Here is a 132,682-nt window from a genome sequence, read left to right as displayed (position 1 = left end):
CACTAGATGTGGATACAAAATAAGCCCCAAACTCCCCGCACAACGAAAGGAAGAAGACCATTTCTTAAAAGAATACTAAGCCAGTCCCTACCCCACGCTCTGCTACTGAATCTCCTCGGGAGCCGAGTACTCCACCCGCTCCTCAGCTCAAGGTCCCAAAACTACAGACTACTCCCCATGTTTTTTTTTTTTGTCATGATAGTTTCATTGGTATGAATTGTATGCATTTTAGAAAATTCAAAATATTTTAATTTGTCTTTTTACACTAAATTAATTAAGTTAAGGTTTTAGACTTTGTAAGAACAAATGCAAATTTAAATATAGTATTTGTATTCAATTTTTTTTTTTAACAAATATAAACAAATCACATGTAAGAGTAAACTTTCTAAATATACCAAGCGCATTACACCCTCACCCTGCTTCATTTGTTAGAAAAGAAACATGATATTTAATTTTTATTTTTTAATAAAATATAATTTATTTAAATAAATAAATCACATTTATTAAAAAAACAAACCCAACAAAATATGACAAATAACAAAAAAACCATAGAAGATGACGAACCCACAAAAAGTGAGAGAACCAATTATAAGAACCTCAAAATCACAATAAAAGGGAAAGAAAAATCAACCCAATCAGAGAAGGAGACTCTCTAGGGAACAAAAACTCTAACACTAGACATCTCCCGGAGAAGATGTATGCACCGGAGGGACATTCAATTTTGCATCTCTAGTAGTAAAAAACTTCAAGGCTCATATTTTTCATTGGTTCCTCCAACTTTACTCTTTTCTCATGGATTTAATTTAGAAAAAAAAAATATTATTTTACATAAATATAGTATACTCAAAATTCACATGTAGTCTTTGTTTATCTTTTCTCTAATATATTATGGTTTATCTAATTTTTAAAAAATATATATTCAAAATTCAAATATCAAAACAATAGATTTTTCAAATTTTATTGTTCATGTAAGGTTATTTAATGGATGCTTGTTTGGAATTTCCATTTTGTTATCTTGGTTCATATTGTACTCATTTCTATTTTTAATGAAATTACATGATTTATTCACTTGTATATAAAAATAATAAAAAAAAAGTAAATAAGGTGATAATAACTAATTTAAACCTTATTAGTGGTAATTAGTAAAAGCCACAGTTCACAGAGGGAGAGAGAATCACTCCTACTCTTTCTTTCCTCTCCAAAGGCGGCGCAGCTGCCCGCTTTCTCCGGCCATGGCTGCCGCCGCCGTCGTCCTCAGTTCTCCCTTCCCCTCCCGCAACATCACCACCATTGCCCTAATCCCACCACCATCTTCGACCTCTCTTCCATTCCCTCCCCTCAAGCACACGATCAATCCCCTCCGGTGCAGTCTTGCTGTTTCTCCTCTTGCTTCCCCTCTTGAACCCCTGCTAGATGAGAAGGAGATCCAAGCTCTACTCCGACACCACCCACAGCTCCACTCCGCACCACCGGAATTCCTCCGCCACCGCATCACTTCTTTGCAATCACTCGGCATCACCGGCTTCACTCTCCGCCGTGCCATCACCAAGTGCCCGGAGATCCTCACATCGCTTAAGCTCGACCAATTCCTCGACTTCATCCATGGCAACCTGAAAGACGTCAAGCCCGCGAAGATTGAACGTCTCCTCGGCTGCGCCATTCATTCCCATTTCTTCGCCGGCTTTACCATCCGAATCAAGCTGCTCCTTGAGCACGGAATCCCTCAAGAGAAGCTTGCCCATATCATCAACAATATCAATGCCCAGAAGGTGTTTGCTGAAAAGTCCGTGGATGAAATCAAGAATATGCTCGCTTTCCTGGATCGCTTCGGCGGGCCAGCCCTCTGCCTCCGCCGCCCGGCCCTCCTGAATCTAGATTTGAATGAGCAGATGATCCCCAGATACGAGTTCCTCGTAGAGATTGCCGGAGGAGACGAAGACACGGCTGGGCTCCTTATCCGTAAGGTGCCTGCTCTCTTGCTCTACACCGTCGAACATTTCGGATCGCACATGGATTTCTGGAGATCTGAAGGCCTCTCAGACGAAGAGGTCCTCAAAATAGCTCTCATTTATCCAAACATCTTCAGCGCCAGCAGAGAGAGGAAACTGAAGCCGAGAGTGGCGTTCTTAAGGGAATCCGGCCTCAGCTCCCAGGACATCTTCAAGTTCCTCTGCAAAGCTCCTCTTTTTCTCACTCTTTCGTTCGAGGACAATCTCTCGAAGAAGCTCGGGCTATTGATAAAGCTCGGATACAGAGCTCGGACCAGAGAGCTAGTGGTGGCCCTTGGTGCGGTGACGAGGACGAGCTGTGAGAACATGCAGATGGTGATAGGACTCTTCTTCAGCTATGGGTTGTCCTGCGAGGATGTGCTGACAATGAGCAAGAAACACCCACAGGTATTGCAGTACAGCCATTTGTCTTTGGAGAAGAAGCTGGAGTTCTTGATAGAGGACATGGAGAGAGAGGTTGGGGAGTTGTTGTGTTTCCCTGCATTCCTGGGATACAAACTGGATGAACGGATCAAGCCTCGGTATGAGGCTAAGAAGGAGAGCAGAGGGAAGGGGATGTCCCTCAATAAGCTCTTGAGTGTCTCATCCCAGAGGTTTTCCAAGACTGGCAATAAGCAGAGACAAGATGGTGATTGAAGCCTTTTCAGAATCAACTCAATTGCAGCACAAAGGAAACAGGTTTGCTTTTCATCATGATCTTACATGTTTCTTTCTTCAATTTTCTGTTTTTTTAAGTTGCCCATTTATTTATCAAATTGTTTTTTTGTGTATACATGAGGTTAGGATTTGTCCAGATAAAAAAAAAATGATAATAGAAATGCTTGATAAATAGGATGGATACCATATGTAGTAGATATAAATATAATCAATTCTAGAACATTAGTATCTTTAACTGGATTGAGAGGAAAACTAGAAAAGAAAAGAGAAATGCCCGTAACAAAATGTAAAGTGTGTGGTACAAAACAAGAGAAAATACTCCAAAGAAATGGCAGGGTTCTTGTCCATTAACAAATTAGATATGTAAACGAGATGAGTTTATTTCACAATGCCAAATAGTGATTAATGGTTCTGGTAATCAGAAGACAGTGCCCTGTTTATGTTGGATCCTTTCCAAGGTAAAGTTTATATGCTCTGGGATTTGATTGATCAATCTTGAACTTTTGAACTCTATCCTGTACTAGGCAAAAATTTTTTTACACACGTGATGATGATCCCATGAGCTGCTTGAGGGAGAAAAGGAGATAAGGAGAGGCATACAGATTCTGATTAGGTTACAGGGTTGATAATTTAAAATGTTAAATAACTAGGATGGACCATTACTAACATTGTACGAAGCGATGGACATATGCTTGACATGGAAAACTTCACAGTGTATTTCTAACCTATCCAAAAGCCTATGAAATATCATGATCTACATTTCATGTTAATCATGTAGGAGTAGTATCTTGACAAACAAAAGATGCTGCTCCTACTTTCAAACTTCAAGCATATGCATCTAGCTTGCAAATCGATAAATCATTCTCTACTCCAAGGATAGCATTGTCTTGAAGAAACTACTTGGTCTCAGGTCAAAACTTGAAAACACAGTAGGGTAGGGCATGATTTGGTAGTCCTCTTGACAAGGGATGTGATGAAAATTCAAAGTATTCTGCATCAATTTGTCTTTTTTTTAAAAAAAAAAATAAACCAGTCCCTGCAAGCAAATAATAACTCCATGAGGTGATATCCTGAGGAGAACAGATGAATGGATTATGAATTTTTGAGTAGCAAGAACTCCAAAACCAACGTGTCAGACCTTTGTAGCAATGTTATCATCCCCATTGCTTTGATGCACATAATATTAGTATCAACATTCTTATTCCTCACTGCTGCCATAGGAAATCAACCATGTCTTTTTAACAATTGTTTTCTCGTTAGCTTTATCTCCAAGTTTATTTCTGCAACAACTCAATATTAATTCTTTATTGCACTATATAATTTACATTGATGTTACTACTCAGACACTCAATGCTACACAAAAAAAAAAGCCAGAGAACATAGTTAACTCGGAACCAGATTTACATGGTTCAACAACTAAATAAACATGAATTTATATCTGGTATATGCGTGCGTGCATGCATTATGTTGCTTCAAAAATGATATTAATAAGAACCAAGATGAGCAATACCTTACTGCTTGTGAATGCAGCTCCACATATGGGAGGATCAGCTTGATCGAGCAGGTTACTTGCAGCGTAGCACTGGAAATTATCTTGTATCCTGATGTGGCTCCCTTCTCTGCGCCATATCTACCTTCATGGATCTCTTCTCAGGCAATTTGCCTTTTGGATGTTTTTGGCTCACCCTTGCTACCTTCACTAAGGAGTTTGGCACACCGGCAACATCCATGCCTAGTTAGAAGGTAATGACTAATGATATGGCCATGGACAACCCCTAATGAGGTTTCTGTCAGCAAAATTCCGTCTAGGTCTTCCTCAATGACTTGTTGTCTTATATTTCTTATTTTCTGCAGTTCCCTTGGCTAGTACTAGTAGCATGCTGCTAAAAGTTGCCATACTGTATATGTGCCAATTCCATAGCTGATAAAGAACATACAAGGTTATGTTTGTAATTTCAATATTTTATGCAACCTACTTCATCTGCTGAATTATATATATATATATATATATATATATATATACAATCCCTTGTTTATTTATTCACATTGAAAGTGCTTATTTGATCCACTTTTAGGCGAGTAAATACTAAACATAGATAACCCCATGAATAAATAGATTTGGTTGCTAGTCAAAAGCATTGGTGGTAGTACCATTCATGAAGTCTTCTCTGTAACACAAAGACTTTGATTAACTAACTTTATTTCCATTTGCTTGCAATTCACTTTAACTGTCCTACATCAATCAAGTCTTGACAAAAATTATTATTAATGTTCCATTTAAATATTTAAATAATTTAGTTAGTGTCACATTAATTAAGCATTGACTGTGAAGAGTTGGAGAAACTTTTAGAATTGGCTACAATAACTCAAATTAATTAATCAGTAAAATGAGTGGAAGTTATTGAAAGAGCTAGAAGTAAAAATAAATAAATAAAAATAAAAAAATAAAAAAGTTTTTAAAAATTGAATTTCTAAAAACAAGTAAAACAGTGAGAGAATCAAGGGAGACCACCCTCCCCAATTCTCTTTCTCCCTCTCATCCAAAATTCAATCAAAGAAATCCCATTCTCCAACGGCCCATTCTCTCCCTCCATGAACCATCATCAACATCATCATCATCATCATCTCCATCTCTGAGAACCCACCTCCATTGCTCGTTGCCCTCTTGTTCATCGACTTCCTCCACTCTCTCTGTTTCCCAGATGTCACAGCTGAAGACTATGGCTCTCGGCGATGGTGTGGCCTCGAATTCGGGGAAGTTCAAGCCAGAGAAGCCACTCCACCACCACCACCGAGCCGCTCACCTCCATCGATGGCATCAGCAGCACTGCATCGCCGTTTGGGGCCTTCTTGCCATTGCCCTTCTCATCGCCTTCTTCGCCTTCTCCCCCCGCCCCTCCACACCGTCTCGCCGACACCTCTCCTCCCCTCACTCTTCCTGGGGAGGTCCTCTTTGGGAGAAGCGCGTCCAAGCCTCTGCCCGCGTCCGCCTGACTTCATCCTCCTCTCGCCGTGCCATCTCCGTCCTCGTCACCGGCGCTGCTGGCTTCGTCGGTAGTCACTGCTCCATTGCCCTAAAACGCCGTGGCGATGGCGTTCTTGGCCTTGATAACTTCAATGACTACTACGAAACCTCCTTGAAACGCGCCCGCCAGGCCCTTCTCGACCGCGCTGGCGTCTTCGTCGTCGAGGGAGACATCAATGACGCCAACCTCCTCCGCAAGCTCTTCGATGTCGCTCCCTTCACTCACGTTCTCCACCTTGCCGCCCAGGCCGGCGTTCGCTACGCCCTCCGCGACCCTGCCTCCTATGTTCGCTCCAACGTCGCCGGCCTCGTCTCCATTCTCGAAGCCGCTCGGTCAGCGTCCCCCCAGCCCGCTATCGTCTGGGCCTCGTCGTCATCCGTCTACGGCCTCAACTCCAAGGTTCCCTTCTCCGAATCCGACCGCACCGACAGCCCCGCCTCTCTCTACGCCGCCACAAAGAAGGCCGGCGAGGAGATCGTCCACACTTACAACCATATCTACGGCCTCTCCATCACTGGCCTCCGTTTCTTCACCGTCTACGGACCTTGGGGTCGCCCGGACATGGCCTACTTCTTCTTCACCAAAGACATCCTCCGTGGCAAACCCATCTCCATCTACGAGGGCCCCGACCACTCCACCGTCGCCCGGGACTTCACCTATATTGACGACATCGTCAAGGGATGCCTTGCCTCCCTCGACACATCCCAGAAGAGCACCGGCAGCGGTGGCAAGAAGCGTGGTCCGGCCCAGCTCCGCATTTTCAATCTCGGCAACACCTCCCCTGTGCCGGTAGGTGAGCTCGTCAGCATTCTCGAGCGTTTGCTGAAGGTGAAGGCTAATCGCAAGGTGGTGAAGATGCCGAGGAATGGTGACGTGCAGTTCACTCATGCTAACATTAGCCTCGCCCAGAGAGAGCTCGGGTACCACCCAGTCACCGACCTCCAGACCGGGCTGAAGAGGTTTGTAAAGTGGTACCTTGACTATTACTCGCCGCATTCATTGGTGGTGAAAAAAGTCTCTAGCATTGGTGGACTTAGCTCATAACAAAAGTGAGGTGTTTTAGCTCAAACTCATTGCAGCATTCCAATTCTTGAGGTTCTTTTCATGCCCTTAAGTTCTATAGCATTTGTTTTTCTTATTATTCTTATTATTAGTTTATTACTGTCATTCTATATGAGTTGTTTTCAATCAGCATTGTGTGTGTTTGCATTGCAGGGCATTCATGATAAGGAAATGATGTGCGCCATGTCTGTGATTTGGTATTCTGCTACATTTATTTCCTCTCTTGAGAATTTTGTTTGGTTTCTTTCATTTTGAAGTATTGGAGTGATGTTATTGTTTCAATTATACTTTGGGCATCTTGCTGTAGATGATTGATTATTACATGAATATATGCTTTTTATTGGCCTTGTTTCTTTAGTGCAATAAAGATAATGAATTTAACAAGGCTTGCAAAGAAGAATATGGTTCTTTGTGTTTTTTCTTTTGGTTTTCCAATGATATGAATTGTTTGAAATCTAAACTAGTTGAACTTTACTGAGTTTAGATTATTATTGCTCAAATTTTTGTGCTTTGATGGTGTAACCTAAATTATTAGTTTGCCTTCTGCTGTGACTTGAGGCAGTTACTATGGTGTCAGTAATAAATTCTTGTTTTTGAAAAAACAAAATGAAGGATTCCTCAATTGGAAATGTTTGTAATTGTCATAAAGAAACCTCGCATAGGTGAGAAATACTTTTGATGGCATGCATTTCCATATTTAATAAGGTCTTTAGATGGGAAAGTCTTAAAGAATTTTAGGATAGAAACGGCAGGAAAGGTGTCAGATCCTGTATTTCATGGATGAAACTATCTGTTAATTCAAGTTTGGTATTTTTACTCACGCTTTGCAGGATAATTTGTCATAACAGAAAGCATCATGTTTCTGGAGCTAATGATGATCTTCAGTTGCCAGATGAATCTGTTGAACTGACAATTTTATCTTGTGAAATCCTCGGAACTGTGAACTTCCTTTCAAAAGGACTTCCCATTATAATTGAGGGCTGAATTTTTGCCTTGCATCTTCTTACCCACACCCAATTGGCTTGCATATAATATGTTAGGTATTGTTCACAATTGGAAATATTCGAAGTTCAGTACAGCATTTTACAAAAGAAAAGCGCTTTTAAATGCCGCGTTCCACATGGGGCAGTGTTTGCATTTGCATGTTCATTTGAATCTATGCCTTCAGTCCTGAAGACTTACAGGTAAGGTTTGCATGTGCATGTTAGTCTGAAAAAGGATGTTCAAAAGTAGTAGGTCTTGTAGCTTATGAAAGTTATTACTTGGAAGGGAGCATAGCAATGGGTATGTTCTCAGGATGCTGAAAGGAACAAGGAATTTGAAACATAATTTAGCAAGAGTCTTGCTGATCTTAAAATTACTTTTGTGACAGAGTCTGTGGTGCTCCAGGAGAGATTTTGGGCTCTGTTGCTTCCTACTATCACTTCCATTGCACCTAATTGTTAATATTTTCATGGAAGTGTCAGAATGATTGAGATGGATGGCCAGATAACTGATGTGTATTTTGAAGGGAAGCCTTTGGATGAGGATATCAGAATGTCCAACCAGACACTGTTTATCCTCACTATGTGGAGCTTCACATATCAAGAATAGCCCTGATAGTACTCACTAGTTTTATTCATTTGATTAGGAGTAGAGTGTAGGAACAGGTGAAGTCTTAATTCAACAAGTGTTCCTTATGCTTGAAACGGTTCAATTTACAAGTGGAAATGTCAGGAAGTTAAGAAGTCACGATTGTTGTTAGTTATTTCATTTGACATAGGTAACAACCTAAAGGAGATTGATGCTGACCAAAATGCATTTTGATAGAATAAACAAGTCTTGTTTGTTGTGGACTCTTTACCATATTGATTTAGGACCTAGAAAATTTGGTCTGTGGCTGAGGAATTTACTCCATTTGCCAGAATGCGCTGAGGGATGTGAAAATGTACTCACTAAGCTTAGTGGCTACCAAATTAAAAATTTTTACAGAGGATCAAGGTTAGATGTGTTCTATTATGAAAGTTTTGGCTTTTGATAAGCGTTTGTTGATTGCCGTGGCATTCATGCTTGATTTATATCCCCCATATTACATCATCATCATCTCATTTAGATCAACATTTTAGTCTTACATACAAAAGATTGCATTTGCCTCCATCAAAGGACAGTTTGACACTGAAGTAGGACATATGACCACTTGTCTTTGGATTTCTGATCATCATGAAACTGCTAGGACCTTGTGATTTTTTTTTTAACATTTTCAATGATAGCTATTAATGTAGAACACACTTTCTCTTTCGGTTTTTGTGTAATGTTTCAGATGTCTCATTCATCTTCTTTGGGTACTTGTATTGGTCTTTGTGAGCATTTACACTTCTATAATTTGAATCTTGTTTGGTTGATGGCTTGGTAGCTGTCTATTTAGTGTAATGTCAAAATCAGAGGGAGGTATCATCTCTAATTGTTAGGTGATGCAGTTTAGAGGTTACTTCTTCAGTATGTCTGGATTTGGTTCCAGTGAATCCATCCATCTTCTTCAACTTTTTTTTCTGTTTTCTTTTTCTTTTGTTTTTTTTTTTTTATTTGTAACCTGTCACTTGGAAATACATGCTCTCTCATAGTCTCATGTATAACTCCATTCTGAAGTTTAATTTGCCTAAACAGAAGTTAGCCTCTGCTTAAAATTTATGGTGTGAGATTCATGCATGTGTTGCTATCCCCTCAAATTTTTTTTTTGAGGGAAGGAGCTCAGAGAGCTGTTTTATTAATAACCAAAAACAAATGTGTACAATTAGTTTGATTACATAACAAGAACTACAACTATCAAATTACATCAAACCACTAACATAGTAACTAAAACCAAACAACAAAAATTAGCAGACTCAATAAAAACCATTAGCTCTGAGAATTCTCATCAACCATCTTGGAAGATCCTGGCCTCTATGAAAGAGTGAAACTTCATGTTGATGAAGATCATGAAGAGCTATCAGATGCGGCATCCTGTTCCAACACAAAGGGATGGAGTGAAGCACGGGAGACCCCATCTCATGAAGAAAACCTTTAATGATTTGAAGCTTCTGAGCAATCCGCCAATCTTCAAGCAGAGAATCCTGCTGTAAAGCTGAGACAACCATAGCACTTGAAGTAAGAATTGTATTGATGTTGCTGTTGAAACTCCAATTATGTGTGGCATGCAAAGCAAAATGTAGAGCCCTGGCAGCCGCCTCATTGTCGTTAGTAGTCGGGCACCCACTGCTACCCGAGCAAATCATTCTAGAATCAGAATCCAAGACCAAGAATCCAAAACCTGCATTAGTTAATTCTGCATTGAAAGCATAGGCAGCCAACAGAACTAGACAATCTGCATGAGTGAAATTATTCATGATAACTTTGTTTCGCAATTGAAAGGAAGAGGGATGAAAATACTCCCTGACATGCTCAGGAGCTCTAATGGAGACCAAGTGGGTGTTTAGTTCTTCCAACCTGAATATCAGATTACACCTGGCTTTCCAAATAAACCATACTGTTGTTGCGATCACCGACTGAGTGTGAAAGTCATTACCTAATAACTCATGATCCAGCCAACACCCCGAAGTAATTCCCTACGACAGATTAATAGGCTTGCAAATAGCCGAGCTAATAAGAGCCCAGATCTGTTGAGACTTATGGCAGGTAAGAAAAAGATGCTCAGTTGTTTCAGGAAACAGATTGCAAAAAGAACACATGGATTGGGGGCCCAGATTCAGACTGTACAAATATTCTCTGGTTTTAACAACATTATGCATCAGTAACCATAAGAAGTGTTTGACTCGGGGGGCAACTTTGAGCCTCCAGATTTTGCCCCACCCTCCCCATTGAGCATTTAAACCCTTGTTTTGATTATAAAATGAATAAATCCTGCTAGAAACTTTGGACCCTCTAGAATTAGGGAACCAGACCCACTGATTGCAAGTCTCATAACTAACATTACTGTGGCTAATCATGTTATCATTAAGAATGTTGCCAAAAACCATGTGTAACCTATCAATATTCCAATGAATGTCTACTAAAAGCTCAGAAATTTGATAAGCACTAAAGTCAATATCCATGTTTAAATATGTTGGCTTGAGAGCAATTGGGATTTCAAAATACCAAGGGCCTTTCAGAAAGGAAGTCAAATCTGGATTAACATGATTCATCCAGAGGAAAGGCCTAATATTCAAAGCAGAACGGTACATACCTCTGTAAAACCATGAGCATTTAGCAGGAATAGAACCATGCCATATGTCAAAGGACCCATATTTATGATCCATTAAATTAACCCACCAAACAGTCTGCTTGTTAAGCTTTGCAAGAACATTTTTAGCCATAAGGGAACATTTCGCAAGACCCAAGTTACGAATTGACAATCCCCCCCTCAGAACGGTTTAAAGTTATTTCATCCCAACCGATTGAACTGATGCCTTTTCGATTGCTATCTTTAGCCCAAAACAGAGCCTGGCAACTTTGGATATACGATCAAGAACAAGTTTAGGAACTGGATACACCGAGAGATAATAGAGAGGAGCAGTCAAAACATAGGAATTAATAAGGATGGTCTTCCCTGCAGTTGAAATCCTGGATTTCTTCCAAAAGGAAATCGACTTCTCAATCTTGTCCACCATGGCATTGAAACAAGAGAGTGCCAATCTCTTAGGAGAAATCCAGATCCCCAGGTATTTGACAGGGAAAGACCCGATCTTATAGTCTAGAATATTTGAAATTCTGTTGGACAGATGTTTATTGAATCTGGAGGGGAAGATGATCTCTGATTTATCATTATTAACTCTTTGCCCTGTTACATTACCATAAAAGGTAAGACATCTTTTGATATTTCTAGCTGATTTGCGAGGGGCCTCAGTGATAATAATAAGGTCATTCGCATACATCAAGTGATTGAAATTATTACTAAGCCTAGAACAAAACCCGGGTATCAAATTGGAATGTAAGGCATAATTGAGCATAGTGGTGAGGTTTTGAGCAACAAGAATGAAAAGATAGGGAGATAAAGGGTCTCCCTGCCGGAGACCTCTACTAGCAGTGAACCAGTTAGAAGGAGTTTTGTTAATTAACAGGGCATAAGAAGCAGAGCTAATACAGGTTTCAATCCAGTTTATCCATCTGCCAGGGAACCCCATTTTAGACAATGTAACAAGAATTGCAGTCCAGTTCATTGTGTCATAAGCTTTAGCAATATCTAACTTAACCAACATCCTTGGGGGGTTTAGATCATTGTCAATCGAATGAGCCACCTCTTGAAGGGTAATTATATTATCAAAAGGAGTCCTACCATGAACAAAATCACACTGTTCTTTCCCAATTAGCTTAGGCAAAACCCCTTTCAAACGATTAGCAAGAACTTTCGAAATAATTTTATAGCACACATTGCATAAAGAAATAGGACAATAGTCAGCAGGACAACTGGGATTAGGGATCGTAGGAATCAAAACAATATGGGTTCTACCCCAGGATCTAGGCATAACATTATTAAGAAAAAAATACCTGACTGCTGAAAAGATGGAGTCTCCTATCTCATTCCAATAAAAATGGAAGAATTCAATGTTGAAGCCATCGGGTCTAGGACTCTTACCCGAAGGTAGATATTGAAGAGCCTCGAATACTTCTTTCTTACTGATTTCTTTAATTAACTCTTCTCCCTCAGTAACTGATATCTGAGGAATCTCATTTGGAAGCAAATTAATGAGCTCGAGATGAGAAAGGCCCATTCTATCATTCCATAAATCTGAGAAAAAACTAACAAAGGTGCTAGTAATACCCAAATGATCAGTATGAAGAATGCCATTCAAATCCCTAATGTTAGTAATAGAATTATAATGATTACGAAAGCGAACTGAATTAAAGAAAAAAGTAGAGTTATTGTCACCATTTTGAACCCATTGGAGCCTGGCCCTTTGAGCCCATTTAATGTTGTTCTGTCTGTGGAGAGCTGATAATTTATTGTAAAGAGCAGTAAGAGATTGCGGAGACAAATCAATGTTGTCACTTGTCCCCTCTTTTATCTCAGTCTCCAGGATCAAGTTCTCCAGCTTCTCAATCGATGCATCAATAGGTTGTATGCCCTCCGTTTTCCAATTTAGAATCTTACGTCTAGTACGAGAGAGAAGGTGAGTAACAGCTTGTAAAGGATTTGAGTTCGGAGTGAAGTTCCAAGCTTCCCTAACTGCATCATGGCAACCCACATGTTCAAACCAATAATTTTCAAACCTAAAAGTTTTCGTTTTACAGTAATCACGAGGAGTTAACGTTAGAAGTAAAGGAGAATGGTCCGAAAGGAATCTAGGCAAATGATTAACTAAACACGAATCAAAAAGATTAGCCCAAACCAAATTAACTAGGCATCGATCGAGACGAGCCCATCGTCGAGCTAATCCTTGTTGATTGTTGCACCAGGTAAATTGAGAACCTATGAAATTAACGTCCAGCATATTGTTAGAAGCAATGAAATCAACAAACACATCAGCTTTCCTTTTATAATAATAATGATTACCACCTCTATGCTCTTCCTGAGAAATCACTGCATTAAAATCACCAAGGATTAACCAAGGAATATTAATCGCATTCATACCTGATAACTCTTTCCAGAGGATGCGTTGACCTTGGATAGTATTAGCATTGTACACAGTTGAAATAATCCAGGTCCTATGGCAATCTGTAGTAATAATCAAATGCAGAGCGAGCCTAGATCTTACCAGGGGAGTAACATATCCAATTTTGTGGTTCCAGATAGTGAGAATCCCACCAGAAAAACCTACTGCAAGAATAGCTGCCCACATCCACTGAGACTTGAGTTTAGAACAAAACTTTTGAAGCCTGGCATCATTAGCCCTAGTCTCTACCAAACAAATAACGACAGGTTTGTACTTCCTCATGAGATGAAGAATCCTGGACATGGTATCGCGGCCTGATAAACCCCTACAGTTCCAGCATATAAATTTAGTACGATCTACGATCATGGAAAAGATTAAGAAACCAAGTAAAAACCAGAACATGATAAAGATCACAAAAAGGATCTTGGACATGGGAGCAAGTAAACTTTATCAAACTAAGAAGTTGAGACTCAGGGAACTTCCCCCTCAACTACAACCCTCCCTTTCTTGTGAGAGGTCATCTGATTCTGGGCTATCTTCCGGGATAACACTTCCTTGCGATGGTTGCTCTGAAACTGCATCAATGTCTGTGAGTCCTCCGGCTCCATAGGATCCTCCGTGCCCACTGAATCATCTTCTGCATCTTCGGAGTCACTCATGTCTTGATCTGAGTTACTAGAATCCTGAGGAGCCGGATTCAAGGCTAGGAGAACTTTGTCTACTATCTTCTGATGGTCCACCGGAGGGTCCATACTCTCTGAGCTTCCTTTCAAAAGAGTGGAGGTACGAAGAATGGGGGATAGACCAGAAGATTCCAGCTGTTCAGAGATGACTTCTTTTCCTTTATTATTAGCGACCTGGGGAACAGCCACAGGTGCCTTGTCAGAATCCCCACTACCCATGAGACTCGGCGAAGTCTCTAGAGCCAAAGGAGCCTCGGGAGGCGAACCTCTGCAGACATATGTTGCCTTGCCTCCCTTTGTCCCTTTATCCAAAAGGATTTCATAATCAGGGTTTAATTCTAGGGACCCGGGGCCAACATTGTCAGAGAAAGGAACCGTTCCATCAACAGCCGTTTTGGAGACGCGTGCCCTCCCAGAGACCGAGCCTCCTCTGCCTCTCCATGACACAGAACCACGTGTCACGCATGCGTCGCCTATCCTGGGGATCGAGACGTTGGGATGAGAAAGACTGGGGTCACGTGAGTTCATATGCGCTGCACGTGATCCCGAACCTCTGGAACCACCAGCGCCACCACGCCCTCCGCCGCGACCTCGTCTCCTCGATACCAACATCCAAGGCCCATAGTCACTCTTGGTCGGCTCTTCCGATCTAACCGGCTCATCCGATATGTCCGCCCGTGTGGGGTCCAACTCTACCTCCATACCTTCACTCGTCGGATTCGGAACCTCCCTGACCTCTTGCCTTTGCCGACCTATCATGTCGTTGCAATGGGGTGGAGAGGAGGGTTCCGTACTCCCCGAGCTCCGGCGGCTGCAGTTGTTGGACCCATGACCTACGATGCCACACTTATAGCAGAACGTTGGGAGACGTTCGTAAAGCACGACCACAAAAACCCGATGGTCCTCGTCTCCTATCCAAAAACCTTGTTTCAGAGGTTTAGCGAGGTCGATTTCAACGCAAATCCTTGCATATTTAGACCTGGATAACGATGAAGTAAACTCGTCAATTTTAAGTAATCGACCAAACAAAGCAGTTACCGTCTCCAAAGACTCCCCATCCCAGAACTCGATGGGTAGGTTGTGTAACTGGATCCAAATTGCCGCTGTGGAGAGCTTGGTGAAGGCCGGCTCGAAAAAAGGTTGCCACGGAGCTAGCTGCAATACGATGTCGTTCACCGCCCAAGGACCCTCAAACATCAGGCGTTGCATGGAGTCCTGGTTCTCACAACGGATCAACAAGTAGCCGTTTGGTAGGTCTGATATTTGAACAGCGCCTAGATCTTTCCATTTGGAGCTGAGGATTTCCTTGACTTGCTCAAACGGAGGAGCTTTTCCGAAAAACTTTCCGTAGAGAGAGGTCTGGAAGCGTAAGCTCGCCCTCGACACAGTATCACGGTCCATCCGGATAAACTCTGAAGTACTCGCTTTCAGTTTGTTCAGGACCGGCCCTTCAACCAACGGGGATGAAGCATATCTCTTCAGAGCCGTTGCAGCAATATCCGCCCAGGTTTTCCCTATCAGGAAAGAAGGTGGGGGATCTCCCCCACTTGCCATGGCAAGGGGGGCAGAGAGGCCGACAAAGAAAAGGAACTGGGACTTGGGAGAACTTGAGAAAGGCACTTGTTTCTCGTGGAGAACCGCTGAAGGGAAATGAACCTTGTCTCGCCACGCACGGAAAATCCTTGATGTTTGGGTTCTTGATCTTTGGTAGCTCTTTGTTTTGGCCTGCGGCGCCTGATCAGCCTGTTGTTTCAGCTGATGATTGTGCAAAGGCTCCGCTCCCTCCTTTACTCATCTCTTAGTGTTACTATCCCCTCAAATTATCCATGTTTGGTCATGGAACAACCCAGTGTTGACATTGTATTATTCATAGTTAACCAATCAAAATGAGTTATTTGGTATAGGAATTTTTTAATAGAAATTAATTAATTAATTAAATATTACTATTGATAGATATATAGATATATTATAAATGATTATTGATTGTGGTAACACGGATGTAATTTTGTGCTCTGGTAAATCATAGATTTGTTTTATTTTATGTTGTTGTGTGTGTGTGCGCATTGGACATTTTATCAATTTTTCTTATTTGCCTCCCGTTATTACAATCGAGGTTGAATGAATTGACTCGGCCCAGTCGCTCTCCAGGCTCAAATGCTGAACAAACGAGTGAACACAGATAACAGTAAAGTTTAATTTGAGGTAAACTAGTCATAGGTTAATATGATAAAAAAATCAAACTCCATGAATAAACAGATTGATAATTACGAGTGTCTACATGCTACAATACTCATCATCAAGAGGATATTCATCCACAATAAGCAAACAATTTAAATCAAACTCCATCAGATGATCAATCAAACCCTCTTATCTGAGCAGACAGAATATTTCCATAAAGACCAATCTGAACGTTTGTCATGTTTATACCAGAAAATCGTCACTAAGTTCTGTAGCACAACAATGAAAAACTTACTAACTCCTTCCTTCCGACGAAGTTCATCAGTCCTGAGACATACTAAAATCTGGGCTTGAATCAGATGCTGCCACAAAACTCATGCTCGCAAGTGACTGAATGTGAAGTGCATTAAGTTGCAGCACAGACAATTTTTCCGCAAAGAAACAAGTCAAAACTGCGGCACAGTAGCTAACGAGGTATAACTTATACACGGTGCACTGCACTTAAAGAGACAAAGAAGGTGATTTTGCAAGATACAGTAGGTTTTTTCTTTTCACTGGTGTTCATGACGAGGCTCCTGTTCCATTTCTTCGGCATCATCAAACCGTTGATCATTGATTTGGAGCTGCAAAAATAAAAGTGAAATTAGAAGGGATTTGTGAGCAACACAATGCTAGTTTGCAGTATCAATCCAACCATTGCTCTCGTATACCCATATTAAGTTGACTAACAATTGATTCAATGTTGCTCTTTGATTATTCTCATAAAGTTTCAGAATTCTGGTTAACTCATCATCATTGAGTAGTCAATTCAAAACAAGAATATGAAATGTAACTTGAATTAGCACAGTGATTGTCAAGAAAAAGCAATTTACAAAAACCTTCACCAATGTTGTGCCATTGATGAATTGCCAGAATTCTTTGAAATTTTAAATGAAAAACTTATAAATCAGAATCTTACATGAAGGAAATAAGTTTTGCTAAATTGACCAGTGAACATACTGATGCAAACAACCACAAAATGTAAATTTTAGAATTCCTATGATCCAGATCTGTTACGTTAGTAAAGTCAAACTCCAAATTAATTCAACAATTTCATATTCTGAAATGTAGGTCCGGGATTATTGCAAATTGGTCTCATCCGAATAGGGTAGTTCATGGAATCCAAAGTACTCAACTAGTAATACAACATCAGGCTGAAGCTAGAGGTTTACCCACCAAGTCAAGAACACATGATGTAAAAAATTCATATGAACCAAACTTCAGTGGATTTAGCATGACATGCAACAACCATTAAGCAAAGCCATGGCAAGGACAATATCTATTTTCAAACAGGCAGAAGAATTCTGCAGCCCTTCTTCATTTTATTTAAGCTTTCATGTGACAAGGTATATCCAAAAGAGGGAAGCTACAAAATCACTAAGCTTAAGGAGCATCTACAAAAGTCTGTACTTCAGCACGGCCAGAATCTAGAGGGATTTATTAATCTTACTTTATAACTCATACACATATAGGAATATTCACCACAATATACCTGTAAAACTGAATGAGCTAGGTCATGATCTCCATTGGCAAACCCAATAGGGTTAGCCAGGTTCTCTGAAAAGTGCCACTCGGGATTCTCCTCTGCACCTAGAAGTAAACAAAGATGTTGATTAATGCTAAGGAAACAACAGAGAAAACAATCAATTCAGTTAAAGAATTTGTGGTAATAGTACCATCATCAGCTATATCTTCATCGCCATAAAACCATTCATTCTCCTCCTCTCCATCTGAATCAAGCACAAAAAGAATAGAAGCATATAATTAATAGCTTAATTGACAATAGCATTGGCATATTTTCACGCTACTCACCTTCATGTATATCAGGATTTAGTTCAGCACATCTGCAGAAAATTTCAAAGAGGGCATCCACTAACAACAAAGAGTCAAGGATCCACAATAAAATAATGCAAACTATAAGGCATTAATTTGGCTGTTTGAAAAAATAACTGAGAATCAGAATATCTATCTAGTTTCAACAAAATAAGAGCACTTGCTCTCCCTGAGATGTTATACAAAAAGCAAGGTCTGCGTAATGAACCAATGAACACTAATGACAATTTGATATTTATAACATATGCAATAACTGTCACAACAAGTTCATGGATGAAACAATCAACTTTTACATACCGTCAGAAAGAGGTCATGTTTGGTCATTCAAAAGATATATGCATTGATGAATAAACAAAACATTTACACAAATGGGTATTCTGGCTGATGGCAGGTATAGGACATAGAAATTAGTAAATAATGATAATCTAGCTCAAAAAAAAAAGCAACCATTTCATAAAAATATACGGTAAGAAATAACGAATCAAGCAATTAAAATTTAATAGGAAAATTTAACTTTTTGTTATTGGATACATTGGCTTGGATCAGATGGCACAAGCCTCATTTCAGTTATCTTTGACAGATCGAAATCCTCTTGTTGTTCTGAATCTGAACCCCCAGACTCTTCATCCTCATCACATCCCGTCTCAACCTTGACAATGAAACATCAGGAGTAAAGACTTCAATGCTATTAAAAGCATAAAGATATGATGACTGAAAATTGCATGGTTAGAAAAGGAAAAGATTGAATGGTACTAATATGGACTGAATCTGTCACTGATATACACTCATTGTAAGGTATTTAAACTAAATGCAAGGCTGTATAATCATTAAAACACAAACAAATTAAGATGTTTTACTGCAGAAAAAAAAAGGAAAATATGAGAAGTAGAAGGTTCAGATTCTGGAATAATAAAATACTCTCGTATATCAATCTACCTATGTGCAGCACTGATAAGTGCTTGTGTGTTAAGAATGCGAAGTATTCTTTCCTTACAATGAGCATGACTTTTATCAGGTTTAAGCGCTAATACATGTGTTTTTGTGTTCTTTTGCGCATGTAGGGTTATGAAGCTAAGTATTAAGAAAAGAAGCCAAAAGTAGATCGTGAACGGACTATTTGGTGGAATCTTGGAAGCAACAAACGTGAAGACACAAATGGGGCTCTAAGATACGTGAATGTGTGTCAACCTCCATGTATTCAAGCCATTACAATGAGTTGGAGGGGCACGAAGACAGTCACATTTGCGTATCCCAACTTGTGCAATGATAGCAAGATCTTCACCAATGAACCCGTTTATTGAAGAAACGACGCAATCTACGGCATAAACGTGTGCCCATTTATGTTTCCTCGATGAAAAGTGGATTCGGGAGTGTTTTTGGCGGGGGGAACTGTAACAAGTAACGTAGTAAATCACTGTAGTAATTTACTGTAGCAGTTACTGTTTACAACCGGCCGAAAATCAGAATTCCAGAGAATCCACACGGGAGTGTGAAAATTCCACAGGGGCGTGTGGAACATCTACAGGCCCGTGTGGATGCCCGATTCCAACCTATTTAAAGCCGTTTTTTAGCCCGATTTCAATATTCTTTTCTCCATCTTTTCCCCAACTTTCAAGAGGGCGGCGGCTAGGGTTTTGGAGAGGTTCTACGATTTCGACATCGCGCTCCACTTGGAAGAAGGTTATTAGGGGAGTTTTCGTGGACATCGATCCGGCAAGATGTGCCATAGGCCGGACAAGGGAACCTTTGGAAGAGACGAGACCTCTCCAAAAGACCATCAACACGACTACCGAGGGGGTTTTTCTATGTATTACTTGTTTTTACATTCGATTTCATTGTTGATTGTATCTAGCTTCATGGAGAGTTAAACCCCCTAGTGGGTACTTGGATTTGTGAACCCTAGGATGTATTTGTTTCATTAAACCTTTTATTATGTTTTCCTTTATTGATGTTTTAATTGAGTTCCAATCTTGAATGCTTGTTGAATGATTTCTCCCTTGGAGTGACACTAAGGTTGAGAGTCTATATTGGTAACCTTTGTGGATGGGTGACACGCCATGAGGGTTAGACAAAGCTAGATTGGAGAGGGTTGAGTGGGTGAGTCGAGAGGTAGCGGAGCGTCCCCTTTCCCCTTTGATTTGATTTACTCTACCTCTACGTTCCAAGAGTTATTTGCAGTTATAGTAGAGTGAACAGGCTAAGGGGATGACCTTCCGCTGGGGCTTAGTTGCAAAAGCAACGGAGTGAAGCGTTGAAGTGATTTTAGCACCTAGGGCTTAATTGTGACTAGGGACCTTCCACCTGGACCAAAGGGTTAGGTCTACACATAGGAATAGGGTTTATCACTTGGAATCCCTAGAGCGTCTTGCAACTGTACACAGTGCGATGTGTTGAGATTGACCGATTTCTCCACCGGACTTGGTGTAGAGTTAGTCATAGTTGACCTTAGATTTGGGACCATGTATCTTAGGATCTCCACGACTCATTAATGCATTAGTTAGGAAGTATAATAGTTGGCTTTGCACTTAAAACAATTATCTTAGGCGGAACAATATCCAAGTACCCCACTTCTATCGATTGCCTTATCTCTCACCTACTTGTGCTTCTTTTTCTTATTTCTTTTACTCTTGTTTACACCACACCTTATCAACACAATCATTGTTCATTTTCACTTGGTTAAGTAGCAATTTAAGTATTTTTACTCCCTACTCCCTGTGGATACGATACCCCACTCACCTGAGAATTTATTACTCGACAAACCCGTGCACTTGTGGGTAACACGCAAGGGGCATTGTCAAGCACCCTAAATAAGTTAACAATAAAACATCCAAATCTCATCTTCCTATCGTATAACTAATACTCCCACACCTCTCTCAAGAAACTGAAGGACACAGAAGACTTAACTATTCCGTTACATATGAGAAAATGTATGAGTTCCTAAGAGGAGCTTGAGAGAGTTTGTTTAATGGACTCTTTTGTGAGTTGGTTCCCCCGATTCCTCTACCAAAAAAATAAGAATCGATAATCACTAATACATAACAAAAAATGCATGATAAAGAAGAAGATAACAATACATGCAACTGATAAATTTTTCTTTCTCATTTTGTTAAATCAAGAGTCCTCAAAGAACCAAAAGAACTGTCTATCCAGAAACTTTGTTGCATATATAAGGAAAATTCAGCTCCCAATCCCAGCTTTCTGACTCTACTAACACATTCGTCAAGCCATGCTTTTCTACTGTATTCAACTGAACTACTAATGATACCATAACATGTACTTAATGGCTAAAAGGGTATCAACAACAAACCATCACAGACACAAACACGATAATAAAAATAACAAGAAAAGGCAGCTTAAAATGAAAGCAAATTCATAATTTTACATATGAATTAATCAAATCGAAGCAAATAAGGCAAAAACCCTAAAACCCAAGAATGAATTAAAACAAAACAAAGTAAAGGCAGATAAAAAAAACAGTACTTGCGCATAGATGCAAGGCAAAGGGTAAGCCTCCGGATCCGTAGACACCGCGTGAAGGGACACCGAGAGGAAATCAACCGCATAACCCTTGTCCTTCTCCGCATCGCTCAGCCAAACAACCCTCCTGCGTATGCGAATCGAATTAAGAAGATAACAGTAGCAAAGCATCATTAGAGAAGAGATATTACCGAGAAGTGATGTAGAGGTTTCCAGGGGACTCCGGAGGATGAGAGCCAAGGGCGATGGAAACACCTGGTTGGACATGCATCAGCTCCTCACCGGCGTCAGCGTCTAGCCGGGGCTGCCCTGTGCCGTCCTCGGCGCGCTCCGAGAAGAGTTGCAAACCCATCACCATAGCCCCTCTCTCTCTCTCTCTCTGTGTGTGTTTCTGTGTGTTTGAGTGGAAGCGGCGCAAATCCAAAAGTTAATATCTCATTCCCTTTCAATCAAAGATTGAGAATTTATATTTTCCCCAACTCAAACATTTAAAATTAGATATTATGATTTATCCATGATTCCATATTTATTAAAACATGTTTTATAAAAAAAAAACACATATGTTAACGAATGCATATATGGTAGATTCTATATAAATATTATAATGGTAATGTTTATTCATTGTCCATGGGTCCTCTGTGAGAGAATGTCATTTCTCTCTCCTCCAGAGTTACAGGACAGAGGGATTTATTAACTTAATTTGATTCTTGAAAAATTTTTTGGGCGTGCACATGGTAAAAATGTAATTGTCCTATGTAACGTATGACCGAGTTCATAAATTTCTAAAGAGTCATTAAACCACCATAACTAATACACCTCTATCTGTCCACTGACACTCCATTGTGAGGCGGCGTTTATCACTTTTATAATAATAAAAAAAATATATAATAAATTATGTTGACAAATTTAATCAAAATTAGAGGAATTTGTTAATCAAGTGAATTAAAAAGGGAAGAGATATACACTGAAAATCTTAGTAACATATGAGAAGTTCTAATTCAAATAATTGGACATTCAAGTAATGTCTCATTTCCCATTATGAATTTTATTAAAATTTATCAAACTTAAATCTGTCAACAGAAATCTGAACTTTAAAAAGAGGGAGCGCACAAGAACACCAACCAGACAAAGTAACTATAGACCAATGACTTTATGATGATCATGGATTCTTCCATATAGTAGCTATACCCCCAACTCTCTCATCTGTGCTTAAAATTTGAATATATTTTGAAGGTTTATCCACTGCTTAAGAAAAAACATTACTGTACAAAAATGAGAGAAGAGAATACATCTAATCTACACCTGACTATGCTTTACAGAAATTCTAAAATGCTGTCCCAAAATTTTTATAATTATCAATCAGATCCATGTTATACACAAATAGCATGGCTAAATCATGAAGAAATTAAAATAAAATAAAAATATAAGTTCGTTTAGTTATTAAAAAATGAAAGAGAGAAGAGCTCGCATTACACCACCAGTAGTTGGAAATTAGTTCAAACACACAAAATCACTATTATAACTATCTGGGATAAAAGCAGAAAACAAAGATTCGGTTCAAAACATCAAAGATGTCTCTTTTTGATTGTTCCGGAAGATTAAATAAACACAAGCTCCTAAGCTCTACCAAAAGATGTTGCATCTCAAGATCTTGCAGCTACCATTGGGGAAAACCACCAGAAAAACGAGCTCCAGAAATGAAAGTCTAGGCCACGAGAGTGCTTGCAGTGGTCGATTCACTGTGAAAAAGCAAAAAGAAATAAAATGTTCGTTAACTCCAAACAGTTGTCGAAATAACGAATAATTCATAAGCTGAAGCATGAAGAAATGTGAATATATTCATGAGAAGCACTAATAATCAGCAGTCAATATATTATAGCTTTCCAACAAAAATATCAAACAAGAAGCTTATTCCAGGTCCTAATGACTCTCATATAAGCATTGTACAGAGTAAAATATACTATATAACCATTCACACATGCAATGGAAAAAAATGCATATGATGCCTAAGGATGCAAAGATATCTACACTAAACAACATAATCTACCATAAAATGAGAAAATGATTACAACCAACAGAAGACAGCCTTTCCTGTATAAACATAAAAGAACAGTTGAAACACTCAGGCTTATTGCATCCAAGACCAGCCATGCGTGCTTTTGCATGATATTTCAATCCTTTGTTTTTTAGTAACAAACAAGTATTCAGATAGTGTTATTTAATTTAGTTCGGCTTCTCCATAGAAAAAACGAAGAGCACATTGCCACAAAATGACAAAATAATGAGTTGGGCTACAGATGTACAATATTATTGCAAAATCATAATTGTCATTATAAAGTTGACCAGTCGGTTATGTCAAGAATTAATATAAGAAAATGGCATTTGCAACCACATGAAAATATTTGCAACATTCACTAAAACATCCAAAACATTTCAAGAGTTATTACTAGGGCAACCCAACACCAATGCCCAAGTTGACTGTAAGGCAATGCTGGTTTGTAGATATGCTCAGACTGAACACGTTCAAGCCTAAAATGTTTCCATGAATAGTTTTACTCCACAAGCAGCAGATTCCTAATTGCATCACATAAGAATCTCATCTCCTTCAGAAGTGATCAGTTGTTTCAAATATGTTAAATTGTTTTTTTTTTTTTGTTTTCTTTTTTGGCCAGTCATGAAGGAGTGTTGCATATAGTGATAAAACCAAATTTCACAAATATTTTTTATGCTCTAAAAAGTCTAACAATAAAAAGTGAAGACATGTCACAATGCATGTGCCCAAAACCCTATTCTAATACACTGCCTCCTTATGAGTACCAGAAACTAGTCAGGACTTGCAACCTAATCCAACACACCAGCCATATTATCAGTATTAGAAATTATTCAGGACTTATAACTCAATCCAACACACAAGTTGTATTATCGATAATAGAAATTATTTAGGACTTATAACCTAATCTAATACACTCCCCATATATTAACAATAGTGATGATGCCAGTTGGAATTTATCCGAAATAATAACATATGAAAAATTCAAAATTTGATTTAGTGCCAAGTTTCTACAAGATGCTCTACTAATAATTAGCACATCATGAAATATAATCAGTCAATGAAAATTAATCCATTCCAGAACAGTTAGAAGCAACATCGTGGAAAGCCATTTATAATAAGAAAAATACAACAAAACTAACAATCCGCCATCTAACAAATAGTTCACACCAGAATCAAAGCATGCAATAGATAATAGATAAAGTAAATCAACAAAAGAAGATTGAGAGTCACTCACTATTTCCAGACTGGAGGAAGCTTCTTGGTCCTCTTGTAGTAGCGGGCAAGGCGGTGGATCCTGCTCTCCACGAGGATGAGCCTGAACTTCGAATCCTTGTCCTTCCTGTTCCTCTCCAGATGCTTCCTAATAGCCACCGCCTTCTTTATCAGGTGGTAAAGGTCCTCCGGGATCTCCGGTGCAAGCCCTAATCCATCCACAGGAAAACAACATAAACACCATAAATTCGAAAAAAAAAACCCATTTTTGAGAAAGAAAAAAAAAAAATGGGAGCACCATGAGCCTTGAGGATCCGAAGAATCTTGCTTCCGGTGACAGACTTGACCTGCGCGATACCGTGAGAATCACGAAGGATAACACCGATCTGGGACGGTGTCAACCCCTTCTTAGCGAACTTGCAGATGTTCTCGTCGACCTGCGATTGAGGACGAAATCGACATTAGGGATCTAAGAGCATAGACAAAGAGAAAGCACCGGAACTCACATCTTGTGCAGAAATCTTCAACCAACTTGGCGGGGTCCTCTTGTAGGGCAACGCCGATGAAGAGATGCCCTTCCTGCGCTTCGAAGTCGATGAATTTGAGAAAAAAGGGATCGAAGCAAAGAAATCAAAGGCAATAGAAAGGGAGATAGAGGGAGAAGAGAGCTCACCCGCGACTATGCATGCGACCCATGGCTACAGTTGCCGGAGATTGCGCTAAGGCAAGGTGGCGGCGGGGCTTCAACTCTCTCCGGGGAGCACAAAGAAGGGATGAAGGGGAAGTAAGGCGATAGCTAGGGTTTTTGTAACTTCCTTAGAATACCGAAAATACCCTTGGATCTGGATGATGAAATCACGACCGTCCATCATTGGATGGTTTTGATTTAATCCACGTCACGAGATTCATATTTACATATAAACCCAAAATAAATAACTAATTGTACAAAAGCACCTCTAATGCTTTTATACACTCTCTATGTTCCTCTTTAGTTATCACATTTAACTAATTTATAATAAATAAATAAATAATTGATTAAAATTAGTTAATTACTTATATTTTATAAAAAAATCTATTACTTTTCAAAACTACGCTTATTTAAAACCTCACTAGTAGAGAATATAATTTAATGTTTAGTTAATTTTGATTTATTAAAAATTATACAAATACATTAAATTAAAAAGTAAATTTAGAAAAAAAAATTATTTAATACTGTACAAATTTTCTAATGTGATAAGTAAAAAAAAAAAAGCGACAACTAAAAAAACGGAGAGAGTATATATATATATATTTGGAAAAGAGCTATATAGTAGTTATTTATTAAAAATAAAATACTATTTTACACCCTAAACATAAACAAAAGCAAAGCAGACAAACAAGCAAACAACAACGGGAACAGAAAGACAAAAAATAACACACAAAGTTTCAATAAAAAAAAAAAACTTCTCGTCTGAGTGATCATCTTCATGAGTCAATGAAGTCTTTCCATGCCTTGATGAAACAGTGATAACCTTGCAGCTCTTATGTCTTTCCCAGCCAAGGAAACAGCCACTTTGTTCCAAGAGTGTTGAGTCAAATGGATTTTGGGACTATGAATCAGAATGAGTTCTTGCTTGGTTTCCCTGAAGCAATTTGAATGCATCCAATGAAACGGATCAACAAAACCATGAAGAACATCCCAAAAATCTTTTGAACTAATTTAAATAGCAGTGCATCTTCCCTCCATTTCTCTTATAGTCTTTAGAGCAGTAGTAAGAGCTTTGGATTCAAGATCAAATCTAGTATCCGAATTAACCGAACAATTGCCTGCACAAAGAACTTGAGCATGTGAGTCCACAATGATAAATCCAATACCCCCCCATTCCTAAGACCCCGGTTGTGGCAGATTCTGTATGAGAAAGTGTATGAACAATTGCTTTTATATTTTGATCACACTCTTGATGGGAAAGAAATTCAATCAAATAACTGTTAAATTAAACAATTCGTATCCCAGATCATCTGTAGTTCATACACTGCCAATTTGATTCTTTAGCCACAAACACTACCATATTTTACAGCATATAATAAGCCCTCAACCAATTTCAAAAAACATTCAATCTACTGTACATTAATAGCGATACAGTTTTGCTGCATGAAAGGCATAATGGATGATGATGCCTGCATCGAAATAAGGACAGTATGCAGTGCCACGAATACATGCAATTTTGCATTGCTCAAGAGGTGTTCATCAAAGGCCGAAGAACCAGACCCCGAAGATTCATCGGGTTGATGACTTGTACCATCATGCCCAGTATTTCCGTTGTCATCTGCTGGATTATCAAAACGCTTGTCACCTTTCTTTTCATCACCGGATGAACTCCCAGCGGTGCCATCCTTTGATGTGCTTTGCACCAAGTCCAGCTTCGCTTCAACGCCTACACGCATTAGGTGAAGCTAGCATATTTTTGTAGCTAGATGTTAGGAAGTGAGACACAAAAATAGAAGCATTGTCACTGTAATTGTGTAGCCTCTACCTGAAGGTGCAAGTTAACCTCGTCTGGGCGTGAAAGAAATGGGAAATCACCCCCAGTCTTTAGGATTGCTCGCCTTGCACCTGAATATCTTTCACTCACTTGATCTTTCAATTGCTGTGGTATGGCACAGTAATCATTTGTCTACAAGCGGTTAGACATTGTAAGAGACTATTCCAGTATGATAAAACAATCAAAAGTTCAGTGAATAACTCCCCTTATAGCATTGCGTATATTTAGTAGCTCGAAGATCACAAAAAAGATGTGACAAAGTTTTCATTGATTAGATTGATCGAGAGCATCATCTATTCATTGAGCATAATAACTAAGGGGTTAAGAAAATCACACCACGGTTGGTAAACAAATTATCACAATGTTCATAGAGGATCACTAAAACTTACATCCATTATAGTGATGAAAGAATCCGACAGAAATAGGGCACCAACTGCAACAGCATTTGCATTCAGCGTTAACCTTGAAGCTAAGTCATCTCTTGACAATGTCTCTACCTGGAAGTTTAAAAGGTGGGCGCTTAAGAAAAAGGTTTATAAAAGATACATGGGTCATAGATCATTTCTATTTGCTTCCAAGATTTATCTGTTCGCACATATAGCTTTATAACGTAAACAGTGCTAAAACTAAATAAAAAACTGAATGAACTCATTAATCTGACACTAAGATCCATGTTGCTTACAAGTAAATTTAGCTTAGCAACACAGAAGCACCAGCCATGATATAATAGCTAGTCTTAAGCAAGCAACACATAGAAGTAGGAAGTAAAGCATCAATCAAACCCATTTATTTTATAAACATATACAGGATATATTTTGCTAGAAAATTTACAACCAGAGTTATTTTATGTACCTGACCAACGACAAAATCCACGGAGTCAGCAATAAATGGTTCATGAGGACCATCATGAATTCCACTTAAGATGTACCTCTTCAGAAGAAATGAAGGAGACCAGCTGACACTGTTACCAAAAAAAAAACGTTGCATTATAAACAATCAGTATATTCAAGATGAACGGTTGGGTAGTTTCAAAACCAATGCACTCTCTCACTTCTAGATAGACACAGCATGTCGACCATAGCAACATTATGATAGAAACACTTCTGATTTGATAAGAACTTAAAAGTACAGCATATCTCTGCCTAGGAAACTTGCACTTTCCACTTGTTTATTGTGTGCATTGTGTGGTAAATATTCACATGCTCATCAAAATAATCATAACCCTCACATCTTTCATATCTAAATCATTGAAATTCAGATTTCCTTCCAATAGCAGTGCCAGGATGTGGAATTCATGATTGTGTCTTCATGATCTAGTAACACATATGAGGTATTTGAATGGCCTGTCAAGAGTAGGTGATCTAAATGGAATAAATACTCCTACATGAGCATCTCTAATAGTAGTACAGTATGTTTACTGACACATGACATCACTAAAGTATCTTCCTCAAAGAAGCAAAAATAACATAATACCATGAATTCATGTCCATATAATGGCTCTGGCTATTTAAAAAATATAAAGAATTCACTGATTTAATCCCTTGGTAAGACAAAATAAAGATATCTGCATAAACTGAGACTTCGGTTCTGAGTGGTCAGATAAAACAAATCTGTAGACCGCACTTTGCTAGTTCATTAACAAAGCAAGGAGGGCCAGCATCATGAAGAAAATTATTTTACCCATGCCATGTTATTTCTACCTTTGAAGTAACGACCTGAGATGGGAAAACATACACAGAGGACCAAGGCATAGCAGCTGAAAACTTATGTGTATCCAAAAACGTATTGGAGAGAACTAGTGATTTGACCCTCCGGGGGCGATGTTGAGCAAAAAGTTGTGATAAGAATCCTCCAAGGGATGTGCCATAGAGGTGCACCTGCTTGACATAGAAAATGTATTCATATGCAGTAACAAAAAATAAAAATGACGTATAACTGACAGAAAACTTTATGGTACATATAAAAATCTACGTCAAGAGTTATGCGATTTCCTTGTACCAACTAGCATAAGCACATATTCTTACTCTGTTTAATAAATAAAAATTCAAATCTCATAGGCTAATCGTAACAAAACCATGTGGATTATACTGTTTTTATTATCTCATACAAAACAAACATCAGATATTAAATTACTTTGCACAATTTATTTCTTCGATGTAGTGTATGAACATAAGCTAACTCTATATAACAAACAAAAGTTGGGAATCTCATAGGCTAGTCTTAACAAAACCACATGAAACAGACTGTAGTATGTCATACCAAACAAATATCAGATATTAAATTACTTGCACAACTTGTTTCAATTATCTAGTCCATGAACATAAGTTATTGGATGGGACTGATCAAATATTGAAATCATCCGACTTGCATAACCAATGTTAAAAAAAGGACAATAAAACACAGAAAGTGAGTTTTGTTCATCAATGTAGCACACATCAATTTGATTTCAATAAGCGATGAAATAGATTTGCTTACATGATGAACATTGATAGCATCTAAGAACTTCTCAAATGCATGAATCCACTCATGGTGATTCCAGATACAGGGTATATCAATAGAAATCACCCGATAACCCTGAAAAAAAAACATCTGAATTAATCAAAAATAGGAAAGGTCGAAAATATAACAACAGAAAATGGAATTAATGCAACACATAAGTTCAATGATTATTCAATTGAGCTTTTAACTTCAAACTAAAGACAGAGTAAAGATATGCACCAGTGTGGATTTCCTACAATTTTAAGAAAGATTATATACAACCAGGAGGAAAACTTGGAGCAACTAGACTTTTTAACTTTGCACTTGAAATGAGCACCAAGATCCAAGTCTGGCTTTCTTGCATAAACATGGTTAGTTTCCAATGTTTTTTTAGTCAGGTTGTTCTCTTCATCACCACAAGTATGAAGGCTTCATTTTGGAACACAATACCATCACACAAACTTCTATGATCAACTAATATGATTCTACAAAAATGAGTAATAAGTCCATTTTGACCTCCTTAAATTGCTAGCCCATGGATGATTGCATAAATTTATACCCAGGGCCACCAACCAATTAGAGGGGAATAGCACAAATTTAATATAATTATCAAAAATGATAGTTTCTCCAAATACAAATCTTATAGCATTTGGAAGAAAAAAAAAGTAACAATAATGTGAAGTGGAACTGATACCTTCATAGATAGGAACATGATCTGTTTGTAGAAGACATCAGCAGTACCTGCTATTCCCGGAATGCAGATAAGAGGAGGCACATCCTTAGGTCCAAAATCATAATATCTCCATTGCTTAGCACCAACCTGCAAAGAGCATGAATTTACTTGTGAAAGCACCCAATCAACATTGCATCACAGATTCCATTACATACATAGGAAAGCCCAGGGCAAACCCCAATTGCCAAAGAGAGTTTCCATCCTATATTTCCTACCCATATCTTGCCAGACTCTTAAAAGCGAAAGTTATACTCCTATCTGACAAATAGCACAAGACTTCAAGCTAGCAATTGATTCTGTTCAATCAGACAGATTGGCAGTCTATATACAAATGAAACAAATAGCTCAAATTTCGCTCTTTGATCTATAAATGCAAATCCTCGCTCCCAATATTGTAGTATGCATCATTTCTTTAAATTGAGCTAAAAAAAATGGATTTTTCGTGATAAATAACATAACAAGAACAAATGACGACCCGAGGAACTCAACAAATTCAGATGTACACAAACAAAAAAACAAAAAAAAATACTCTGGAGATTTCCTACCCAAAATTCAATTGAGCAAGAACCCTACAACTTGCAATCTGAGCATACGAATTGACCCACGATCCTATGATTAAGCAAAAAGAGGGTATCAAAACAGAAGAATTTCTGCCAAAATTTAGAGATCAATACCGAGATCTTGTGGAGAGGGACCCTGGACTTGAAATAGACGTAATCACCGGGCGATAAGGAGGCGCGTTTCATCTCTCTCTCGCTCTCCGAATCCCGTCGAGCGACGAACGAGAAAGAGAGATAGAGGCGAAGAAGACGAGCAGGTGGTGCCCGTCGGCGAGAGGCTAATTAACTGCTGTTTTACAATTTACCCCTTGAATTCTCGAGAATAACCGAAATCACGGTGTAGTAAATGAAATTGAACACCAGTAATTTGTGAAATTTGAAGCTCAGAGGTTAAAATCCAGCCAATATTGGTCATGTATTGATTTTCGTCTTTGAATCTAAAAAATATATATTACTTTATTTTTTAAAATTATATAATGATATTCCCCCAGGTTATTTTGGTCCTAAACTACTTAAGATATGTTAATTTTGTTATTTGTGTAAAACAGTAATTTAATTTAAAAATAAAATAATTAGTTGTTATAATTGATATTTTCATAATTTCTGCACTAAAAAAGCTTAATAAAAATAAATAAATAAATAAATAAAATCTAGCTAGCAATGCCAGCACGGTGCATGGGCCATCAAATCTCAATCCAGCTTGAGCTTGATTTAAGCCATGCATGGCATGGGCCCGGATAGCAACACGCGTAGCGTTCTAGCCCGTTGGTTTGGCATGGCCCAGTTGTCACATTGAGTGGGAGGATTGGCCATCAGAACAGATGGAAAGTGATGATTTCGTTTCTATAAAATCATATAGTCTTTATGGACCAATCAAGGATATCCAGTTCTAGCACAACAGTAAAAAGCATTGCTCTTGTGGTTAACCCTCCAACAAAGCAATAATCAAGCATTAACCACAAAAAACATAAAGGAAAACATTCATCAAATGATGACAGTGCGATCTTAGTTAACATATATGATTTTTCACTGCAGATATTGAACTGATCTTTATGGTAAGTTGGTAGCAGATATCTTGCGTGATTATATTTTGGATTAGTTCATTATTGGTTTATTATATTGAATTCAGAATTAGTTCTACATCAGTTAATTGATGGAAAATCCATGTGCAGATACACCCTTATGTGCAACATTTTTGTTTCTTCTAATTAGCATCCATGAGATTTTCATAAACAGATAAAGTGAAACACTGGGCTATAATACAATACCTTGTGAAATTGAAATTATTTATTGAGGAGGTTTGTTTTTATAATTTTACAGCAAAAACTTGTTTATTTAATTCAAGCGGTTTATCCATTTAAAAAAAAAAAATCAAAGAAAAAAAAAAATCCTTTCAAATTTCACATCATTGCTTGAAGCTACCAATATTTAAGCTGCCAATTTATAGTTTTCAAATCAGAAAAATTTTCATGCTACTGTACAGATTTAAAATCATGTTAAAGAAATAATGAGCAGATCCAAATAAGTATAGAATAGAAACTTTAAAGCCTAAACACAAGACAGTTCATTGCTTGACACCAAGAAATCCTAGCAAGGTACAACAAAAGCAATTGAGGTTCAGTGTTTCAACATCAACAAACTTAACACTGGCAAAGACAATCGAAATTAATTGATAAAAGGCATTGGACGCAGATGAGTGAATTTTGATTGAAAGAACAGAAGCGACCACATATAAATCCCTTGGCATGCCACGGACTTCGACTCTTCCTCTATTCTGTGAAAATAAAAGGGACACAGAATGAATTTTCTAACAGTGAAATTAAAGCAAAGGACTCGGTGGTTTTCTAATTATGGATGCAGAAACATACTTAAACACATCATTCACCGAAAAATAAATAACTATAGAAAGGAAAACAGCACAATTTTTCACAAATGCAACTACCGTATATGCTTCAAAATCTGCCACGTAAGAAAACGTTTGTTTTGATTGATCTTTATAGGTTGAAGGCGGTAAGAATCTTGATGTGATCTTAAAATTGCATGAAAATGGAAACAGCAACCGTAGTCACCATCTTCATATCTAGTTTACTTGTAAGCTTTATTATTGGGTACGCTTTCTATACTGCATTTGGCCAACCTTCTCAACAACTAAGATACCCATTTGCAAGGAAACTGATTTAAGTAATGAGCCCCCATAGAAGAAGTAAAACATATAATAAAGAATCGGCGAAGGCATTTTGCAGTTAATTTATCTTGCAAATGAAATTTAAGTTCTTTCCAGGAGGCCTGATTTTTTTTTTAACTAAGCTATCCCCTTGCCCAATTATACACAGTGAGTATCAGCACAGCACGAGAGCAGGACAGCGATCTCACCAATCTGAGTGACAGGAGTTCACATCATGCAGCAATCACCCTACGCCTCAATTAATGTAAGAAAACTAATGTGAGAACATATTTTGGTTGATGGCATTGTATTATGGTCTCTTCACAACGACAATATAAAAGAAATTTAACAGTAATCAGTAGAACATGATTACAGCAACCAAGACTACCCACAAGAAGGAAATGAGTATACACATATGAGGCATAACTAAGAAACAAAACCTATGGGCTTGAGAAATCTGAATTCTGAGACAATCAAAAGAGAAATTTACTTCTAGCAAAAGACAGGTGCAAACAGCAACTGAACCACATTAACAAGAGAAGCAATTTAGTGAGGAAATAGGAAGAACCTTACTAAATGACAAAGGCAACATAATGCATTCCAACCAACAAATAAAGGTTGGAAAAATAAGCAACCAAAGTGCTTGAGTTAACTTTTTCTAATCTCAAGTGAAAAAAAATATCAGGCATAATTCCAGTGCCAGCTACAATTTTAGGGCAGAAGGCCTTCATAATAATCAATGGCAATAGACAATGTCATCCCCAAGCATGTTTGATCCTACCAATTAACTGGGTCCTACTCCCAGTACAAAGTCAGATCACTGCCTTGATATTGATTTATTGGCAGGTGGAGATGTTGGGCCTAGTCTAAAACATAAGCAGCAGCTCCAAAAGATAATCTAATTCCCAAAAAAAATATCTTAAAGAATCCACAACACAAGGTCAATCCAAGCCTAGCGCATGATGCACAAAGATTAAAAAAAGAAAGCTATTTCCTAGAGCACGCACACTTCCATTCATCAATATCAAATTTGAACATAAACTATTCTTTTGAATAGAACTCAAAAGAAACTCATTTCCTAGAGCATGGGCAATAAATGAGTTGGCCTCTTCTCATTCATTCAAGCACCATGAGAACACGCAGAGAAAAGTGAATTAATTCAATGTATTACAAATTTACAATTAGAAGGGTTTGGATACTATAGAATATAATAATAACTATCATTTACTCATTAATCTTTTTCCATTCAAAAACAAAGTGACTCATTCATTAAAACATAAATCAAATTACCAAAATTTAACATATAAAAGCAAGCAGTGGCAAGATTATAACTTTTCTTTAAAAAAAACGAAATGCATATAAAAAGCATAAAAATCCGATTAAATCTCAGAGTTAAGAACACAAAATCAAATTATCAGAACACTTGCAAGAAAAAAACAAGATAGAGATTGCCAATCAAACCAATGAGATCTGAACGACAACCAAACCTACCAACCGTACCAGAAGTAAGACCAGGGGTGCGGTCTCATTTGGCGACCATGCGGACGATGAAATCCTCGTAGCGGATATTCCCATCGGGCAAAACATCCACTTCACGGATCCACTCATCGAACTCCGAAGGCTCGAGCTTCTCGCCAATGCTGGTGAGAACGTGGCGGAGGTCGGAGACAGCAACAAGCCCAGTGCCCTCCTTGTCAAGGACCTTGAAGGCGTCGCGGAGCTGGCGATCGAAGGGCTCAGGCCGAAAATGGCGACGCATTAGGTCAAGGAAACGAGGGAAGTCAAAAGAGCCAGAGAGCTTCTCGGAAGCGACGATATCCTTCAGCTGGGCTTGCGTGGGGTTGCCGCCGAGAGACCGCATGAGAATCCCGAGCTCGGAGACGGCGATCCGGCCATCGCCGTCGGTGTCGAAGAGGTGGAAGGCCTCCCGCATCGATGACACCTGCTCATCCGTGAGCTCCTTCCCCATTTCTCTCTCTCTCTCGATCGAGATCGATGGATCTCTTTGAAGGGATTTGGTTTTTTGGGAACGATGGAGTCCTGGCAATGGGCCTACATGGGCCGAGATGCCCGACAATGGCGGGCTAATAGATCCAATTAAATCGCTGGTTTTTTATGACTAGCCCCTTCATATTCTTAAAAATTGCTTTCTAGTTTGGTTTCCGGGGGCCCATTTATGGGCTTGAGATTTTCACATATAAAATACCTAGTTAAATAACTTAAATTTGTGAATTTTATAGAAATATATATTTATATATATAGAACCGGCATCTTTGAAGTCAGTGCATAGCCATTGGATATCAATCCAACTATTATAAAACATTTTTAAATAGTAATTATGCATAGTATTCAATGAGAATCCATCATCTAGGGACGTCCCTAGATTTCAAATCTAGGGATGTCCATAAGTAGCCCATCTGGATGAAAAACTGACTCATCTTTATCATTACGAACAAGTAGAAACCGCGTCTCTACAGCTGCAAGCATGATGATCGCGAACGTAAAAGAGTCAGACTGATTTATATAATCAATCAACCATCTACGATGACGATCCAACCCGACTAGATTAAAAACGTCCCTAGATTTCAAATCTAGGGACTTACTTAGATGATGTTTTCCCGTATTCAATAATATTTATAGAGCTAAATTCCACCGATGTTTATGCACAGCTGTTAAATTTTAATTTAATAATTATAAAAAATATTTCTTTAGTGATTATCTACATTGGTCAAATACAATAATTTCGATAATAAATGTAACAGTGTGATTCAATATTTTCACCAATGTAATGGATAGTATGAAATATACTGTCCTCCGAAAATGATATGTGAAAAAGCTTGTAATTAAAATGTAGTGTATATATATATATATATGATTATAATTAAATGCAATTGAAATCCTACTTCTTAATGAAATGAGTTCAGTTCGTGTGGACTGAATGCTTGTTTTAAAGTTGATAAATAAAATACATATAAAAGTCAAAGCGACGTGCTAATTTGGCCAAACCTATGCTTTTGTTGGAATTGTTTAATGCTAACATTCAAAGTAATTATTGGAACTGTGGAAGAATGTACATTGCGTAAGAAACATGATAACTAATTAGTAATTAGTGTTATCTTTTTTTAATCCTTAATTTTAACCCAATTTTGACTTTAACCTTGTCCTTCTTTCTTTTTTCCTTTTTTTCTTTTTTTAATTTGCAACAACTAATATATATATAATATATTAATTAGTGGCAGTGTTTGAATATAACGATAACAACTTATGTGGGTAGGGTGGGCATAACATCGAAGTGATGTCATATATGTATAGATATATATATATATATATATATATAAAGGCAACTTTGTCATACTAGGGCCAATAAATAAGCTTGTTTCAAAGTAGCAATCTAACATCAATAGATGTATGATTACATTATTTAGACTTTTGACTTTGGTAAATAGAAATTTTGACGACAGTAACTCTCAATCAATAAAAGGTCAATATGTTCTTTTATAAATAATGTTGTTATGAGATTGTTATTTATTTTTGTTTATGTGGAACAAAACACAAAAGCAACAGTATTTTATTCACATTCCTACTCAAAAGATCAAGAGTTCTATTTGTTACTTGTTAATAATTTCTTAAAATAATAAATAAATCATTCAAACTATATTTAAAAACAAAAAAAAAATAGAGTACTAAGCTGAATTGCAAGAAATGGTTGCACTTACCCATAAAATTTTTTTTAAATATGGATAAGGCGCTTCAATTACTAGAAAAAGAAACATCATAGCCAATAACTAAATATTGTACCTGCCAAAGGCCACAAAATACGAACAAAAAAAACAACAACAACAACAATACACACACTAAATTGGAACCCAACCCAAAACACGCCCAAGATGATCTAGCCAATGAACGGATCCCTCGCCTCATTGGCTATCAAATCTCCACTGATATGCACCGATTGCTGGTCCAAAAACTCTAGACTATGCTTGAAAGTGAAAATAGAATCTTCAAGCTTTTCTCTGCCTCCCTCAGTCTATGCTGAATACTATGAAATAATCAAGTCGATCACATTTTGAAATAAATGATAATAGCATGCACAACTTTAGCATTGAAAATTCAGTTATTTATGGCAAGCCAAATATTCCACACAATAGCTTTCACCACACAATCCCCCATTGCCTTAACCATCGGCTTTACATGGGTACGCTATGACCCATTTGACTCATGCACACTCACCCATAAATTTCAAAAGCAAAAAAAATCATTTATATGAAATAGAAAAAAAAATATATATATATATATATATTACATGTTTATTTTGTGGGAAATACAATAATACACAATTTGAAATTCATAAAGAATAATCAATTTCCCGAGCGAAATTATACTTAATTTCTCTTAATTTAATGGAAATAACATTTAACACAGGTTTTCCACTTCCTTAAAAATTTACAACAAACAATGGAACTCAGTTCCCATGAAGCTTTCACAGCAAATTAATGGATGAACTCTCTACTCCCACTCTCATCCCATATGAACACACTCAAAACAAATAAAGAAGCATTAATGAATAGTGAACACATAGAAAAATGAAATGGACTTCCAAATTCCAATGAAAATTATCAATTATTTGATCTCCAATATGAAAAGATAACTAATGATTCAGTGGGCTCTCCCTTATTTCCACATCAAATCCATTGGAAAAAAGTTTCAGGAAAACAGCTGGAAGTCCAGATACACGAGGGAAGTGCCCCTCATTCTTTTTCTTAAGATTCCCTGAAATGAATGCCATGAAAGATAAGCCATGCTCCCAAATAAAAAAGCCATAGTAAAAGAGATGCTTCAAAGGCCACCACCCCTTAAAAAGGAAGGGACACCCTGTGACTTTGTGCATGTATGTAAGTGGCCTTGCAGTTGAGAAGTGGTGGAAATGCTTTTCTGAAAGTAAAAAACCAGTTGGCTATGATTCATAAGCATCTAATTCTAAATCTACTTTACTATAGATATATATAGGGGTATGTATGGGTTTTTAATTTTCATTATCAGTTTAAGGGAATCCTACTTTGATTTCTCAAAAAGTATGGACTTTATTCTTTGGTCCTTTTTCTTGTCACATTAGTTCTCTGTTTCTTGCTTTCATGAACTTATTATTATGGTCCTTTTTCAACCTTGTTTGGAGAGTAGCCTAACTGGCTTAGGACTTATTGGCTCTGATCCAATAAAGTCTAGATTTAGGAATTTTCGTTCACCTAATTCAGGGGAAAATTTTTGTTTTAAATTCTTGGTTTATCTTGATCATAACTAAATTTACTTTCAATGGTTGATTTAGATTTTATGTTTTATAACACATTTATTTAATTTTTCAGTAATTGAAATTATTTAGTGTTTAGACAGATTATCATAAGTAATTTTAATGCATAAAAAATCAAACAAAACCTTGATATTGAGTCTTCCCCATCCTCAGTATCTAATATTTGGACCATTTGAATCCCCTCATTAATTTCCTCTTGTCGGAACCTGGGGGACCTCTGTTCTAGAGCCATAATCTGGAATATTTGGCTTGAACGAAACAATCGCATTTTTAACCTTACTTGCCTACCTATTATTTCAATTTTATACAAGTCTGCTAATATGCTGCTTTCTTGGCTTTCAACAGATTTAGAGAACCTTCATCAGGATACCACGGAGGCCACTCAGAGGATCAAGCGCTCTCTCAACTTCCTGGGCACTAGACCCACTGATTTCATCGGCGATTCGGTGCACACTGCTGATCAGGAGTAGTCCTCCTATCCTTATTGCTGGGCAGGCCTGTGTCTCCAGACGGTTGACTTCGCCGTCCCAGCTTGTCTCATTTTATCTTTCTTCCTGTCTTGATTTTGCTCACTGTTTTCCTTATCCCTGGTGAGGATTTCAGTTTGTTATTTTATTTTAGATTTTTCTTGTTCGCGATCTTTTCTACTATACTCCTCTGTTTCCTTCTTTTTAATAAATTAGTGGTTTATCCACTTTATTCCAAAAAAAAAAAAAAATCAACCGTATTTTGTTATTGTTTTCCGTGTTTACTTATTTATAAAAATTGTTTTACAAAAATATGAGATAAAATAGCAATTATTATAATAGATTAATTGGTACTTTATTATTTTTTGTTTACAAACATAGTGCTCAAATTCTACTCGTGATTTATCTATATTTTTTTAAAATAAACCATTACATTTTTTATCAGCAAAAAAAAAAGACAATCAACATGCAAGAATGGTATAGAAACAATAAACTAAAATATATTAAATTTATTTAGTGCATATATTGTACTAGCATAATTATAATTAGATAAAGTAATGATATAGTGTAGAAATGAGTATATTGTAACATAACACATCCAACATATGTGCATGTAAAACAAACAAAAACACATGTTTATTTGTCTTGGAAAAAAAAAAAACCATTATTTGGTAGGGTAATAGGGTTTGTAAAGTGTGGGGAAGTAAGGGCATGGGTTGTAGGTTAAACATGAGACAACACACCTCTGTTGCCTTGTGAACCCATTGACAGTAGCGGTCTGATCAAACCTCAGAGTCTTTTTCACCAACTTTCACATGTCTCCAAACAATACTTCACCATTAGTGCATCCTAAAATTCATGCCAACTCTTTAGACATATTTTGTTTTATTATTTGTGCATATCAACTCATTATTTTGTATAATATAGCTCCTATATATTCAACATATTTATACGGTCTCGATCGACGGGAACTTGGCCGATGACTTTTCAAACTTGATCCAAAATAGAACAGCCATGAACATATGATCTTTTATATGCAATTATCTTTTGTAAACTCTATATTTTAATTTATATAAAAAAACAATTTACATTCAAGTTTTATTTTTCTTTTGATTCTTTATAATTTTTTTTTCTTTAATGTATAAATGTTTAATTATCTCTTGTGGTTATAATATATATGTATTTTACTTTATGCCCCTATATGTTATTTTTATATTTGTATTTGATCTCCTTAATATAGTTTAAGTGGTTAATCCACCATTTTTTGTTTTAATATGAACGAGATTAAGCTATGTTTTTATATGTTCCGTGTAAAGCTTGGTTACTAAATAATTGGTGCATATATCAATGGGTGAGGAGCCCAACGGTACTCAGGGTCCTCTTGTGTTGGGGAGGCGTGAGTTCGATTCCCATGAACCATGCTCCCCGCTTTCCAGAGGGTGAGGACGTGGCGGTGATACCCCTGTCCCACATACGGCCCAGAGGGTTGGCGCTTGTCGCCCTACCTAAATAATAATAATAATAATAATAATAATAATAATTGGTGCATATCAAGATAGGTTTTTTTTGCCCATGGTTGTTATCAGATATTTTTAGGTGATATTCTAATATCACCCTATCATATATAATGTAATTACTTAGAAATCAAACATGATATTATTTATGCGGTTCATCATATTTGAGGTCGTTATTATTTTTATTTTATTATTTTTATAAAAACTGTTGTTGGAGTTGTACTTTAAAATTTTTGAAAAATAAAGTTAGAAAGGATAATTTTTGTTTGGTGAAATGAAATAGTAAAAAAAACACTTACTAATAAGTTTCTTTATATGGTTATGCGGCTTTTGATTATAAGAGAGATTTGTTGAAGCATTTATTATTGATATCAAACACATTTTTTATTTTCCTAACTTTTAAAATTTTAGTGAAATCTATTAACTGATCTACATTATCATAATTAATGCACGAAATATGATAATACTCATCTTGATTAAGCAACTACAAACAATTATCTCCATCGATGATTATGATATAAGAGTTTACTAGTATCGTTTCATCTGATCGTCTATTATCTTATATTACATATGTTATACCTGTTCCAATAAAAACATTATAGCAATTTTTTTTTAAATATAGTTTTATAATTTTATTTATTTTAGATATTATATATATTATAATTACATAAATTTACATTCACATTACAATACATTTGTTAAAAAAAAAATTAGCAGATGATATTTTATAGGAGTTCCCAAAAAATTCCAAAAAAAGAAAGGAAAAAAAGAAAGGTCATTTGAAGAATGTGAGAGAGAGACCATGCAATTTGGTCCCCTTTTAGACCTAACTCACAAACTCACCCAAGTATGCCAACCAACATTGTGGTCCATATTCAATGCCTAACCCTGACCCAACACCCAACCATCCCTCTTTGTTTTTTTCTTATTACACCACCCAATAAATAAATAAATAAATAAATAATGATGCATGAGAAAATTTAAAATTTTTTTAGTGATTAATTAATACATTAATTAATTATGCTAGGTAGACAAAAGGCCATTTTTGGGACCATGACCTATTGAACTACGCAAGTCTAGTGTCACGTGATATTATTTTATACTCCATATAAAAATTATTTACAAATATTTGAATTTAAGGGAATTGATGAGTGAATGATTTAGTGCTTGACAATTATAACCATCTTTGTATTAAAGCCAACTTAAAAAAAAGGAAACATCACTAACTTTCTTTAACCTTATCATTATAGTTTTAAGTATTTCTTCGTATTTAATTAAAGGTAAACTCTAAACTAAGTTAAGATTAAGATATTATTATTCTTAATTGAATACATTATTGTAACAAAAAACAGTGAATATTTGTATATATGCTTTTGTTCAATAAAACCAAATAAATATCTTTGCTAATAATTTTAAAATGGGAGAATTATATGTAAAAATCATGGATAATGTTTGGGAGGTTGAAAAGGCAGCTGAAGTTGCAAAACCACTTCATGTGAAGAAGTAAAAAATAAAAATATTAATATAATGTCAAGAAATTATTTTTCATTAAAAAAAAAAGATAGGCAGGAAACATGAGGGAATAGTCAAATCTCAAACAGTTACTCAATTTTGAATTTTGAATCGAGAGTTAAGACCTCAAAAATTACTCATAAAAATCACAAGTAATTATAAGTTCTCAAAAAGAAATCAGAAATAAATAACAAAATTTAGTAGTTTAATTAATTAATATTTTTATTTTATTTTATACATTTTCAAGGTTTGATTACAGAACCCAAGCAAAACCATCAGTACATAATCCAACGGTTCAGAACGATCCAAGCATCGTGATCATAAATAAAAAATTTTAAAAAATAATTTTTTTTTGAAAAACCCCCGGAATTAATTTATATTTCTCTCACTGTCTTTTTCTCTTCCCTTCAACCAAGGAGCTCTGTGGTTCGCTGCCAACTCTTTCTCTTCTCCCAAGCTTTGCGAGAAGAGAAAAGCTCCGAGCTTTCTCCCCAAATCTTCACCAAGTTCTCATCAATGGCTTTCCATTCCCTTCTTCTACTCGTCTTCCTCTCTGTTGCAGACTCTAGTGTGGTTGTTCTTGGTAGCCCGGAGCTCAGGGCGTTAATGGAGGTGAAGGCGGCGCTTGATCCGAAGGGGATGGTTCTGGCGTCTTGGACGGAGGACGGTAACCCGTGCGGCGATTTTGATGGAGTGGCGTGCAACAAGAATGGTAAAGTGGCGAACATCTCGCTTCAGGGAAAGGGACTCACTGGCTCCATCTCCCCCGCTATAGCCCAGCTGAAATGTCTCTCTGGGCTGTATCTCCATTACAATGTTTTGAGTGGAGTGATCCCGAAGGAGATTTCTAACCTCACTGAGCTCACGGATCTTTATCTCAACGTGAATAATCTTTCTGGGAATATCCCTGAGGAGCTTGGTAACATGGCCAGTCTTCAAGGTGAGCTTGCTTGATGTTTGACAGTTATTGCATAAAAGTTGGGTTTACAAAGAAAAGATTAAATTTTTACGCTGGATTTCTTTTCTTCGTTCTTTTTACCAGTTTGCTTCTCTTCTTTTTCTTGTTGTAGTTTGAGACTTTGGTCTTCAAGTGTGGTAGGTTGTGTTTTTTCTTTGCATTCTTTTCAAAGCTTGGATTTTTATTTTCCTATTTTTCCTCTCGCCATTAATGTTCAGACGACTTAAAAAGCAGAAGACAGCTTCAACCTTTCTCATAAGTTTTTAACTTTGCCCCATGCTATCCTTGAATCTACCTTTTTTTGTGTTTCTCTTTCGTTAACTCTACTGAATAAGAGTTTGTTTTTAAGATTTTTACTGGTGCAGTTGGAGTTTTCTTCTCTTCTACAGTTCTACTGAAGTTCTCTCTATATTTAGATCTTCTTTATTGTTTGAAAAATTTGAATGTCTGGTTTTAGATACCAAGAGTTTTCCGATTGTGGAAGTTTTGTATGTGTGGTTGTTGATTATTTATGATTGTTTTGCATTGTTTGAACGAAAAGGGTTTCCTTCCTACTTATTTAGATCATTTATGATATTAAAGGTGGCACATTTATGATTTTTGACCTACTTCTTGGGTTGTTCTTTGTGATAGATTTTAGCATTTATCTTCACTCGTCTTATGTTACTTTGCTTGCCACCCTTTTCTCATGCAGTTCTTCAGCTGTGCTATAACCAGCTAACAGGGAGTATACCAACCCAGTTAGGCTCTTTGAATAGGCTGGCAGTTCTTGCTTTACAGTCTAACCATTTGAGTGGAGCTATCCCTGCAAGCTTAGGGGATCTTACACAGTTGATGCGCTTAGATTTGAGCTTCAATCATCTTTTTGGTTCTATCCCAGTGAAGCTCGCTCAAATCCCACAGCTAATTGTCCTCGACCTTAGGAACAACACCCTTTCCGGCAGTGTTCCTCCTGGTACTATACCTCCCTCTCATCATCTGTATATTAGATTTAATTTCATTCGTGAACTGAAAAATGTATGTTTTTATCTGGTGATAGAGTTGAAGAGATTAAATGAAGGATTTCAGTATGGAAACAACACCAATCTATGTGGAGTTGGGTTCTCATCGTTGAGAGAATGCACCTCTGCTGATGTCCTCAACCCGAACCGGCCTGAACCATTTGGTCCGGGTGCTAATGGTCTAACTCGGCAAGGTATCCCGCAGTCAGCTGATGTAAATTGCAATAATACTCAGTGTGTGAAGTCATCGAAATCCTCTGCTGGAGCTATTGTTGGTGGGATTGCTGCGGTTGCTGTTGGAGGGTTGGTTTCTGGGCTTCTAGCTTTCTCGTGGTATCGTCGACGGAAGCAAAAGATCGGCAGTGCATTGGAGGTCTCTGATAGCCGTCTTAGCACTGATCATCCAAAGGACATTTATCGGAGGAGTGCCTCTCCTCTTATCAGCCTTGAGTATTCCAATGGTTGGGACCCTTTGGCCGATGGAAGAAGTGGTGTTGGGTTTTCTCAGGAGGTCTCTCAGAGCTTTAGGTTCAATTTGGAGGAGGTGGAATGTGCAACTCAGTACTTCTCGGATGTTAATTTGCTTGGTAAAAGCAATTTTGCCGCAACTTACAAGGGAATTCTACGCGACGGAACTATGGTTGCAGTGAAGAGCATTAACAAAACCAGCTGTAGAACTGAAGAGTCTGAGTTCTTAAAGGGATTAAAGATATTAACGATGTTGCGACACGAGAATCTTGTGGGATTAAGGGGCTTTTGCTGTTCAAGAGGGAGGGGGGAATGCTTCCTTGTTTATGATTTCATCAGCAATGGGAGCTTGTTACAATATCTGGACGTCAAAGGTGATGAGAATCATAAGCTTCTTGAGTGGTCTACAAGAGTTTCTATCATCAAAGGCATTGCTAAAAGGTATGACCTGACTTGCTCATTGTTGCCATGCTTCAATGTTTGTCTGTGAATGAAAAAAAGTCACATGTCAATCTGACAATTGCTTTGCATGATCATGATATGTTAAAAATTTGTTGTCTTTGCATGAATAATGTTTAACTTGATTTTTAGTTTTACTGATAATATTCATTCCATTGCAGGCATTGAATATCTACACAGCAATAGAGGCAACAAGCCATCACTAGTCCATCAAAGCATTTCGGCGGAGAAGGTCCTCATCGACCACCATTTCAAGCCTCTGCTCTCCGGGTCTGGCCTGCACAAGCTCTTGGCGGATGATGTTGTTTTCTCGACTCTCAAAGCCAGTGCCGCCATGGGCTACCTAGCCCCCGAATACACCACCATTGGCAGGTTCACAGAAAAGAGCGACGTCTACTCCTTCGGCGTAATCATCCTTCAAATCCTCACTGGAAAACACAAAGACCCCTCCTCGTCCCAAACCCGAAGTGGAGTCTAATAAGCTCGAAGACCTCATCGATGAAAATCTGAAAGGCCACTTCTCCAAACCAGAGGCAGCAAAGCTTGCCAGCATTGCATTGCTCTGCACAAGTGAAATTCCAAACCAGAGGCCCACAATGGAAACTGTGCTTCAAGAGCTAAACAACACTTGCTAGTCATCATATCATTATCATCATCTCCTAAATTAACACTGGTTTTGTAGTGCAGCTGACCACTGATCTAGAGAAACACATGGGGCTGTCCTTTCACCTGAGGACCTCAATGTCATGTATCATTTGTGTTATTTTTCAGTTGTTGTTGGAGAAGAGAAACATGTGATCTCTGTATGGGCAGTAGATGATGCAGGAATTGATGTAGTTAAATTTCTATCTTTAGTTTTCCAGTAACAATGTGATGTTTATATCTGGTTTGTCTGCACTATGGAATGGTTCCAACAACAAAAGGAGCAGGTGGTGGTGGATGTTACTGCTGCAACTTGTGATTCTTTTGGTGCTGTGGTCTTGTGACTTTGGTCCTTTTGTCTTGATGTGTTCATTGTAGTATGGGATGGTTTGCTTTTGGTCTCCCTTCTCAATCAATCTCTCTTTTCAGCACTGCTTGCTAGACTTAAAAGTTAAAATTAATTCCTAAACTTATGTTTTAACATTGTGATATATGTTAATGTTATAACATTAAGGATGAGAAATAGCGTTATATAACCTTTATCATTAACCATTGATTTTTTTATTTTTTATTTTTGGTTTGTGGGATTGGTACTTATCATTTGATATATTTAATCTGTGAATATTCATTCATAATATAAGAAAAAAATAGAAGAAATGTTGGAATGCTACATATAAAAGAAAAAGAAATATGTTCAAACAAAAAGCAAAATGACCATTAAAAAAAATTATTGCAGTGTTGACTTACATGAAAGGTCAGAAAATGCAAAATGGCAAGCATTATATCTTTTAAATAATTTTTTTTTAAAATAATAAAAAATAATGACCATTGAGTATAATAAATAAAACAAACATGGTTGGGTTGTTCTATTTAGAATACTTATAACTCAAAAAAAAAATTCCTTTGAAAATGTCAACAAAATGATCCAATTGGAGATTACCCCAAGCTATATTGATTTCGGGGAAATAAGTGGAGAAGTTAGGAGGTTATTTTTTTTTATTTTTTTTTTAGTTTTTGATAAATCACTGAATTTTGATGAAATATCATTTTTATTTATTTTGAAAATATGCACTAAAATTATTAATCATTTCAAAGATAGATCATTCAATAGATTAACATCTTTTATTAGTTGATATAGTTACTGAAAAAATCTAATTAATGCACCATTAAAAAATAATCTATAATGTCTATGTCAGCTATAATATTTTATTTTTTAAAAAAATCATTATGAGAAAGTGAGAGTTGTCTGTCAAAAAAGAAAAGTGAAAGTTGTTAGACTTGTGTTCTATTTATTTATTTATTTTATTTTATACTAAAAAGACTTCAATTTATTTTTTTTTGAAAAAAATTAATAAAAAAAATAAAAAAAGTAGAAGGTGATTTGTCCAACAATCCAATGTAAATAAATAAATAAATAAAAATTAAATTCTTACAACATCTCTCGCACATGCGTCTCACGTGCTAAAGCATTCCTAAACCCACGCTGTATTGCGCGCGCGCGCGCGCAGCTCCTAAAACCTTCATCGATCGTTTCATGGTCATTCTCCGAACCTCTTCTCTCTTCCTCGCTCTCCGATGCTCTCCTCCTCCTTCTCTTCGCTCCTCTCCCTTCTCCCTAAACCCTAACCCTCTCTTCCACCGCCTTTCCTCCTCGTTCCGCTGTCATCGTGCAATGTCCGGCCAGCGTACTGTCGCCGATGTCCTTATGGGCGCCGCCCGCGCCGCTGCCAAGAAGAACACCAAGAAACCATCCACCGCCACCACCACAACTTCCTCTGCCCCTGTCCCCTCCGATCCCCAGCCTGAGGACGCTGCCCCACCTCCAAAGAAACCTAAAACCCTAGATGGAACTGCACATTCCGATCCCGAGCCCAAGAACTCGATTCTTGAGCTCAAGAAGAAAGGGCATGATTTCAACCCTAAGGCCGCTGCTTCGTGGAAGGACGGGGAACCTGTCCCTTTCCTCTTCCTCGCCCGCGCGCTTGACTTGATCTCGAATGAATCGGGACGGATCGCGATCACCGATATTATTTGCAATGTTTTCCGGACTGTCATTGCTACCACACCCGGCGATCTCCTTCCAACTGTTTATCTTTCGGCTAATAAGATTGCTCCGCCGCATGAGGGTATTGAGCTTGGGATTGGGGACGCTTCGATTGTCAGGGCACTTGCAGAGGCTTATGGACGGAAGGAGGAGCATGTGAAGAAGCAGCTCAAGGTTCTGCTTTGAAAGAATGCCGTTCGCATGCTTGCTTGTTTGGGTTACTTATGGTCTGATTTGTTTTGGTGGCAGGAGTTGGGTGACTTGGGCCTTGTTGCAAAGGCTAGCCGTTCATCTCAGATGACAATGCGCAAGCCCCAGCCTTTGACGATTGCCAGGGTCTTTGACACATTCCGGGCCATTGCAAAGGTTTGGTTTCTTTTTCCTAATCAGGATTGCAAAAAGTTTAGCATTTTTATGATGATGAACTAATGTTTATTAATGAGTGTTCAGAATGATGCATTTAGTTAAGCACATGTGCCTACGGTTCACTCTTGATGCAAGTATCCAAGGATAATGTTAATGAGGATCAAAGTGTTTAATTGTGCCACTGCTTTGTTAATTTTTTTCTGAGAAGCATCATATCATGTTTTTAGGCAGAATATATTCATGTAAGTCTAATGATATCTCGCTGCGGTATATGCTTTACCTTTAAATTGTTCCATTCTTTTCATTTTTTTTTATGTTTAATTAATTGTCATGCTTGCTTTCTATTGAGTTTTGAAAGGAATCTGGAAAGGATAGTCAGGACAAGAAAAGGACTCACATAAAAGGACTTCTTGTTGCAGCAACTGATTGTGAACCTCAGTATATAATTCGTCTCCTGCAGGTTGTAACCTAATTTGGCAATTGTTTATTCTGCTTAATTTCTTCTTTAAGTTTCTTTGAATGATTGCTGCAGTCAAAAATGCGAATAGGGTTGGCAGAGAAAACTGTTTTAGTAGCTCTTGGTCAAGCAGTTGTATATGCTGAAAAACCTAAAGTTGCTTCTGAGCAAGTTCAGTCTTCACTTGAAGAGGTTGGTTATCTATGTTACTTAAACAAACGAAATTATTTTATTTAATTTTCATGAAAACAAGATTTGATACAATTGGCAAACATTGTGTGCATATGCCAATAACATTGTTAATTTATGCAAGTACTGCAATTGTGATGGGAACCATTTTTCATTTGATACACTGAATTTTGATAGCTTCCTCTACAAATTTGTAATTTTAATTTTCTTCTTACTGCTATAATTCGTTTTAGTCTTTCTCCAGGAAGGCTTCTTTACCTGTGGAAGCTAATAGCAACCATGATTTATGGTTTATCAATTGTCCACACTTCTTTGTGTAATTTAATGAGCTCGTACATTGCCAATTCATTATTTTCATGGCTGCAATTTTCATTTCTATCTCCTCTACAAGGCTATAATCATACACAATAAGGTTTATATGGCTCTTTTTTGTGGTGACATTGAGGTCTTTAGATGTGTGCAACATAGAGGTATGAACTTATAAAGCATAATCTGGTATGGAAAAGTGGGACTAGTCATTTTGACAGACTCTTTTATCGCACAATCTCTTCTATAATTCAAGTTCTGTTTAATAAAGTGCTCTAGTCTATTTGACTGGTGCGGAGCATTCTGGTATTACCGTATTAGTGTGCAAATCAATGGCAATATTTGTGTTAAGAGAAGGGCATGACTATGTTTTCTTTTAGCCTGATTAGTATGTCTCAACTATGGTACAATGGCTATGCTTGCTTCCTTCTTTTTGGTTAGTCTGATTTTTTTTCCTAACACATTTCACTGATATTATATAGGCTGGAAAGATAATCAAACAGGTGTATTCAGTGCTTCCTGTGTATGACAAAATTGTTCCCTCTCTTCTTCATGTTGGTGTGGGGAAACTTCAAGAAGTATGTGATTTTTCTTTGGGTGTGCCTGTTGGACCCATGCTAGCTAAACCAACTAAGGCTGTCTCAGAGATCCTTGACAAATTCCAGGGCATGGAATTCACTTGTGAATACAAATATGATGGTGAACGTGCTCAGGTAATTATTTTTACTTTATTTTCCCTCATTCAATTCTATGTTTGTTAATGTACGTCTGTTAATGTAATTTCTGTCCTAATTTCTTTCGTAAAATATAGATACATTACATGGAGGATGGGTCAGTTGAGATATACAGTCGTAATGCTGAGCGAAATACTGGAAAGTACCCTGATGTTGTTAATTATGTATCAAGGTATTCAGTACTGTACATCTGGTATTGAATATATCTGGGTGAAACTTCACATCTGGACAGTTATGCACTGTTTGTTGCCAAATATTTGCAGATTCAAGAAGCCCTCAGTAAAATCTTTTGTGCTGGATTGTGAAATTGTTGCTTATGACCGTGAGAAAATGAAAATTTTGCCATTCCAGGTTCCATATTAATTATTGTTGTCAGTAGAGCATCTTCTTTATAATTTGTTTTTGCTGCATTGTTGAATTTTTGGATTTTAAGGTTGCATTGTGACATTTAAGTAGGCTGAATAAGTATAATTGGCAATATTTTTTCTTACTGTTTTTGGACTATAGAACAAATACTTACAGGGATATTTTTCCCTTGTTTGTTGTAAAGGCCTGTGGTGGTTGAAGGGAGATGTAGGAGTGGAGCAAATTTATGACATAGAACTACACAAAACTGCAGTGTGTTATAATGACAGTAGGGAATGTTGTGGGAAGTATTCTCATCTGAGTCTAGATGTGTGATGCAGCCCAATTCATAGAATTGAGAAATCCATGAATTAATCATCTTGGATTTTCCTCCAATGGGGCAATCTCCAGATTCTGAAAACGGATGAAATTTCCCGAGAATCACTTGGAAATTGTACTCAAATTACTCTTCAATTGAATTTCCAAGGGTAACACATCCAATAGACATTCTAATCCAACTAAACTGAAGGAATTTAAATTCTATCGAAAGGATTATTTATTGTATACATATCTAAAATAAACATATCCTCAACCAATTCAAACATGTTTTTTTTGGTGTGGAAAACAACTCAAAGATAATTGTCTGACTAATCCAACTGACTTCAACTATATCAAGGCGCGACAAAGGTATAACTATTGAAAACATGTGTGAAAGTTGAGAGAAAATGTTACAAAATTGTTGTACTAATTGATGTATGCCCCTTGATGAGGATGTCTGAAAATAATTGGATGATTTCGGCCAAATAGAGATGCTGAAAATGTAAATACTTTCTAACAGAACTAAATGGCCATGCTGGAAAATGCTACTGTTAGTAGAAATATGATCATTTGGACCCGTCAATGGCAGTCTGATGGCCTTTGGCGCACTGAGACACTGAGAAACATGATATATTCTTGTATTAATAAAATAAAGAAATCCACTACTTCTAGGGCATTTTTTTTTGTAATTCCTGTTTTTTTTTTCCTTCAAATTACACAAATTAATAAAATTTGGTAGTCTTATTTCTTACAGGATGAACTATATAATAAATAAAGTTTAATGAACTTGTTCTACCACTTTATGAGACTATATTGATTAGGTTATCACAATAAAGGAATTATGTTTTTTCGACTAGCATGCACCCAATGTATCTACACTAGTGAGTTAGAGCGTCTAACAGATCAGGGTGCTTTCGTGTGCTAAAGTTGTGTAAAAAGGTTTGTTTAATAAATAAATCTTCTATTTTCTGGATCTTTGAATCCTTTATGCCATTATACTTTCCAATTGAGATGTCGAGCACTTTCTTATTTCCTTATATTTGTGAAGCTTTGATAAGTATTTTCTTCTTTTTGCAGGTCTTGAGCACTCGTGCTCGCAAAGGTGTCATACTGAGTGACATAAAGGTTGCAGTCTGTACTTATGCCTTTGATATTTTGTATATTGATGGCCAACCCCTCCTAAAGGAACAACTCAAAGTTCGGAGAGAGGTATCAATTTTTTCATCCATGTTTTTACTTAGCATGACTTGTAGATGAGATGCCTTTATTAAGCTGATACACAGTTTTGGATACATTCTTTGTGAAAACCATGTCAAACATCAGCTTCTTTGTTATGTTTATTTAAGAGTCTGCAGTTCTCAGTTGAAAGTTCCAAGGCCTTTTTTTGTCTTAAGGTGTGGTTTATCATTGAATTTCTTGTAGCCACTTGATGAGTCACTAGCTGCTCTCACTGCAATAAATTCAACTGGCATCCCTTGAACCTCTTTGTCTTTTAAAAAGTTACATTGACCACTATACTGAGATACATCATTTGTTCAGCTGGGGCCTGTCAGACCATGCATGTACTGGATAATGTTTCCTCGGACTATAAAAGGGCCCAAATTTGAGTTGTGGCTCTTCCTTTTACCTTTTATTGACCCAGTAACCCTTGTTTCAGTCTACTGTAAAAGTTCATCTTCATTAATTTTGGGAGAACTGTTTGTTGTATATGAACTTACCAAGATCTGTTTTTGGCTATACTGCAGCATCTTTATAGGTCTTTCGAGGAAGTACCCGGAGAATTTAAATTTGCTACTACAATAACATCAAATGACCTTGAAGAAATACAAAAGTTTCTTGAAACTGCCGTCAACTCCAGGTATCTCCTCCTTTTCTTTTCCTTTTATTAGAAAGTGTCACCTCCTTTTTCTTGTTTTTGAGGAAGAATTGCCTCTTATTTGTAAGATGCATAATGTCTTGAGCTATTGTTATTGATCAGTTGAATTTTTACTATGAAGATCATTCTGTGAAGTGTTCAAGTCAAGTTTCATCTTCTATAAAGTTATAAACTTTATTTTTTATTCATTAATGTACTCTGGGATAACTATCAATTTCAAATTATATATCGAAAAGGTTTTAATTAATACTGTCATTGTCTGTGCAAACACTAATTTTCTGGTCATGTGTACTTATATGTGCATGTGCACTATCATATGTAACTTATGGATACTTCAGAATGGCAATTTAGTTAATTTGTCTATAAACGATCAAGCTAAGGTTTTATATGAGTTATATATGCTTTATTTTTTATGATTGATTGATGCTATTTCTGATTTGAAGTCCTAGGGAAGGGATTCACTCTGTCTGACGCATCTAATTACTTATCAGATGCCCATGTTTGGTTTGTTATCTTTCTATCAATGATTGGCTGCATAATCGGCTAAATGTTATTAGTTCTATGGAGTAATGTGAGAATTATCATTATTTGCATTTTGTTCTTTCACAGTTTTCTCTTGTTGTTCATTTTGGTTTATAATTGCAAAGTTTGGACAGTGCGTGAATCATTATTTCTGATGCAAGTGTAACTTCATTTTTGAAGACATTCTAACAAGGACTATATTTATCGGATTTTTTCCTCATCTGCTTGTCTCAATTTTTTTTATTCTTTATTTTATCTTCTTGTTCTTTAAGACGTCAAGGATCACAGGTCATACGTCTAATAATTCCTTCTTTATGAAGTTGTGAAGGATTGATTATCAAAACGTTGGATAAGGATGCTACTTATGAGCCTTCAAAGAGGTCAAATAACTGGTTGAAATTGAAGAAGGACTACATGGATTGGTGTGATGGCTATTTTAATTTTTAATCATTGGTATTCTGGGATATGGTTGTTGCACTTCAATTTCATATCACAGAGATTGAAATTCATATTTTAAATTTGGATCTCACTTATTTATTTCAGAGGTAGTATCACAAGGTTTTACTATGCGATATGTTTTCATGGTGATGGAATCTAACATTTCGGCCTCTGTACAAGTTTATTTTGTAGTTTTATATCATGCTCGTATTTTTAAGCTGTGAATGTGGGAATTGTATTGGTTGAGTAAATGAAATAAGAACATGTTCATAATGTGCATAAGGATAAGAATCTAATCGTTTATATTTGTGATAATTAGTCAAATAATTCAGCATTTTTAACATGGAAACTATTCTTTGAGTATTCATGTGAAGCCAAATAAGTTTTGTGCTTCTGATTTTTTTACTCTGTACTGCAAGTCTGTAAACATTATCATTCTTAAGTAGTGGTACAAAATTTTCTTCTTATGCTCTTCCCCAAATGTATCAAAGGATTCTGAAATCATTGCATTTTTTAACATTGCTAAGGAATAGTTTCTAATTGCATGTTTCATTCTATGATATTGTTGATCATATTAATTCTTGCTATTGAACTGATTTCCATAAATTTTATTTCTGCCCTTGTTTGTTCAGTGGTAAGTAACTTAATAGTTTTCTGTTTGCATCCATGCTGATAACCCTATCAATGTGTGCAGTATTGGTGATTCATTAGATTTGGTGCCTATTGCTGCATTCCATGGCCGTGGAAAACGTACAGGTAAGCATTCTATGTTATTTCTCCATATTTTCATATATGTATATTGTGCTGCATGTCTCCAATGCTTTTTTGAAGAGAATAAATTAATTACTTCTCTTTCACAGGGGTTTATGGTTCTTTTCTTCTTGCTTGCTATGATGAACAAAATGAAGAATATCAAAGTATATGCAGTATCGGTAAGTGAACTTTTACATGCGTAGAAATACCCCCTTTAATATCCTGTCTATATTCTTTATGTGAACCATGTCATGATGCTTAGGGACTGGGTTTTCTGAATCTCAACTTGAGGAATGTTCTAAAAGCCTTCGCAATAAAGTAATCCCTAAACCAAAGGTATTACTCAAAGTTTTATAATTGTTGTTGTTTCAGCTAATATTTGCTTTATTGTTTGTATTCTTTGTTTGTGCTTAATGGAACTCTAACAGCTGAATTCTTTTCTTTTCCAGCCATATTATCGTTATGCTGACACAATGAATCCTGATGTATGGTTTGAACCAGCAGAGGTGACTATATACCTGATCAGTAAACTCTTCTTTAAGTCCTTTTGGCACTATCATACTTGATTTCTTGTTTTCATGTACAGCATTTTTTATTTCCTTGCTAATTTCTTGGTGATCTTGCTCTCATTATACATTGCTATGATACCTTGAATTTATTCTATTATAATGTACTTATGATACTCTCAGACCCTCACAATATGCGAGATGGTTGAACAAAAGCAGTTTAGACCTATGTCGAATCCTTGCCATGCGTATATTTAGGCAGAGTGCCTCATCATAAAAACATCTTCTTTTTATTCTCCAATTCTTGTAATTGTTGTTAGCTTTATTAGAAAGATTAGCTTTTCCCACTTTTTGACTTTTGTTTTTACAGACTCCATGAATAAATTGCTCATTTTAGCTTTTTTTTTAGCTTTGAAGTATATATACAAGATGCTATCCATTTCTACTTTTTACTGTTGTGGCAAAATTTCCTTGTTTTCAATTTGAACCCATGACAGGTTTGGGAGGTGAAAGCAGCAGATTTGAGCATTAGTCCTGTCCATCGTGCAGCTAGTGGCATAGTAGACCCAAATAAGGTTAGAATAGTAACATATCTTTCTGCTGTTGGTGCTCTCCTTTTCTTTGCTCTTTTCTAACTATATAATCTGCAAGGTGGGGATTACTGTTAAATGAAAATATGTGGAGTTTGAATTGTTTTATTCTTTGATGTATTGCATCTCTTTTTATAAAGGGTATTTCTCTCCGATTTCCTCGTCTTCAACGTGTACGAGATGACAAGACCCCTGATCAAGCAACTACTTCGGAGCAGGTACTAGATTCCACTATCCAAGAACTTCTGAAAAGCATGACAAAAATTCTTATCTCTTTATTTAAGTTTTTGTTACGAAATATTTGTATCATATGGTGAATGCCTTTAGGTTGCTGAGATGTATCGTGCTCAGAAAATCAACCACACAAATAATCAAGATGATGACGAGGATGACTGAGGAACCCAGAATACTGTTGACCAAAGTTCTCTTAACGTGTTTCAAATGGGGTATGTTTTGTGTCTCGCTACTATGGATTTGAATCATGGAAATTTTTTTGTATGCTTGCCATTGGTAAATTCACAAAAAATGCATCTTCGATCTTCGATGCAAAATCTTACTAGATTTTTTTCCGACAGTTCTCTTAAAGTCCTACAGCCCGAGAGTCAAACCACATTACGATGCATTGAACAATGGGAAATAGTGAGAGAAGCAGGTGATATTTTATTGTTCTGTTCATTGAATGCTCTGACTTTTATGATATAAATTTTTGTTTTTAAAGAAACGTTGGTGGATGAAATACCAACCCTCCTATTATAGAGTAGAGTGGTGATGAAAGTCATTCTTGTTTTTGTCCTTTTGGCATTAATCGCTTGACCATTTTAGTTGTTTACTGGTTGCACTCTGGATTCACTTATTTTTATTTGACTTCATTGGGCGAATGAATGTGTTAAAATCAGAGGACTGGTTCTAATTTATGTACTTCGGTGATAAATTATTTTACTATTCTGGAATCTTAGTGTTGGTAATTTTATTGTATTCTCACATGCTGCCTGAACTACATAGCTTGAGTTTCCTTCAAATCTCACCAGATGCTTCTGAAGGGCAAGTTGGTTGAAGTGCCCTTATGAGTGAGTAGGAATGGTAACATGGAAAATTTATTAGCGTGGTGCATAGATATTGATATCGTAGTATAAGTATTCTATTGTATGCTTAAGTAGGCAACCCTTTCTTTGAGACGTTAGCAAAGTCACATTGTATTTTATGAATTTGAATTCCTTCTTCTGAACAATACTATATCTTTAGGAAGTGTTCCTTGGTTTTCACATCGTCCTGCTCTGCATATTCTCTAGCAAATTTGAGCAAGTATTTCCACGGATGGGATATAAAATTCAAGCCTCATAATTGTTCTCCATTATCTTCATGGGCCCGCCCATTCATGATTGAAAGGGAAAAAAGATTGCCCCTCTTGCTTCTGTAGGTCCCAATTGCTACGCTTTTATCTTGATAGAAACATGATGTAGCCTAACTGGAAGTTGGAGAAGAAAGCGCCCATTTCAAGCCCTTGTGACGCCATTGAATCGTTAGTGCGTTGCAAATTGAAGAGGAACAAAACCTTAACAATCTTTTTCACTTTACGTTTTATACAAAAACTCTTGAACAGTATCTGTGTGATTTCTTCCTAAGTTTTATGGAGTGTTAGATTTTCCTCTCTATTCTCATTTTTCATAGACGCTCTGTATTTTTATGGTTCTATTTCAAGTCATCTTTATACTGATTACGCTCTAATTTTTGTTTTCAGCTCTTGTCATGATGTGTGCCCTGCCGCGGCTGTGTTAGGTAAATAGTCTCTTCAGCCATGGATTATGTGATCTTTTCTTCGGACAATGAAGTATCCTTACAAGACATGCATGATGTACTTGATTTATCTTGTTACTTAAAATTACCCTCCATCACTTACATTTTCACTGTAACTGATAAAAAAGCTGTCGTAGTGTATCCTGTTTTTAAGCTTTTCTCTCTTTTTTCTCTTCTGCCAAATTTGTCGGTTCTAGTCGACGTTTTACCTACTGACCCTGATGGATGGGAAGAGCATTAAATGCATATGAACATCCTCTCATCAATCAGAAACATCATCTTAATGATTAAAACGAAAAAGGACCACATTAAAGGGTCTAAACTATTCACACAAATACCCTAAACAAGCAATAATAACTCCACACTACTACTAAAAATGCCAATCATCATAAAAGCTGGCACCACTCTTTGTCCGGTAAAGATGCTTAAAAAACTTAAGCCTCGATCCACTTCCTACGGGGTGATCGGACTCTGAACACATGCTCTTCACCCGTGCACTCATCGACCCGAACAACCCACTGGCTCCGCCTGGCCAAACCGGGCGGCACGCGCGCAACCCTGAGCCCATGACCGATAGGCAACAAATCAACCCTGAGCCCTCCATCGCTGGAGCACGCCTCTTTATGAAACGCATTGTATCCGACAACGAGTCCACCACCAGACACCTCCATCGCCCTTCTCTCGGCCACCTCGAACACCCTCTCGTGCTTTTCCACATCACAATCGACAACCACAAAGTCCGCCCTTCGATACACCCCTGCCAACATCTCCCCTGCGTCACCAACCACCATCTCCACTCGCTCCATTGCTTCTCTTCCCAGTTGCATGACCGATGCTTGGAGCTCGTCTTGGCCTGGGACTATGCACACGACCCGGCCCCCGGTTTGGTGTGCTGCTGATACCAGCGCCAGTGTTGTTGACCCTGCTGACACGGCACACACTTCCACCATGAGACGTGCGCCATTTCCTGCTGCCATTGCTGAGATGAACTCGGCCACGTCTGGCTCCATGGTATTTGTTCCCCTGCAAGAAGAGGTTTTGCTGCTGGTGCTCTTTGCTTATTGTTTTCAAGGTCCGGAGAAAGGCTTTAGTGGCATTCTCTGCTGACCAAGCCATTTGATCTCTTCCTTAATTTTTTGATGATGAGAGACTCTTTCTCTTAATTTCTTCTATATATCAGTCAGTGTATATGATATGATATAGGCTATTAGCTAGGATGATGGTACCATGAGGTTGAGAAAGGACTTATTTATAAGCGGGAGGTTTCAGGCAGTGCAGGTGAAAAGTAATGGGGGGATAGTCATAGATAATGTTTATTAATTATTACTAGTCTACTGAGAATTTTAAGGGTCCCTCCTCTATCTCACTCATACAAGCAATGTAATCCCTCACATGCACGTGTCCGTCCAGTGCTCCTTCACATAACGATATACTGTTTACGTGTTGGAAAACTAACTTGCATGCCCAGCTGCCAATGCTCCCATTTTACTCAAATTAACCCCTTCCTAATTAGTTTCTTAATTGTCATTGTGAATGTATCTCTTTTTGTATAAATTAAAGAGGGGTTCACTTCAAAGTTCAAACAATGACTTATCTATTTCAGTTAATTATTTCAGATGGTCATGTCTGTGGATAATTTTCCCTTTTTCAAATAGTATCATTCACATGGGATAAGTCTAAATAGCACTTCACCTAATATTTTATTCTTGAAATAGGAAAAAGAAAACGAATACAACCTGGATTCCACCTGATAGTTCATAACTATTAAGGCGGCATGTATCTGCCGCTCATTTTATGTTTATAATATTAGATTCAGATCTATCTAAGGATTGAGATCACGTGGAATCAAGTGATGCATGTATAAATATATATTTACATATGTGCTCATTTTCCTATGAGCTTCCTTCTGGTTACTTTAATATATATTACACTTATATATACTACTTAAACTTAAAAAATATTAGACTTGAATTAGCCAAGATGCATGCTTCCGTATGTAACCGACCAGAGAAAAAGAAGTCCAAGTTTTGAAGATCACCAAACCTTTGTAGTATCACCATGAGACAATCCAACATTAAGCACAAGCTCTCATTTTTTTTTTTTTTGATTAAACACAAGCTCTCATGTTGTTCCCCACCCTACCTCACATTGGAATTCTAAATTTCATATTTAAAAACTTTCTATAAAGGCTCAGCCTTTCAGGAGAAAGAGAAAATTTTCTTTAGAACCAATCTTCTTTAATTCTTTTTTAATATCTAACAGCCACACCTATGGATTCTTTTTTTTCTAACATTGTACATATATATTGTAAACATTGTTATAATAAAAAAAGATATAATTAAAAATAAAATAAAAAACATCAATAATACATAAGAAGCACCAAAGTAAAGATGAAAAAGAAATTTACCCAAATACCATGCCTTGAAAATTATAAAGAAGTTCTAATTGAGTGAATATATGTCATATCATTTATGAAAACAAACTCTCATAGAAAATGTGAATAAAATTTTATGAGTAGTATTCTACTTTTGAGCAGAAAGGAGAACATATTGTACTACATATTAATTGTACCTGGATGAAAACAGGTTCATGATGTAGACTAAAAAGAACTACTTTTCATTGCTTGTCAGAGTTCCTTACAGACAAGTAGCTCAAACAGTGTCTCCCATGGCAATGGCAAAAGGAATTTCTCATGTAACTATGAATCCAAGACTTGGTGGCTAGATCCAGCTCAAAACTTGGCCCATTTTACACACTTGTTGCTTGTTTTCTAGTTTAATCATTCATGTCTTCATGGATCTCTTCTTCTTTTTGAGGTCCATCACTGTTTCAATTATTTCCTCCATTTCATTCTTTAATCACCTCATTAACATTCATTTTTAATACAATTTTTTGTTACTAATTTTTGAGAGTTTTTTTAAAATAAATTTATACATATATATTTAATGTAGTTGTATAATCTGATTTGAGAGGATTTTAAAGAAGACTTTTAATTTTTTTAAAGAATTTTTCTACCATTTATTTATGTGTTAGTTTTGTTTGTATTTAATGTAATGGGAAATGTTTAATATCATTTATTTGTTTGCATTAAACATTTCATTAGATATTTCAAATTATAATTATTAAAAAATATATTTTTATTTTGTGAGAAAATTATACCAATAATTTGTTTATTGATTGAAGTTTAGTTATTAGAATTAACTCAAATATCAAACTCTTCTAGACTCTCGATCTCAATTAAATGGTTCAATCATCTAGTATTCAAATAAATGCTAGGTTAATAAAAATATTTCTAAATATTATTTTATAATTATGAACTATTTTTTAATTATATGATATGTAATATATATGTATATATATAATATTTATTACTATTTGTTGATTATAAAAAATAAATTATTTGAAGGAAAAAGCACATTGTTAATTAATTTTTGTTTATATTAAGTATGTTATTAATAATTAAAAAATTAATTGTACTTATTTGTTTGTACCATAAATGTTCATGAGACTTTTCAAAACTAGATATACCACTAGTTTCTATTATAAAGAATTATTTAATCATAATTTTCATTATATGTCTATATATAATATTGACTTAAAACCCTTAAAATTATAAAAACCTTTTGCAAAATGAGGTAATTCGCCTAGTTATGATTAATTTATAAGAATAAATCTATTAAAATTTATGTTTACTAATTATGAATGTGTGTGAGTATATATATATATATATATAGATATATATATGATAAACATTACCTGCATATGTATATATATGATAAACATGACCCTGCATATGTTTTTGGAGTTATTTTTCTCTAAAGATGTTTAATAATAACCATTAGATGATGATATAACAATATACTAAAAATTATGCGGAATTGGTGTCTAATACTATGTATAATTACTGTTATATGCTGTTTAATATTATCATAACGGTAACATCCAATAGTATTATGGGATGTCGCTAGAGGATGTACCCTAATAATAATAATAATAATAATAATAATAATAATAATAATAATAATATATTAATAATAATAATATTATTATTATCTCACTCATTGTTTTTAGCTCAGCTGTGAGAGTAACAAGTATATGATTGGGCCACTAAACGTAAGCCCAACTATAAAATATTTTTTCCCAACTTTTCAACGTAAGGCCCAAGTTCAGATTGTTTGAGTTTATTTTTGCTAAGACATATATATATATATATATATATATATATATATATATATATATATATATATATATATATATGGCGTTTATATTGACTTGTTGCACCGGAAATGAATTGTTCTCTGGTCTAACTTAACGACGTTCAAGCCATAGAAAATAGATCGATGACTGATAAAGTGATGGAGATGATGGAAATAAATTTGATAGGATCTTGGATGGTCTAAAAAAAAAAAAAGAGATTTCTAGTCTAAATGTGTAGTATTTTTTTACAATTAATACATACAGTAATTATTATTTAAGACAATATAATACATAGTAATATTTTTCATCACTATCAAGCGTTGATAATTAGATGTTTAAAAATTTATTTTTATAAATATTCATAAAAAATGTAAATTCATATATATATATATATATCATCACATGAGTGCAGGACAAAAAGAAAAATAAAGGACATTAACATAAATCAATTTACATAAATAAATAAATAAATAACTTGCAAAACTTCCATATTTTTTTAAAAATAAAATCTAAAAATTAAACAACCGATGGTATCTTATCTAAGCGCAGAGACATGTTCTTTGGTAATTAAAAATTTACCCAAATATTCATGTTACTAAAATTAACTAAACAAATAAATATAGTCTCATCACTATACTATTCCCACCTGCAAATCTCCCCCATTACATCCAACTGGACCAACTCCCACTAAACTAAACATAGTATCCAAATCCAATCCATCATCTCTACAACCACCACCTTCGCCATCCTCCTCCATGGCCGGCGTTCCGGTGCCGGACGGCGAGCTTCAGAAGCTAATGAAAATAACACTCACAATCATAGCATGCATGTCCTACGCCCGTATCATCTCCTCCAAAACCTCACCGGGATATCTCCGTCTCACTCTCCTTCTCCCAATCCTCTCCTCCTTCCTCTCCTCCTTCTCCTTCTCCTCCGTCCACCTCCGTGGCATCTCCGCCTTCTTCCTCTCCTGGCTTTCTATCTTCAAGCTCCTCCTCCTCTCCTTCTCTCTCCCTCCTCTTCACCCTTCTCTCCCTCTCCCTATCTTCATCGCCACCGCCTCCCTCCCCGTCAAACTCCACTCCTCCTCCCTCCTCCATCTCCACTACTCCTCTTTCCCTCTTCTCCTCCATCTTCAAGCTTCTCCTTTTCCTTCTTCTCCTCTCTCTCTATCCCTACAAACATCTCTTCCCTTCTTACCTTCTTCTCGCTCTCTACTGTTTCCACATCTACCTCGCTTTAGAGCTGGTCCTATCCTCCGCCCGCTTCCTCGCCGGAACTCTTCTCGGCCTCGACCTTGAACCCCAGTTCAACGCTCCTTATTTCTCCACCTCTCTCCGTGACTTCTGGGGTCACCGCTGGAATCTTATGGTCACTAGCATCCTCCGTCCTTCTGTTTACCATCCCGTTCGCTCTCGGTTTGGCACCGCCGCCGGTGTTCTCGCCGTCTTCTTCGTCTCCGGCGTCATGCACGAGCTCATGTTCTATTACTTGACTTTGTCTTCGCCTACCGGAGAAGTTACGTGTTTTTTTATTCTTCATGGGTTTTGCATGGTGGTTGAGGGTTTGTTTGCTCGCCGGTGGAAATGGGGTGGTGTTCATCCGGCGGTGGCGCCGCCGTTAGTGCTTGGCTTTGTGGCTGTCACTGGGTTTTGGCTCTTCTTCCCGCCGATACTGAGGACGGGAACGGATGAGAAGACGCTGGAGGAGTGCGCCGCCATGGTTGCGTTCTTGGAGAAGGGTGGTCGAGCTTTGCTGGATCGGATCGGGTTGTTGTTTAATCGGGTCTGAACCCGTTAACTATTGACTTTGACTTTGCTTTAAGTGGGTGATGTGCTGTTCTTTATTGTTTTCTTTGAACAACCCATACCCACCCATTTTTTTTTGCTTTTTGGTTAATAATAATAAATAGTAGCAAACCCATTGATATTTAATTAAGAATATCACTGAAGAGTTGATTTTTTCCTTTAAATAATTGGATACAGCTCTCACATGAACACAAGAAGGGCCTACATAACCTCAGAGCTTCTGCAACCATCGCCATACTTCCTCTGAGTTTGTGCCTTTTACTATTAAAGAATGCAAAGGACCAATCAAGAACGATATGGAAATCTCACTAATAATTAAATAATTAAATAATGAGATACGAACCTTTTTGGGGTGGGGTTTAAAAACTACAACAATGGTGTCTCAACCAAGTATTCCAAATAATTGCAGTGATGAAAAGGACCTGAATATTGGCATCCAAGGGCAACCCTTCATGAATTCCAATAATAGAAGAGAGACAAGAGAATGGCAACAAGGAAGCATAATGGTTCCAAATTGGGTTAAGTTCCAAGTCAGAATGACACATCAAACATGTGGTGATGGGGAGGCCATTACATGTCTTTTTGGCAAAGAGGTTTCTTAGTTGAAAATATTTTTTTAAAAAAAGTTCTGTTATACATCCCTTGATCAAAACATAGCACAACGAGTTGATAGTTTAAATAGTGCACACACACAACAGTCCTTGCTATACAGCCTATACACTGGTTGGGGAGAGTGAATGTATTAAACCTGGTACTTAATTTGCTTCCTATTCTGTAGCCTTCTTTGCACTGCTGATGAGTATGATTACTAAAATGATTTCTTGTTTTTGTTCACAAGCATTGGCTGTGTCATGTTGCCGGTGTGGGTGAGAACATAAATGTATTGCGGCCTGTCAGAATGGCTGTGCATCTGATTCAGGTTTCGATGGATACTCGAGGCCCTGAAGAGCTGGCATTCTTCTCTTATCGTCTTCTGAGTATGCGGGAATGAACCAGTACTTCTTATCCATCCCGAATACCTGATCCCGGATAGTGGTAGTAGTATTAGGGAATGCAAAGATATTAAATTCTAAAGAGAACAATGAGAACTCTAGGAAAGATGCATGGCCTCTGTTGAGATTAGAAAGGCATGAGCTGACTCTCAAATGAATAAATATAGCACAATCTTCAGTCAATCTATATAATCTAATTATGATACTCAGAATTCAACCATTAGGGCAAAACTCACTGACCTGTTCAAAATTTTTTCTCCGGCCTAGGTCATACCTCCATTTTGGAGTTGTTTTTTTCTCATATGCCTGATTGCCAAAGATGGAAAATGGTGAAGTGACAAAAATGGTAACAGGAGATGATGGGAGATGCCGTAATCTACTTACCTCAATAGTTGTGGTATTACCAGCAACCAAAGACATGTGCATGATTAAAAACCCAAGAACACTCAATGCAAATGCCAAATTCAACACTACAAAGAACATGAGAAAATTACAAAAAACTTCGAAAAGGAAGGATTTAAGACTTTAAGTAGATATGGAAAACTAGTGTACAAACCAAAAGAGAGAAAAGTAGTTGCCAGTGTTCCAGGTGTTCCAGGAATTTCCCCATCACTAAAGAAGGCAATAAAATGCGGCAATAATGATAGGGTGACAAGGGATTGTCTCAAGAAATGTGTAGAACTGCACCAACAGAAGATGAAAGAAAATAATAAAAAATCAGGCAAGATAGCATTTTACATGCATGGGAGACTAGTGTCAACAGAGTACCTGCACCAATATGCGGATGAATGCTCCAATTGGCAAAGAAAACATAGTTTTGAAGAATTTAATTGACAACTTCAGATGTTTGGCAAACTATTGCAGTATAACATTTGCAAATTCTAAAGCGCTAGCAATTACAAATCCATTGCAATGAATTTCAAAAGTTCAATAGCGTAAGGTTTAAGGAAAATAAGGGATAAGGGGTCCAAATGTGAGTTCTATAACAAGGTAAGATCGACCCAGTGTATACAGCTAATAAGAAGATGCCATCACAGACATCCAAAGAGCTAAAGCACACATCCCCAACCAAAATACTAAACCATTCTGAATAATCACTAGGGTTCAAAAGACCTTAAACTCACAGAGTGTATATGACACACACAAGCATCGATTCCATGAGAGCTCAACAAATCAAACAATCTTAAACTTGTTTCCCTGAATAAAGATAACTAGTTCTGAGCAATGCTGTATATTTTAATCCCGTTTGATTAAGTAACTAATATGGCATCATATTCACCACCTTACCAGGAAAAGGAGGAAGAACTTATAGTTCAAAGCACCAACGCAATTCACAACCCAAACACAGTGGTGATCCATCTTCAGCACACACCTCCCACCTAAAATTGGATCCTCAATGTCTCAATTGCTGTCAGGAAAAGAAAATGTTTTGCACTTTAAAAAAATAAGTGTCTATGAGCTTACAAACAGAACAGTGATGGCATCGAGGTGGCTTCAACTGGCTACACTTCCTGCAATACCTAATCCTTGGATTTCCAGCTTCTGCAAGAGCTTCAGATTGCTGTAAGCTCAATATCGGGCTACTGAACTCCGAACTAGCCAATGGGAGAATCTCTGCCCTCTCCTCATCCACATCAGGCCTCCAATTCGGCGGCACGCTACCAGGGTCAGTGAAGACCACTGAGAAGTAGCTCCATAGCAACATCACCAACTGCGTTTACATCAAATAACAAAATATGCTTCCTCATTATTTCCATATTCATCCCAATCCCATTCAGACAAAGATTCCATTTTTAGTGACAAAAATCTCGATTCAAGAGCTAACAATCACCAAATAACTAAAAAGGTTTCGCCACCACATGAAATTCAGAAAAAAATCACAATAACAGACACAAGAATCACCAGATAAAAAGCGTCCGGCTACTGAATTTAAGCGTAAAAACATGATTTTTAGGGTGAAAACGGGGTCTATTAAGAGGGATCCAGCTATAAAGACGAGAGATCAATACCAGGGAATGGAAGACGATGAGGACAGCGAGGGCGACGAGGGAGGAGGAGCTAAAGGCGGCGTTGAAGAGGGCGGGGCCGTAGTTGGCGATGACGACGGAATAGTAGGTGACGCCGATCAAGGCGAGGACAAGCAGGATCATGACAGAGCCGAGTCCCCGCAAGGCCGTGCAGAACCTGAAGACGTTCCATGCCATCGCCACCCCCGATCTATGCATGACGGAGAGAAAGAGAGAGACAAAGGAGAAGATCAAAGAGGAGAAGAGATGATGGAGAAGAATTCAAGCACCAGGGATGAGGACGCCAGGGCCCCAACACCCCCGGGCGGAGAACGAAGAAAAAAATAAAATAAAAATAAAAAAACTAATAAAAAAGAAGAAAAAAAAAGAGAATTTTTACTTTTCTTTTCAGGCTATTATCATTCATGAGGACTTTTTAATATTAATTTTATTTAATAATTAATGGATTCTGGAGGTGTTTTTGTGTTGAAGGGGCAAAAGCATGAATTATTACCCCCAAAACAAGGAAAATATTTATTTTATGGGATTTTTAAAGAAGCTGTACATCGTATGTTTAGCAGACATGTCTTCAGGAAAATTTTATTTGTATTCTTTATAAAAATAATTAATTGTTAATCTATTTTTATACACAAATTATATTTATTTATATATTTCTATATTATTTTTTAAAGAAATAGAGTATATAATTAAAATCGAGAAATTATAAACTTTGACATACTAGAACACATAGACATCCAAACATACTATTTAAAAATAAGTCATCTCATATAATTCTATAACACGAATATACCCTGATTTCAACCTATTTAAACTTGACATATGTTCTCAAATCACAATAGAAGAAAAAAATAATATCAAGCGAGATGATCAGCACACTAGATTTTATTGTGATTTGCCCAAATTTCTGATACACACTCTGTTACTAACATACTATTTAAAAATAAGTCATCTCATATAATTCTGTAACACGAATATACCCTGATTTCAACCTATTTAAACTTGACATATGTTCTCAAATCACAATAGAAGAAAAAAATAATATCAAGCGAGATGATCAGCACACTAGATTTTATTGTGATTTGCCCAAATTTCTGATACACACTCTGTTAGTACAACAGCCATAAAATGCAGAAGAAAACCAAAAGAGGTCATAAAGTTTCATTTGGGCTACAACTTGAACACTAGCCTGAAAAAACCTCAAAGAAGAATGCCTTGCTAATTATCACCTATAATATTTCTAATGCATTTATATTACACATATGCTAAAGATGCTATATACAGTTGAATAACGGCCTTCATTTTCTTCAATCAAAAGTAGAATTGCAGTATAACTCCAAGCAAGTAAATGAGCTCAAAAGGTATTTAGGATGGGCTCAGAGTTCCTGTGAATGAATCTGATGAAAGGTTAACAATAGCCTCAGAGCATCAATTGCATCAGCCGCTAAACGAATTTAAGGAGAACCTCTGGATGAGCACATGAGAATGCAAATACATACTGTGTTGTTATATCTGAAGATCATCCAATGAAAGCTCGTCCGAGTTTAGGTTCTTCAGCTTCTGCATTCATACACATTGGAAAAATTAATGATATCTTAGAGATATCTAAAAATGGGGGGAGAGATGAGTATATTCACATAGCAACCTCAGTAACTTGAAAAAATTATCAAAAAAAAAAAGTATAAGCTTTCTTAGGGGTAGCATGTCAAGTTTATAAATTTTATTGTTTTAATGATGGTATCAAAAGGTTCTCACAAAATCAATACAACATGAAATAAAATTTATTTTATAATAAGAAAAAAATATCATTTCGATAGGTGAAGTATAACAATCTCATCCTCTTGTGGGTAGCCTAAACTGCCTATGCGGGACACTTCTGATACAAATTACCATGAAGTCAATAGTGGGTCTGGATCATGAATTAGAAAATAAAATATAAGGGCTGAAACTAGGCCAGAGTGATGATGCATGAGAATTTATACTTCAGCAGTAATTATAAAACCAAGTTGGTAAGGTAAGATAAAATAATTCATACTCAAAAAGAAATCTTGAAGATGAAAAAAAGGAAGTTAATAGGTGACTCTAACTTTTCAGCATACAGTTAGGTGAAACTTGAGTCTAAAAAATAATATTGCTTGACTCACAGTAACAAATTGGGAAGGATCATCAATACTAGTTGAGCCAAGAATAATTTCCCTCTTTAGTTTCACTGACAGCTTGTGCACTGCTCGCAACTGAAGAAGGCAGTTCGCAGGAAGAAATCAGAGAAATGACTTCACATATAAAATGAAAAGCATTTGAATAAATATGAGCATTTGAATACCTCAGATCGAGTGGCTCCACCAATAATAAAGACGAAAATGCGCTGGCCCATCTTCCTGAGATCACTTGATGCATGCCTCAGTACTGAATCACTGAAAAGGCCCAGTGTGTCAGTTTTTATATATATACAAGATAGCATCCAATTGAAGAGAAGAAGATTTTTTTACTAATTTGGAATTTTGGACACAGAATAGGCATGCATTTGCACACTACCCGAGATATATAATAATAATAGCAGTCGGCTTGAAATATTCCAGTGATGAATGAGCATTACTCAACAAGTTATTCAGAAAATCCCATAACTTACGAGGACAAGAGTAACCATTCATGCCATACCTAGAATACCCATCATCAGAATTCCGAGGCCTAGCCCAAGTAGCAGCAGTTCGTCTTGACCTCATGGAATAAGCTGACTGAGGTTGAGCAGTCCGAAATGATGAACTCGGTGCGAATCCATGGATGGTAGGAACAGGGTCATTCATGCAAGGATACTCATGCTTTGGCAATTCATCTTTGGTAAGCTTCTGAATTAACTCCTGAACAGAAACAATCAACAAAGTTAATCTTATAAAAATCACAATAACTGGGAGCTTTGCATCTATCAGCAAGCATAGATAACCAATTTCTCCAATAATCATAAAGAGAATAATTCCTAGAATGCCCTAGTTTATTACATGGCACATGGAATGACTTTTTATCATGCCCTTTAAACTAATATTACCTCCAATGATCTAGCATAAATAATAAGAATAAGAAGAAAACAACTCATAACTAACCATCTGACCATAAAAGAAGAATCATCAGAATTTTCAAATGATTTTAAGCATGCCATCCGCTTATCATGCAACTAAACCTAGAAAGAAGTCCAATTAGTACCTCTATCATGGGGTAAAACCGTGATAGTTGCCATGTTTCTTCCTCATCATTTCGTTCTTTCCTAGCACCATGCCTTTTCTGGTACATAGACATGCAAATAGGAAAGTTGCCAGATGATAATACATACATATTGAGATTCAACCATACCAATGTTACACAAAAAAGTATAGGAGAGCTACCTTATAAACATCAAATTTAAGAGAGAAAACCCCTCCTGATGTCTTCTTTGTGTCTGGTACTCCCAAGAATCTCATGTTATTCACCGCATCCATTTCATCACGGGATAATCTGGCCAGCTGAATAAAAATGAAAACTTTACTGTGAATATAATCAAGGTACTCTACAAACAAAAGAAGTAGCTAATGATCCACCAATTTGTCATATGGCAATGAACAAAAAAACTCGTTAGTATCAAGACAATGGTTCTAACCCATACCCCATGCTCTACACACTGAAAACAAGCCATCCCTGCCCCCAATCCCAGACCTATTCACAACAATAACTCCGTTGCCCCCTCATGTAACCCATAGCAACATAACATACGACAAGGCAACCAACTTTAGTATCAGAACTCATGCAATTTTACAAAGGGTTCACCCTTCTTTTAATTTTGTTTCCCGTGTCACCTCTTCTTCAGATCAAGAAGTGGGAATATACCAAGAATGTTCTTTAATTTTTTTTAATTAACACAATTGCCTAATGTCATCAAGTAAAAGCCAATACATACCCTCTATCATGATCATATTTATCAAGACCAAACACATAATGGAATTTTAAAGAGGATCAAGAGTAAATTATGGATTTATCAAACATGGCAAAACCACATTTTATGTTATATTGATAATGACTGAAGAAAACAATCATTGAAAAGATTGGGGAGCTTGTGACAGAGAAGAAAGAAGCTTTGATCTTGAGAAAGAGATTAGTTTCATGAAAATAAAGCTAATGAATTAAAAAAAAAGGGGTAAAAGTATCATTTTGCATGGCAAACCATGGTAGACATTTAATCCAATTGTAAGCATCACAATCTGTGCCAAGAAAAATAAAATTAAAACAGTTATGGGGTATTTCTTATAAATGCTGGGGTGGCAAGTAATGTAGATTATAGTAATGTACTGAATTTTTATAAGATTTTTCTAAAATCATTCAATCACCATGAATCATGTAAGAACATGATACAGAAAATTTTGGTTAGAATTTATTTAATCATGATCCTATTTTTGTGCATTTTGTAGCTATGCTTGTAATTTTTCCTCAATCTTGTAAAAGAAGCATGGCAATGCATTAAAGAACCAAATTAAAGAAATATATATTAAATGCCATCAACAAATAAAGCAGAGAAATTACTTGCCTGCATCATCTTTGCAACTTTTTCACCTGCCAACTTTTCAGGATAAATTGCTGCATAAACCATCAGTAAACGCAATTTATTCTCAGAACTGATATCCTGCATATTCATAGATATCAAATAGAAGATCAAAATCAGCAGTTGAATAATCATAAAATAGTTCTTTTAAGTAGTAAAAATGCATTTATATAACCTGCTTTGTCTTCAGAAAATTCATCACTTCCTTGCTCCCTGCATCCCCAAAGACAAGATCTTGCTCCAGCTGTCCAAGTTCTCGAAGTTCAAAATCTCTGATCAGTCTATTAAGCTTTCCTGCAATCTGTGAATTCTAGAGTAAGATTGGCCCAGGGAATGGCTTTTCTATCATATTAGAAATCAAAGACAAATTTCTTCATACAAACATAGCATCAAATTTATTTAAGAGTTGTAGATATATTGAATCAGAGAAGTTGGAACCACTAGTTAATATATCTCCTATAGTGCAGAATCAGACAGCATTATAACTAGCAAGAATTCCACAATAATTAGTAATATATCTCCAAAATTGGTATGAAGCTGACTGATTAAAAGTTTCCACAATAATAAGCACATGATAAATTTGCAGTTATATTACACTCAAAAGAAAACTAAACAACTCTACACAAAATTTTACCGGTAAAATTTGAGAATTGACCATCTGATTTTAAAAACTCAGATAATTCTGAAAGAACTGATTGAAATTAGACCAACACTAACCTCTACATGCAGGGAAAGCTTCTCAATTTGCTCACTGTACTGAGGCAAAGCTCGAACCATTTTCTGTAAGTCTCTAGTTGACAACTCACCTCCATCTCTATAAAACAAACAAGAACATAAAGACAGATAGCCAGGAAGACATTGCAATATTAAACACACAGGGTTATCAAAACAAAGAAGCATTATAGACAGATTCCTTATAATTAAATTTTCTATCCGCTATATCCAGAACTTGGCTCTTCTTGAGAACAAGCATGTGAAACCCAATTTCTAATATCAAACAGAATTTGAGACGTGTATCTTCAAGTTGGCTCTTGTTGAGAATAAGCACATGAAATCCAACTTCTAGCATTAAACAGAATTTGAGAAATGCTACATTTTTAACTTAAGCAATGTCAACTTTTCTATATTGCATGCCAGTTCTGAGAAAATTTAACAGGTAATTTCCAGTGATCTCTATCAAGAAGTTATAAGAAAAATAAATAAAAATTTACATTGACATAGATATGGTGGCAGGACATTCAATTCCATTATGAATGGAAAGGATGCAAATGATATGCTTGAAATAAGCCAAGAAATACTGTTCACAACATCCAATAGTTTTTCCCAAAAATTAATGAAAATAGATTGAAGAATAGTACCTCTAACTAAAAGCTACTATTCCAGAATTTTCCAAATCAAACTATATATAACAATGGCTGATGAGCATCATGGAGTATTTCAGGTGAGAATGCAACTAAGACTTCAAATACCTCGAGTGATGATGAATTTGGGCCGCTTTATTTTTTGTTATGAAGTTGGTCATCTTTTCATGTAACTTTTCACTAGCCTGGAATGCAAATTGATTCTCAAGCAGAATTATTAATCACCATCAACTCAAATCAAGAAATGACTGTTTAGCACAAAACTCACTTCCGCGATATGAGCATGTCGAAGCTCAAGCCAGATCGGATCATGATCCTCCAACAGAACCTCTTTCTTTTCAGGTTCTGATCCATTGTTGCCTGGAACCTGCATACACATACCTGACATTAGAACCCTAAAGCAAAAGGCACAGAGCAAACTTAATGGAATACTAGATGGGTTTACCTCATATACATATTTGTTGCCATCCAAGTTAAGCAAATCATGACACATGGCATCATATGTCCATTCATGAATGACAGGAGCAATCTACAGTTCAATCAGCCAAAAAAGATCATCAGATATTATTTATTGTACTAAATTTGGTTGAAGACAAACAAGCATGTCAGATAACACAAGATTTTCCTGTTAAAGTACCTGGTCTATTGATCGATCCACAATGAGTAGCTTACATGTTTCTTTCTGTGGAAAACCAGGAATTGTAGCTTTGTATTTGGCAAGGCAATTCCAAACTGCAGCAGCAAGCTTTGTTGGGGCAAGATCACGCACAGTAGTCAAAGTGGAAGCATCCAGAGATGATTTCGCAGCACGATAATGCACATAAGGAAATTCCTAAACCAAACTAAACAACATAATAAATACGTTGAATTCTCGTACCTATAGCATAACATATCACAACAAATAGACAGCACTTGATTATTCATCCTCTAGAAAGTATTAGAGAAAATTAAGTAGGACCCTATATAGGGTAATACGCTTAGTAGCTTGTTCAACAGAACACTAACTGAAAGATTTCTCTAACCAATACTAAATCTGATTATTAGTTACCAGAAAAAATTTTCCCACATGCTTTGAAAGGAAGAGAAGGCCTAGGATAGAGCATTATCATCAGTGCTTCTCAAAAATTTGATTCCTCATAAATATGAAGAACCAATTTTTAGTTTAACAGAAAGAGTACGCTATACAGAAGTGCATTAACTCATCAGTTCCTTAAAGGAAAAATATTCTATCACAAACCACAACGCACATCATTATGATATATGAAACCAAAGCTCCACACACTACATAACATCCTAAGAGGGGACAGGCCCAGATGCAAGACATTATACACTTCAATTCTATGTCATGACATTTCCACAAACATATAATTAGGAATAAATAAGGCCCCTATGTTTGATATCTGACCAATGTTGTCAGTACACAGAGAAATATACTAGAAACAACAATAATATTAAGTAATCAGATATATAGCCCATTCATTTGTATTGACAAGGAAGGATGGGAAAGTGTTCAAATATAGCCGCAGGTATCCCCATTACAACTAATAAACTTGAACCACCAAATTATTCTCAATTAGGTTTAACAACCTTCACTTCCATATCTATATCCAAATTAAACAAATACCAAGTGTGATTGTCATACCCTGAGAGAAGCAAAAGCTGTAGCAATGCGGATGGCCATCGTATTGACACAATAATTGGACTTGTGAGAACTATCTGCATTCTCCCCAAAGAGTACCTCCAAAGCGTTCTCATGGTCAGTAATAAAACCCTGAAAGGAACAATCCATGGTATAAGAAAGCTAGAATATATTTGGCTTCCAAGCTTGGATGGTCATGTTGGCCTGAAAACACACAAAAACCACTTCACAGAGGCAATTTTTTACAAAATAATTAATACCTGACTATCAATTGCAAAGTACTCCAAATTCATCTGCAAACATCCAGAAAATAAAGAAATATATGTAAGATCCGAATATGTCGCTGACATATTGATATCATAGATGTAGAAGGAAATAACATATTTACATGATGATATTATAAATGCGGTGATGCATGATAATGAAGCAAATAAATAAGCCATACCTCACTTAATGCACCAATCCGAGGCAAGACAACTGAGTCCTTCTTGACATGAGCTACTAAATCCTTAGATACAGGTGAGCTAAAGAAAACATATGCCCTGGAACAAATGGATCAATCACTGAAACTAATGAATCTCATCAGTGAGACCAACAAATCTAACTACCATCAACAAAAAGTAGCATTAAATAAAACCATACTTTCTATATAAAGGGCGTTTTCCAGACATGTCAGACAAAAACATGGCAACACTGCACAAAACCATAAGAACAGGATTAGAAATTAAGAATGTTTTCATAACAAAATTTAAAATAAAAAAAAAACAATTATTCCAATATATAAAAGATCACACTAAACATCAAATCTGAACTTACAAGATTATATTAAAGTTTACTTTTATAACTGATATAACAACTATTTTGTGTTTCGTTCTAGGCATAGCTGATCAAGACAAACAAAGGTTTATCACATCCTTAAATTTCTTCACACGCAATTTGGAAATGTGGTACATAAAATAGAATGTTAGAAATTCAACAAAATAAGAGACAATGGCCACCACTATATATTTGGAGTTTTGGACATGCAAATTGTTCCTATTCTTTGGTCGAGAAACATTTGTAAAAGCAACTGGATGGAAAAAATTTCTAAACACTCTAAGTGTCATGAAAGGTTAAAAAGGTCAGGGATAAATTTTTGGGAATAAAATGAATATGAAATACCCAATTGGAGCACTATCCGAGTAAATTTACAATTTACAACTCAAAAGTTATCATCAATTTAATTAAATCTGAAAGCATCCATTTTCAAATGTAGAACTAAGCATGATGTTGCAGAAGGTGAACACCTTTAATTTAAGACTGAAAGTCATTTAAGTTCACATAAAACACACACACACACACACACACACACACAATAATGGAAACATATTGATGAGGAACATGAGAAATTGAACAAAAATTACTCCGAAGGAAAAAGCCGTACTTCTCTTTTGATGGCTGAATAAAGTATATCGCATCCATTGAAGGCATTGGCTGCCTTCTCTTGTAAAGATCTTCAACCACTGCACAGTAAAAAACAGTGATATGTAAGAATTCTCAAACATACTGCCATTAGACAAAAACAATGGCTGCTTCCTCTGCTTAGAAAGCAGTAACAGAGAATTAATTTTTTTAGCAAAGCTCGTATTTTTCAACCCCAAGAAGCAGAAATCTCATGTTCCTTCATCATACATCTCTTGTGAGTAAGCACAAAAGAATTGACTGTTTGCTAGAACATTTCTACATCAAAACAATATGAATTCTCACATCAACCTAAAATTTGCAATCTTAACTTCGAAACTTGAAACGCAAATAGATGACAAGGAAAATTTCAGTTCTTCAGTAAAAGAATATCTTACATGAAACTCCTTCCTCTGTCATATCTGCCATCTTGCAAGAATATGACATAATTTTGACAGTTAACTTATCCATAACGAGCACCTAAAAACATCAGTAAAATTCAATCAATATTAGTAAAAACATAAGCAGAATGAAAACGGCTTGAAAGGGGAAATTAAAAGGAACCTTGTCATAAAGCTTCCCAAAAACTAAGCTACTAGAGCTAGTTTGGTAAGATTAAAATGAATGAAAGAAAGGAAAGAATGGGGAAGAAATCATTTCCATCTGTTTAGCTCATAAAAACAGAAAGGAAGGAAAAGAAGTAGATTTTATTTTTATTTTTTCTTTATCAACCAAATCTACACATACATATTTCTCTTTCCTTTCACTTTATTTTCTCTCTAACCAAACACAACCTGAGTATCATCTCAATTATGTTACCATCCTAAGAAATGTATATGCTACCAAATGGTTCATGAAAGAGAGAAAAGAGCAAGAGTGGTGCATAAAAAATAAACAAGTGGGGCAAAATTACCACAAATTACAACATCGAGAAGCATACTGAGAAGCATTATTCTAGATATAAATACCTTCCATGTTGATTTGGAGTCCTTTACCCTGGTGGACCGAAGCATTTCATACAATAAACCTATTAACATCCAAACAATATACATAAGCAAGGAAACTCAGTTAAGTGATCAAAAACTCTGCAAGCATCCAAAGATTAAAATGCCCACATAATATTACCAAATTAATACCCATATATAACATACTAAAAACCTAAAAAAAAAAATTCCCATTAACAAACCAGCCAAATTTGCTTAAATTTCTCAAATCGGATACCAGCACAAAATCATTCAAACATTACTTAATTCCTCCAACCAAAATTGAAGCAAAAAAATTTCCCTTATTCTCTTAAATTCCATAACCCTTCCTCCAATATATCTCCGAATGAACCGAATCCTATAAACGCAACACATCACCAATTTCCATATAAACATCAACCTATAGATCTCAAAACAATAACAAAGAGAAAGTATAAAGCCCCCAAATCAAACTAAACCAAAAATTTTTCACAAAAGGAAAGAAGACATCAAATCTCACGATCTCTGGTGATCTGACGAAAGGTCTTCTGATCACCGGAGCTGTGAGAGGAGTCGGAATCCGACATGGTGATCCGCCGAAGAGCTCCCCTGACGATCAATTTCGAACTTAGCGCCGCGGAGGTGATTCCTAGCGTTGCGGGAGCTGTGACCTTTGCGGGAAATCCATCCGACGATGGTATTCTTCGTTCTCGTGAATTGAAGAAAAGTGGAAATGATAATGAAAATGACTAAAATACCCCTCATGTTTGCCTGCTTCGTTTGCTGGTCAGGTTTGGCGGCTCTGGAATGTTCGCGGCGTGAAATCCGCGTAAAAATTCGGGAAATTTCATAAAATATAGATCCATTAAACAAACAACGGCCGTTTTGAGTTCGCAAATTTTCAAATTAGTTCTTATCATTTACTGTGAGTTTTTTTTTTTTTTAGAATTAGATGAAAAACACACCCCACAAAAAGATATTAAAAGAATAAACATGCACCAGTTACAATATGGTTTAATGATCTATTCAGCCAAATATCATATTAGAGTTCTACCATATATTTATATCCAGGAGGTATTGAAGGAATTAACCCGAATTAATAAATCACTCGTACTATGCAACTTTGAAAGAGAAAGAAAGAACATTTTTTCATATATAATGAACAGTAATGTTTTATACAATATACTACAGTGTATGCGCAGCTAAAAACAGTGCTCCTGACTAAGGGATTTGACATGTTTATGTGAGATTACTTGGGAAAATTTAAGGCATCATATGGTTTCTGGGATCACTCCTTCTTTTGGTACATACCCACGGTTTGGGTATACATCAAATTATTTGGAGATGGCATGGGGGAGGTATGGATGCTCCCAAATCTTGCATGGTGGTTCCTCCTAAAATTGGCGGTTTTACACAATTCTGATAGGTGAAATTAATATATTACCCCTGGCAAATTTTAAATTTTCCTATGTCTTAATAAATTCCCAATTCATCAAAGAGGAGAGACCACAACAGTTCACATCTTTTTTTCTTTGTCATCACTTCTCCGCCATTGACAAGGCCTTCTTCATCACATAAAAGCCGATAATATTGCATATGGGCAACCGTTTCCCTAGTCACATCTCCACGGGATCCATGGATTAACATTTTTAAATTTTTAATAATAATTATTTCAAAAAACAAATATTGCAAATGAATATTTATAATAAATTTTAAATTTTATCTGTCCTTAATTTGTTAATTATGTTGTATATAAAAATAATTAAAGTTTAAGTATAAATATCTCAAATAGTTAATTTTTCAAATAGATAATATTTACTGTTATTTTAGAAATTTTATCCAATCTTAACTTGTATATTTTAAAATAAAATAATTAAAGGTTACAAAGGTAATTTTATTATATTTCTTCCTTTTAACTTTTTCTCATCCCCAATTCACATTAGTATTCCTTCCAACCAAACATTACTTTCGTTCACATCTCCAATTTTACATCCCATCCTCATCCCTGTTCCCATCTCCATTCCGAAAAAATCAAATGGAGCCTAATATTTCTGGAAGTTTTTGACTTTAGTTTATTGAAGAAACTTCTTTTTTTTATAATAACAACATTGATAGGGCAATGGTTGGGAAAATTCTGGTTAGATTGGAGAATTGAGAACTCGTTTTCTAGATGATAAAGGCAGTGCAACAAACAGGAGAAAATGTGGACCATTCCAATAGAAGGAAAAAATAAAAAAGATGATAGCAATGTCTTGTCATTAGATGCAGAGTTGTTTATGAAAAACAATTGGAATAGCATGAGGGGAAAAAATCAATATGAGGAAAAAGTCCAAATATGAGTTGTTGTTTTTTTTAACTTAGTTGCCACTCAATATATATTCGGAAAGAAAAAAACATTTTCCACCCTTGCTTTCTTGGCAACATTAATTTCTTGTTTTGCATAACTTGATCATGATGTCACATGTTTCTTAACAATTAAATTTGGAAGTAGGAAAATAGTTGCATTATATATACATTATCTTTTCATCTCAAAAAAAAAAAAACACAAGCTTGGGTCTACAAAACAGGCTTACACTACAAAACACTTTTTTATTTTATAAGCCATGGCCCTGCGTATCAAGAACGATTGGGACAAAAGAGACCCATTGAAACTTGTCAACTATTCCATGGCTAACTCCTGCAAATGAGAAAGGAAGCCCAACATTCTGTACATAAGTGGTTCAGCAATCAAAAAGAACAAAAACATTTTGCACATGCAGCCATTGGCATTCTATTTATTGTTCACTTTGAAGAAGGGGAGCACATAGACAATGTAGAAAATAGGTATACTAAAATCCCAGAACTAACAGATGATATTGCATGTAATCCAAAAAAACTTTATTAGTTTCAAATGCAAACCAAGCTGCAAAAGATTACTGCTGTGTCTGACTGCATGAAGCTTCCATGATTCCATTGCGGATTTGGTTGCCTATGTCTTTCACATGGCCAGGGCCGTGCGGTATGAAGACTGTGGTGTTCTTTGATGAGTTTCCAAGGTCTTTAATAGTGTCAAAGTACTGTGTGACCATAATCAAGTCCATCACCTCCTTGGCAGAGGTGCCAGTTATTCGGTCGGAGAAGTTCACAATGTTTTCTCTCAGGCCTTCAGTAATTGCCTGGCGCTGCCTTGCCACTCCGACACCTCCAAGGAACTTAGCTTCTGCCTCAGCTTCGGCTCTCTTCACCATAAGGACCTTCTCAGCCTCTCCTTTGTAGACACTCGCAAGCTGAAGTCGTTGGGCTGCATAAGTGTGCATCTAATGGTTAAATAAATAGGCCAGGATGCCGTAACAAGGGGGAAAAGCATTACAAGAAGAAAATAAAGTTAAATGCAAAAGACATAGAGCATGGTCACACCTACGCAAGGCACCACACCATACTAGCATATAATAAAAACCATGTTCCAAATATATAACCTAAGCATGGTATAATTGTCTGAAACTCAGGCCCCTGGTCAAATAGCAAGAAAAGAAAAGGCAGATGGGTAAATTGAACCCATCTAACAAGGATTTCAGACATAAAACTCGAGAGTCCAGCTAGCAACAGTATCTTAGGGGGTTATGAAAACAAGCACCACATATGCGCAAGATGATTAGGTTGATGATAAGAATAAGTGAGAAGAAGGAACAAAAACAAGTATAGGTCAATTGGGTAGCTGGAGGAATTTAAATAAAGAGAAAAAACACAGAAGCAGATATGGACAAGTGAATAGGGAGGGTGAGAAGGCAAACAGGAGTACTTAGAAAGTAATAAGAGGTGCAAACTATAGCATGAAATATTAGGGTGGTCAAATAGGAAATATTACGTAGGCTAGATATTCTAATTATAGGAGGATATCATGGTCGGTACATTAGTTGAATTATAGCAGATTTGCATGCTCTCAAGTACCTTAATAATAGGATATTTACATGGGCACTATAAAAGAAGAGTAGGCATATGTTGCTTGGCATTCAGTCTTGTGAGTAGGTCTTACAACCATTGCAGTTTAATATTTTTCAACAGGCACAAAGCAGTTATACTATTCAGGTTTGTGGTGCAATTCTCACTAGAGTTTACACCTCGGGCCATTAAGCAATTAGGGTTCTTTAGCTCATCTTGACCAGAGGTTCCAATAAATAATTATTAAGAAACTATGTAAGTCAACATGAGTCACATTCAAAACTAAATCACCATTTACATAGTCCAGGCTAGAGAAGACTGCAAAATTAATATAAACCTGCATTGAAAACAATGCATGCTTAATCTCATGAACATAGAAAGAAAAGAGTGAACCTGCATTTATCTCATTCATTGCTTTGCGCACCGAGGCATCAGGTATAATGTCAACCATGAGAATCTGCTCTATGTTGTAGCCATAGGCTCCCATCACCTGATACATTAGTGGCACACAAGATTACTTGAGAGAGCTAGCTAAAAGAAACTGGTGGTCAGCTAACAACAAATAAACAGTCTGTTACTAACCTAAATCATAAGCAAAATATACACCTTATGGCCACATCATCAATAGAAACGTTGTTGTCCCATAACAGAGGAAAGAAAAACACACTCAAAATATCATGACTGAGAAGTGAAATTATATTGTAAAACAGAGCAAAATAGGAGAGGATAATCTGATATAATCGTGAGAGCAACCAAAGTTAAACAGCCGCATGTTAAAAGTTTGAAGAAAACAATGGGACATTCAAATGCATTGAAATGAACACACTTGACCATATTACAAATCAAGAGCATCAGTAAGCAACTGGTGGAGAATTCACAGCACAATAGAAACTGAATCAAACACATTTGAAAATAAATAAGGGAGTAATAGTTAAACATAAGAAACGAGCTAATTACCTTTTCAAGTTCCTCCAAGACAGCCTGTGCCACATCATTCTTCTGCTCAAAAAGCTCATCTAGAGTCATTCTAGGAACATGAGCCCGAACAACTGCATTATTTTATGATGATGGTGGTCATGACAGAGATATAAAGAGAAGCGGAATAACAAGTCAGGGTCATTTTATGATATGAACATTTAAAAAAAAAATACCATCAAAGACATAAGCTTGAATCTGTTCTCTAGGGTTTTGCAACTCATAGAATGCATCATCAGCATTTTCCTTGATAACGCGATATTGAATTGAGCAAACCAATTGCGCAAAGACATTGTCCTGTAAGATAATATAAATATGTTTCTCAAGCATGGCATGCAAAAACTTTTTCTAGAAAACCTCATAATTTTGGCAATTACATCAATCCAGAAAAATTCAGTGGCATCAACCTCTTAATCTTGCAGTGTTTAACCTTTCACACAATGATGGCAACACAAATTTGATACAGAACCCTAATTTATCTCTCATGATACTGATGTAAAAACAGGTTTATGCTCTTGATGAATTAACACAAAAAGGCAGAAAATAGCTGATATGAGTTGATTAACAACTTCAAACAAATATTCATCAAGTTGTCATCCATTTGATTTCCCACCCTCCAAAGAATCAGAGAAGTATTATACATATCACACATCAAATGAAAAGAAATAAAATCACAAAATATAACAACAATTCCAATGGTTAACCAGACAAAATAACAAGTTGTTCACAAAACAAGAGTCAATCCTTTATCAGGATCACCAAACCTAAGAGAGCACACAATCTAATAAAGTCAACTTTGCAGCAAAAATAAAAATCAACGAAATCTCCAAACCCTAGCAAAGACTTCAGAAACCCTAATCAGAGACAAGGATCTACAAGTATAATACATATCGCTATGATAGATGGAGATCATACTGAAAGATAGAGAAAGCGAAAAAGGAGGATAGAACCTTGGTCTTGGTCTCGATTTTGACGTCGAGGGAGGCTATGCGGGTGGAGAGGACGCCGGCGAGCCACTCGCCGGCGAATGGATTGAAGAAGTGGAGACCAGGATCGGCGAGCTTGAGGAACCGCCCCCATTTCTCCACCACCCCAACGCTCGCTTGACCCACGCACGCGAAGAAGCAGAAGCACATCTCCTCGTCTTCTTCCTCTCTTCCTCTCTTCCTCTCTCTTTCGCTCGCTGTGAATTCACGGCTTCGTCGACGAAGGACTTGTGCGTGAGAATTTCTTTGATTTTGGGAATAAAAACGAGAACAAAAACCCGCGTCGATATTTAGATAAAGGTTAAAAAAAATAAAAATAGCATAAATAATAATAATAATAATAATAATAATAATAATAATAATAATAATAAAAAACGGCATTTTTTTAAAAATAGCTAAAGATAATTAGTTTTGATATTTAGTTTTAAAAATAATTATATCAGATATTTGAAAATTGAGTGGGTTTAGGTATTTTACATTGATATTAGGAGAAAAAGATAATTATTTTTTTCTTTTCCAAAATAAAAGGGTGAGATTGCAACCCCCTCTAGTAATATTGGTTGAAGTAACTGAATTATCTATTTTATTATTTAGAAAAAAATATTTTTTAATTTTTTTAACAAACTAAAAAGAAAAGAATAAATACTGGATTTGTATTTATCCACTACTCAAATAGTTGATTTTGGATATTTTTTTTTAACTATTATTGGAAAATGATTCCACTCGGTCTGTGATAGTTACCACGGAACTGAATCTATTGAATTATTTAAGGTTACCTGGGCACCCAAACTTTAAAAACCTATGAGAATCTTACAAATTTAAATTAGAGTTTTTTTTTTAATCAAAGATATTTTTTGAAATATTTAGTCAAAACAAAACAAGCATATTTTCTATTAGAAAATGCCATCCGCATTTTGTGATTCTTTATAAACTATTTGTAATTCCAATCTCATAAAGAAAGCTAAACTAAAGGATATCTTTTCAGCCATAAAATAGAAGTTTGATGTTCTTAGAGTCTTACGCAAGTAGGGTGAAGGTGAATGACATGAAGAGCGGATGATGTATTTGGGAGGCGTTTAAACTTGAAAACTTTATATTCTTAGTGAATCCCCTGGAGTTTTTCCTCTGCGGATGATGTTATTGTTTTGTTTTTGTTTTTCTTTCAATTCGTTAGTGTTTCTTCTGTTCACATACAGTAAATTTATCATGTTTGTTATTTTTTTATTCTAATACTTTTTTTTATGTCTAACCTGTAACTCCTCTTTTTTATTTTTTATTTTTAAAAATAGATGAACCACAATGCATTAATAAAAAAAAAGATACAAAATTCAACTACCACTGTGGTGAGGAGGAGCAATAACAAAAAAAAAAAGGACACACAGACCCCTAAAAAAATCAATTGACAAAATTAATTGTTTTTCTTACCCACTATTTCAAAAAATAAAATAAATTAAATTAAATCCGGATTTTAGATCAATTGAAAAAATTAATTGTTTTTTGTTATTTAAAAAAGCTGCCCAAACATAAATCAATGTGATATATATATATACAATTAACAATTTTGTAAGATGGTCAATGATGTTTTTCCTAATATAAATAATCTTAAAAAGACAATTTAAAACAATTTATTGGGATTTTTAATATATGAATGATTTGGATAAGAATGTAAACCAGGTACACATAAGTCAAACTCATTTTAGTCATTTTTTGTTTTTTCCCCACGTATCAGCAACTACAATTTTTGGCTGAATATAAACAAAATAGTAAAAAAAGTTTTTTTTCTTAAATTTTTTAAATATTTTGTGAGTAGTTATCCAGCAAAATTAACCATAAATTTTTTTTTTGTCATTTTTTTTGTTTTTTGTTTTTAAAAAAACCGAATACTCCGTCCGACCGAACGGACATTGCAATAATTTCTTTTCGCTTTCCCACAAAAAAAAAAAACACACGCTTTCTTTCAATATTTTTCTCATTTTTCTTTTTTTCTTTTTAATTTTATTTTTTTTTCTCTTTCTATTTAAAACCTCTTCGAAGAGAGATAGAGATAAAAGAGAAGCGAGAGAAGAGAGAAGAGAGAAGAGAGAAGAGCGAGAAGAGAGATCGGAGATGGCGGACCAGGAGGCGAGAGGGGAGGAATTTGAGAAGAAGGCGGAGAAGAAGCTCACGGGATGGGGCTTCTTCGGATCCAAGTTTGAGGATGCCGCCGATCTCTTTGACAAGGCGGCGAACTGCTTCAAGCTCGCTAAGAACTGTAATCGATCTCTTTGTTGTTTTTCATTTCCATTTGATCCATTTGTTTTGATTGATCTTCATGTTCGATCGCCATTTCCTTTTTCTTCTCGTTTCTGTGAATCTTAGGGTTTGGACTGGGGTGGATAGCCATACGATCGCCTTTTTTTGTTGGTTGTTTGTTATGAACGATATGATCTGAATGAGAAAATGGGAAATCGGAAGTGTCTTTGTGGTCCGATTGAATGTTTTCTAATAGAGAGATGTTTTTTTTTCTTTTTTTTTGATCGGTTTCATTGTTGAAGAAAATCAGATTTTTTTTTATTAGGTTTTTGGGTGAATAAGCAATCTTGTTGTATAGCCATTGTCCAATGCTATTTTCCTTTAGGGTTGTTATATGTTTGGGGTAAATGGAACTCAAGATGTAGTTTATTGTAGATGAACTTGTAAAATTGGTTATGATTGTGAGGAAGAACATGTATTTCATTTTGGGAGGTGCTTGACATCATTCAATCTTCTCACCTTTCGGCCTGGTTTTTGAGAAGCTTGTGTGACTTGTTTGGATTTGCTTCATAGACAAGATGTACTTAGCTTGAGCCCAGGACTCTCCTCTAGTCCTATGACTTAGGGATCTGATAATGAAAACGATATGTTGTTTGATAGTTGAGAAATAAAGGAACTTACAGCATATTTATACCTTTTGAGCTTTTAAACATGGTAAGTAAGGACTTAGAGTTTTCATTAGGATAATGCATTCTGAGTAACTGTTGGAAAGCAAGCATGAGGGTACTTATTAAAAATGGAAAAGAAGCTTTACCTTGATTTTGGTTTTGGTTATTCAAAATTCAGTGCTTCCTTATCTTGTATAAAAGAGAGATCATAACTGTGAGGATCCAAATAGAAAGATAGCTCTAGCTTGATTTCTATCCTTAACTTTTAAAATTAACTGCTCTCGTCTCTGGCATAGAAGAGGGACCATAACCACGAGGATACAAATAGAAAGAAAGATCCATCTCGATGCTGGCTTGACTGTTTAAAATGCAATGCCTTCATTGTTTGTATAAAAGAGAGATCATAACACCATGCATCTATTTAATGAAACTATCGTTATTTATTTTATAATTCAGTTGTTAGGTTAACTAAGCTTGTACAGTATCCTTTGTCTAAAAAAATGTTATGAGTGATCATTAGATCCATGATCTAATGTATGGTCTAAACCACTTCACAAATTCCAATTTGATCTGCACCTTAGGAAATTGATTATTTTGTGAAAATTAAATAGTTTTCAATCAGAAGCAGGTTTTGTTAATGTAATTTCCTATGCTCATTGTTGCTTGCACCATTTTTTTGTAAATTGTAATTAGTCAACTGATTTTCAAGAATCATGAAAACTGATGTAGTTCTTATTATTTGACTTACCTGTTGAATGTACTGGTATGTAGGGGAGAGAGCTGCTTCAGCATACAAAAAACTAGCTAACTGTCATTTAAAGGTTAACTCTTTACTTTTTCTACACAAACAATTCAGTATTCAATAGCATCCACTGTAACATTCCTCTGACTTTACATCTCTGTGTAACAGTTAGAAAGCAAGCATGAGGCTGCCTCAGCTTATGTTGATGCAGCAAATTGTTACAAAAAGATTTCAGCTCAAGGTACTTAAAGCTACTGTGTTCAAATTTTATTTGCTTTATGACTTTCATAGTTTCCTGTTGCCATTTATGGCACATGCCATACTATTAGTATGAACTTTTTGAACTTGAATCCCTCATGATTTCTAGATTTATCTACCATTCTTTAGAAAAGCTCTCTTCAAATTCTTTGGCCTTATCCCTTGAGTTAAACTTTAAAAAAAGTGCTTGTGCATATATGTTTGAGGTGTTTGGTAGTTTAAAGCATGTGACTTGCGTTGAAGATCTCTTGGCAGAATTAGGATGGCATGCATGTATATTGATGTTTCATTCCTTATCTCTTAAGAGCTAGACTTGTTTTGTCAACTTCTAAACTACCTACATCATGCCATTGCGTGTATGAACATTGCTAGCTACTTCCTCTTTTTGCACATGTAGAACTTGTCTGTATTGGTGAAATAGAAAATTTTCTAGTGTTCTATGTTAGTTTTGGCTGGCATCATTCAATTTAGTTTCTTTTTAAAATTTACTAGTTGAATGATCTTAATTTTTGTTTCCAGCACTGATAGTAGGCCTTGCTTGTTCTATGTTTTTTTCCATGCTTGAATGTTTCTTTTATTCTTGTGTAGCTGGTGAGGGCACACAAGAGTTGTTGTCCCCCAAGACTTTTCACCATTGGTTGTGGTGGGTCATGGGTGACACCCTTCTTTTCTAGCTTGGGCCTTACCCTGGATGCATCCCTAGTTCTGTGCATTATATATTAATTCATGTTCTTTATCCATTTTTCTGCAGATGCGGCTGAGTCCTTAAACCAGGCTGTCAATCTTTTCTTGGAGATAGGTAGATTGAACATGGCTGCAAGATACTGCAAGGTGACATATTTTTTGGAGTAATTACCTTTTTCATCATATTTATGATTGAAAGTCAAGTATCATTAGCTTCCAAGTTATAGTTATGTTAGGCAAGGAAATTGGTTTAGGGTCCATTGTGTTTACATTGCAGGAACTAGGTGAGATATATGAACAAGAACAGAGCTTTGACAAGGCTATTGACTATTTTGAGCGGGCTGCGGATTTGTTTCAAAGTGAAGAAGTAACAACCTCTGCAAATCAATGCAAGCAAAAAGTTGCACAATTTGCTGCTCAGCTGGAACAGTAAGCTATTGATTTGTAGAAAAATAATTGGATTTTTGTGATGATAAATCATAGATCATATGCAATCTTCTAACCATGTTGGTTTACTAATGACCTTCTGGGTAAAGAGAACAACTTAAGTTGATATCGCACAATAGTTGATATTGTAAACACAAACTTTATCACAAGTACACAAGACTTGAGGCAGTAGGTAATATCTTAGACTCTCACACAGAGTTGAGCTTATATGGAAAGATCAGGTGCATCGGTGTTTGTAGAAAGTTCTATTATTCTTATAATTATTAATAGATGACTCTTGTCTGAGTGGTCATATTTTTAATTGATTATGGCTGTCTAAAATTAAGCCTTTTCTTCCATTGATTGTTTATTACATTGAGGTCCTGACCTGATTATATCTGTCTAGCAAATGTATAAGCAGCTTCCACTTTTCAATGTTTAACATGCCAAGGTTGTTCACATTGCTGTAATGGACTCTCTGTTCTTTATGCATACACTGTTTATGTTTGAGAGGGGAGCAGGGCTGCTATTTCTTCATATGAGCATAGCAGTTCTTGTATGATAGTCTATTATCACATACTATGGTGTCATATGCTTGTTTGTGGAATATAAACAGTAACAGGGTGCCAATTTTGCAGATATCCAAAGGCTATTGAGATATTTGAAGCCATAGCACGGCATTCTATGAATAACAATCTACTGAAGTACAGTGTCAAGGGGCTTCTCCTTAATGCAGGAATTTGTCAACTTTGTAGAGGTGATGTGGTGGCAATAACTAACGCCCTTGAGAAGTATCAGGTCTACAGTCTGTTTCTTCTCAAATCAAATTTCCAATTTTGCTGTTGAATTAAGCCTTAAATTTGGATACAAATTTGTGTCTGTAGGATCTCGATCCATCCTTTTCAGGTTCACGGGAATGCAAGCTTTTAGCTGTGAGTTGACCTAGACCAGCTTTTCATTTGTTCTTTTCAGTTTTGTGGTGGAAATGTTATTCATTTTATGATTCTTATTATGAAATTGCTATTATAAGATCAATTGGTGAATATTATATCATGCCTCAAGCTAGTATTTCTTCATGGAACATTCAACCTTGGAATTTAGCTGCTGTAGATATAATGTGATCTACAGTTTTCGCTTTTTGCACCAGACTTGCTAGCAATTTAATGATTGCAAAGAAAAAAAGTAATTGTGTATTTGGCTTTCTATGGCAGGATCTAGCTGCATCCATGGATGAGGAAGATGTTGGGAAGTTCACTGATGCTATCAAGGAATTTGATAGCATGACCCGGCTGGTAATGTTACAGTTTTTAGAACCCTTTCTGTATGTCTATCAGTCTGATTACACATGGCTGCTTAGATATGCTTTGCCTTCCCTCAATTTTTTCTATAATGAAAATCTAAAGTCTGTTGACATCAAAGGAATCAGAAATCACTCAAACAGATAAAAATGATTTGGGGGTGGATCACATTCTATTTACTCTTGGTAGTAGAAGTTAAACTTAGTTCAAAAACATAAATCGTTAATGTTAGCTAGGCATTTCACTTCTCACTGCCACCCACCCCTTGTGCTATGATGTCTGTCACCTCAGCTTTTGATATATAAAGTTATATTGTAAAAACTTTGTTTCATCAGCAAAAGATAAAATTGATGCATTCTCTTGATAGCAACTTGATTGCTGTAAATCATTAGTAAAGCTTTCCATCAAGGAGAGACATGTTATGAAACACAAGGGACTGTAATGCTTATGCAACCTTTTTTTTTGGATGTAAAATGCATTATTTTATCTTTTAAGCCACATAGCTTTGACCAGTTCAAGTTGAATGTTATAGTCCATCTGGATCATTTTCTGTAGACCTACTTGGATTGTATGATTTCACAAATTAAAAATCCTCATCCTCTGATTGTCCCAGAGATTTATGATTTGTTGTTGATGTTGGTGTAGGACCCTTGGAAAACAACTCTTCTTCTCCGGGCAAAGAATGTTCTAAAAGCAAAGGAAGAAGAAGAAGATGATCTGACATAAGGTTTGCTAGTTGTTTGTATCACAGGTTCCTTGCCAACTACCTGATGATGTAATTAACATAACAATATGGGATTTGTCATGTGTTTTGAGAGTTGTTTGCACAGTTGGCCCCTTGTGAACTCTCTCTTATTCTCTTCACCGCCAGTGGTCAATGTTTGTTTGCTCAATAAGTGTTTGGTGTTTTTCATTTGATTTATGGATATGTTTCTCTTTTTTATAATGATTGTCATGCCGATTTGGATTTTATCTATATATCTATATATATATATTATTATTATTATTATTATTATTATTATTATTATTGTAATGCCTAAAAATTTGGGTGTTTTTTTTTGGGTGCTCAAGTTTATGCATGGCAAGTAATAATGGTGTCTTATTTTTCCAGTTCCAATATTTATATCTTTGAAGTTTGATCTTATTCTTATTATAGTATAAATATGTATATTGCCTATAAAGTACTCTTAGATTATACAAATTTACGAGGCAATATTGTTAATCTCTCCTCTTGATTATTGATTATTGATTTTTGTTCTGATTCTTGTTATGGTATATATATGTATATTGCCAACTACCTGAACATGTAATTAACCTAATGTTTATTGTTTTTTCAATTCCGATAATCATATCCTTGAACTGTGATCTTATTCTTATTAGAGTATATATATATATATATATATATAGGTTTTTTTTCCTCTCCTTAAGGATAGTAACCAACTGTATAAAAATGTTTATGTGACTTTAAGAGAATAGTCTATTAAAATGTTCTAAATTTTTTTACTTAAATAGTTTATATTAAAATTATCACAGTAAAAAAAAGACACCTTTTAAGTTTGGAGATGCGTCTGTTATATTTTCAAATATAATCGTGACAATGGCTCTTTCATTTTTCCGTCATATTTTAATATAACCGTGACAATGACCCTTCATCATTAGCCATATTTCAAATATAACTGTGACAATGGTCCGTCCTGTTGCTTGTATCTTGTATTTTGTTTTGTGAGTATTTGTGTTTCCTCGGGTGGTCTGTTGTTTTGTGTTGCTCTTGTTCACGTCTTGTGGTGTGAGGGGTTTTAGTCTACTTTTGTGTCGGTTGAGTTTATATTTTGTTTTCTTCTTAATTAATTTAGTGGTTTATCCACTTTTTTTTTTAAAATAATAATAAATAATAAAATATCAAGAATTTTGAATTTCTTATTTAAAAGTGTAAATAATAATTAAAAAAAAAAATGTAAAAGCAGTTGGGTGAAGTGAACAATTTGGCTTCATCAAGGTAATTTCTTCCATCTCAGATTCCCAAAGATGGTTGCTTTATTTTCCAAAATTTCAGAGTTTCCAAGCCACGAATTCCTTCTCTTCCTCTATATATTTTTTCAAGGCATGACATGATCATGTCTTATTCAAGATCAATTTTCCATTGACTTTTTAATCACCAATCCATTTCAAGTGTGGACTTGGTACGCCAACAAAGTTTGAATCCACATCATTGAGTGCCTTCTCATCCTCTCCATTATTTTTCCCTATAAATTGCCTTCTTGAACCCATCCACAGAGGCAGAAAGAGATATACAGCAAGAGAAAGAGAGTAGAAATTAGCATGGCTTCAAACAAGATTAACTTTGTGCTCATGTTCACCCTTGTGGCTATTATAATTAGCACACTCACCCTTCCTCTGATCAATGCCAGAGAGCTCTCAACAGCAAAACAAAGTCAGTACTCAGGATCATCCATATATAAACACTAAGAACAACATTATTTTCATCTATTTTCAATGTCATTATCAGGACTCAGCTTATTTCTTTTCATTCATCTTTGTAGGTTATGATGAAGTGAAATATGAGACTGTTGGAGCTACTGACAAGCAGGGTGTTGTCCCTGATGCTGTTTGTTACTATCTGAGGGGTGAAAGAGTTTGCACTCCACCAGCATCAACTACCGCCACTCCATGAAGTGGTGCATGGTATTAAATAAGTCATGCTTTCAAATTAGTGTGATACATATAGCAGAGAGAAAATTTTCTTTTCTCTTGATTATAAGTATGTATTTGTGCTTGTATTATTTCTATGTCTTTCATTATTTTCCTTTTCCTTTTGTGTTTTAAATAAATTATCTCTGGTTTGCTTATTACTGAGAATAATCTATTGTACTTTTTAAACAAATAATATAATAGAAATTGACCAAGAATTAGTATGATTTATTGTTTATGTATAAGAGTCCTCATTGGTGGTTTGATTCTGCAGGAAAATATATATGTAGTACTATGATTAACGTGTCAAGATGATAAGTCCATGAAATTAACATCAAATTGGGAGGTGGAGTCATATCATGCACTTCATTGATATATATATATATATATATATATATATATATGGGAAAACATCATCTAGGGATGTCCCTAGATTTCAATTCTATGGATGTTTTTAAATCTAAGCCGTTGGATCATCATCCGATGGTTGATTGATTATATAAACATCTGACACCTTTTATCGTTCGCTGATCACTTTGTACTAACGAGCGTGGTTTCTATCGTTTCATAATGATAAGAGCCGTCAGATTTTTCATCGAGTGGGCTACTATAGACATCCTAGATTTGAAATCTAGGGGACGTCCTAGATGATGGGTTTGAAAATCTCAGGGGACGTCCTGCAGATGATGGGTTATATATATATATATAGTGTGTGTGTGTGACACTGTGAGAGAAAGAGAGAGAGACATGGGTTCAAATAAAGTTGGTACTTTCCCATTCACTCTGCTTGAGTTACAGTAAGCTATGGATCATGAATATGATGCTAGTTAAACATTCTAATTTAATTTCAAAAAGCAAGACTTGTAAATCAAAACAATTCTCAAAATTACTTCCAGTCTTGTTAGTAATAATATTAACTTTTAAAATGATTTATGATGCCCATTTTCAGACTTCCATAGTCTGTTCATCTTTTCAATGTACTCCTCCACTCTCTTCTTCAATTCATCATCACCATCTTCTTCTTCTTCTTTTTCTTCTTCCTCTTCTTCTTCAAGGGTGAATGTCACAATGTCTTCTTGTTCTTTAGCTTGTTCTTTCTTAGACACCTCAACAATGGGAATAATAGAGGAACAAAGCTTGGGAGATTCATTAATGTTGCTGCTGCTGAAGAAGAGCATGGCTATAATCAAATTACAGAGACAGAATGCTACTAGTGCAGGTGGAGGAGTTGATGATTGAGACAAGAGCTCAACAGTGTATTGCAACATCATGTATGATATTTGATATTTGTGGTTTTTCAATAATGAAAAGAAGTGGTTTGGTTTGAGAATTTGGAGGTTGAGTTTCCCTTCCTTCCTTTTATACCCATCTCTTTTTAGTGTTAAGGAAGAAGCAGCTGAAAGCTTGCAATGGAAGAGCTTACATTTGCTTGCCCTCTGTCTTGCTACGAAAGAAGCTCATGTGGGGTCTCACTCTTTTTATTTATTTGTTTATTTATTTTGCATACATGAATGAATACAACCATGAAACTGGACACGCACTCTGTATATTTTAACTTTATATATAAATTAAGTCATGTGCTAAGATGGGTACAAATTGAACATTTGTGAGGATACTATTTTTTTCAGAGCTTGTTCTAAGAATCACAGTACCAATTTTGACAACTTGGGGGCGTTCATTTTACCGCAAACTGGGGAAAGTCGGGAAGTGGGAAAAAATGTGGGGAGTGATATCACTTCCAGAACTTCTTATGTTTATTTGTTAGATAATGAAAATAGAACCAAAGGATTTAGGTGTTACATGAAGTTTTATGAGTTTAAAAAAATTTTGTAAGTGAAAGAAAGTGAGTTTTTTAATAAATTGGCACACTTTCCCCGCTTCAATAAAAAAAATATTAAAGTTGGTTTAGTTCAAAATCTACTTCTGTTGAAAATGACGAAAACATCACTTCCCCACTTTAACAAAATGAACACAAGAAATGGGGGAAGTCAGACCACTTTCTCCCACATCCCCTGCAATGAACGCCCCCTTGAAGTATGTTTCCATCTTCTAATCTAATGGTTTAGTGTATAATTAGACAGGTTAATAAAATTAAATTTGAAAATTAGCAAATTAATTATGCAGATAAATAATTTGGGACAAATTTATGAGGGAATGTTAACCTCTCCTCTTGATTAGTATATCTAATGTGTCTTGTTTTCCGGGTCTAATATTCATCTCCTTGAACTTTCATCCTATTCTTATTAGAGTGTGTATATATATATATAATTTCCTTTTTACCCCTCAAGGATAGTTGCCAACATGATAGAAATGTTTATGGGAATCTGGCACCGACAATTGAAGAGAATAGTTTATTAAAATATTTTAAAATTTTTACATGAGTAGTTTATGTTAAAATTATCACACTAAAAAAACTTGTGAGTATGGACTTGTGTCTGTACTTACCTACAACTATATTTCAAATATAATGGTTTTAAGGCCAATGTTTAATTTTTAAATTGTAAAAAAAAATATTTTTATTAATTTTATTATAAATAGAAGCCTACACTTTTTATTTCTCACTCTCTCTTACTAGCATTCTCTTTTTACGTTTTTTCTTCTCTCGCAGCCGCTCCATCACCTCCTCTCGCCACCAGCTTCTCCCTCACTTCCTCCTGCCACTCTCTCACTTTTTTTGCATCACAGAAAAAGTTTTTTAAAATATTTTTCTTAATCTGGTAGATCCAGCCGGATTGACCGGTTTCCGGGCTAACCAACCAAGTCACCCAATTTTTACCCAGGTTATTTCAACACGAGTCAAAGAGGTAGCCGGACCGGCCTCATGGTCGATTTCCGGTTTTTTCCGATCGAATTGACTGGGCCGGTCCGGGTTTGACAACATTGATTGACACTTGGAGTTATTATAATGGTTTTTTTTTTTTCAAAAGAAAGGAGAAAAAACAGGGTGGGGGCATTTAACTGTTAGGTGGAAAAGATTAATCAATTTTTCATTACACAAAACCTATAATGTATAAGGTATATATAGATACACAGTTATATAAATAAGGTAGCTATACAAATATAGATATACAGCTGTATACACAGTTGTATTCCCTAACACCCCCCTCCCCCCAAACTCACGGGGGATCAAACATCGAGAGTTTGGACAAGAGAAAATCATGTTGTGGCCATGTCTGAGATTTAGTAAACAGATCCGCAAGCTGACGCTCAGAAGGAACAAACTGGGGAGCCAGAATGCCTTTGTTGTACTGATCACGCAAGAAGAAAGCATCAACACCAATATGCTTGGAGATGGAATGTTTGACAGGATTCAAAGTGATCTGAATGGCACCGGTGTTGTCACAATGTAGAGGAGTAGGAGCATGCGAGACAACACCAAGATCATGCAAAAGCCAACGCAACCAAACAATCTCCTCAAAGCAGAGTAGCCATAGTGCGAAGCTCGCTCATGCTAGACCGAGAACACCAGCTTGCTTCTTGGACTTCCAAGCAATGAGAGAAGAGCCCAAGAACAAACGAAGCCAAGAATGTAACGACGATCGACTGGATCACTAGCCCAAGTAGCATCGAATAAGAACGAAGCTCCGGAGAACTCGGCCGAGAAAAAGAAGGCCTCGAGATGGAGTCGCCTCAAGATAGCGCAAAAAGCCTCAAAAAGATGGGCATAGTGAACAGAAGTAGGTGCACTAACAAACTGACTCAAAACATGCACATCATAAGCAATGTCTGGACGAGTGAGGGTAAGATAGACCAGACTCCCAACCAAGTGACGATAGCGTGTTGGATCAGATAAGGGAGTCCCCTCAACAGCACGCAATTGAAGATGTAGCTCCATAGGAGTGGTTACAAAGACAAGAGTCGAGAGAGCTGCCCGCGAGGATATCGATGTGTAACGCTCGACAACCGAAAACCAAGAGAAGTAGAAGTGACCTCAATGCCCAAAAAAATAGCTCAATCGACCAAGATCACTCATCCGGAAATGTTGTCCAGGGCTGATGCTTGACAAAAACTATCATAAGCGTGATCATCACCAGTGATGATCATATCATCCACATAAAGCAACAACAAAGTCCGACCACGAGAGGAAGAGTGCACAAACAAAGCGAGATCATGCGACTAGGGTCGAAAAACCAAAGAAGAACCACAAGAGAATCGAACGCTTAAAACCGCACCCGAGGAGCCTGCTTTGAGACCATAGAAAGCCTTCCGAGGTGATGCACTCAAAACCGAAGGAGAAGAAAAACCGGGGAGGAAACATGTAAACCTCCTCGCTAGAAGATCCCCGTGAAGAAAAGCATTCTTCACATCAAGTTGAAAGAGGGACCATCGTCGAACAACAGCTACAACAATGAGAGCTCGAATGGTAGTCATATGAGCGATGTGGAGCAAAAAGTCTCATCATAATCTCGTCCCCTCGCCTCCCATCGAAAACTACGAGCCACAAGGCGAGCCTCTGTACCGCTTACGTAACCGCCGAGCGAGTCTTGACTTTATAGACCCACTCTGCGTAATGGGAACAAAGACCAGGAGGAAGGGGAACCAAATCCCATGTAGAGGTGAGCTCGAGCGCCCAACTCAGCAGACATAAGCACTTTGCCACCTGTATTTTTGACAAACTCTCAGTAAGAAGATGACTCGGAGGGCCATTGAGGGAGAAATAGGTAGGTCAAGAAGCCGAGAGGCAAGATTAAGGCGATCGGGGATGACGATCACGTAAGAGGATAGCGACGCGGTGGGAATCATCCGCAGGAACACATCGAGGAAGCCGCTGGCGCCCGAGGGGCTGATCGCCAGAAGAGGAGGAGCGGGAATAGAAACATGGATGGGAGGGTCAATCAACAACGGTGAAAATCAGATGGAGGAGAGGGATGTATGAGATATGGTGGAGGTGGGGACAGAGGAGGTGGTGAGGACACAATGAGAAACTGAACAACCGTCGATGTAGTAGAGGAGTGAGAAGAAGAGGAAGGGGAAGGGACAAAGAAAGGACGATCCTCAACAAAAGAGACATCACGCGAGATACTTAGGCGACGTGTAACAGGATCATAACACCGATAGCCTTTGTGCTCAAGACTATAACCAAGGAAGACACAAGGAACAGATCGAGAGGGTAAAAGTTTAGTCCGCCTCGAGACATAAGGAGGACATAACACAAACAACCAAACACACGAAGATGAGAATAACGTGGTGGGCTGGAGAAAAAACATTCCTCTGGACTACAACCCTGAAGAAAGGAAGAGGGTTGAAGATTGATGAGGTAAACAACAGTAGAGACAGCCTCAGCCCAAAAGTGAGGGGGAACATGGGAGGCATTGAGAAGAGTACGAGTGGTTTCAAGAATATGACGATGTTTCCTTTCAAAGAAGGCTATTCCGAGCATGGGCACCGTGGACAAGAGAGTCGAGGAAGAGTGCCGTGGGAGGCAAGAACCTCACTGAAACTCATGAGAAAGATATTCCCTCCGAATCGTAATCGAAAGTACGAATGGTGGCGTAAAAATTGGGCACGCACTCATATTAGAGAAATCAATATAAACCTTTAAAAAAACCTCGAACGAGAACGCATAAAATAAATCCAAGTGTAACGAGAGAAATCATCAACAAAAAAATAACATAATAACGATGTCCACCTTTGGAAACAAAAAGGGCAGACTCCCAAACATCCGAATGAACTAATTCAAACGGAGACCCGCACCTAGACACACTCGAAAGGATACGGGAGTTGTAGCATGTTTGCCAAGCTTACAACCCGAACAAGAATGAGAATTATCAACTAAAAACACGACCTAAAAACGCCTCGATGAATAAGAGAAGATGACGAGAACCACTAGGATGGCCAAGCCGATGATGCCAACGATGGAAACGAACAAGAGAAAAACAATAAATAGAGGTCACCGGTAATGTAGAAGAGGATGGAAGACTGAAGATGATCGAGCACATACACCCCACTATGGTGATGGCCGACCCAATGAGGGTCCCCTGTAAGACGATCCCTCGCACACGATAACCAAACTCATCAAAAATAACAAGATAGCCAAGAGAAGCGAGTCGACTAGCGTAAATAAGGTTCATGGAGAGTCGTGGTACAAAGGCAACATCGGAATATGAAAATGAGTGGTGTGTAAAAAGCCACGACTAGGGACTAGGAGTGTCGTGCCATTAGCAATAATGACACGAAGATCGGAAGAAAAAAAGGATGAAGAGAGTGAAGGTGGGTAGCATCATAGGTCATATGAAAAGAAGCTCCCGAGTCAAGTAACCAAGAGGGATGTAAGAAATACCGTAGGGGGCTGAGGCGACTCGATGGGTGAGTGGAGACGCTGGAGGCATCCCGAGTGAGTCATCGGGGTCAAGAAGGAGATATCCGACTCGGAAAGTCGCCAATAAGTTGTCGAAATCGGCCAGCAGACAATGCACTCACTTTGAGTAGCCGAGGGTGGGGTGGGGGCCGTGCTGTCGTCAGGTCGTCATCCGAGCTCACTGGAGTTTGCGACACTCAATACGAATATGGCCAGGAGCATGGCAGTAATGACACCGAACTGACCGTCGAGGAGATGCACTAGAAAACCGATCCCCGAGACCGAGATAGAGGGACTGGACAGAGCGCTAAGACCGAGAGACGGCATTAAAGGAGCAATGGTCCAGATCGGGTTCTCGCTGCGGAGCGAAAGAAGAATGGAGTGAGGAGCAGCAGTGGTGGAACCACATCTAAGGACCAAGACGAGTCTCCTCAACAAGCACATATGCCAGAGTATCACTAGTAGACTGGAGGTGTAACCCGGTCAGATGAGTCGAGCCCGAACGGCCTCGAACTCGTAGGCGAAGACGCATGAGAAACTCATAAATGCGAAGATAATCACGATCCCGAGCAATGGCAAGACACCGGCATAGTCGGGAGAAGGAGAGGGTGTCATCTCATCACACCGACGCCATAAATCACCGAGCACGACAAAGAAATCGAGACTGACGCCCTCACGCCGAGTAGGTAGATGTGAGAGTCTCAGATAAGGAATAGCGCAACGCCTGACTGGAAGGAAGATAGAGTGCGCGCAGATGATCCCAAATCGCCTTGACTGTAGAAAGATCACAAACAGCCAAACGAATAGGAAGCTCACAGGACTGACAGATGATAGCAATGGTACGAGCATCATCCTCAGTCCACTTGAGCAAGTCAGTAGACGTGGAAGAGGACACGCTGGTAACTGTAGACAAAGAGGAGCCAGAAGAGGCGGCACTAGAAGAAACTGGAGGCGGACGGGTACCATCAACATGACCCCAAAAATTAAGTCCGCGAAGGAGCACACGTAAAGTGGACGACCGTGCTTTATAATTCTTGCCATTGAGCATGACGTCCGTCTTTTGTAGATAAGAAACATGGGCAGAGGCCATGGAAAACACACCGCGGGCTGAGGGCGGCGCGGTGGCCAAGGGCAACATGAGTGTGCGCTGAGGGCCGAGGGACGGCAGCAGGGCGGCGCGCTGGGGACGCTAGTTGGGCGCCTAGGCTACGGCGGCGGGCAGGGCGGGCGTCCGGGCGCGGCGGGCGAGGCACGCTGGGCGGCTGAGGGCGGCGCGCGCGGATCGAGACGACACACGCGGATCGAGGACGGCGCGCGGAAAAATTAGGTTTAGAAAAACCTCTCTGATACCATGTTAGGTGGGAAAGATTAATCAATTTTTCATTACACAAAACCTACAATGTACAAGGTATATATAGATACACAATTATATAAATAAGGTAGCTATACAAATATAGATATACAGTTGTATATACAACTGTATTCCCTAACATTAACAACCCATTGAAAATATGCAAATCTTTGCATATTTTCAGAAGGTGTATGCTCATTTAAAATTTATGCCACTATGCATAAATACAGTAGCACAGAATATAATATTTTTGTCGGTAAAGACATGATGAAAACTGTTGAATGGAAATGCAATAACTGACGTAATTTTTGAATCTACGAATGTTGGTGCATATATATAATTCCGCTTCATCAAATAATTTCTCCCATCTCAAATGCGGTTTATATTTCAAAAATGTCAACGCGATGAACTCCCATGAAAGAGACAGAGCAGATTGAAAGTAGAAAATTCTTTTTCTTCCTTCCCTCCCTCTATTTTTCTTCAAGGCATGACATTATGTCCTATTCATAATCAATTTTTCATAGACTTTTTAATCATCAGTCCCTGTCACGTATGCAGTTGCATTTTGAAATTTTGAATCCGTATTGTTGAGTACCTTCTCATCCTCTCCATTTTTCCTTATAAATTGCCTTCTTGAAGCCCATCCATATTGAAACACACACACATACACACAGAATAAGAGAGTAGAAAGAAGGATGGCTTCAAACAAAATTAAATTTGTGATCATGTTCCTAGCCATTATCAGCATCCTCACCCTTCCTATGATCAATGCCAGAGAGCTCTCAACAGCAACACAAAGTCAGGACTCAGGATCCATATTTAAGAATAACATTTCTTTTTCTTTTTCATTTATGTTTAATGTCGTAGACTCATAATAATATGCAGCTTATTTCAATCTTTTGATTCCTTTTTGTAGGTGATGATCAAGTGAAATATGATACTGTTGGAGTTACTGATCAGGTTGCTGCTTTCTGATGCTGTTTGTTACCGTTTTAGGGGCCGTAGGATTTGCTTTTCACCCACGTCATCTCCCACTCCATAAACATAGAAATTCTAGTCTACATTGTATGCATGGGTGTATCGCATTAAAATTATTAAGTATGTGTGTTAACTGTGAGATAATAAATATAAGTGATTCAGATAAACTTTGTTTATCATTTGGTGTATATCCAATGGTTCCGTATGATATATACGTTTAGTTGATTAAGAGCATGTTATTTTTCTAATAAATATAAGTGTTTCATTTTCTTTTTGTTTTGTGTTTTAAATAAATCATCTCTGGTGTTTGCTTAATCCTGAGAATAATCTATTGTACTTTTTAAACAAATAATATAATAGAAATTGATGAAGAATATTTAGTATGATTTATAGTTTCTAAGAGTCCCTCATTGGTGGTTTGATTATGCAGAAACATATATATGTAGTACTATGATTAACGTGTCAAGATGATAAGCCTATGAAATTAACATCAAATTGGGAGGTGGAGTCATATCATGCACTTCATTGATATATATATATATCCCTAGTGTGTGTGTGTGTGTCACTATGTGTGTGTGTGAGAGAGAGAGAGACATGGGTTCAAATAAAGTTGGTACTTTCCCATTCACTCTGCTTGAGTTACAGTAAGCTATGGATCATGAATATGATGCTAGTTAAACATTCTAATTTAATTTCAAAAAGCAAGACTTGTACATCAAAACAATTCTCAAAATTACTTCCAGTCTTGTTAGTAATAATATTAACTATTAAAACGATTTATGATGCCCATTTTCAGACTTCCATAGTCTGTTCATCTTTTCAATGTACTCCTCCACTCTCTTCTTCAATTCATCATCACCATCTTCTTCCTCTTCTTCTTCAAGGGTGAATGTCACAATATCTTCTTGTTCTTTAGCTTGTTCTTTCTTAGACACCTCAACAATGGGAATAATAGAGGAACAAAGCTTGGGAGATTCATTAATGTTGCTGCTGCTGAAGAAGAGCATGGCTATAATCAAATTACAGAGACAGAATGCTACTAGTGCAGGTGGAGGAGTTGATGATTGAGACAAGAGCTCAACAGTGTATTGCAACATCATGTATGATATTTGATATTTGTGGTTTTTCAATAATGAAAAGAAGTGGTTTGGTTTGAGAATTTGGAGGTTGAGTTTCCCTTCCTTCCTTTTATACCCATCTCTTTTTAGTGTTAAGGAAGAAGCAGCTGAAAGCTTGCAATGGAAGAGCTTACATTTGCTTGCCCTCTGTCTTACTATGAAAGAAGCTCATGTGGGGTCTCACTCTTTTTATTTATTTGTTTATTTATTTTGCATACATGAATGAATACAAGCTTGAAGCTGCACATGCACTCTTATAAATTATATAATATGTATTTAATATTTTGCATGTGTCCCTATCTATGCACCACAACATATATAGATTAGATTATAATTATTTCCATCCACATATTTTAACTTTATATTTAAGTCAAGTTATACAAGGAGTTCAAAAAATTAGTATATGTTTTGGGATTACTTAGATGATAATGAATGTCCTTGGAGAAGAGCAGGAATGAAAGGTCCATTCATGATCTGAGATTGGAATCATGCAGGCTTCTCATAAGAGTTCTGATCTCTAAACTCTGAAATTTTACTCCTGATCATCTCAGCCACATGAGGTTGCACAAACATGTGTGTGCTGTCCAGCATATGCAATATGAACTTTTGTGAAGCCGGCATAGATGCATTTAAACTCACAATGAACTGTGCCATTGGTACATCACTGCACAGCGACATCAAATAAATGTACCAACATATGATTTAATAACAAAATTATTGTAGGAATACACTGTAATGAATGGTTAAATAGTTTCAGCTTACCAGGAAATATAAAGACCTTTGATAGCATTCACCATCTTGGCTTTGGAGGATGGAACTGATAGTTTACTAAAGCTGGGATATCTTTAGCAGGGACTGTCCACTTGCTCCACCGAAGCTTTGTGCACGCCCCTGACAGTTTAGCAGGTCCTTCGGACTGTCTGTTCCTCTTGATCAAAAAAAGCTGGGGATATCTTTAGGACTGCCCAAGAAAGATATGACTGATGAGAAAACACCAAGATCGCAAGAGAAAAAAGAATAATATTATCATGCGAATAGAAATTCATAATGGGTAAAGAAAAGTATTAAAGTGCTTTAGCTATTACTGCTTTCATTAATAGAGTAACAGTCAAAACTAGAAAATCAGTCAGAATAAGCTGCTAAATGTTCATAGTTGATAACATGAATGAGTGGGAATAAGTCAAAGATAGTTTTCAAGGACATCATCAATCGAGTATCATGTCATGTTCTGTGTCCCACAAGTGTATAAGAATTTCAATGCATGCAATCAAGAAAAGTTAGTCAATCAAAGATAAGAACAAATGATTTACATGACTAAGTATCTGTCCTTGTGCTGTTGAATGTAAACCATTCAGTGGCAGCTTCTAATTGAGGCAATAACTGCTAAGTTCATCTCACTAGCTCACTTTTTTTCTACAGTCATTTCTTCTGACAATTAAAGCAGCATCGGCCACCCTCCTTTCAAAGGCCATCTTGAATTTAAAGGTCTTTGCAACACAAGATCAAGCTGTCACATTTTATTTTTCAAAGCTTAATCATATTTGATGAGAACAGTTCTAATTTCATTCCTGTAATTTCACCATATCTTGGTAGTATCATTTGTTCTCCCACCTTGTAATTCTTACAAATCATCTTCACATAATTTCTTATCCATAATAGACTAGCATGTCTTTGTTAGACAACAGGTGTTTGGCAACCGCTCCCCTCTAAACCAAGAAAATTCTTTCATTGAAGTCAAGATATAGTCTGATTGGTCCGTTGCAACTGTTATAAGGCTTACTTTTCCCATCAAATTTCTCCAATAAAATCCCCTTAAAAATAGATACATATATATATATATATATTTTACTGTTTTAATCATCTTAAATTGCATAAAGCTATCCCCTGACCACATAACAAGTTAAAGGCAATCTTTACTTAAGTTGGCTCGACTAATCTTGATTCTTGACAAAAAGCATTAATGTCATATCTTTATCTTGTGCAAACAGTGATAGCATAAGCACATTTCAGCAAAAGCATGTAATTATATCTATATCTTATATTCCACCCATCTTCCCAAGAACACTGAGCTAAATTCATCCTAATTTTCCAACTAGTTATATTTATGCACTAGAGCATGATCCAGATATTAAATTTAAGGATGATCCCATGTCTTGCTTCTAACTGTAAGTATTCAAAGTCACAAATCTGAAGGTGAACAACATGGATGTCAGAAGGTGGTGGAAATATAAAATCGTGAAACTTCACAAGTAAGAGCCACACCATGGTGAAGGCTGACAATTAACAACAAAACTCTTACAATATCAAAGGCCTATCTGCACTGCTATTTTCATGTACTTTCATGCCTTATGTAACTATGACTGACTAGTGCATAAATCTTAATAATTTAGGTAAAACGATAGGTGCATGGAGTGAATTGGATAGTGGAGGAAGAAGAGCTACTAGCAAACCACTAAAATTACCAGAGCATAATGAAGTAGAAAAACCTTGTTGCCAGATAATTGCACCACTGTCACCCTATTCATCAAGCAAACAAAACTGATTGAACTCATCTAAGGTAAGATGAAGCTCTTACGTTCCGATTTCTAATTTTACAACGGATATCTTTACTTGAGCTCCAATCTCTTACTGATCTCTAAAAAAAGAATCTACATAGAGCAGGCCCTCCTAAGCACTGAACAAAGTGAAAAAGGGATTCACACATTTTGAATGAAGAAAGAAGAGATCACATTAATCTTCGCAAATCTCCTAGGAGAAGAGATGCAACAACTTCTAACATGGTTAGACAACCCATGGCCTCATCACATCCAGGAATTAAAACTAACAGTCAACAAACAACAGAGTGATTCTATATTACTATTTTCTTTTTCTTCTTTTTTTCATGTGTGGAAAATCCTAAGCCCTCTCTGACTATGAAATACACTTCTTATCAAGGAGGTGAAAATGTAAATTTAATCCCAGATTACAAAAATCACAAACAAGCTCCCACCTTTCCCAATCCATAAGAACCCTTTGCTCACATTCAATAGCTCAGATATACAAACTGACAACATCTTGTCTACAAAGAAGCAAATACGAACAAAAACATTATCGTTTTTAGCAATCAAAGAACAAGTTTTTCTTGCTGGATCATAAGCTAAAATTCAGTTTTTTTCTACCCCAATCACAGCATGTTCATCGTTAAAAAACAATCAAACAGACAAATAAACAGATGCAAAAACACCTGATCGACATTGTCAATCATTCATTCGCTCTCTTTTTACATTTTTATCACAACACAGATCATCAACTCTTTAACCCTAGTTAACCGAAATCAACACAAAACAAAGACACATAATTCCACCATGATTCAAGAAAAAAACTAAATAAATCAAAGTAATCAAACAAAAGGGAACAGAACTAGCAAAAGAATCAGAATCTCCAGGAATTTATGGATGATCGAAAACCAAAGAGGAAAGTGGAAAGAGATTTACACCTCGTTCTCGGCGGAGGATCAAAGCTCCCTCTCCCGCGCCTCTCCTTCCCCAATCGACGAACACTTGTGTTAATGAGATCCGAGCATCCTTTTAGCATTTATGCCCTTTTAAACTATGGTATTTATTATCCCTCATTGAAAAAATATCCTTGATATATTTATACCTTCTTAAACTAAAGTTTAAATGAAATTAAATGTCTTTTTTTATTTTATAGTTTAATATATGTGTGTGTGTGTATATATATATATATATAGGATACACAACCTCAAACTAATAATAAGAGACATTTTTTACAATAAAGTAATAAACTGGTGTTTATAAATTGGCGTTCATTTCACTGTAAATGAGGGAAAGTCAGGAAGTGATATTACTTCAAGGACTTATGTGTTCATTTTTCAAAAAGTGAGAATACAACCGAAGAATTTAAGTGTTGGATGAAGTTCTATGAGTTCAAAAAAAACTTAAGAAGTGAAAATAAGTTAGTTTTTATAGATTGACTCACTTCCTCCACTTCAGTAAAAAAAAAATTGAAATGAGCTTAGTTTAAAATCCACTTCAGTCGAAAGTGGGAGAAGTACCACTTCCCCCATTTCAGCACAAATGAACACCAGAAGTGAGAGAAATCAGACCACTTCCTCTCACTTCATCCCACTTTCCCTGAAATGAAAAAGAGAAAGCACACTCAAATATGAGTAATTTGAGATTTTAAAGGAAACACAATTCTTATGAAAAATTCCATTTTATTATAATTTTACAACCAAAATATAACAAACCATACATAAATATCATTTTTATGGGAGTATATATATATATATATATATATATATATCACCCTTCCATATGCATGGCAAAATCATGGTTGAGGGTGGGAAAGGAACTAGATGCTGAAGCAATCTGGTTTTCAGATTTTCATCAAACATTTATACATAAAAAATTGGAAACAAAAATAAAATTATATTCATGGCATGGCCAACAAAATGTCATACATTCAATGACATTCATCATGAAGTATGGCAAATAAACCTATATGGAAGAAATGCCACAATGCTCCTGCTAGAGCTGTGTATACAACAATACATATGTTTTCAGAATTGAGTGCTATGCTAAATATAACATAAGGCCTTGATAAATACAAGCTGAAAACAAAAATTACAACAAACAAACATTACAAAAAAAAATAAAAAAATAACAAATAACAAAAACAGGGTGGTAATTCTCCTAAACCATCAAAGTACAGTTCTGAAGCTCAAGCCGGTGAAATGAGCCAATGAATTACTCATCTTCCAGCACGCTCCATATCATCCTGTGATTGGTCAATCAAAGGGAAAATAATACTGAAATGAATGCAATAGTTCATATGATCATTCTAAATACAACTAAGAAACCGAGCTTTTTACCAGAAAAATGACAGAAAGAGAAGAATAACCAGATAGGCTAGCTTGAAGAGGCGTCGTTTCTTTTCTTTATTTAGCAAGTTGAAGATCTCTGTAACGTCTACCAGATGCTGCTGCTGCTGATACCTGTAAACAACACGACATGCTTAGTACTTCTGCTCATGAAAAGAAGTCCCTTTCTCAAATGTGAATGACCTCAACAAGTGCACATTTAGTTTGCATAGTACTCCCTCGCACTCACAATAAACAAATATTATGAATATGCTCTGGTTTGGCTTGGCGATGGGTTAAATAGAAACTAGACAAGATAAAAGGAACGTTGATTGTTTTTGAAATTTAAACAAAGAATGATGAGAAATCAAAGTATGATCCTGTGTTCTATAATGAAGCATGACTGCATGTTGCTTGATAAGCTTATATTTATCATGTTACAAACTATGTATGAGCTACTTTTCACTTCTAAAAGAATGCACTTTGCAACCACAAGAAAGACCGAGTGCCTAAAGTTCGCCATCTTAAGGAAAAAAATTAGTTCACACATGAATTACAGATAGTATTTTTCTTCAGTTTATGTCATATGAGAATTCAAAACCTGCGAAACAAGAGGGGGCCACATAATCCAGCAAAATACAAGCATCGAAGTGTATCTTATGAGAGGTTCATCAGTATCCAAGCATCATTTTCACCGCCTTCTGAAGCCAAGGATAAACAATATGCTGAAGCCACAACCTTATGTTATGGAGCACTTTAAGGTGAAATTGCACAATATTCAAGGTTTCCCTAAAACTTTGGTTGATATCATATGGCCAGACCCCTCAAATAAGGTACAAATCATCAAAGGAGACAGTATGAAATCACCTGAACCAATAATGCAACTACTTTTTAAGTAAATAAAACCATAAGTATTCTTGCTCAAGTTGCAAATGAGTAATACATTTATTGTTGGCAGTTTAGTGGAACTAATCATATTATATAACTAATCATATTATACATAAATCAGTTGGGATTGAAAGTTGTATTGTTTCTAGGTCAGAAAGAAGCCTTAGTAAGCATAGTAGAGCAGAAAAAAACTACCGCAAATTCCTCAGAATATTTTTGACATTGTAAGGCACATATTATCCATTACCACTGGGGGCAATTGTAAATATATATTTTAACATGCAAGCACCAAATCAAAGTATGGGGTGATGACTTACAGTTTCACATTATAATAAAGAATAGGCGCAGAAAACAGAAACATCAACCACTGTCCAGACAAGATAAAATAGTAGGCTTATGATTCCTTGCAGGATAAACTCCGGTACAACCAAATAATTGATGCGTGAAGCTGAATCATAAGGGTTGATATAGTCAAACTCTAGGTCAGCCAAACACATAAGCTGCCAAAAAAGAAAAAAAAAAATCTTACAGTGAAAAATACTTGAAATACAAGATTTAGTTCATAAAATTATCATGCATGATGTTAAGAGTTAGACAAGGTGAAACATTTACAGAAACTAAATCCCACTGAGAGAAACAATAGCAAATAGTTTTCATTCTCATAGGAATGGGCCATGGCAAATTGGCAACCAAACAATCATGGATACATCACATACTTAAGCACGTGCGAGCGCGCGCGTGCACACACACAAAACACACACGCACACACAAGAGAAAGAAATGAAAAGACAGAGATATAAATTTGTATACACATCATGGTAACAAAAAATTTGGAGATGGCCAAACACATGCACGAGACAAACCCTTGTAAATAAAGATTTTCTTTTACCAAAGCAAAATTCCACTAATCTTAGAGTCAAATAGTGTATGCATCATCAGCTTCACTTTAACCAAAAATCTCTGCCAAATGATGTAAGAAGATCTGTATGTTTCTTCGAGCTTCCAGCATGCTAACTCGCTAAGTGCAAAATGACTTCTACCATACTCATCAATGATGCACAAAAATGGCCCAGCTAGAAAGATTTTGTCAAGATTCTTATAATTATTTCTCAAAAGGAATTGGCAATAATATATCCAAAGCATTTCTTTCATAAAGCAAATATATACAATCAGAAAATCTTCAAAATTTACGGAAATCAAATCAAAATAGAAAAATTGTGTCAATTTCAGTGACTTGGTTGGCCTAACTTTAATCGTAAACTTCAGAATTTTTTTCTTCAAAAAGTCAAATTTTCAAACTCAGTATAGAAACACAAAGCTTTCATCATTGCAAGGACAATGCCCAGAAGTTGCACTCCCACAGCTTGGAAAACAAGTTCAGCAAACATAAATAAATGGTTGGATCATAAAAGGAATCAACATAAACTAAATGCCATTCCCATTGATCAATCACCTGAAAGAATTTTTTCATTGTTAATTACATCCTAAAACTCCACCCCATGATCAAACATAATTGAAAGAATTATCCATCATAAAAATAATCAAACAAAAAATGAAACAAAACCTACTTTTTTTTCTAGGTTACTAACAAAAGGGGGGAGTTTTTTTTTTTTTTCGGGGATATTAATGATTGAAATATCAATTTCACAAACAAATTGGCATCACCGGCGTTACCTGGTAAACGACCATAATGAGGATAGCAATAAGGAGGAAGAAAGCAATGACCCATAACAAGATCATCCACGCCCCCATCCCCTGATTACTTCGTTGTACGAAAGAAGAAGAAGAAGAAGAAGGAGGAGGAGGAGGGGAAAATTAGGGATAGCTTCGAGCAATGAGACCTATAAGAGTAGGTACAGTGCCGGAGACGGCGGCGGCCGGAGCAGCGAGCCGCGGGTCTGGGAATGAAGATTGCCACCCTCTCTAGGGATTCCATCGAGAGATTTTTTACTAATTGGACCCTTGAGTACCAGAAATTTCATATGAACCCCTCTTCTAGTCAACTTTCGGGTAAATTTTTCATGTGATCACTGTGTTATGGCTGATTTCCATTTTAGTCATTGTGTTTCAATTTGTTTCTTTTTGGTCATTAGATATTGATTTGTTTTTCATGGGTTAGTCGACTTGAGATTTTTCAGTACGAATTTAGATAGCGATGGCGATTCGAAATCTGACGTCACTCTTTTTTATATTTTCTCTATCTCAAAATTTGGAGCGGGGTTCTTGACTCAACTCAGCTTAAAAAAGAGTGACGTAGCGTTTCCGATCGCACGTCATCTAAAGTTGATCGGAAAAATCCCGTGTAATCAGTGAAAAATAAATTAATATCTAATGACAAAAGTGAAAAGCAATTGAAGCAAAATGAAAATGTATGCCCATAACACTGCTGCATGAAAAATTTACCCGTCAACTTTCACTCCCTATCCTTGGTCTTGCCTCAGTTGGAAAATTATCAACAAACCCCTGTAATTTTTTTATGAAAAGTAGCTGGAAATATGAAATTTAAAGTTTTTCCAAGGGGCAATATGTAAATACATAATGGATACATCATAATTTAAGCTTCATTAAGCTGATTACATTGGCAGTGAACCATCAACACTGTGTTTCATTTCTTTAACAACGTTAAAGATGTTAGACTATGAGGAATTTGATGAAAAATCTACAACGAGTTCTAAAAATGCACAAGTTTCTGCTAAAAAAGGACTGTTAAAAATTGCTCTCAGAAGCCCAACCCTTTTTCTCCAATGCCAACCGAAGTGCCTGATGTGAATAACAATGGAAATTAATGAGATACAATAAAGAATGCGAAAATTTTGAAGTACATTTAGTTATGTACCTTAATTCTCTTCCTGTTGATATCAAAGTCAATGCTTCCTACGCGAGATGCAGAACGGTATTGAACAATAGATTTATCACCGGGCGGGAACCAGAATTCGACATCATCTACAAGCTATAAGGAAGAATTTTTAAGTCGGTTGTCGAGAATAGGATGTGCAAAAACTAACAACTGTTGGAGTCTCAAGTCTTGGATTTACCCCCAATAAAGGACTCTCATATTCGACCCGAATATAGTCATCCTTTCTGTCCACTACATTGGGTGTAAAGTTATCTGGCTTTGTTGATGTAACCTGCAAATTAGGCAACAACAGATTAAGCCATCAATGCTCATGAGCTTTGCATTGATCTGTAAGAAGGTGTAAAGCCTTGGAACAATTGCTTTGACATAATCGAGCAAAGTTTTATGGAGAAAGAAATTATTCTTGATTCACCATGCTTCGAGATGTGACTCAAGATCATTGATAAAGCATCAAACTAGTATTCAAGAACTTGGATATGTCTTACCACTTGTAAAAGCTCTTTGATTGCTTCTTCTCTACTTTTTGGCTTCTTTCTGCTTCCATCTGGAGGGTTGTAGTTCCTGGAGACAGTCATTATGGGAATATTACTAATGCCATCACCTTTAATTTCATCTTAAATAATTTTGTTGGATCACTAATCAGATATCCCCTGCTATAGTACTTCCACAAATATATGCTGGATAAATTATTGTGTTGATTGCTTTGACAGATATAAGCAGGGAAAGATGTTCAACAGTTCGAGCAAAAGTATCCTATCCTAACGAGGAGCCATTTTCTTCTTAAATCCTTCAAGCACTACAAGTTCAAGATATATGCTATTTACTTTAATACATTAGATAACACATGAGTAAGGAAACAGAGGGGAAAATAAAAGATTAACTTTTGAATAAACAAGAAGGGATTGCATATGCATTAGGTATGATGGATTGCCAACTGGTGGTTGTGCTCATCTTCATCTGAATATGGAAACCAATATTGTTCTTAAACCTATATGTTTGTGTGTGTGTGTATGCATCTCCACATGAGAGCATCATGGGAATATCAACAACAAAGGAGAGTGAAGAAATATCCAGAGAGAAGCATAGTGTTGTGTAGTGCAATACTAATGCTTGATATCAGCAAGAAAACATTGTAAGGAAACTGTAATTAGGTGGAAAAATTTAAGAGTTAGAAAAGAAACATGCATGACATCTCCAAGATTTCTTCAGAAAGAAACATAAATACAGATCATTGCTAAGAAGATACATACCATGGAGGGACATAGTGACTGGTATTGGAAATATCCTCAGAAGTAGATACACAAGTATTGGTTGCAGGGCACAATGCTAGAGATGGTGGATTCTTTTGCACACCAAGATAGTTTGGCTTAGGTCCACTGACATCTCAACCATGAACACAAAGCAAGTATTAGAAGGACAAAATTATTGTCAAATGTTCAAAACTGTGCTATTTCTGTAATATAGACCACAAGGTTGATGTCGAAAAATAATAAAGTACAGCTAAAAAGGAAACAACAATCATACAATGATCAAATATTCCTTAGAGAAATCTAACTTGTACTTTGTTAAAATTACCATCTTTCAAGAAAAAAATTTCTTTGGATAACTTCACAAATGTTCATACATATGGGTTTTGCATAAAATGCAACTATATTACTTTTGTTTCATAATGTTTAGCAACATTTGCTGCTAGAACGCAAAGTCACTAAATATCACAATCTCAGTCCAACAAAACATAAAACATTGAAAATGGGAAAAACATTAACATGCTAATCATCAAATGAAGTGAAAAGGAGTGATTTTGTTTGAGATATTACCCAAAATGGAAGATTGCAGCCAATGTCGCAATCTCACTGGTCCTAAGAACCACTTCCCTACTCCAAAAAATACAGAAAAACTCAAATTGAATCAAAAGTTAGAGAAAAGGATAACTGAGCTGAAGATATATATATATGAAGTTAGCACCTTCTGCCAATCTTTGGCGCTGGAGATTCTTTGTGAAGAGAAGTGACTCCATAAGAAGAGCAGCAAGAGAAGCTTGGGCGCATGAAAATGGAAGCCATTAGAGAACTCGAAGAGGGGCCTCCTCCTTATCACTTGGCAAGCAGAAAAGAAGGCATTTTTATGATAATTTAGCCTCTTTTTTTTCCATATTATTTAATTTCCTCTTTTTTTTTGTTTATCAAAATTAGTTTTTCTGTTTTTGTAATTCATATATATCCTAGTATTTTTTATTAAAACCAGACGAAAATTGGGGTCCGCATTATTTTTTGCTTCTTGGTTAATGAATAAAAATATATGTATTTTTATTTTTAAATTGGTTTTTTTCCATTTCATTTGATAAAATAATTATCTAAAAATACATAAATAAATAAAGTGATGTCAAAATAATTTTAATGCCAAAGTAGCGGGGTATCTCCTAGTTAGGGCTAAAATCTTGAATATTTGGCTAGAGAAAGATGATTGTATTTTTCATGATAAATACTCTCCATGTTTTTCAATTATTGGTGAAATAATTTACATGTTTTTTACATGAATGATAGCATCTCGCCAAATGCAAACAGAAGCCGGTTGAAAAACTCAATTGAGTAGCCTGCGCTAGCAAAGCAGAGTTTAGAATTCTTGGGATAATATATAGAACCAAGTAATTGAGAAAATGATAGATCACGAAGGAGCTAGCACATCAAGTCTACTTCTAGTTCTTCCTCGAGTCTAAGATCTTTCTTTCTTTCATTTTTATTTATTTTTTTTCTTTTCTTATCTTTGTTTTTTTTTCATGTAGTTTTTTTTTTTCTTTTTTTCTTTTTTTCTAAACCTTTAATGTTATTATTGTTTTATAATCCCCATTCTAGTGGATTGTGTTTGGTTTTGTTCTTGTTTTATTGTGTCAACTTTTTCTTCAACAACAAATGATTGTTGTTTATCCACTTATAAAAATAATAATAATAAATAAATAAATATAATAATAATAATAATTTTTAATTGCAATTAACATATGATCTAGAGAAATATGGCATTCGCTAAGGTCCAAGTGATGGCCGATCCATATTATTATCAGATTAAAGCTTGAGTGCACGGATATCTACCAAAATGAAAAAGCTCCATCCTGCGAAACCCCTGCTGAAAACCCCGCCGAAACCCCCTGATCTGAACCCTTTCTCTACTACCTTGCCAGGAGTTTCCTGGTCTAAGGTTGTGAGCTCCTCCTCTCCTGCTCCTGCTTTTGAAAATCCCCTCCACCTTCAGAAACCCCACTTTGACCGTCTAAAAAACTCTGTCAAATCTTGCATCACAATTGATCGTGATCAATGGCACTCGGCCAGGGATTCAATGCAAACTGTGCTCTACGCCAAATTTCTGGGAAAATCTCTCCCTCTTGACCAAGCTAAGCTGGCTTTGTCTGATGCTTGGAAGGGACTTGGTGATTTTTCTATTTCCGATCTTCCAAATGGGTTCTACTTTGTTCGTTGTAGTTCTCTTGATATGCAGGCTAAACTCCTCTGGGACGGACCTTGGACCGTTGATGGGCGTATCCTTCAGCTCTTTGAATGGAGGGAATCTTTCCAGCCTGCATTTGAGAAACTTTCAATTGCAGCTATCTGGATCCAGCTTCATCATGTCCCTATTGAACTTTGGAAGGGCGAAATTCTGGATGTCATTGCCTCTCATTTTGGAAGGGTTCTCAAAATTGATGAGCACACTCTTCAACTCTCTCGCTCAAAATTTGCTCGTATTTGTGTAGAAATTGACCGGATCTCCCTTGCGAAGGGGACATGGGTTAAAGTATGGTGAAAAATTCGCTCTTCATTATTGCTTTATATGAAAAATTGCCCGTCTTGCTTCGATTGTAGTCGTGTTGGTCATGGTGACTCAAGCTGCACCTTTATTAGCTGTCGAAAATAGCGTGATCTACAACCGCCTCACTATCTTCCCAGGCGGGAGATGGAGGTTGATGATCTGCAGACTTACGGCGGCAACTCACGAGAGTCGGATCTCAATCTGGTAATATGGTCCGGATCCTCGGCTGAATCGAGTGTTGATTCTCAAACGGTCGGCAAGCGAGACGGCCGTATCGACAGCGTGGGGTCGCGGTGGTTCAAACTCCTTGATCGGACGCCATGTGTTGGGGAGACGATGGCGAGGATCAAACCGCGTGTCACGCGGTTTGGAACCGCCTTATCGCTTCCGACCGTGGCGGTCGCTCGCTTGCCAGCGGTCTTTGTGGTCCACTTCTCGAGCACTTACGCTTTCCGGCGTCTCGGGAAAATAAAAATCCGTTGGTTGATCCAATGGTGTTGTGGGGAGCATCTCTTCATCCGAGGCGGGTGTCGCACCCTCTCTTGAGGTCTGATATTCGACGCCGGTGACCTGTTGATACACCCTTCCCTTTGCTTTCGACTTATCCTTGGCTCCCATTTATAGCGAGCATCATGGCTGGGGTTTCCACCACTCCCTGACAGCCCGTGCCTCCTCTCCCATCATCCACGCCCGCCCCTCCTCCCTCCTCCTTCACGCTCTTCACCAACCTTTCTGCTTCTCTCCTCGGTCCACTTTGAATCATGATCCTAATCACTCCGCTTTTGGTTGACGGGGTAAGCGGCTCCCTCCCCCCTCTCAGCAGAACTCCATATGGGCGACCACAGTGACTCGAGGCTCACTCAGGCTCACGATGACCTCACAGGTCCATTTGAGCCGATGACGTGCTTCTACAAACTATCAAAAGATATAAAGCGGGGCCCTTTCGCGCCCCTCGAGAACAACTCCGCCCTAAAAGTCGGCCTCTACCTCTTAAAACCCTTACTTCTACCCATTCTTCTCCTCTTAGTTTTTCTTATGATTATACTGAACCCAATATTAAGATTCTTTGTTGGAATTATCGGGGTGCTTCTAACCTACGTCTTGTGATCGCATTACGTGACCTCGCTCCGTCGCTGAATCTACTATCATTTTGCCTTGTTGAAACAAAAGCATTCGATCGTTGTTTCGTTTTTGTAGTTCTTTTTGCTACTTTTTAGGAGTAGAGGCTATCCGGCTCGGGGTTTCTCACGGTATCATCGCCCTCTGGTCGGAAACCTTGGGCGAGGTTACTGCGTTGCGGCTACCGCATCCCTCGGCTTTGGTTATCTCTTCTTGGGGCTCCACAGGTCCTTTCGATTGTTATAAGTCACCAAATTTGCATTTAACAAGCTCTTACTGGAATACCCTTGCGGCATCAGCCCAATGCACTACGTCTACTGGATTCTGCGAGGAGATTTCAATGCTATCATATGCGATCTTGACTTCCCAAGGGAAGTTGAGATCTTATTCTTATAAATCCACCTATTTTTAATTCCTTTATTAATAATAATAATCTTGTTGACATTGGGCTTTCGTGAGGCTCTCGCTTTCACACTGGTGCACTAACCAATCTGGGCTTGCACTCGCCGGTGCAGACTTGGACAGATTCCTTGCTAGTCAGCTGATTGGGTGGCCTCTTTTGCTACTATTTCGAATCAACATCTACCTCGCGCGTGCTCAGATCATTCCCCGCTCTTGCTCACTGCCAATCCCTACACTCCCTCTAAAAATTCTGTTTTTCGGTTTGATAATGTTTGGCTTGATTATCACAGTTGTCATGATAACATTATCAAAGCTTTTTCATTCATATCGACATCTCTTCCCCCTTTGCATTCTTTTCACCATTGTAGTCATAATGCTAAACGTAAACATTCTCTCTTGAAGACTGCGGTTTCGTCCAATTGATTCCCGAGATTGCTAACTCGAATTGAAATCAAAGAGGTCTGAGAGCGAGATATCTTATCGCTCTCGACCCTTGGCGATGCTTTGTCTGCGTGTCTCTTGTAGTAGGCTCTCGCGCCTCCTCGCGTCAAAACACTATTTTGCTCGGGCTCAGTGCTAAAATGCTTTGGCTGCATGCATGGCGATACTATTACGCTTTCTTCCCAATCAGAGTCAAAAATCCGGCGTCAAGTCCGACTCACTCCATCGAGACTCTAGCGGTATCATCCTTACTTCTAATGATGATCCGAGCATGAATTTCTCGAACTTCTATCGCAATCTGGGACGCCCTCCTCCTCGCTCTCTTTGGATCACGTGTTTTGCCTCCCTTCACGCTGACTTTCCCTCATTGAGTCCGATGACAAGGGACTTTGACTTAGTCAAGCTCGCTCACCAAGGGGAGGTCTTCCGAACCCTTAGGGTCCATGCTGCGAGGTAAGTCTCCTGGTCCGGATGGGTTTAATGTTGAATTTTACATTTTCTATTGGAATATCCTGGGTGAACACATTTTCAATGCCATCTCCCACTTTTTTATGACTGCTAAAATTCCCAATTCCTGGGGTAAAACCTACGTTGCTCTTATTCCCAAAATTGACCATCCTCAAAAAGTTTCTGATTTTCATCCTATTTCTCTTTGCAACGTTTGTTATAAGATTATCACTAAAATTTTAGCTTGAAAGGCTCAAAAAGTTCTCCTAAATTAATTGGCAATGAGCAATTCCCGCTTTCTATGGGTAGGTCTACCTTTGATAATATCCTAGTCGTTCAAGAGATGGCTCACTCTTTGGGAAACGGAGATCTAACCCCCCTAGGATGTTAATCAAGGTAGATATTGAAAAAGCTTTTGATACTGTTGAATGGAATTCTATCCTTGCAACCCTCCGTAGAATGTGCTTTCCTGAGATTTGGATCCGCTGGATTGGGTCTTGTCTATCCTCAGCCTCCTTCTCCTTCCTTATTAATGGCAAACCTAGTGGTTGGATCTCTAGTTCTAGAGGTGTGAGACAGGGAGACCCCATCTCACCTCTTCTATTCCTTCTGGTCACTCAAAATCTTTCTATGATCCTCAATCATGCTCTTCGCATAAACTTCCTCTCCGGGTTTTGACCCCTCTCTACCTAAAAATGTTAATCACCTCATGTTTGCTGACGACTTAATCCTTATTTCCAAGGCTTCTAGAACCTCCGCTGAAACATTCTTTTTTTGCCTTAATCTCTATGGTTCTCTTATTGGGCAAGGCCGAACCTCAACAAATCATGCAATTTACTCCGCCTAGTTGGTTCAAGATAGCATGTCTCACACTCTATAGCTGCCATTTTAAACATTAAACTTGGGTCTTTCCCTTTTCACTTATTTGGGGAGCCCCGATTGCTCCTTCTCGTCTTTCAATGAATCATTTTTCGAGATTCCGGTCTTTTAAAACGCGCTTCTTCTATCAACAATTGGAACCACAATCATTTATCCCAAGCTAGTCAGTATCATCCTCCTCAATTCTAATATCTTTCTCTTCCCTATTTATTATCTTTCCTTATTCTATATTCCCTACTCGATTCGATTCTATCTCTAAGTTGGCTCAGTAAATTTCTATGGGGTAGGCGAGCACCTGAGATCTGGGTTTCCATTCTATTGGTTGGCACACTCGCCATCCCTTGATAAAAGTCAGGGGCTTAGGGCCTCCGTAATCTTAGAAAGGTCGGACTTGCTCTTCTTGCCAAAACACATTTTTCTATTGCCAACAAGGACGACAAAGGATCCGGGTTTCTATTTTTACTCATAAATATCAAAACTGGCACATTTGGAACAATGTTACATTACCTGGTGTTTCTAGTTTTCACAAAGCTATCTCAAAAACTTTAAATATTCTTAAACCCAACTTTCAGCTTGCTGTTTGTAATCCTGACCTTACCAATGCTTGGGATGATCCCTGGGTCCTGGATCTCCCGCTTAGTCACAAACCAACTTTCTTCAATATTCACTCCATTGATAATCTTTCTGTTAATTCTCTTGTTTCCAATGGCACTTTTAATCGTAGAGCTTGCATTGATTTCTTTGGAACTGATTTGACTCGTATTGTGCTTAATAATGTGGTTTTTGACACTACTGGGAAATATGATTGGGTTTGGGGCCCTTGCTCTAACAATCCTTCTACTGCGGCTGCTGTTTATGGCTTTCTTAATTCTGGGGACCCTCTTCATTGTGCTTGGCCTGGCTGGTCTCGCATCTAGTCTCTTAAGGTTGGCCCAAAAACAAAGGTGTTCCTCTGGAAACTGGCTCATGGAAAACTACCCACTGGGGATTATTTATACAACTTAAACATTGGCCCTGCAACTTTGTGTCACTTCTGTGGCATTCACTCTGAGAATGCAAATCATTTGATCTGGTTATGCCGTTATTCTGCCAGCTGTTGGACCACTATCCTCAGTTGGTTAGGCATCCATCACCTGTCTTCTTCGCAGCTTGCAAATGGCTCTTGGCTCACCTCTGACTTCCCTCTTCACATTAATGCTTTGTTTGCCAGAGCCATTATTGCAACTACTGCTTGGCAAACTGCGATTGCCGGATGTTTCCTAGTCTTCAGCCATCAACCCCAAATTTCAACCGAATCCCCATTTGGCATCGGGCTAGAGTGCTTGACTACTTCAATGCTAATGCTTTGCTTGGCATGAAAACTTTCATTTCCTCTCGCAGGCCCAGTTATTCCATTATTGTCAACACCGATCGCTTGGGATGCTTTGTCGGTATGGTTGGCTATGGATTTATCATTTATACTAATCAAATGTTTGTCGCTGGGCTAGTGCTGTCAGTGACTCGCTCCGCTCATCTCCCTTGAAGCCGATTGCGAGCCATTCTTGCGTGCTTTAGAATCTTTGTTCCGCCAACAATCTGGATTCCTTCCACGCTTTCTTCTCGATTGTTGTCGTGCCATCCCGACTTGTTAACAACTTCAATAACCTCATCGCTTGGGAGACTCTCGACCGTAGCCATCGAACTATCAATTGCTTTGCCAACTCCTAGGAAGACTTCTCCTTTGACTTACGTCCCTCGCGACCTCAACTTTGTTCTCGATCGGCTTGCCCACTTTGGCCTTGCAAACTCTCAAGTTCCTCCCTTTTGCTCATGGTCGCGACCGGCCCTCGTTAGTCTCGAAGATTTATGCTTTCGGCTTCCCACCTTTCCTTCTAAGCTTGTTTTTGTTTTTCCTTAGCTACTTGTAGCTCTTCTTTGCCAAAAAAAAAAGCTTGAGTGCACTTGTATTATTGCATTGTCGAAAGAGGAACGCCAAACCAAATAAAAACAAAAATAGAAAAATTTTTTTATTTGAAAAAAACAAACATTGATCCTTATAAACCTATGCCACTGTAGATATTTTAACTAATATATAATATATTTTATGTGATTTATTTACTTTATCTAAAAAAACACTTGTTAGCTAAAATATATCAAACTTTTACCTTAATATGGTTTTTCTTAAAACAAATTTTCAAAATCAAAATTATTAGACCAATTTATTATTGATTAAATTATGTAATTTTTGTGATATATTTGTTTTTTCCTGTTATAAATATTAGGGTAAGAAATCAATAGAAATTAACATAATTTGTCATATATAAATATATATATATATATATTAACTTCAGGGAAAAATAGAATAAAAGAAATTTGAAGGGTTTATTTGAAATTTATGAGAAACTCGCGCACAAGTCTGTGCCTCTTCGCATCTTCCCTTCTCGTTTACTTCGGCCGGGAAGCACAGCGTCATCCTCTCGGCACTCTGTGAGTGATTTCATCTCTCAATGCCCAATTTCTCTCTCTCTTTTACTCAAAGATCATAGCTTTAGGATCCGTAAAACTAGTTTTTCTTTGCTAAAATTCCTTCACCATTGTTGCGAAGATGAAGGTGATGATATATAAAGCGTTTTGAATCGGATTGTATACATTCTTTGTAGTTTTTGATTGTGAATTCTCTGTATTGATATGATGAAGTCTGTTTACGATTGTTTCGTGAGATTATGTTAATTTCCAATGCTGATATGCCGATTTAGTTGTGTATATGGGGTATTCGTCAGACAAGCATTGTGGCTTGTCATTGATCTTTTCGCAATTTTGAGATGAATCTTAGGGTTTCATAATGAGTACAATGAGAAAAGTTTGTGTTTTTAAGGACTTATATATTAAATTTTGACATTGATAAATGTTGGAATTGGAAAGGTGCTTTATAGTAGTTTTCTAGTTCATTTTTGCATTTCTTGGTATTAAGGAAGTTGTTTCATACTTGGATTTCCTTTTTCTGTTATGAGAAACGGAGAGTCAGACACTTTAGTAGTAAAATTGTAACTTTTGACTTCTTTTAAGGTTGGTTTGAGAGTTATGTGTTAATGCAGTCATAATAGCAAGTGGAAATTTTGTCTGTTGTCCTTTCATCAATCTCCTATTTAGCCAATTAAAAGTTACCAGAGTTAATTTTCAGCAATGTCCTTTTCCTTTATATATCAAACATAAAAAGCTTTATGTTGTGTGGCTTTTTTAATCTCTCACCTTTATTGGTATATATAAAACATTTCAAGTTATCCATCCATTCACTAACTATAAGAAACTGAGTTCCCTTCATTGCTGATTAAGTAAAACTTTGCTCAGATATCCACAAAAATTAACTAGTAATGCTAATTTTACATTAGTTCATCATTAACTAATTTTAACTTTGATATTAGATCAGGATTAACTATCAAATTTTTAGAAGCCTCAGGTGTTTCCTCACTTTCCTGAATCATGGTTTTGGAATTTTGGATTTCACTGTCATGTGATTATCAACCAGCAATTAAAATTTTCTTGGCCACTTTATGTTTTTGGATATTTCTTCTTACTTTATCCTTTCTTAGCAATTTATATTCCTACTGCCCTCCGCCCATTTTTAGTTAGTCGTGCAAAGATTTCAAGGCTATATGATACAAATAGCAAGATGGTTTCAATTGTGTTTTCCCCGGCAAAGACTGCAATTTCAAAACTAGGTATCTCTTGGGCTTTTCTTTATATGCATCTTTTGTATCTCTTCTTTTCAAGTATGCTCAATAAACAATTTCCTGTCAAAGATCACTTAAAGAAACTTGACATTGTCCCTTCTTATGGTCCTGCATGCAATGCTGATAAATATAGAGGGCGCTAATTACTAGTATCAAATTATTTCTACATGCTGCGGCTTGAATAAGTGAGCCTCATGAGAAATATCTAGTAAACCATTTCCACCCACATTCACCTAAAATTTCATGTTGAATAGTACATGAATCTTACCCATAGAATGCATTAAAATTCATTTTAGAGACTGGCTGGTGTGACAGGTAAGAGAAGGTGATCAGATTTTACATATATCCTCTTATGGAAATGCGTAGTAGTGTAAACCACCTCCATCTCGTTCCATTTCCTTTCTGTCATCTATCAGATGATAAATTCAGTTCTTTACAGTTCGGTACTGGGCCAAATGTATCATTAGGTGATACCAAACATCCAGTCTCTTCATTGAAGATGGTTGTTAGATTGAGCTCATGTTTTGGGTTGTAACTGTTGAATTAAATAGCAGATGCTACCTTATCAAGAATGTTTCATCAAGCTTGGAAATTTTCATTGATTTCTTATTGTACATTTATTATTTTCTTTTATTCGAGCAAACAATTTTATTGAAACAAGGCAATTGACTTGGGCAGACCCAAATATGTCCACTCCTATCAACCTTGCTTCCACATGTTCAGCATTCTTAATTGTGTCTTAAGCATTGGAATGCAAGCATAATTTTCCACATCACCTGGCTTCTCTCTTTATCATGACTATTTGCTATTTTTTCACATTATATACCTTTTCTTTTGCTGCCTTTCTTTTAAAGATATCACAGTGATGGTCTCATGATCTTATCTTCCGTCATGTGTGGCCGTCATTTATGACTCATAAATGAAATACCTGGTTCACTGAAGTATTGTACATGATATGCATATAACAGAACTTGCTGTCTTCACAAGATTGGTATCAATCAACCATGTGGTGGGCTGCCCTAGTGGATGTGTTTCACACCCCCATATTTTTGTGTTAGTAGTATAAACTGATTATTAATGTCCTTTATACGCAATTGATGTGAAATTCTTCTTTTTGATTTGTAACAAGTACTATAAGACATGGTCCCTCAGTGTTTTAGCTTTCGTTCTCAATGTTTCTTCATGTACATCCGCTCTGAAATTTCCATGAGGATGTATCCATACATTTTACGTTGTTTTCTTCAGTACTGCATATTAATTGAGGTCTCATATGCCATCTGTTGTAGTTTTCTCCTTATGTGACACCTCTGACATGAAAAGGATGTCACTTTGTTAACTCCTGATTTTTAAGAATGTCTTCCTTATTCATCATTGTTACTAGATGTTTGTTAAAGAGTTTGCATCTGCAAGCACTTTTGAAACCGTTTGCTTGTAAACTCTGCAGTTTTGATGCTCGACAAATTAACCTTTTAGTATTTTTGGGCAAGTAATATCCATGTGATGCATCTTTCTTTATAGACATCTCTAGCATCTTTATGTTAGTCTGATATGTATCTTGTGTTTCAGAAAGCAAGCTACAAGAGAAAGCAATACAGAGAAAAAAAGCTCATGGTTGGTTGCACAACAAACAGAAAAATGCCTTCCACCAATCTGTTGTGCTCCCATCAATAACAATACTGATAATCAATCTTAGTTTGGTGTTGATTTTGATTTCTATTTCCCTTTATTTCTCTTATATATATATATATATATATAGATGTAAACAAGCAAGCTTTTGCTGATTTGGATTCTTTTAGCAGGGAGGCAAAGTGTATGGCCCACTAAAGAAATACAAATGGTAGTCTACATCTGAAAGACAATATCAGCACATGAGCAGATGCATGCACAGTGATGGAAGCGATGCTCGCCCCTTCAGAGATGTCAAGCATAAATAGGTTCTCAATAAATCAGGGGGAAAGCTTGTGGATCTTTATGTTTGCAAGGATAGTGACTGAGATCTCAATCTTATTGACATTTGACACCATTATTGCCTATCTTTCCTTGTTGAAAAAAAAAACAGCAGTATAAAATTAGATTTGAGATTTAAGGAAAATTTTGTCTTAATTATTTTCCTAAACTTTTTTTTTTCTTTTATGTTGTCAGGATTACAACAGAGAGAGAATCATGGGCATCATCAGTTAGCCATGCATTAAACCAGAGTTTTGATGGAGTCCAAAGGTATTAAATTGTGTTACATGCTTTTATCACTCTTTAATGATCTCTTCCTTCTTTTCCATAATTTCACATGTTTGTGCCTGGCTTGTCAGCCCCTTCTCACCTTTAAGTAACACAGTTGACAAGTCTCTCTCTCTCTCTCTCTCTCTCTCTCTCTTTCTCTATAGAGCACACAGTATAACAGAGAGACACACCCAAACAAGGGCCTCCTTTCTTTTACTCCTTTTTCTTCAGCCATATTAAAGAGGGTTAAGAGAGGGACATAAAAGGAAGGCAGTCTTTTTGGGCTGAAAAAAATCTAAATTAGGACAAGACTGAGGATTAGGAGTGTGTTTAATGGAATTGGGAAAGGAAGGGGCAGATGGGCAGGTAAGTGAGCAATGACCATAAAATCCATCTTATGATTAGTCAAAATGAAAAGATGACCACCATTTCCAAACAAAGCTACGCTAAGCTAAGCTAAGCATATAGACCCACATAGAACCACTACACCTAACACTAATGTCTAATGCTTTATGCTTGTATGCATAAATAAATTAAGAGGTAATGCACCTAATGACTCAGAGAATTATTCAGACGAAAAGGCATCAAAAGGACTAAAAGTGGTTCTAATGGAGGAGTTTAAAATATGTCTCTAAACACGTTAGAATGTATTAATTGTACACATGCTAGCAAAGAATAGGATGGTTTAGATACGTCTTGATACATGCCACCCCACTAACTCTAGACTAATCCCCCTTGACTCTATTCCTTCCCCCCTAATCACCTTCCTTCCTTTTTTTTCTTTTTTCCTATCCTCCCAATTTTATGTCCTTGGCTCCACTCTTCACTTTACTTAATTAATCATCTCCTTAATCAACTCCTTTAGCTACTAATCCTCATAATTATATCAGTCTTATGAATATCTTTCACTTCTCCATCTCCTTGCACTTGGTCAAGCCTGTCCATGACCAGAGTAGAAGAAAAGATGTCTCTACTTATCCTTAAAAAAAATTCCTAGGTTACCCTCTTCCTCATTTCTTCTCCCTCCCTTCCCTTCCCTTCCCTTCTCTCTCTCTCTAGTGTCCCATGAGTTGTTGTTGTTATTGTTGTTGTTGTTGTAGTAGCAGTAGTGGCAATAGTACTACTAGTTCTTCTCTTCTTCATCTCTTATATTCTCTAAGAATAATAAGGCACATGAGCAGCAGCAAGAGCCCAAAAAGCAGGAATTATTTAGCTTCTCCCCAGTTCCCCACTTCCATTTCCCACAACAAATAACAAACAACAAACACCCTTCTTACTTAACTCCCAACTTTTTTTAAACACTCTTTCCCTGAATGCGCCGTCGTCGCCGGGGAATGACTCGTACTGACGAGTGACACACACACACACACACACACCCCCACCATGGCCACGGCCAACGCCAGCACCACCGTCACCGCCACCGCCACCGCCACCACCACCACTACCACTACCTCGGCCGAGGACGCTACAGCGAGAGCCGCAACTAAGAGGTACGAAGGCTTAGTGACTGTGCGTACCAAGGCGATCAAAGGGAAAGGAGCCTGGTACTGGGCGCACTTAGAGCCCATCTTGATTTCCAGCACCGACACCGGTCTCCCTAAGGCTGTCAAACTTCGTTGCGCGCTGTGCGACGCCTTGTTCTCCGCTTCCAACCCTTCTCGTACTGCTTCTGAACATCTCAAGCGTGGCACTTGCCCCAACTTCTCTACTTCCTCTTCCTCCCCTTCTCCTCATCCGAGACCTATCTCTTCTCTCCCTCCCCCTCCGCCTCCTCATCCTCCTCCTCCTCGCTCTTCTTCCCCTCAACCTCCACCTTCTTCCCGTAAGCGCTCCGCCTCCGCAGCTGCTGCCTCCGCCTCTTCTCCTCCTTTCCACATACCCACTCTTGCCCTTGTTGATCCTTCTGCTTATTCTTCAGCTCCACCACCTCCTCCTCAGCAGCAACAGCAGCTTGTCCTCTCTGGCGGGAAGGAAGACCTGGGCGCTCTCGCCATGCTTGAAGACAGCGTGAAGAAGCTCAAGAGTCCCAAGGCTTCTCCTGGTCCGGCACTCACTAAGCCGCAGGTGGACACCGCCATGGCTTTGCTTGCTGATTGGGTTTATGAGTCTTGTGGTGCTGTTTCCATGGCGGCTTTCTCCAACCCCAAGGTTCGATCTTTTTTCCACCAGGTCGGTCTCCCTCCTTTCTCCCCTCGCGACCTCGCCGGCCCACGCCTTGATTCTCGTTTCGAAGACGTCCGTGCCGATTCCGACGTCCGTATCCGCGATGCACGCTTCTTCCAGCTCGCCTCTCAAGGCTGGAAAAGTACTGACTCTATTGTCACCCTCGCCGCCAACCTCCCCAATGGCACGACCGTGTTCCGCAACTCTGTGTTCTCCCATGGCGGCCGCGTGCCGTCCAAGTATGCTGAGGATATTCTCTGGGAGGCCATCGCTGACCTCTGCTCCGGCGGCCCGCTCCAGCACTGTGTGGGTATTGTCGCCGACCGGTTCAAGAACAAGGCGCTCCGAGACCTTGAGAACCGGCATCAATGGATGATCAACCTCCCTTGCCAGCTCCAAGCTTTCCGCAACCTCGTCAAGGACTTCGCCCGTGACCTCCCACTTTTCCCCTCCGTCACCACCAACTGCTCCAAGCTCGCCATCTTCTTCAACTCCAACTCTCCTGCAAGAGCTCTCCTCCACAAGTACCAACTCCAAGAGCTCGACCACTCCGGCCTCCTCCGCACCCCTCCCCTATCCGAACCCGCCGCCAACTTCGACCCCATAATGCTCCAGGACGTAATGGCCAACGCCCGCCCACTCCAATCCGTCGTCCACGACGACGACTACAAAGCATCCTGCCATGATGATTCCGATGCCCAACAAATGGCAGAGATCATCAGGGACATGAGTTTCTGGAACGAGTTAGAAGCTGCTGTGTCACTCGTCAAGCTCGTGAACTCCATGGCCACGGAGATGGAGGCTGAGAGGCCACTGGTCGGGCAATGCCTGCCACTCTGGGATGAACTCCGTTCCAAGGTCAGGGAATGGTGCTCCAAGTTTGGTGTTGATCAGGGTTTTGCAGACAAGGTGCTCGACAAAAGGTTTAAGAAGAATTACCACCCTGCTTGGTCGGCTGCTTACATACTTGATCCATTGTATTTGTTGAAGGACACAAGTGGGAAGTATCTCCCACCGTTCAAGTACCTATCGCCGGAGCAGGAGAAGGATGTCGATAAGCTAATCACTCGGCTCGTCTTAAGGGAGGAAGCTCACATTGCCCTCATGGAACTCATGAAGTGGAGGTCCGAAGGATTGGACCCTTTGTATGCTCAGGCAGTGCAGGTGAAACAGCTCGATCCGATGACCGGGAAGATGAGGATTGCCAATCCTCAGAGTAGTAGGTTGGTGTGGGAGACGTATATGAGTGAATTCAAGTCGCTCGGGAAGGTGGCTGCTCGGCTTATATTCCTACATGCCACTTCTACTGGATTCAAATGCAATACGACCATGCTCCGATGGGCTACCGCTCGTGGGCGATCGAGGGCGGCCATGGACCGTGCGCAAAAGATGATTTTTATTGCTGCCAATGCAAAGTTAGAAAGACGAGATTTCTTGAATGAGGAGGAGAAGGATGCGGAGCTCTTCTTTGGCTCCGGCCCTGAAGATGATGTGCTCAATGAGGCCTTTGTGGATGCCTCCTCAGTGTAACATTTTCATTTTTAATTTTAATTTGATTTTTTTTCTTTCCCATTTCTTGCGTTTTGTAGGATTGGATTTGTAGGATTGCCTGAATTCTTTCCACAAATTCTTCTCTTTGGTACTACTACCCTTTGTTGTTGTTCTTCTTGTTGTTGCCGCTGCTGCTGTGTTGATGTTGCTGTTGCTGCTGCTGCTGCTGCTGTTGTTCTTACTTGCTCAGCTCTTGATTTTGGTGGGGATGAGGAGTAGGAGCATGAGATTGATTGACATTATCTTTCAATTATGATTAATTTCAGTGAAGAAGAAGAAGAAGGAGGAGGAGGAAGGGATGTATAAGCTTCTGTATTATCATTCTTCTTGTTCATATTGATAGCATTGTCAGATGAGATGAGAATCAGGAAGACTTGATGTTTGTAGTAGCATTTGGATTCTCAGTGAAATAATATGTATGTACATTTTGATGATGATCAATCAAAAAACTTGAATTCAAGATAGTTTACATGCTTCATCTTTGCCAACATCTAAACTGCACTAATATTGTTGAGTTTCATTGATCATCATCATCATCATCATCATGATCATCATCATGGATCGCTTTCATGTGTTTTGTGTTTGATTTGATAGAAAAAACAATAAAAAGAAAAAAAGAGAGACGTCAAACAGAACTCGCTGGAGTGGCTGTCAATCTACTTGTCTCAGACAACAAGCACTCATATGGTCTCAAATCAAAACTTTGAATTTGATCAACTGAACAGGGAGGACATAGACTTTGATAGATTGAAACTTGAAAGGATGATGGATTGGTGAAGAGTGAGAGAAAGAGAGAGAGAGAGAGAGAGAGAGAGAGAGTCTTTTCCACATTCTTTTACTAAAAGAGGGGGTTGCTGCTAGTGAGTTTTGAGCAACATTGCCTGGCCACTGCCCATCAACTGTCCACATCCATCAACCTGCACTTTCATTTCTCACACTCTCAGTCACACACTTGTGTCCAAAGTCCACCATTCAAAATCCACATCTTTGATTGGAGACTAGTGAGAGTTTAGCAAAAGCCATGGCCATTGCCAACCTCGGAGAACATTCATCATTTTGAAAGCATTGTTTCACCGGTTATCTTTCTTCTTTCTTCATTCTTTAGTCTTCTTCTTCTTCTTCTTCTTTTTTATCTGAGTATTTCATGAAGGCCCCCACCATTGAAAAGAAAGAAAGAAAGAAAGAAAGAAAGAAAGAGAGAAAGAGAAAGAAAGAAGCTTTCTTTCCCATCAGGTCTTAGTGTCTGAGAGGGTCTCAAAAGCTCATATTGTTGTTGTTGTTGTTGTTAAGGACTTTGGCCTTGTGAACTTGTCGGCAAAGATGCTAAGACAACGATACGCCAACGAGCTAACTCCCAACGACATCCTCTTTTTTTTACATATTGTCTCTTTGATCTTTAACAATTTAATTTCCCTTTTTTTCTTTTTTCCAATTACTATTCTTATATATATATATATCATAATAATAATAATATGTATATTTATATGTATAGTTGTATGCGTGGAAGAACAATATCCATTCACGTAAAAATTTGGTAGCAAATAGTGCATGTATTTGTTTAATATATAATATACAATATACAATATATATATATATATATATATAGAGTTGAAGAAGAGATATGCATGAAAAAGAGTGGAGTAGTGGAATCTTTTCAAAGAGGGTGTGTGTTAGGGAAAAGTATTAACAACAGCAATGCCATCATTTGAGTTTGGATGGTTCATGCTTTGCTTCTTAAACATCTTTTCTTTAACCAAGTTATGATGCCTATTATGGAATGGAAAACCAACCCTTTCTCTCATTCTCTCTCTATATATCAAATTAAGAAGAGTGTGTGCATGGCATGGACCATCATCAATGGAGGCATATAACATACAACATGAGTCATGAGTGAGTACTTTTTGCATGTTTATAATTAGTGTGCCAAATGGGTTCATTTTTTTTTTTAACAAATAAGTTACAAGCGCCCCCATTTAAAATGGGTTCAATTTTAAGTTTTAACTTAATAAAATAAATTTTAAAAATTAATATATTATATTTTTGTTGATAGTTATATTTTAAATATTCGATTTAATGCTTTTAATGAAAGAAGATAATTTTATAAAATTATAAAAATAAATCTCAGCTAAAAAAGACAAAAATCAAAAATATATTTATATATATGAAACTATCATCTTTATTGATATATATATAATTAATAATAGATGATTTATAAAAAAAAAATATTAGAAATCTAAATTAAAAATAAATTTAATATGTCCTAAAAACATTAGTATATATCCAATTTTAATTTTCTAAATTAAACTGACTGATAAAACAACAGATCATGTGAATTGAACTAATTCATTTAGTACTTCAGAAATCAAAATAAATATATTTTATTTAAAAAGTAAAAGTAAAAAGTAAAATCGAAGAATTTACCACAACTTGCTACAAACCAAATATTTTAAAATGTTTATTATGCAATATAAAAAATATATAGCATTATTTGGTTGGTTAATAACTTAATAATAAGAGAAAGCAAATTAAATGGAGACCATGATTTCACTGAAGCCCATTGAAGTGACTAATATGCACTTGGGTGGGAGACACAGTGCTTCCTGTCGGCAAGGGAGCTATGCAATATTGTTGACTTCCCACCAAACTTGGATTTACTTTTTTCACCCTTTTTTAAAAATCATCTTACTTAATCTCTACATATTTATGTACAAATATATAATACATTTATTAATTAAAATATATTTATATAGAAAAAGATGATGATAATGATGATTATGATGATTAATTTGGGTAATTTGAATATCATAACTTTGTTGGAGGAAAAATAATTAAGAGTCTCTAATATATGGGACCCTTTTTACTCACCTTTTTCAGCTAACATTGTTATTATACTTCCTTACCTTTTGGACCTTTTGTTACTTGGTTTCTCTATAAATTTATTTCTTCTTTCTTATCTTTATTATTGGTACTAGTGATGGGGTAGGGTGGTAGGGGGGGTGGTTCACTTTCTTGGTTAAGTATGGCTTGTGTTTGGTTTGATGTGGGGGGTTCACTTGCATGGAATTAGTAATCACATTCATGTTGAAATTTATAACCTAACCTACACCATAGCATGTATTTGGAGAAAAGAGATATATAGAGACATAAAAGGAGAGGGAAGGGTGTCTCTTTCATTAGGACATTTCTTTGTTGATTTGAAAGATGATGGAGCTAAAAGTCCAATATGTATTATTATTATTATTATTATTATTATTATTATTATTATTATTATTGTGTGCTATACCAACTTCAGACCTAAACATTTATTTTTGGTGTATTTTTACAATATTATTTTTTACTCATTGCATTTATCATTCTATTCCTTGAAAATATAATTAAATCTTGCCTGAAGTTGGTTTGTTTATATATGTCTATATCTATATCTATTAATTCTAATATTTTTTTTTAATAATTTATACGGCTCTGAAATTATTTTATTTGTAAAAATAATCTTAAGTTTGTTTTTTAATTTTTGAAATAATATATAATTTTTTTAATACATGTTCAGTGTTTTAAATGCCGAATAACAAATTAAATATTTCAATAAGATAAGTCGTAAACCATCAACATCATCAACAGTAAAGAGATACCTCTAAGTCCTGCGTTTAATGTCCTTGTGGGCTCTATATAATTTATTATTTAATAAAAATAATTAAAACAATTTTTTGATACAATTTCACTTGGGGCATCATTTTTACTTTTTTTTTTACTTAAAATAATGAAGCAACCCATTTCTAAAAAAATAATAAAAAACTTGACAAAAAAAAGCTTTCTCTTTTATGTTATATAAATAAATATATTTTTTTCAAATATATATGATGTATTCACAAGTTTCCCATTTTGAAAACAATAAATTTAAACTTAGCATGAATGTGATGCAAAGGGGTTTGAAACAATTTCCAATGTGATGAGTCCCAATTCACATTAAAAGTGAATTGCATAAATAATTAAATATCAATGAAGGAAAATTGTGTAGACATTCTTTGAACTATTTGAAATTTGTTTAAGCTCATAGCTTTCTTGACTAACTAAAAGTTTGATGGGGAATGGTGCATCCTTTTGTGGCTCCATCTCTTTTATTTTATTATTCACAACTTTGTACATTCTTCCTATTTTTAGTAACCATATATTTTTTAACTAAAAGAAGAACATGTGACTCTAAAAAGCATAAGTTTTAATATCACTAACACCACCTCCATAATGAATGCTTCAAAGTTTTCTTTTTTTTTAAAAAAAAAATTATCAATATAATATTAACTCAAAGATCTATGTATAAGTGCCAACATTGGGTTGGCCCAACATTGAAGGCATTTATTTTTCACGACATAGTTGAAAGTTCAATTTTTACCTAATTCATAATGAGTAAAGTTATCAGTGTGTATGGATGGTACAGGTACCTCGTGCATAGAACGAGAGTTTATGATATATTCAAAGCAGACTTGTCTATGTGATTTGTCCACATATTAATATATATATACATGTATTAATGTAAAGGCTTGTGAGATAAGTGCAAAGATGGTTTAAAGCTAATTTCATTTTATTATTACTTTTGAAAGAGTGGTTGACGGAAAACAAACTTGATTAATAAGCAAGTATTCATTCTACCGGTAAGTACTCTTTTTTTTTATTATTGTATGCCTTATATTTTATTGATAAAGTTTGATGGGAAATGGTGTATGCTTTTGTGGCCCAGATTTTATAATGAAAACTTTGTAGATTGTTCCCATATCTAGTAAGTATACTTTTTTGTTTTACTGGAAAGAGAAACATGTGGCTCTAAAAAGCAGAGATTTTTAATATAGACAGAAGTATGTGTGGCTATAATTTCACTTGTACTATTACAATTTTAAAACTTAATACTCAATTTAATATAATATATTTTTTTAATTCCATAACTGTATACACATATGTGATCATGTGGAAAAACATTGTAGTAAATATTTCATTCGAGATGTACTTACTATAATATAAGATATTATATTCTTAATTTTAAAAATATTTTTACTCTTAAATTTTTTTTAAAAAAAAACTTTAAACACACAAACTTTTTGATTTATTGACACTCAGTTTTTTTTATATAAAATATTTTTTAAAAAAAATTAAACTTTAATTTACATATAATAAAAACACAAGTACGTTGAAAGATTAATTTCACATTTATATACATTCAATACAAAATTTATTCACATCATGTCTTAAAAAAACACACTTATTTGGAACTTAAAATTGTTTTTTTCAAAACAAATAAAAATGAGAATGATGGAAAATACTTTCAAAATAAAATGATTCAAAGAACTATATATATAATATTAAAACAAATAATATACAATAAATTTAAGTGGTCCTTCACTCATTATGATTGGGAAGTCAATTGAGCACGTGAGAGCCATCCGTTTCAGAAGATTAATCAAAACCATTGTCTAGTTTTTCATCCGAGAATATTTAAATATGTGGGGACCTTATTACTATTATTGTTATTATTGTTATTTATATTTATATTAATCATTATTAAATATTAAATATTTAATATATTTAATATTTATTTTAATATAAGATGAAAAAAAAAGAGCAAGTAGCTCATCTTGGAACAGGACCACAGCACCACTTTTCGATGAGTTCCGTACATCGAATCTCGGTTTTTCTATTTTTAGTTATGTTCACATTTTATTCTCAAAAGTTCAAACTGAAAACAAACCCTCAACGGACATTTTATTATTCTTAATTGTTTTTTTATGAATATAATATTTATTTAAAAAAACATAATAAAAATGGGAAACATGACTACTGCCTTTTACACGTTGGCAAGAGTTTGATGTAAACTATTATTTATATACTATATATATATATATATGATGAGTTGATATAATATTTGATAAAAAAAATTAGTAGAATTTGTTTGTTTTATAATTAATATGATATGATGTTAATATGAACATAGATAAAAAATTATATTGAATAATTATTTCAACGTATATGTACTTTTATATAATGTGAGCTAAGATTCGAACGCTCTTCTGAATAAAGACATAAATATTTTATATAAAAATCTAGTATTATTAATTCAAAAAGTTATCAGTAAAATTAAAAAACATCACTCATTTATTATTGCCTATATTGTGATAAGTCACTATTAATTTTCTTTGTATATATAAAAATATATATAAACAAAATGGAGGACAGACAGCATAATAATAAAGTTAAGTTGATGTGACCATGCAGAATCCAAGCATATCTAATTCATCTCTTTTTATTTAGAATAAACACTGTGCCAATAATTTTAAAAAAACAACACACCTTTAACAACTACAACTACTTCAATTGTTTAATTGTGCCATCTTTCACTCTCATTTTTTTACTAGATTAATCCCATGATAATCTTAATTAATAATTTACAAGCCAAACATCACCTTAATTAATTTTATATTTATCACAAAATTTTGCATTATAAAATAATTAACACTTGTTTTCATGTCTCTTTGAAAAAGTTGATTTTTTTTTATATATTTACAACAAACAATAAATTAATAAACGTCAGGACAAATCAAAAAGCATAATTTTCCCTCTAATATTAATATATATTGTCACTTTGATTTTATAGTTCTTGCGAGTCATCATTGTTCGCACGAGAGTTATGCTGAAAAAAAAAATTTAGATTTTGAAAATAAAATGAGGATTTTATGATATTTTACTGGCAATTAAGAGGCTTTATAAGCAACTCGATTATCTATTAGTTTATTATATAGCTTAAGTTTTGCACTGTTATTAATACATGCAATATGTGTATATATATATATATATTTGAATTGCTGATCTCTAGACATGCCCGAAGGGGCAATACGTAACTTCCA

At 36.6% G+C, this 132,682-nt stretch overlaps 20 protein-coding genes and 1 long non-coding RNA gene across 28 annotated transcripts; 9 read left to right on the top strand and 12 right to left on the bottom strand.

The window, feature by feature from the left end:
* Positions 1 to 1,146: 1,146 nt before the first annotated feature.
* LOC120275510 (transcription termination factor MTERF8, chloroplastic) lies at positions 1,147 to 4,662 on the top strand. 2 transcript variants are annotated; one of them, XR_005541113.1, is made up of 3 exons: positions 1,147 to 2,687; positions 4,197 to 4,409; positions 4,521 to 4,662. XR_005541113.1 is itself a non-coding variant. In XM_039282118.1 (2 exons), exon 1 carries the CDS (start codon positions 1,233 to 1,235, stop codon positions 2,643 to 2,645), a length of 1,413 nt encoding a protein of 470 aa, XP_039138052.1. In that variant the 5' UTR covers positions 1,147 to 1,232; the 3' UTR covers positions 2,646 to 2,687; positions 4,197 to 4,662. The 2 variants fall into 2 exon arrangements, 1 of the variants encoding a protein (XP_039138052.1); XM_039282118.1 differs by having other exon boundaries at positions 4,197 to 4,662.
* Positions 4,663 to 5,134: 472 nt separating this feature from the next.
* On the top strand, positions 5,135 to 7,107 carry LOC120275511 (UDP-glucuronate 4-epimerase 3-like). The gene is made up of 2 exons (XM_039282119.1): positions 5,135 to 6,787; positions 6,908 to 7,107. The coding sequence occupies exon 1, from the start codon at positions 5,369 to 5,371 to the stop codon at positions 6,734 to 6,736; it is 1,368 nt and encodes a 455-aa protein (XP_039138053.1). The 5' UTR covers positions 5,135 to 5,368; the 3' UTR covers positions 6,737 to 6,787; positions 6,908 to 7,107.
* Positions 7,108 to 16,392: 9,285 nt separating this feature from the next.
* On the bottom strand, positions 16,393 to 35,361 carry LOC120275713 (chloride conductance regulatory protein ICln). 2 transcript variants are annotated; one of them, XM_039282393.1, is made up of 8 exons: positions 35,263 to 35,361; positions 21,761 to 21,950; positions 21,573 to 21,696; positions 18,624 to 18,741; positions 18,072 to 18,131; positions 17,936 to 17,989; positions 17,752 to 17,849; positions 16,393 to 16,843 (listed from the first exon to the last, which is right to left on the bottom strand). In XM_039282393.1, the coding sequence occupies exons 2-8, from the start codon at positions 21,925 to 21,927 to the stop codon at positions 16,772 to 16,774; spliced, it is 693 nt and encodes a 230-aa protein (XP_039138327.1). In that variant the 5' UTR covers positions 21,928 to 21,950; positions 35,263 to 35,361; the 3' UTR covers positions 16,393 to 16,771. The 2 variants fall into 2 exon arrangements, with proteins under 2 accessions (XP_039138327.1, XP_039138325.1); XM_039282391.1 differs by lacking the exon at positions 35,263 to 35,361 and having other exon boundaries at positions 17,752 to 17,843; positions 21,761 to 21,949.
* Positions 23,002 to 25,634, bottom strand: LOC120275714 (40S ribosomal protein S13). Its single transcript, XM_039282394.1, has 5 exons — positions 25,508 to 25,634; positions 25,341 to 25,413; positions 25,133 to 25,271; positions 24,857 to 25,043; positions 23,002 to 23,308 (listed from the first exon to the last, which is right to left on the bottom strand). The coding sequence occupies exons 1-5, from the start codon at positions 25,528 to 25,530 to the stop codon at positions 23,275 to 23,277; spliced, it is 456 nt and encodes a 151-aa protein (XP_039138328.1). The 5' UTR covers positions 25,531 to 25,634; the 3' UTR covers positions 23,002 to 23,274.
* On the bottom strand, positions 26,778 to 31,460 carry LOC120275712 (maspardin-like). Its single transcript, XM_039282390.1, has 8 exons — positions 31,242 to 31,460; positions 30,529 to 30,654; positions 29,832 to 29,930; positions 29,091 to 29,233; positions 28,209 to 28,317; positions 27,746 to 27,853; positions 27,348 to 27,488; positions 26,778 to 27,267 (listed from the first exon to the last, which is right to left on the bottom strand). Exons 1-8 carry the CDS (start codon positions 31,311 to 31,313, stop codon positions 26,932 to 26,934), a joined length of 1,134 nt encoding a protein of 377 aa, XP_039138324.1. The 5' UTR covers positions 31,314 to 31,460; the 3' UTR covers positions 26,778 to 26,931.
* Positions 32,642 to 35,291, bottom strand: LOC120275715 (probable calcium-binding protein CML7). 2 transcript variants are annotated; one of them, XM_039282396.1, is made up of 2 exons: positions 34,783 to 35,291; positions 32,642 to 32,901 (listed from the first exon to the last, which is right to left on the bottom strand). In XM_039282396.1, the coding sequence occupies exon 1, from the start codon at positions 35,258 to 35,260 to the stop codon at positions 34,817 to 34,819; it is 444 nt and encodes a 147-aa protein (XP_039138330.1). In that variant the 5' UTR covers positions 35,261 to 35,291; the 3' UTR covers positions 32,642 to 32,901; positions 34,783 to 34,816. The 2 variants fall into 2 exon arrangements, with proteins under 2 accessions (XP_039138330.1, XP_039138329.1); XM_039282395.1 differs by having other exon boundaries at positions 34,792 to 35,291.
* Positions 35,362 to 42,487: 7,126 nt separating the features above from the next.
* On the top strand, positions 42,488 to 45,858 carry LOC120275745 (BRASSINOSTEROID INSENSITIVE 1-associated receptor kinase 1-like). Its single transcript, XM_039282434.1, is given in 5 exon segments — positions 42,488 to 43,029; positions 43,742 to 44,002; positions 44,087 to 44,954; positions 45,135 to 45,411; positions 45,413 to 45,858. Coding segments are annotated over 5 exon segments (2,028 nt in total). The 5' UTR covers positions 42,488 to 42,605; the 3' UTR covers positions 45,611 to 45,858.
* Positions 45,859 to 47,113: 1,255 nt separating this feature from the next.
* On the top strand, positions 47,114 to 57,008 carry LOC120275693 (DNA ligase 1-like). Of its 2 annotated transcripts, XM_039282363.1 has the most exons (19): positions 47,114 to 47,835; positions 47,911 to 48,027; positions 48,386 to 48,487; positions 48,560 to 48,676; positions 49,462 to 49,692; positions 49,791 to 49,885; positions 49,977 to 50,064; positions 51,454 to 51,585; positions 52,122 to 52,234; positions 53,095 to 53,196; positions 53,907 to 53,968; positions 54,073 to 54,144; positions 54,228 to 54,301; positions 54,415 to 54,471; positions 54,969 to 55,046; positions 55,202 to 55,279; positions 55,389 to 55,507; positions 55,637 to 55,713; positions 56,800 to 57,008. In XM_039282363.1, the coding sequence occupies exons 1-17, from the start codon at positions 47,152 to 47,154 to the stop codon at positions 55,455 to 55,457; spliced, it is 2,271 nt and encodes a 756-aa protein (XP_039138297.1). In that variant the 5' UTR covers positions 47,114 to 47,151; the 3' UTR covers positions 55,458 to 55,507; positions 55,637 to 55,713; positions 56,800 to 57,008. The 2 variants fall into 2 exon arrangements, with proteins under 2 accessions (XP_039138297.1, XP_039138298.1); XM_039282364.1 differs by lacking the exon at positions 53,095 to 53,196.
* Positions 57,009 to 57,163: 155 nt separating this feature from the next.
* Positions 57,164 to 58,209, bottom strand: LOC120275926. The gene has a single exon (XM_039282657.1). It carries the CDS (start codon positions 57,863 to 57,865, stop codon positions 57,290 to 57,292), a length of 576 nt encoding a protein of 191 aa, XP_039138591.1. The 5' UTR covers positions 57,866 to 58,209; the 3' UTR covers positions 57,164 to 57,289.
* A 3,319-nt stretch (positions 58,210 to 61,528) lies between these two features.
* LOC120275275 (probable long-chain-alcohol O-fatty-acyltransferase 5) lies at positions 61,529 to 62,949 on the top strand. The gene is given in 2 exon segments (XM_039281808.1): positions 61,529 to 62,142; positions 62,144 to 62,949. Coding segments are annotated over 2 exon segments (1,035 nt in total). The 5' UTR covers positions 61,529 to 61,807; the 3' UTR covers positions 62,844 to 62,949.
* Positions 62,950 to 63,439: 490 nt separating this feature from the next.
* On the bottom strand, positions 63,440 to 66,213 carry LOC120276406 (probable protein S-acyltransferase 14). Its single transcript, XM_039283142.1, is given in 8 exon segments — positions 63,440 to 63,879; positions 64,093 to 64,158; positions 64,237 to 64,322; positions 64,409 to 64,511; positions 64,513 to 64,533; positions 65,140 to 65,231; positions 65,317 to 65,563; positions 65,862 to 66,213. Coding segments are annotated over 8 exon segments (957 nt in total). The 5' UTR covers positions 66,078 to 66,213; the 3' UTR covers positions 63,440 to 63,753.
* Positions 66,214 to 66,915: 702 nt separating this feature from the next.
* On the bottom strand, positions 66,916 to 76,559 carry LOC120275654 (SNARE-interacting protein KEULE-like). Of its 3 annotated transcripts, none has more exons than XM_039282294.1 (22): positions 76,363 to 76,559; positions 75,849 to 75,907; positions 75,279 to 75,360; positions 74,864 to 74,942; positions 74,083 to 74,133; positions 73,886 to 73,982; positions 73,701 to 73,733; positions 73,444 to 73,572; positions 72,439 to 72,633; positions 72,247 to 72,330; positions 72,070 to 72,168; positions 71,910 to 71,986; positions 71,158 to 71,254; positions 70,616 to 70,741; positions 70,426 to 70,521; positions 69,254 to 69,370; positions 69,075 to 69,152; positions 68,535 to 68,734; positions 68,200 to 68,290; positions 68,021 to 68,110; positions 67,376 to 67,436; positions 66,916 to 67,273 (listed from the first exon to the last, which is right to left on the bottom strand). In XM_039282294.1, exons 1-21 carry the CDS (start codon positions 76,427 to 76,429, stop codon positions 67,383 to 67,385), a joined length of 2,001 nt encoding a protein of 666 aa, XP_039138228.1. In that variant the 5' UTR covers positions 76,430 to 76,559; the 3' UTR covers positions 66,916 to 67,273; positions 67,376 to 67,382. The 3 variants fall into 3 exon arrangements, with proteins under 3 accessions (XP_039138228.1, XP_039138230.1, XP_039138227.1); XM_039282296.1 differs by having other exon boundaries at positions 66,916 to 67,261; XM_039282293.1 differs by having other exon boundaries at positions 66,916 to 67,436.
* A 1,899-nt stretch (positions 76,560 to 78,458) lies between these two features.
* Positions 78,459 to 81,990, bottom strand: LOC120276002 (hypersensitive-induced response protein 4). The gene is made up of 5 exons (XM_039282741.1): positions 81,686 to 81,990; positions 80,912 to 81,032; positions 80,718 to 80,809; positions 80,154 to 80,250; positions 78,459 to 79,122 (listed from the first exon to the last, which is right to left on the bottom strand). The coding sequence occupies exons 1-5, from the start codon at positions 81,869 to 81,871 to the stop codon at positions 78,755 to 78,757; spliced, it is 864 nt and encodes a 287-aa protein (XP_039138675.1). The 5' UTR covers positions 81,872 to 81,990; the 3' UTR covers positions 78,459 to 78,754.
* A 1,773-nt stretch (positions 81,991 to 83,763) lies between these two features.
* On the top strand, positions 83,764 to 89,001 carry LOC120276384 (alpha-soluble NSF attachment protein 2). The gene is made up of 9 exons (XM_039283111.1): positions 83,764 to 83,972; positions 85,393 to 85,442; positions 85,532 to 85,604; positions 86,373 to 86,452; positions 86,583 to 86,734; positions 87,370 to 87,529; positions 87,616 to 87,663; positions 87,943 to 88,023; positions 88,675 to 89,001. Exons 1-9 carry the CDS (start codon positions 83,828 to 83,830, stop codon positions 88,753 to 88,755), a joined length of 870 nt encoding a protein of 289 aa, XP_039139045.1. The 5' UTR covers positions 83,764 to 83,827; the 3' UTR covers positions 88,756 to 89,001.
* A 2,507-nt stretch (positions 89,002 to 91,508) lies between these two features.
* Positions 91,509 to 92,178, bottom strand: LOC120276515 (nucleolar protein 12-like). The gene has a single exon (XM_039283275.1). It carries the CDS (start codon positions 91,986 to 91,988, stop codon positions 91,638 to 91,640), a length of 351 nt encoding a protein of 116 aa, XP_039139209.1. The 5' UTR covers positions 91,989 to 92,178; the 3' UTR covers positions 91,509 to 91,637.
* A 6,842-nt stretch (positions 92,179 to 99,020) lies between these two features.
* LOC120276417 lies at positions 99,021 to 99,520 on the top strand. Its single transcript, XR_005541239.1, has 2 exons — positions 99,021 to 99,164; positions 99,283 to 99,520. It is a non-coding gene; the product is annotated as an uncharacterized LOC120276417 (long non-coding RNA).
* Positions 99,521 to 100,785: 1,265 nt separating this feature from the next.
* LOC120275267 (general transcription and DNA repair factor IIH subunit TFB5) lies at positions 100,786 to 104,063 on the bottom strand. The gene is made up of 3 exons (XM_039281796.1): positions 103,938 to 104,063; positions 101,225 to 101,423; positions 100,786 to 101,126 (listed from the first exon to the last, which is right to left on the bottom strand). Exons 2-3 carry the CDS (start codon positions 101,257 to 101,259, stop codon positions 100,949 to 100,951), a joined length of 213 nt encoding a protein of 70 aa, XP_039137730.1. The 5' UTR covers positions 101,260 to 101,423; positions 103,938 to 104,063; the 3' UTR covers positions 100,786 to 100,948.
* An 841-nt stretch (positions 104,064 to 104,904) lies between these two features.
* On the bottom strand, positions 104,905 to 108,154 carry LOC120275212 (protein cornichon homolog 4-like). Its single transcript, XM_039281735.1, is given in 5 exon segments — positions 104,905 to 105,241; positions 105,336 to 105,458; positions 106,529 to 106,599; positions 106,601 to 106,711; positions 107,886 to 108,154. Coding segments are annotated over 5 exon segments (414 nt in total). The 5' UTR covers positions 107,964 to 108,154; the 3' UTR covers positions 104,905 to 105,210.
* Positions 108,155 to 108,705: 551 nt separating this feature from the next.
* Positions 108,706 to 111,166, bottom strand: LOC120275985. Its single transcript, XM_039282725.1, has 7 exons — positions 111,034 to 111,166; positions 110,886 to 110,942; positions 110,319 to 110,444; positions 109,554 to 109,629; positions 109,247 to 109,339; positions 109,048 to 109,161; positions 108,706 to 108,971 (listed from the first exon to the last, which is right to left on the bottom strand). The coding sequence occupies exons 1-7, from the start codon at positions 111,129 to 111,131 to the stop codon at positions 108,918 to 108,920; spliced, it is 618 nt and encodes a 205-aa protein (XP_039138659.1). The 5' UTR covers positions 111,132 to 111,166; the 3' UTR covers positions 108,706 to 108,917.
* A 992-nt stretch (positions 111,167 to 112,158) lies between these two features.
* LOC120276249 lies at positions 112,159 to 112,860 on the top strand. The gene has a single exon (XM_039282972.1). The coding sequence runs from the start codon at positions 112,159 to 112,161 to the stop codon at positions 112,858 to 112,860; it is 702 nt and encodes a 233-aa protein (XP_039138906.1).
* A 10,067-nt stretch (positions 112,861 to 122,927) lies between these two features.
* Positions 122,928 to 126,264, top strand: LOC120275639. Of its 2 annotated transcripts, XM_039282267.1 has the most exons (2): positions 122,928 to 125,770; positions 125,986 to 126,264. In XM_039282267.1, exons 1-2 carry the CDS (start codon positions 123,465 to 123,467, stop codon positions 125,990 to 125,992), a joined length of 2,313 nt encoding a protein of 770 aa, XP_039138201.1. In that variant the 5' UTR covers positions 122,928 to 123,464; the 3' UTR covers positions 125,993 to 126,264. The 2 variants fall into 2 exon arrangements, with proteins under 2 accessions (XP_039138201.1, XP_039138202.1); XM_039282268.1 differs by having other exon boundaries at positions 122,929 to 126,264.
* Positions 126,265 to 132,682: the final 6,418 nt, after the last annotated feature.

Source organism: Dioscorea cayenensis, chromosome 14 (assembly GCF_009730915.1).
Source record: "Dioscorea cayenensis subsp. rotundata cultivar TDr96_F1 chromosome 14, TDr96_F1_v2_PseudoChromosome.rev07_lg8_w22 25.fasta, whole genome shotgun sequence".
Lineage (NCBI taxonomy): Eukaryota > Viridiplantae > Streptophyta > Magnoliopsida > Dioscoreales > Dioscoreaceae > Dioscorea > Dioscorea cayenensis.
Note: the sequence above shows the minus strand (reverse complement) of the source record. Positions and strands in the feature narration are given on the sequence as shown.

Coding starts and splice junctions, on each gene's coding strand:
- LOC120275267 (XM_039281796.1), bottom strand. CDS start 101,259: ATGGTGAATGCTATCAAAGGTCTTTATATTTCCTG. Junction 101,127..101,224: donor AAAGGTCTTTATATTTCCTG/GTAAGCTGAAAC, acceptor GTCGCTGTGCAG/TGATGTACCAATGGCACAGT.
- LOC120275926 (XM_039282657.1), bottom strand. CDS start 57,865: ATGGAGCCAGACGTGGCCGAGTTCATCTCAGCAATGGCAGCAGGAAAT.
- LOC120275715 (XM_039282396.1), bottom strand. CDS start 35,260: ATGGGGAAGGAGCTCACGGATGAGCAGGTGTCATCGATGCGGGAGGCC.
- LOC120275985 (XM_039282725.1), bottom strand. CDS start 111,131: ATGGCTTCCATTTTCATGCGCCCAAGCTTCTCTTGCTGCTCTTCTTAT. Junction 110,943..111,033: donor GCGCCAAAGATTGGCAGAAG/GTGCTAACTTCA, acceptor TTTTTGGAGTAG/GGAAGTGGTTCTTAGGACCA. Junction 109,630..110,318: donor AGTCACTATGTCCCTCCATG/GTATGTATCTTC, acceptor GACTGTCTCCAG/GAACTACAACCCTCCAGATG.
- LOC120275654 (XM_039282293.1), bottom strand. CDS start 76,429: ATGTCGGATTCCGACTCCTCTCACAGCTCCGGTGATCAGAAGACCTTT. Junction 73,573..73,700: donor ACTTTGCAATTGATAGTCAG/GTATTAATTATT, acceptor TGTTCCTTTCAG/GGTTTTATTACTGACCATGA. Junction 68,291..68,534: donor TCTGATGATGGGTATTCTAG/GTATGGCATGAA, acceptor GGGCCTTTTCAG/TGATTCAGTACTGAGGCATG.
- LOC120276384 (XM_039283111.1), top strand. CDS start 83,828: ATGGCGGACCAGGAGGCGAGAGGGGAGGAATTTGAGAAGAAGGCGGAG. Junction 83,973..85,392: donor CTTCAAGCTCGCTAAGAACT/GTAATCGATCTC, acceptor ACTGGTATGTAG/GGGAGAGAGCTGCTTCAGCA. Junction 87,664..87,942: donor GGGAATGCAAGCTTTTAGCT/GTGAGTTGACCT, acceptor TTTCTATGGCAG/GATCTAGCTGCATCCATGGA.
- LOC120275713 (XM_039282393.1), bottom strand. CDS start 21,927: ATGGTGATGGGTTTGCAACTCTTCTCGGAGCGCGCCGAGGACGGCACA. Junction 18,742..21,572: donor TGCCTTGCATCTATGCGCAA/GTACTGTTTTTT, acceptor TTCATTGTCAAG/GTTGAGACGGGATGTGATGA. Junction 17,990..18,071: donor AAATCCTGATATACATGAAG/GTGAGTAGCGTG, acceptor TGCTTGATTCAG/ATGGAGAGGAGGAGAATGAA.
- LOC120275639 (XM_039282267.1), top strand. CDS start 123,465: ATGGCCACGGCCAACGCCAGCACCACCGTCACCGCCACCGCCACCGCC.
- LOC120275714 (XM_039282394.1), bottom strand. CDS start 25,530: ATGGGTCGCATGCATAGTCGCGG. Junction 25,414..25,507: donor GGTCGCATGCATAGTCGCGG/GTGAGCTCTCTT, acceptor TTCGAAGCGCAG/GAAGGGCATCTCTTCATCGG. Junction 23,309..24,856: donor CTTCCTCCAGTCTGGAAATA/GTGAGTGACTCT, acceptor GCTTTTTCACAG/TGAATCGACCACTGCAAGCA.
- LOC120276249 (XM_039282972.1), top strand. CDS start 112,159: ATGAAAAAGCTCCATCCTGCGAAACCCCTGCTGAAAACCCCGCCGAAA.
- LOC120276002 (XM_039282741.1), bottom strand. CDS start 81,871: ATGTGCTTCTGCTTCTTCGCGTGCGTGGGTCAAGCGAGCGTTGGGGTG. Junction 80,810..80,911: donor TCAAGCTTATGTCTTTGATG/GTATTTTTTTTT, acceptor AAAATAATGCAG/TTGTTCGGGCTCATGTTCCT. Junction 79,123..80,153: donor AATGAATGAGATAAATGCAG/GTTCACTCTTTT, acceptor ACACTTATGCAG/CCCAACGACTTCAGCTTGCG.
- LOC120275510 (XM_039282118.1), top strand. CDS start 1,233: ATGGCTGCCGCCGCCGTCGTCCTCAGTTCTCCCTTCCCCTCCCGCAAC.
- LOC120276515 (XM_039283275.1), bottom strand. CDS start 91,988: ATGATGTTGCAATACACTGTTGAGCTCTTGTCTCAATCATCAACTCCT.
- LOC120275693 (XM_039282363.1), top strand. CDS start 47,152: ATGGTCATTCTCCGAACCTCTTCTCTCTTCCTCGCTCTCCGATGCTCT. Junction 48,028..48,385: donor CATTCCGGGCCATTGCAAAG/GTTTGGTTTCTT, acceptor GAGTTTTGAAAG/GAATCTGGAAAGGATAGTCA. Junction 51,586..52,121: donor AACTCAAAGTTCGGAGAGAG/GTATCAATTTTT, acceptor GCTATACTGCAG/CATCTTTATAGGTCTTTCGA.
- LOC120275712 (XM_039282390.1), bottom strand. CDS start 31,313: ATGAAACGCGCCTCCTTATCGCCCGGTGATTACGTCTATTTCAAGTCC. Junction 28,318..29,090: donor GCTATGCCTTGGTCCTCTGT/GTATGTTTTCCC, acceptor TTTTGGTAACAG/TGTCAGCTGGTCTCCTTCAT. Junction 27,268..27,347: donor AGGTTAACTTGCACCTTCAG/GTAGAGGCTACA, acceptor AAAATATGCTAG/CTTCACCTAATGCGTGTAGG.
- LOC120275511 (XM_039282119.1), top strand. CDS start 5,369: ATGTCACAGCTGAAGACTATGGCTCTCGGCGATGGTGTGGCCTCGAAT.